At 41.1% G+C, this 144,179-nt stretch overlaps 2 protein-coding genes and 1 long non-coding RNA gene across 15 annotated transcripts in view; 1 reads left to right on the forward strand and 2 right to left on the reverse strand.

The window, feature by feature from the left end:
* Window positions 1-17,776: 17,776 nt before the first annotated feature.
* On the reverse strand, window positions 17,777-83,192 carry ZNF644 (zinc finger protein 644). Of its 9 annotated transcripts, XR_014008108.1 has the most exons (12): window positions 81,882-83,185; window positions 80,650-80,709; window positions 68,279-68,332; window positions 40,685-43,697; window positions 39,884-40,486; window positions 37,278-37,400; window positions 27,661-27,763; window positions 26,156-26,510; window positions 24,705-24,751; window positions 22,935-23,103; window positions 21,891-22,031; window positions 17,777-18,844 (listed from the first exon to the last, which is right to left on the reverse strand). XR_014008108.1 is itself a non-coding variant. In XM_081193961.1 (9 exons), the coding sequence occupies exons 4-9, from the start codon at window positions 43,656-43,658 to the stop codon at window positions 26,318-26,320; spliced, it is 3,570 nt and encodes a 1,189-aa protein (XP_081050087.1). In that variant the 5' UTR covers window positions 43,659-43,697; window positions 68,279-68,332; window positions 80,650-80,709; window positions 81,882-82,737; the 3' UTR covers window positions 24,827-26,317. The 9 variants fall into 9 exon arrangements, 7 of the variants coding, with proteins under 7 accessions (XP_081050087.1, XP_081050082.1, XP_081050088.1 ...); XR_014008109.1 differs by lacking the exons at window positions 17,777-18,844; window positions 21,891-22,031; window positions 22,935-23,103 and having other exon boundaries at window positions 23,138-24,751; XM_081193961.1 differs by lacking the exons at window positions 17,777-18,844; window positions 21,891-22,031; window positions 22,935-23,103; window positions 24,705-24,751 and having other exon boundaries at window positions 24,827-26,510; window positions 40,685-41,231; window positions 41,658-43,697; window positions 81,882-82,737.
* Window positions 49,993-60,262, forward strand: LOC308586947. Its single transcript, XR_014008161.1, has 3 exons — window positions 49,993-50,052; window positions 51,401-51,668; window positions 60,102-60,262. It is a non-coding gene; the product is annotated as an uncharacterized lncRNA (long non-coding RNA).
* A 38,621-nt stretch (window positions 83,193-121,813) lies between the features above and the next one.
* HFM1 (helicase for meiosis 1) overlaps window positions 121,814-144,179 on the reverse strand; it is a 50,900-nt gene continuing 28,534 nt past the window's right edge. For 4 of the 5 annotated variants that reach the window (XM_081193948.1, XM_081193947.1, XM_081193946.1 and 1 more), the window contains exons 20-39: window positions 143,396-143,476; window positions 142,526-142,617; window positions 140,750-140,856; window positions 139,643-139,690; window positions 138,784-138,881; window positions 138,555-138,686; window positions 137,274-137,359; window positions 135,645-135,728; window positions 133,847-134,004; window positions 133,662-133,765; window positions 132,315-132,467; window positions 130,571-130,666; window positions 128,751-128,869; window positions 127,669-127,751; window positions 127,436-127,533; window positions 126,577-126,822; window positions 125,628-125,718; window positions 123,215-123,323; window positions 122,659-122,798; window positions 121,814-122,407 (exon numbers count right to left, since the gene is read on the reverse strand). In XM_081193948.1, the coding sequence (XP_081050074.1) occupies window positions 122,344-122,407; window positions 122,659-122,798; window positions 123,215-123,323; window positions 125,628-125,718; window positions 126,577-126,822; window positions 127,436-127,533; window positions 127,669-127,751; window positions 128,751-128,869; window positions 130,571-130,666; window positions 132,315-132,467; window positions 133,662-133,765; window positions 133,847-134,004; window positions 135,645-135,728; window positions 137,274-137,359; window positions 138,555-138,686; window positions 138,784-138,881; window positions 139,643-139,690; window positions 140,750-140,856; window positions 142,526-142,617; window positions 143,396-143,476 (2,189 nt within the window). In that variant the 3' untranslated portion in view covers window positions 121,814-122,343. The remainder of the gene's footprint in view (window positions 122,408-122,658; window positions 122,799-123,214; window positions 123,324-125,627; window positions 125,719-126,576; window positions 126,823-127,435; window positions 127,534-127,668; window positions 127,752-128,750; window positions 128,870-130,570; window positions 130,667-132,314; window positions 132,468-133,661; window positions 133,766-133,846; window positions 134,005-135,644; window positions 135,729-137,273; window positions 137,360-138,554; window positions 138,687-138,783; window positions 138,882-139,642; window positions 139,691-140,749; window positions 140,857-142,525; window positions 142,618-143,395; window positions 143,477-144,179) is intronic. The other variant, XM_081193949.1, reaches the window with a different exon arrangement.

Consider the following 144,179-nt stretch of genomic DNA (forward strand, 5'->3'; position numbering starts at 1 on the left):
CACTCCTATTGTACTATTCAGGAACTGTTCAACAACTTTCCCACAGGGATCTCATCACTCATCCAATGACTGCAGCACAGCTTACTATTGCAAGACTCTCAGTGCAGACCAGCTTGAAATCTGGATCTCACAACTTTGGGATTTAAGATTAATATTGTCCATTAATATTATGGACAAACTGACAACCCACATCCGGAAGAGTAGACCAGGTGAGAAAACCACTACTCAATCAACCTAGTGAAGTTTTGTTACATATGCAACATCAATATAACATGGCTATGCATCTCCAAGGGCACATGGCAACTTGCCTCTGTTTAAAAATTGAAATGAATTAAAAGTTTAATGTAATTAAATAGACTTTTGATGGTTCTCATAGTAGGTGAGGATTTCTGAATGTTGATTGATGCAATAAGTTTTGTAATCAAAACTGTGCACATGTCCAGCCAGATTGTTTTTGCAAGGTCTTCTACAGTCCCTGGCGTATAAAGGCAGATTTGGGCTTCTGCAAATCTCTGGCAGAACAGAATATTCTCTACCAATTTAAAGAGGGTTGAAAACAGATTTCACTGTTGTGGCTTCCCACAAAGAAACAATGAATTGTAGTTATGCAGGAGTGCAGAGAATTCTTTGTTAAGAGATCCCCAGGATATCAGCCAAACTATATCTACGATAGTAGTACAGTAGACATTATAGCCGTTTTCCAGGCATTCCCAACCTTTGGCCCTCCATGTTTTGGACTACAATTTCCATCATCCCTGACCACTGGTCCTGTTAGCTAGAGATCATGAGAGTTGTAGGCCAAGACATCTGGAGTGCCAAAGGTTGGGGATGCCTGCGCTATACAATGCCTTTTTGGGAAATTGCACACCTATTTATTTATTTCTGGTTATTTCAATGTTTTAGCATTATTTTTCTAAATTTCAGATGCTCTCCATGTCATCGATATAACTGTAAGTATTAACTAGCTGGTTAAAAAAAAATAAGCAAGGGAGAGGTATAGAAGGCAGGGTGGAAATCTACTTCCTATTGGTGGCGTTGCAATAAATTTTGTGCTTAGCATAGGATCTCCTGCTAGCTCCTACAAAATGCAAATTTCGAAGGATGCCTGTGTTTCACTTCACATGTTGTTTCATGAAAGTGTGAATTAGGTAGTGTCAATTGGGTAGATTTGCCTTTGAATGAGAGCAGAATCAATTTTCTGCTCCATCCCTACACAAGCATAACACCCCAGAACAATATTGTGCCTGGGACTATTTGGAAGATGCAAAATGGTGGCCAAGTTACCAATAGAGTTGAGGCTTGTAGCAGCAGAAAAATAGTATCTTGGGAAATAAGAGAGAAGCTGTAATGCACAATAGGTGGTCCTATTGCAGAAAACAAAACCTATTGGAGGTTTTCTTCTCCCAATGGAGAATATTCAGAGAAATACCCCAACCTCACTGCCTGCAAACAGAATAGAGAATTTCAGAAGGCCATTTTCACTCAGTTTATACTGTAGCTTCAGCTATAATGCAATGAAGAGAAATGAGAGCATCTACTTCCTTTTCCATTCATGCTCATATGCATATCAACTCTTAAAAGGTGTGATTACAAATGTCTTAGGCTGCAAACCTATGCATGCTTACATAGGCGTAAGTCCCATTCAACTCAACAGGGCTTACTTGCACATAGGATTTTATACCATAAGTCTTGATCTGCAAATCTATAGTAAATAATAATAGCAATAGCAATTATTATTGGGCTTACTCCTGAGCAGACACACTTAGGATTGTACCATAAGTCTTGATCTGCAAATCTATAGTAAATAATAATAATAATAATAATTGCAAGGTGTTATCCAACAAATATGAAATCATCCCTATTCTATAGATACAGATATAGCTAGATAGCTAGATATACACACACTGTGTCAATATTAGAAATAGATAGAAATGTCTTGCTATCAGTTTCAATCAATCTATGAAACATACAGGGCTACATGGGTTCGATGACAATGCATCAAAATGCCTCCTGTCTCTGAGTGGGGAGAATCTACTGCCACTAATCCGATTTCTAAATTTCCCTCTTCTCCAAACAAGTCTCATTATGCTTACACACACACACACACACACACACACACACACACACACACCGTGTAAAAATGTTTGGATTTTGCAAATGCAGATTTGATGGCTGCAAAATTATATGCATATATGTCCTTTCATCTTCCGGGTATTTCACAGGCGTAACACCCTGCAACCACTGCTCCGCTCTGGAGTTACTGCATTCTAGAGAGAATAATTTCTCATTAGCACAGCACGAATGATCAGAGATGGAATTATGTATCTTGACAATACATACAGATAACAGCAGCCTTTTGACTGAAGTACATGTCAACACTAAGTCAACGAGCATGTCACCTGAGTGAAAAGAAGAACTAGCGATGCACTAAGGATTATCCCTACCAGCTCAGGCGGTCTTTTTTCTGGGTATCGGCTCAAACGCATAATATGGATCTCGACGCATGAGAGGTCCTATCCTGATACTCAGCACATACATTCAAGTACGTGTGTGCCCCACTTCTATTTCTGCTGCAAAGAGTACCCTTTGTGTTATCCAAGAAAGTTGAGGGATCAACACACACACACAACCCCCCATAATTCAGGCACTGCTTTTCACCCCAAAGTCTGCAAGATTAGGCACCATGGTTTTAACAGATTTTCCTAGATGTGATTCTGGAGGGAGTAGAAGCAATGCAAGCAGGTGGCTGCACTGGCAGAGAAAAAACTTTTGCTTTAGCATCTGATTTGTTTAGGGAAAGCTATATGAAAAAGTCCTCTTGGGGGGCGGCAGAGTCTTCTACTGAAGGTGGGTACCAATTATTATTATTTTTTTCAAATGGAAGAACTGTCTTTACAGGTACTTGCTTGCAAAGCTGTCTAAAACAAACGCCTGAAATATTCGTTGGTCAACTTCCATCATCTCTAGCAGACAAAAAACCTTCCACTTCATCCCTTAGCCAACAACATAGTTCTTCTAATTCCAATATATTCTTCAGCTAGTAAAACGGGAGATAGACTAAATGTGAAACACACACGTATATCTGATAAATGTACGCTTCATTTGAAACAATATATGCATTCATTTTGTGATTTTCAATGAAATCCTAGGCTTCCCTACTCAGAAGTAAACCTTACCTGCTCCCAGGAAAGTGTGTATAGGATTGCAGCCTTAAGAAAGGAATGATTTCTCCTAAAGCCTTTGGAAAGAAGTAACTCAGCCCTTTTGCTTTCTTTAAAGAAAGAAATTAGTTCTTCTGTACTAATAATACTGTTATTGTTTTATTATTATTTAATCATCATAATAAAAGAGTGTTTGATGAATTACCTATAAGTGAAAAACATCTCATCACATTTTATTTGAGCCTTTGATCAGATTCAGACATTTTCTCAAAACATAGGCTGTTGGTTTGAACCAGGTCATATCTTGATGGTGTTGTTGTTATTGCTGCTGTTGTTATTACCATTTATAAAGAAATTAAAGAGGACTGGAAGGAAACAAAAAAACCAGTTTCTATTTAAAGGGCTTACCAGCTCAGGATTAATCTCTTACCCACTTGCCAGCTCTTTGATCGCTCAATGAGGAATTAAAAATTGAAGAAGGAAAAAAAAATCTCATAAAAAAAACATTTTTCTATGTATTTCCCCCCCCCCTCCTGCTAATTTATAAAATAGTGGAGCACAGCCAGTAGTCACACTGTCTTGCATAATCCAGCCCATCTACAAAAGAACAGGAATCTGATCTAGGTAGGTTTAAACAGGCATGGCTTGCCAAAGGATGCAAATCGAGCGCCCCCTTGTGGCTGCGCGCAGATCCGTCTGAATAGTCAGATTAATAACAAGCGCATCGGATTAATGTGGTTTATTCGACAAAAGATGAACAAGAAGCGACACAGGCACCATTCTACAAAAATGAACTGTGATATCCTTTTGATGGCTGTAATTTATTCTGCATAGTCCCTGGACTGAAACGATCAATTAGCAGCCTGAAACACACTGTGAAGTAAATTGTCACACTCCCTATTACAGGGTGGTTATCATATATTTATAAGGTGCGTTTTCTGCAATCAGAGCCAACAAGGTGTTGAGTGATCAGTCATAAAAGAAATTCTTCAAAAAGCGGGCAGGGAGGAGAGAGAAACCCTCGCATTGTGTACAGGCAGGCGAAATCTTTGTGACAGTCTGATATTACACCTTCCTTCCGTGGGTGTTAGATTTTTATCTGTGGAAGGCAAAAAGTGAACTCAAAATGGGAGCCCAGCTACTGCCAAACAGATAGTGTTGCCATATTTATTTCAAAAAGTGAAAACCAAGACCCCCCACAAAAAAACCTTGTTGAGCTTTTTTTAAGGAAACCATCCAAATTGTAAATTGTTGAACAACCCACAAGTTGTTCAGCATTTTTTTAAAGACGTGGTTTTTCAATTGACACACTTCAGTAATTTCCCCCGGACATCAATCCTGCCCTTGAAATGCCTATAATGTCTGGGGAAATCCGGACGTATGGAAAAGTTGTTGCTTTTGGAAGTTCAGCGGACCCATGCCTTCGGAAAAGCCTCTCTTGAGTGACTTAATACCCATTCTCTTCCTCTCCTGCCCTGGACCCAGCAACTTTGGCATCTATTTAGTCTTATTTAAAAATGAGCCAAACTTGATTAACTAAGCGGTCAATCATTGGTTCAGATATTATTTTAAGTATTTATTCATCAGAAAGGTTAACACAACACAGAATTATGCCAACAACAAAAACCATTTTTTTTTAAAAAAAGGGAAATAACTGTCAAAAAATAGTCTGTAATAAGGTATGGTCAGACCTATCCATTCTTAAGGAAATCAGCCCTGAGTGCTCACTGGAAGGACAGATCCTGAAGCTGAGGCTCCAATACTTTGGCCACCTCATGAGAAGAGAAGACTCCCTGGAAATGACCCTGATGTTGGGAAAGATGGAGGGCACAAGGAGAAGGGGACGACAGAGGACCAGATGGTTGGACAGTGTTCTCAAAGCTACCAGCATGAGTTTGACCAAACTGTGGGAGGCAGTGGAAGACAGAAATGCCTGGCGTGCTCTGGTCCATGGGGTCACGAAGAGTCGGACATGACTAAACGACTAAACAACAACAACTTGCAGCCAGCATAGGCTATGGCACTGGCTGCCAGTCTCAATCGCCTTTGTTGCCATGATGCCCCAACAGAACCAAGCAGGGAGGAGGATGGAAACAAAACTAGAATTAGTTGGCTCTCATTGGTCTGGCAGTGCCAGATTCAGGGTGCTGCGAACACTTCCTCCTCAAAGGCTGCCAAGGGGGTACCTACTAAAAGTTGGGTGTGGTGCCAAATTTTGTCCTCACTCAGGACACCAGGACACCAAAGTTCACCCCTGGCTCTCACTCTACCTACTATTGTCCTCCCTTCTGCCCTGCCACTCCCAATGGACACCAGCCACTACTGCATATGCATCATTTGAGATCAGCATCACAGCAACTTACCTGGATAATGAGTCCACCGCAGGCCGAACATCACAGGTAGACCTTCCATGGCTGCTTCTACCCTGGGCATTTACTGTAGAATAGCCATGCTTTGTTCACTTACTTTTTTATAAGACATCTGCATGACATCAGGTTCAAAACATGCGCCTATGCTTTCTCTGTTCAGCTACACTCCCGACCCCACAGGTAAGAGAATGTGGGCTTTTTTAGCACAACGGAACCATTGCATAATTTCCTCAGGTGTAGCTGATCCATTGTGCAGCTATTCAGCTTTCCTGACTGGTTATGGCCAATACAGAATTTACTCTATCCTCTGTGGGTCATTCCTCCTCTCTAGGAATCAACTCTATCTCCTTAACCTTTTCCTTTCTAAGTAGCATTGCCATATTGGTTTCTATTCCTCTTCCCTAAATTGCAGTGCAGGGGAAGAGTGAGAGGGAATATTGAACCCTCTCCTTGGGTCTGGGTAAGGAGCGAGTGTCCAACTTGTTACAGAATGTTATTTGGATTCCAGAAGTCTGGAAGCGAAGTTGCTATTCCACTTCCAACTTAAAGCAGAACAGCAACGGTTGGTCCATATCATCTCAACTCACTCTTCAAAGGAATGTGTTCGTTTAGATGAATCAGTATTCATTTTTCAGATGATGTAACCACAGGCGTGAGTGAACTGGTCCTAGAAGAGAACAAGGAAACTAGAGAACAGAAACTTAAAATGGATAAATGTGAAGTCATCCTGAGCACACAATTCACGTCCTCCGTTCTTGCTAGACTTGCATTGTTCTCATTCAACAAGTGGTGTTGGCAAATGCCCAACTCTACCTTCATCTCTGGTCTTGCAGGCAACTTAAGGAATAGCCAACTCCTTTCTGCAAGAAGTGGCAAGCAGCACAAGAAGGGTCCTTGTGGACCAGACCAGTGGGAATCTAGTCCAGCATCTTCTTTCACAAAGTCACCAACCAGATCTCTCAAGGGTGTCCTCAAGTAAGGCTTGACAGCAAGAGCTCCCTCCTACTGCTGTTCCCCAGTGACTGGCATTCAACTGCACCCTGCCTCTGAACATGGAGCTTCTATTTAGCCATCATGGCTATTAACTATTGACACACCAATCCTCAATGAATTTGTCTAATCCTCTCTTAACATCATCTAAATCAGTGGCTACCGCCACATCTTTATATATGAAGGATTTCCTTTTGCCTCTCCTAAATACACAGGCATTTGATTTTACTGGAAGGGAGAAGCAGGAGACCCTCTTGGATGATCTCAAGTTCTAGTATTATATTCCACATTCTCAATGGTATACATAATTTCATCAAACTATTTCCTATCCCCCAGAGCAAGAGACCCTCTTGGAATGTCATGCTGGGAAACTCTCCATTGTAGATTTAGATACAGTGGTGCCTCGCAAGACAAAAATAATTCGTTCCGCGAGTCTTTTCGTCTTGCGATATTTTTCGTCTTGTGAAGCACGGTCCATCGCAACTGCGCCTCTTCAAGCGGCTTTAAAAAAAAAGCGCAAGATGTTTTCGTCTTGCGAAGCAAGCCCATAGGGAAATTCGTCTAGCGAAGCAACGCAAAACCGAAAAACCCTTTCGTCTAGCGAGTTTTTCGTCTTGCGAGGCATTCGGCTTGCGGGGCACCACTGTATATATGTGTAAATAAACCATATATCATAAAGGCACCACAGTCTCTGCTGTGCCTCATTTCCAAAAAGGATACACAAACCCTGGGTAAGCACCTGGACCCCTGCATCTCACACCGCTCAGAGATTGGAGTGGTGTGCAACAATATATTGTTGTTGGCATCCATCTGTCTCGAGAGACAATGAAGGCCACCTGGGGGGAAGGGAGGTCAAACATCTGTGTTAGCAGCACCCAAGTGACAATATGGACTGCATAAAACAATGTGCAACACTTAACTACATTGTGCCACATTGGCCATCTTGTTGCCCATTGACCTGGAAGAAAAACTAAGCAAAGGAGAAGAGGCAGCAAGCTGTCCAGCTACAATGCAGAAGGCTCAGAATTGCTGGGTAGTTATTCTGTGCGCTGTTATGCCCCCAGGTGGTGGGAAGACCATAGCACATGGAGGTTAAATAGTAGCAATGTGCTACTTACACTTGTACTACACGTATGTTGTGATAACCCATGGAGTGTACAATCATTGTCATCATGTACTACGTTCGGGGCGGGAGAGAGGAATAATGTGTTTTTTGTTTCAGAGTCTACTGATATTTTCTACACTTTTCTTTTACTGAGGGAGGGAGGGTTAGTAGGTCCATATCATTAGCTATGTCAGAAGATACCTACGGCTTTCTAATGGATGTCTTCAACCACAGTTTGCAGAGGGCCGGCAGAAATGTTATTAAATGTTATTTAACCAGTGTCACGGTTAAAGTGCCAGACTAGGACTTAAGAGACTCACTTAGCAAACTTGGGCCACTCACTGTCTCTCAGCCTAGCCTACCTCTCAGGGTTGTTGTGAAACATGGGGCAAAGGAGAACTGTGTATGTCACCCTAAGACTTGGATGAAAGGGTGGGCTATAAGTGAGGAATTATAGGAAGGTGCTAACAGCAGGCATTGAGGGGACCCCAAGGTTTGCAGGTCGAAAAAATATTTAGAGGAAAATCCTGAGAGGAAACCAGGATGGCTCAGTGTCCACAGAATGCTGAATAGTGAGGTGCTGAGAGAGACGACCATAAAGAGGGATAGAATGGAGAATTCTGGAAAAGCTGGAATCCTGCACAGGATCACATACCCTCCAACGTTTCTCCAGTGAAAATAGGGACATCCTAAGGAAAATAGGGTCAAATCAGAAAGGGGAACGGCTTCTCTAAATCAGGGACGTCCCTGGACACTTGGAGGGTCTGGGACCACTCCAGACTATAAGGTTTTGCTGCAGGCCTCACTTGTAAACTACTTGCAGCTGCTGTGAGGAACTCTCTGCTGAAGGTATCATGAGATCCTTGACCTTTCAATGTCCCAAGGCAGCTGTGCTACCTGGCCAGGCCTTGCTCTGGAGGACCTCTCGCCCCCCTCCTCCATGCCACAGCAGGCTGCGTAGGAAGCTTGGTGAGTTAAGACTGCTGAAGAAAGAGGCCCATGAGATGCTCCTTCTGAGGTTCATGCACCACCTGCAGGAAAGGGCCTAGTGAACCACCACCAGCGAACACATGAAGGCCCCAAATAATATCATTGCAGAGAGTTTCAAAGCCGGCTTCCCTCAGCCTGCTGCCCTCTGCAGCCAAAACGCTCACATCTCTCTCAAGTGAGCTCTCCGACATCTCTGAATGGCTACCAAATTACCTGCACCGTTAAACTCTCTCCTAATAGACTCGTAAAGAGCCGCTTTCCTGCGCTACCTTGTCCTCTCTCTCTCTTTCCATCCCTCCACTCCTTCCCAGTTACCCGCCCCCTAACTCATTTCTCTCAACTTTGTAATCAAGAGCCCAATTTTGTCATTTGGAAATACTAATTATCTAATCACGCCATGCTGCTGAAACGCACTTGTCTGCCCAATTAGCTAGGACAATTATTAAAATTCGGAGGCCTAATTATGTCTCAATTTAATACTGGCAAAGCCTGGGCTGGAGCAGTAATTAAAATCCCTCTCTTTTGCCTCTGCCTTTAGGGCAGTGGCTGATTAGGAACCTGTCAGAGGCGGCGCTCAAGCAAACCAGTGAAGCATGCGGTGCAACATGACCCTACATTGTTAAGTGTGTCAACATATTAACCTGAATTCCCTTCAGCCCACAGACTCACATGGGAGAAGAGGAGGTGGAGGAGAGATATGGGGGAGGTGGAGGGGGCGTCTAAACCGTGCTTCATTTTATTTAAAAAAATAAGTTCTTTTTAATTAATGCTATGAGGGATCTGATAGGGGTTTTGAGCTACCAAATGCTGCAAGTCAAACGGCAACTTTTCATCTCATTATTATTATTATTATTCCCAAGCAAGGCGGCTTCACTCAGCTCTGCTTTTCCCTCTTTACCACAGGAAAAAATTTTAAATCCACAAGATTTCTTTTTGGAGGAGTCCGGCCTCCACCCCAGCTAATTTTGACTTCCAGTGATGACTAGGGAATTATGTGTGCTTTTCCCCTCCCCTCCCCTCCTCTTCCTGTTTCATGAGAGAACACAACTGAACGTTGAATTCTGGAAGAATCAAACAGAACTAAAGGCATAAATAATGTGAAAAGCCCGGGATTTAATACTTGAAAGGAGCTAATAAAAGGTTGAAAATAATTAATATCCTAATATTGGGATGATCTCTCAACATTTTTTTAAATGGTAGCTGAGAAGCTTGGAAGAGCGTGTTAAAGAGTGGGGCAAAAATTGAGATGTCAGACCTCATGGGCCTATGGCCTGCGGGTTCACTTGCTAGCAAATGTCTCTATTTGAATCTTAGCTCACCTATGAATAGCTTGCATCAGACCAGGATTTTATTCCCTAGAAAGGTTACACCATAGTCTCTCCCAGAGCGGAAACTCTGTGTGCCCTACATCTCGACAATGGCCTTGCTCTGAGCCTCTTTCGATGAAGTGCAAATCTGTGTTCTGACTTGTTCTATTGGCTGTCAGCATGTTTTCCTCTTGTCAGCAGCAATTGACTGGTCAGGTTCACCCTTGTACGCCAATTGTAACAGCTCATTGACAGACCAGTGACCCAGCCAGACCTGATAATGGAAAACTATTGATTTTCATGGGGCTCAGCAGATCTGAAACGAACAACAGATGTAATGTCATCAATTGCCTTGGAGTCTGATAGACAAGAGTACCAAAGATCTGCTGCCCGGCCTGACAGTTTGCTGGTGAAAAACACAAACTAGACTTTATCAGCTCGTCCCAGACGTAAACCACGAGCAATCAGCCCCCAGTTAAACAATAAGGGCTGAAGTCGCACGCTACTTTTTGCAATAGGATAAGCAATCGAATAGCTGAGGTTTTTCCCATGTTACGTTTGGCAAGTAGAGACACGATCGCTTACTGCAGCAAGCACAAAGAGGGGTCTTTGGAAGAGCATAAAATAAGAGCGCAGGTTTTAACAGGATAGCGGACTGCAGGCCTATGCAGTCCGCTATCCTGTTTCCACAGCTGACCATCAGATGCCCCTAGAAAGCCCACAAGGCATGTGCCCAATAGCCGCCCTCTGTTGTTCTTTAGCAAGTTCTATTCAGGGGCACGATACCTTTGATCCTGAAGGGAATGCATAGCCATCATGACTTGCAAGCCATTCTTATCCTCCATTAATTTGCCTAACCCCTTTTTAAAGTCATCCAAGTTGGCACCCCCCCACTACATCTTGCAGGAGCAAATTCCAAACATTAACTCCATATTTCAAAAGGACACCCCAAAAGTTGTTGAGCCTTTCTTAGGAAGACCACAACATTGTTGAGCTTTTTTTAGACAAATGCCAAAAAAGAGATTTTCTTATTGACTTGCCCAACACATGGCAGCCCTAGTCTTCATCAAAGAAGTCCTTCCTTTTGTCTCCACTTTCTTCACACCATGCACTGCTATCACATCACCTCTCCCCCCGCCCAAACTCATCTCCCTCCCCCAAAACTAAAAAGTCCAAAACATTGTAATTTTGCCTCCCAATCATTTCTTGGAAGTTTTATTCCTTTGCAAGTCCTAATCAAGTAATCTGTTGGATGGTTATGACACTCTACACTACCCTAGCTGGAAAAAGAGCCACATCTACTTCCTAAAGTCTGATTCCTATACAGTGGTGCCCCGCAAGACGAATGCCTCGCAAGGCGGAAAACTCGCTAAACGAAAGGGTTTTGCGGTTTTTGAGCTGCTTCGCAAGACGAATTTCCCTATGGGCTTGCTTCGCAAGACGAAAACGTCTTGCAAGTTTGTTTCCTTTTTCTTAACACCGTTAATACAGTTGCGACTTGACTTCAAGGAGCAACTCATAGAACGCAGTGTACATAATAGCCTTTTTTGAGGTTTTTAAAGACTTTGGTGATTTTTGAAGCTTTTCCAAAACTTCTTTTGCAGCCATTTGGTAAGTTAAGCTTTTAAAACTTTGGGGGGGGGTTGGATTTTGGGTTGGGGTGTTTGGAATTCAAGGACTTGGTGTTGGGAAGGGGTTTGCAAGAATCTGGAAGCTTGTGTGGTTTTTTTTTTTGCATTTTTATGATTTTCTGTGACCATTGGGCCACTCTGCTGTTTTTTTAAAAAAATTCTGGGTTTGAATTTTGAAATGCTATTTACAGTATGTGTGACTTTAAAGAGCACTTAATAAACTTGTTGTACCAAATTTGGCTTTGTTTGGACTTTTTTTGACCATAGGAACGCATTAATTGATTTTCAATGCATTCCTATGGGAAACCGTGCTTCGCAAGACGAAAAATTCGCTAGATGAAAAAATTTGCGGAATGAATTAATTTCGTCTTGCGAGGCACCACTGTAGTTGCTGACATTTGCTGGTGCAACACCATGGCTCGCCTCATTTTCACCATGAAGCCAAGCCTTGCTCCGATAGGCTGCTTTGTTCCTGTGAAGAGGTGACTTGTTGCCCCCTGAAATTTCTGCCCCAGTACTCAGAAGAAGAAGAGAAGAGTTTGGATTTGATATCCTGCTTTATCACTATCCGAAGGGAGTCTCAAAGCGGCCAACATTCTCCTTTCCCTTCCTCCCCCACAACAAACACTCTGTGAGGTGAGGCTGAGAGACTTCAGAGAAGTGCGACTAGCCCAAGGTCACCCAGCAGCTGCATGTGGAGGAGCGGAGACGCAAACCCGGTTCACCAGATTACGAGACTACCGCTTTTAACCACTACACCACACTGGCTCATGCTCAGGGCACAAGAAGATAACTGCTGCCTCAGTAAGCCCCCCATCATATGAAGGTTAGTGAAGACTTTCAGTGTTTGGCATTAAGGATCAACGTGAAACCTATAGCCATACACCTGTGTGATCTATACAATGAGTGCAAGTTGATAAAGAATGGTTTCTTGGGGGATTAGATGTTTAATGGAAAACAATGCCCGCACACAGCTGCACAATCTCAACTCTTATTTACAAAAAGAGGCAGCAATTCCTTGAGCAGGCAGACTCTCAGTAGTTACTTTTCTCTTACTTGTGGAAAATACCAGTCCTCTCTTGTCTTGGCTCCGAGGATTGGTAAAGGGATCAGATTCTAACAACATTCCACCATGTGGCCGTGGACTGCATAATACTGTCTTAAACTGCTTACTCTAGCCTCTGAGCCTTCAATTGCAGGGATTCATGTTCATCTTTAGTACGCTCGACAGCTGGTGTCCAGCAGAGGATGAGAATCTAGGACAGAATGCTTCTTTGCATAGATTACCCCACAGAAATTAACAAACAGGATAGAACAAACAAAGAGGGTCCGTCCCCCCACCCTGAAACAATCGGCAACTCTGGTTTTTGTTTGTTTTTACTCAGACCTTCTTGAGAAGGAAATTAGCCTAGGAATCTAAAACTACAGAAAGTACAATGAGCTTTATCTCGTATGCTATCCATCACTATTAAACTACATGCAAGAAATAAAAAACTTATTCATTGTTGTAAGATTTGTGTCGTACCAGTGCATGCTAAGGAATCAGACAAATTCTAGCAACAAAGTTTAGGACAGTTATCTACTTAAAATTTGAACATGTGTTACATATTTCAAGGAAAGATAGAGAGGTGGATTTGTCTGTGTTTATTATTCAGCCTTCACCTACTGTCCCAGGGCAGGGTACATTAAAATCAGGAAGGTAGAACACACTGAATAAAACCACAATAACACTGTGAAAGTGTTACACAGTAATCTCAAGACATGTAAGGGAAAGGAGGTAGCACTAACCTTGTCCCGTTCCCTCTCCAAAGACCTGGCTAAAAGAGGTATGCCTTGACCTGCTGACAAAACAACATGCAAGGTTCATCTCTGTCTAGGGACTATCACCATGACGACCTTCCCTTGTGCTCCCACCACTCAATTTTTGTTAGGAAGCAGCACCAAGAGGAGTCCCTGCCCTCAGATCTCAACATTTGGGCAGGTTAATGTGGCAGAAGGCACTTGTCCTGATATATTTGGGGCACAAGTCATCTAGGGCTTTGTGTATCAGAAAAATCTCATTGAATTGGGGCTGTAAACAAACTGGCTGAGAGTGCAGGTTTTTAAAAACAGATGTAATAGGCACTCCACCTGTGGCACTAGTTGGTATCCTGCTCGCCAATAGTTGTAGCGCCCAGTCTTCAAGGGCAGTGTAATGAGCAGAGCAGGTAGGAGATTTCCAGCGCTTGAATAGCCAAGCTTTCTCTGTCCAAGAAGGCCCATAGCTGGCAAAACCCCAACCCTAACCATGGAGGCCATCCAAGCCTCAAGTGGCAGCGCTGAGTACCCCCAAACTAGACATTGGCTCCTTCAGGCAGTGCAACCAGCTCCCCATTTCCCAGATCCAAGAACCCCAAACGCACAGCACCTGTCTTGCCTGCATTCAGCTTGTTTGTTGGCCCACATTCAGTCCACTACCACCTCAAGGCAATGGCCCAGAATATTTGGAGTGGACAGGGTTTTTACATACCGTATTTTTTGCTCTATAAGACTCACCCCCCCCCCTTAGAAAGTAAGAAAGTAAGGGGAAATGAGTGTGTGTCTTATGGAGCGAATGCAGGCTGCACAGCTATCACAGAAGCCAGAACAGCAAGAGGAATTGCTGCTTTCACTGCACAGCGATCCCTCTTGCTGTTCTGGCTTCCGAGATTCAGAATATTTTTTTTCTTGTTTTCCTCCTCCAAAAACTAGGTGCGTCTTGTGGTCTGGTGCATCTTATAGAGCGAAAAATACGGTATATCGCTTAACTATTACTCATTTTTTTAAAAAAAAAAATAGTTGTAACCCACTCTGGGACTTTAGGGTGAAGTGCAAGTAATAAATTCTAATGATACTGAAAATTTACACCTGAAAAACTTTATGGGTAGCTGTAGGTAGGTAGAACAGCTACCCGTAGTTTTTCAGAGGCAAGACTTTATGGGTAGCTGTAGGTTGGGACATGGGTGGCACTGCGGTCTAAACCACTAAGCCTCTCGGGCTTACTGATCAGGTCAGCAGTTTGAATCCCCGCGACGGGGTGAGCTCCCATTGCTTGGTCCTAGCTCCTGTCAACCTAGCAGTTCGAAAGCACACCCAAAAGTGCAAGTAGATAAATAGGTACCACTCCGGCGGGAAGGTAAACGACGTTTCCGTGCGCTGCTCTGGTTTCGGTGCTCCATTGCACCAGAAGCGGCTTATGCTGGCCACATGACCCGGAAAAACTGCAGACAAACGCCAGCTCCCTTGGCTTGTAAAGCGAGATGAGTGCCGCAACCCCAGAGTCGTCTGTGACCGGACTTAACTTTAAGGGGTCCTTTACTACTTCTTTTTTTAGGGTGGTAGAAAGGCCATGAACATGGGTTACATTTATTTACATGAATGTTCTGGGTCTTGCTCAAAGAAAGGACCTGGGAGCCAACTCTCCTTGCTATTGTTCATCCACATGACATCACTGAAGGGTGTGTTGACATTGGTCTCACTTGTAGAACGTTTATTATTTGTACCCCACCAATCATCATCATCATCAATTACCTGTTCTTTTTACACAGAGCGCTTCTGCAAGAGCCACAGTGGTGCACAATGGAGATCCAGGAAGGAAGAAGGTATCCTTGAAGCATGGCAGAACTCTATGCTATGGGTTGCTTTGAGGGAAGAATCCCTGAACATGTGAATGGGCTACTACACACCAAACACAACTTGGAAAAAAGAGACAATGCACGTACTTTTGTAAATCAAGAAAATTCCCCTTCCTCTTACCTATTTCAGAGGAAAGAAAGATTTTCATGGGGCGGGGAGAACACAAGTTGAGCGTAAACGGAGAATGGGAGAAGAACCTTCCTGCATGAGAGCACAAACGAGGTGCTCTCATCTTGAAGTGGGTGGGCCAAGCTTTCTTTGGGAGCAATGTCAGGGCAGGTGCACTGGGCATCCATTCCCCACGACTGCCAGGAGAATACCAAGTCCTTTCCCTTCACAGGGTTTGGTGGGGTCCCCCCACAAATCTATAAGAAATATTGTGTGTAATAGGGTAACTGAGGTAATGCTTTTAGAGTTACTAAGGGAATGTCAAGCAGGGAGGGAGCGGGGAAGAGAGTGAGTGGAAATCTGGTGGAGAGAGAGTAGATTGGAGGAGGCTTGAAAAGGGAGTGTGAATGTTGGGGAGGAGGCAATTGAGTTGGTTGAGAGCGGTGGGTTCGGGGGGGCACTTGGTGGGGGACCTGAAGCTGGGCTGGGCAGCTATTCAGCTTAGGATCATTAGGGCAGTCCCATTGCCCTCATTTGACGGTGGCCAAAAAGGAATAGAGACGCAGAGAGGGACTGTGAGTCTCCTGTGGAGGCCAGGGCACGTGGCAATCCCATGCCTAGCAAAGAGGGGCTCTGCCAGCTGCGCAGGAAACAGAATTCCCTTGGTTTAGGTTGGTGACAGAGCCAGGGCTTGGTTAGCATTGCTAATGCCCGGATGCCACACACCACCCCCTCCAAGCACCTGAAAAGCAGCTTCACAGACCTGGGCTATGCCTGACTGTCTTCCAAAGCAACTTAAAAATGGAAGGCGTAATGCTGGTGGTCAACAAAAGTGGTTTAAAGACTCTCTCAACGCAAATCTAAAAAAATTAGTATAAACCCCAACAACTGGAAAACACTGGCCTGCAAGTGCTTCAGTTGGAGAACAGCCTTTACCAAAGGTGTCCTGGACTTTGAAGACGCTCAAACTCAGGATGAAAGGGAGAAATGAGCTAAAAGGAAGGCATGTTTGGCAAACCCTCACTGTGATCGACTCCTGCACGGAAACCTATGTCCCCACTGTGGAAGGACATGTGGATCCAGAATTGGCCTCCACAGTCACTTACGGACTCACTGTTAAGACCGTGTTCATGGAAGCCAATCTTACTTGGCTATGAGTGATCGCCAAAGAACATGAGAGATTTGGGGTCTACAGCCAATTTCACAGACTTCATTAAACTCTCTTGGGAAGGTGCCTCGCATATCCTTGCCTCCCCTCCCCCCAGTTGGTCCAACACTTCCACTCTTGTGTTCCCCGAAAGCCGGCACCCATCTGACAGGTGGAGGGGCACCTTGGGGCAGGGAATAGTGTTATGGGACAGAAATCAGCTTCACCTGCTGAACAGCAGCCTTAAGGGGGAGAAGGGGGAGTGACTTCTCCTGCAGCTTGAAAGACTCCGAGGAGAAGGTGCTGACGAGAACCAAGCTGGCTTCAGCCTTCTTAAGCAGAGCTCCCAGCAGAAGACGGAGAAGAAAATAACAGCTCGTTATTTTGTATTTTTATTTATTACAAAATATTATTTGATTGTTGGCATATCAAAAGCAAACAGTTCCTCCAATTTCTTTATTTAGTTTAGTCAAGCGGATAACTTTAAACACTAGAAAAGTGTTTTAAAGTGATCAAATTGAAATATACATTAATCCAGGAACACTTCATCACCACCCGAGAGAGAGATATCAAAAGATGTCAAGGAGACTCAGGCCGAGATTCAACCTTTTCCAGCCTCCAGGGCAAAGGCTGTTGCACTAGTGTAAGCACAAAAATAAAAGACTGCGCAATACAAAATGCTGCATGACAAAAACATTGGTGGAAGCTTCAGGACCACAGCAGCAACCTGTTGCACAACCAGTGACAAGAACCAGGGCAGTTTTCTGCACCTCCTCTTGCGCAAGACATTCTACTAGCTGCAACTAGAACACCACTAAGCGACTTTAAATTAGCATGACGTTGAATACCTCCCTTAGGCTCCTATCTGGGTTTTAAAACAACTCGGGCACATAAGGCCATGAATATTGCTTGACCATCTGCTCCATAAATTTCCAGTAAGGCTCCTCACAGCAAACAGTAAATGAACTGCAGTTGGTCAGCTGTTGCTCCCAGTCCTTGAGTAACTTAATACACAACGGCTTATTCAGCCCAAGCTATCAGATTTCATTTCCATGGAACTGAAACAAAGGGAACTTTAATTCCTCCATCACCTCTTCTTATTTATCCTAATTTATTTTTAAAATGTCAACAGATGTCTAACAAGAGCTGCAGTTTGTTTTGAACGCTGTGTTAACTTTGTAGCAACACATCAGATTTCTAATTCTTAATTTTAAGAGGGAAAATCCAAAGCAGTGTTAAAACACAGCATGTATTGTTGGCGATTGTGATAAAAATTAGAAAATATTTGTTGTGTCTGGCATTGCTTACTGGAATTTGATCCACTTGAGGTGGATCCTCTAAACTAATTCCCAAAATGCAGTTTTCAAGTTACAGAAAGTGTTAAACTTGCTTCCAGGGCAAAGAAACAAAACTCCCGAGTAGTTTCAAATATGTTCCTTTTGCTCAGAAGGTTCATAACAATGGCTCTCCAATTCTGAGACTGGCCTCTCTTAAGGTTCTAGACCAGAAATGGGGAACCTGTGACCTTCAAGATTTTGTTGGGACTCTGAACTCCCCAAAGCCTGAGTTAACATGGTCAGTGGTCAGGGATGATGGAAGCCGTAGTCCACCTTTTGTAAGTCTCCCTGGAACCATTACTGAGGAAGGGCAGCAAATCAATGAGCCTCCACCAATTAGATCATACTATCAGTGGCAGACATTTTTCAACTTCTGCTGCCTCGCTGGTCCTATCTGCCTGCCAATTCTGAAGTAGGTAGCTAGAGACCATGGAAAAGACCTGGTCTGCACCTCAACTTAGCGATCACAATTGGCCCTGTAACCTTGCTTACGTGGTCGGTATCACTGGCCATCTTTCAGACCTCACTCTAAAAGTGCAAGGGCAAAGCCAGCTGCTCCTGAGTGTGTTGGAGTCAGGTTGGGGTGTGTGTGCATAATATACTTGCATCCTCTGGCTAAGCAGAAACCAGAATCAACAGCAGACAGTGCTATTCTTACCGAGTGATTGAATTCTCTGGAGAAGTTTCATGGGTGTTTCAAAGACTCCAAAGTGCGGGAACAACTAGATCAGTTTTGAGAAAAAATTCAGCAAATGATGCCCTTCAAGGATTTCAATTCAAGCTGTGAGGACTGCAAGCAACACGGAAATGCAGGCCAAATGCAACAGCATGACTATGCTGGAATTCTGCATACTGTGCATCTCTCAGGAGGAATTTCCTGCGCTAGGGAGACATGCACTAAGAATAGCATCTCTCTTTGGGACAACCTACTGCTGTGAAGCATCGTTTCCGAAGCTGACGCAGGCCAAGAACCATCTTTGTGACAGATGACAACAGAAAGGCAGCAAGAGTGACGTCAACATCCACACAGCCACGCTTGGCAAGGCTCACAAAGGTAAAGAGGGTGCAATCACCACACTAAATAAAATAAAACAACACAAAACAAGCATGTCCATTATTTGCATCAAAGGTGAGGATTTAAAATTTTAACCCACCCACTTTGCCTGTGGCCCTCCCATTTGGCCTCAAAAGGGTAACCTTGTGCATCTCTGACCCACAGGCTGAAAGATGTTCCCCATCTATCAACTTCCAGAACTGAAACCCATGCAAGGCCAAAGACTTGAGTTTTATATTCATTTTGCTTGCAAGGCCAGAAATTTCCTCTAGCCAACAGCAAGGAAACATCATAGGAGAACCCAGAGGTTCCCTTTCTCTGTCGGAAGGTGTCTTACTTCAACAGAAGAATGAGAAAACAGTGGTTTTTACTGACAAGCAAGGAATGGTTTTTTGGGTTTTGAAGAACACTCCCAACGCAATATAAAATTGGAGATGTGTCCAGGTTTTTATTATGAGCTGATTATATGCTTATGTTTAGGCAAATTTAGTACACCCCCTGGGTTACATATCACTCACTGAACTGCGCTTATTAAATCTGGGCCAGATGGCTGATGGTAAAGTAGTTTGTAGGACTGCGTCTCCGTGGAGAATAATTTTACGCTGTACTTGGTGACCAGACTGTTGCTGAATGCAACTTCATCATGGTATTTAAATCACATTAAAGCCCTTTAAAATTTATATGCTGCCTCCCCCTTGTGATTTTTGTCTGACTACATGCTCACTGCTAGTTTCAGGGCAATGGTGTGCTTTTACCAGCTTCCTTCTTTTTTGTTCTTGGAAGAACCCGACTATCTATTTACTGAAAAATCTCTTACAGCAGACAATACTGAGCGGGATGAGCCAATCACTGAAACGCCCCATCATCCCTGGCCATTGGCTTTGCTGGCAGGTTTTGATGGGAGCTGGAGTCTATCAACATCCGGAGGGCCACAGGTTCCCCACTTGTGGTCTACACTGAGCAGCATCTCTTTGTAGTTTGATAAACGAGTCCTATAGCAACCCAGATACGTCAGGGTTTGAACCTGTGACCTCCTGCATTCAATGTATGTGCTCTATAATTGCACTGTGGCTCTTTTTTGTTTGAAACAGATGGATAAATCTACAGGTACGGCTTCTCATTCACCCCCGGCAACAACGAACTCTCAGGGGCTTGAACTTGAGCATAACAGGCAAGGTTGTGTGGTTGCAGCCTTTCAGCAACTCTTTCATCAGGTATCTCCTCTCTCTCTCTCTCTCTCTCTCTCTCTCTCACACACACACACACACACGATAAACTGCATCAGAAACTACCTAGTTTGGCATTTCATCAACAACACATGGATCATCATGTTAGATTTGCTCTCTATGGATGCAAATATTGCAAGAGATGGGTACAGTATTACAAATATTTCCCATGATCCCATTTTATGTTTGCTATCTGCATTCCCTGATCATGCCAATGATCTCCATCCAAAACTGATGGTTAATTCTGTTATAGTGGGTGCAAATTTAATCATAACTCAGAATCAGAAAGAGGCAAAAACAAAACAAAATTGCACCTGGAAATGTAGTATAGAGAACATTATGGCAGTTTCTAAAAAATTACAAATCGCTTACAAAGTACAATGGGGAAAAGTTTGTATTAAAGATTTTGCTACTCTATGGCTAATCACCGCCCATAAGTCTGGTAACCCCCTCAAAGCATAAGACACAGAGCTATCTGATCTTCTTTGGGACTATACTTACCTTAGCTTTCTGCTCAATAACTAGGAATTACCCCTGAACTGGATCAAACTATCATACTTTATATTACCAGATGTAATGAATTATTTTTTAAAGGATCTATTTTTACCTATGGATAATCCTATATCAACCTATTTTATTTTGGTACTGGTTCTATATAGAGCATTATAGCAAGCTGCTAATGAAATATATGATCTACTCTCTCGTGCTCAAATGGAGCTGTGCAATGTAAAACAGCCTACATCCAGTGCACACAAAGACCCTTGCTGACTTGTATATATTGTACATTGTCTAAACCTGTGACTCTCCAGTGTTGTTAAGACAAAAACCCAGCTGCCTAAGAGAATCTTCACGGTTCTCTGGATTGCACTGAATAAAGTAGCAACACTGGATTTGTAGGGATGGTGTGGGTTTTTTATGCTGAGTAGTACCATAGCAACACTGCATTCAGCACCCTGCAACAGATAGTCAGCACTGTTAGAGGGGACCACAGTACAAGTCAGCAACAGTTTTAGAACATGTCAGAGGACCTATGGCCCTCTGGATGCAGTTTGACACCAACTTAGATCAGCCCAAGCCACTACGGCTGAAGGTCTAGGATTAGGGGATTTTCAGATATGCTTTGTAGAATGATGAAAGCAGCTTATGCAATCCACCCAAATCAAAGTGCTTCAGTATGTGTAACTTTGCAAGATAACCCCCCGGTTTGCTCTTTTTACTAAAAGAAAAGCTAAATTAGATTTTACGTGTAATAGCTTTGAAAATTTTGCTCCAAGAACTCTTACAGAACTGTGGAAGCAGCAGATCCTTGTGAATCCAGATGGCTTATAAACCATGGTGTCAACTAACTTCTATAAAACTTACTAAGGTGGCAAGTAGTCTAGACTAAACTACATAATTGCTCCTTTGGGCAGATTTTTTTATTTTTTAGAGACATGTCTTCCCATTTTCTTTTTACTCAACACCAAGGTCTAAAAACGCATTAGTTTGACATCACACCATCCATAGTCTGCTCCATAGAACGAGACCTTAAAGCAAACTGAAATGTAAAGCCAGCACTTTTTTCACCCCTAATTAAATCATTTGCCATCTGCTCCATACTGTGAAGAAATCATGTTAGCCTGCAGGTTGCTTAATTTGTTTGCTTCTAGTGGTGGTAGTTTGAGCTTATCTGGCATGGTTCCAGTTAAAATCTGAAACTGCCTTTTAATTTTGTATGGAAAGTTTGGTGACATCTACTGCATTCATTATTAACCAGAACTCCCTGCAAGTTTGTACAGGAGTTGTAAAAAAAAAGAAGAAAAGCATCTTACCTTCGTTATGGAACCTAACCAGCTGTGCACTTAAGGAGAAACACTCAAGCCTGATGCTTTGTCCAGGGCAAGACAGATGCTCCAATCCTTTATTGCCCTGGTTCCTCTTCTCTTAAATCATGTCAACCAACATATTTGAAGCTACACGCAGAAGAGAGAGAATTCCCACTCACAGGCTTACTCAAAAATAAATACGTAAACAAGAAATTCTGCTTATCTGCTATTAAGAGTTGTTGCTACAATTTTACACTTTTGTCAACTCTATTGGTAGCCAACATCTTCCAGCAACTTTCAGCATTCACATTCAAGAACATTAACAAGATGTGAACTCTATTCAGCAAAGAATGATGACAAATTGAAGAGGCTCCGAGGTAATAGGAATGCACACAGAACCTTATTTTCTGATGCCATTCTCGTTTCTTACACAGTTTTGAGCTGTGTTCCCAGCAGTTTCTACATCCTAGAAAGTAGATATGCTATTTTATACATTATTTTTACATGATATAATTGGCTTCTTTGTGAAAGAGGCAGATGAAAGGCATTTCGAGTGAGTGGTATATATACTATGTTGACATGCAGATCCTTACTCAGGTAAAATACAGTTTAATCTTGTTAACTCACACTCTACTTTGTCAGTCATTCTTTTTACACTCCAGTCAGAATGAAATGAGAGAAAATCAGATTGTAGCATTTGGTACTGCAGTACAAACTTAAGGTATAAACAAGTTGCACTGGGTTGCATTTCACAGACATATAGACACATGATTTGTGTCTGTACCCGTTTTAAGAGATACAGCAGGAATACTAATAAGTGCAGCTACCTTAAATATCCAAAGAACAATCACAATGGCGATATGATTCCAGTACAGAAAGAGAAGCATATAATGTTTCCACTTTTATTTCCATTTTCTTCAGCACAGCATTTTGCAAATGCGAAAGATATAATTGAACATTAGTTGGCCCTATTGTACATCTTAAAGCTTTGGAGTGTTGAGGAATCAATAATTCAGGTCCTGCAAATAGTGTATCTAAAGTGATGCATACCTGCTCTATGATGCATGCTTTATGTTGTGATGTTCTGTAGAACTCTGGGTCTTTGCTTCTTTTTAAATCCACAGCACAAGAGAGATGTTACAATAGGAACAATTACTCTAGGTTTGACACTGATCAGAAAGGCAATGATTGTTGAAGACTTGTCCATAGGATGTAGCATCTTAAAGAAATAAATCCATCACTCTACCAGCATATCATCTCAACTCACTGGCTATGTTTATTCAAATATTTGAATAATATCAAGTAGCCATTTCATAAGTAGAGAACAACTGCAGTTATATAAAAATTCAAATATGGACACTCCTTGCTGTGTAGCCCATGCAATGCCCCCCACAAAGGATTGGGCTGGGGGCAGATCTCATTATTTGTTAAGTCACCGTTCTAGAAAAACATTTATTCCAATGAACAAACGAAGGTTGAGTCTGCTGTGAGTCCATAGGAATAGGACTGAGGTTGGGGAATAACCATGGGTAAATTGAGAGTGGCAAAGCTGCAGTTAAGAAGCAGAAAGGCTGAGAAGAGGGACCTATGGGTCTCCAGCTGTTGTTAGACTCCAACGCCCATCAGTCTCAACCAGCATGGTCTATGGCAAGGGATGATGGGAGTTGTGGTCCAGCAACATCTGGAGGGTCACACATTTCCCATCTACTTAGAAAGAAAATGATAGGTACAAAGTAGAGGCCAGCTGCAATGCACAATAACTTTATACTGCACCACCCACCTTTAGATTAAAAGCTCAAGATAAAAGTGTACAGTTGTGTAGTATGTTGGGCTTTGGCTAGGAAGTCTTGGGTTAAGAACCTGGTTTGACAACTTGGCAAGTCATAGTCTCTCAGCTAAATAGGAGGAATATTTTTTGTATGTGACAGAGATGGTTGAGGAGAGCACAGCAAAGGTGGTCTGCAGTCAGCGAGAACAGGTTTCCTAATTGCTCAGACCTGCAAAAAGCAAGTCTCCCTGCAGTTCTTTCTTTGGGCCACAGATGGTTGAAAAGTAGAGAATGAACCTTAGTCTGACATTCCTCAAGCTTTCAAGTGCAAGAATCACTGCAGGATTGAGTATGAATTATGGATTTTTAGGCTATCGAATAAGCAGGTAGAACACTTTAACTTTACTTCTGCCATTTCTAAAGAAACACCAAATGTTATACAGTTTTGATGAAGCACTCCCTTCGAGAACAGGGGTGAGGGACCTCCCAGCCCATGGATTTAATTAAATCCACCAGGCCTCCCCATTGGGTCTATGAGGCCATTTTGGCCAAGCCACACTCACCTGCCTTATAGTTAGAGTCATGGCTGAGCCCAAAGGCGTTTTGGTGGAACAGCCCATCAGTTGACCAACATATCTGCAAAGCCCTCTGCAGTATTGAAGCCCTGGCTATCAGCTGATGACCAGCTGATTGTCACTGCTTGAAGAGAGCCCTGCACAACCAACCGTCAGCTGACTGACCAAGCTTTGTAGTACAGCTTCGCTGATCAACTGGGATTGGCTGCATTAGGAAACTCAGTTTTGAGGAGGCAAAAACCATTTCCCTCCCTGGGTGCAGTTGTGGTTTCCATTTGCTTAAGCATAAGACTTTTTTTTGTTAAGTAATACCAACCATGTACAGTAAAGGAGATCCTGGTATGAATCTCTTCAGTCTCTATACATACACACAAAAGACTTGCCTGCACTATATTTTCCACTGGTTTTCCTTGCCTGCTCTTGAAACCATTGCCAAATTATAGAAGTTTCTATACATTTAAGTCAGATGCATTTTACCTGGGAACTAATATTACATTTTCATCACAGGTACTTTGCTTGAGATCCTTCAAAAGATCAAAAGAGAAAAATCAACTTTGTATGCCACACATAATGTAAAATAATAGTTCACATTACAGACATTTTAATGTTTTCTTTTAACCTTTTTATTTAGAGAGATATATTCTTGGTAAGGAGATATACCATGAGGAAAGCAATTTCACTGGCTGTGAGGTATGTATATTCTCCACCAAAATACTCCTCACATCTCAACTGCTTTTATAACTTTATTTACACGCAAAACAATATCAATGCTTTTCCTTGGCTTAACTACAGTATTAGTCACCCTACATGAATAAAATGAAACATTACTTGCATTACAGAACCAGTTTTCAAAAGAGGAATTTGCTTATTTGTTGAAACGTGACATTTCATTTTTGTGAACAGCCAATACTTATTTTGACCAAGACACCTGCACCATATTTTTTCCATCCTCACAGCACATTTATTTCAATAATTCTGTAAATAGGTCCTTAGCATGAGCATAGTGTTACAGTTTTCATACATATAATTACATCCAAAACAAGTTTTAAAATTCAAATTGTAAACATTCTCTTCATATGTAGAAACTTATTTTTTTTTTTGTCCAAGGGTGTTATGATTTCTTTAAACAATTGTAAAATGAAAAGTCTAGGCTAAGTCATGTAGTGAGCAATGCTTCTTAGTACATTTCTACAGTATTAAATAAAAGAGGTGGCAAAAAATGTCAAAAATGTCCTGTAAGCAACTCATACTTAAGCTAGGCATAAAAAGAAAGACTTAACAAAATTGTGATTAAAAATAAAGAAAACTGTGAGTGCTTGATGCAACAAATGGAAAGGGGAAATACCATTACTGCTGACAAAGTTGGAGGTAGCATGGATGCACCATTTTATTGTCAGTGAGAAATGCAAGTGAAGTAAAGAATATTATTTCCTTACCACAAATAGTTTCCAGTACTATGTACATTATTTTTAGAAATTTGTTTAACAAGTTTCCCTCTACTTTTAGTACAAAAGAGTCTCGTGTGATTAAAAAAACACTTACACAGCTAGATAAGAGTAGTACTAATTGCCCTATTTGAATGGAACAGTCTCTTGAACTATGAAGTACATGATATTTAATGCCCTAAATTGAGTTAATTGCATTAGCATTTCTTGGTATTGTACAAAACACTACATACATACAAACAAAATATAATATTTTACTAAGCAAGGGTTTTTTGTTTAATAAACAGAGCTTTGATTCTGGTAACACTGTAAAGAATGTTTTCATTTCATAAAACCTATCTTAAGTACCCATGTGCAACATTTTAAAAACGGCTGCTTACGTGTAATGGGCTTGTATCAATAGTGAACACAGTAATTGACAAAAAACATAGTAAACTTTAAAAACACATCTTCCACCCTATATAAAATATAAAGACTACTTACGGTAACTGTTTTAAGTACTCAATTGTTTGGATGTTAACTGTCACTCTTCTCCCCATTTTCCGGCTTCAGATTTTATAAACAGATAATTTATTTTAACCTTAAAAAAACTAACAAAGATATTTAAAATGTTCATTCAATGCAATATGAAGTGTTTCCAACGTTCTATGAAGCTGCTTCCGCCATCAGGAAAGAAAATGAAGTTTCAGTAATTGAGGCAGGTTTTTTAAGCAGTGACGTTACTTCCACCATGCCAGCCCCAGTTCGAGGAAGATTTGCGTTGACAATGTGGCGTTGAAGGTGTTTTATCCAGTCTTCTTGAACAGACAAGGGCCCCCGAAACACCAGACCACAAAACCTGCAGTGTTTTTAAAATCATCCAAATAAAGCACATTAGCATTGTAATTGAACTTTGTGTTAAGTGCAGTAGATTCACAAAAGAACGACAGAAAAACTAAGCCTGCGTATGCATATCACTGATAGATTTAAAAAAATTCCTGGGTGTTAATTCAGCTATCGTTTATCCCAGGTATAAGTAACTCTAGATACAAAAAACAGAAGCATACAACTTTATATCACAAATTATACCTATAATTCTAAAACTACAACTGTGAATTAAAAACTGGCATCTGGTTTTCTTCTTCTCTCCCCATCTTTCTTCAATTTGTGTTGTGTTTTTAGACGATAAGCATGAGGGCAGGAATGGTCTTATCTTTTAAGCCAACTGCTATACGCTACTACTGCAAAGTGTTTTGTGAGTCCCAACTCATAATAGAGGAAAGGTAAATAATCTAATGTGAGGTTCTCGGTCCAGTTCAAGGTGCTAGTTATTACCTAAGTAAAGTCCTAATTAGGTAGCACAGTGGTACCTTGTTTTGAGTCCGCCTCATTGAGCATCCATTTCAACGACTGCCCATGGCAAACCCAGAAATACTAGAACGGGTTGCTTTCAGGTTCGCTGCTCGCACATGCGCAGAAGCACTAAATCGCACTTCACGCATGCGCAGAAGCACACACCGCTCCACGCACACGCTTTGTTGTGCGTCCTTTTCGTCTAGCGTCCAGGGCTCTGGAACAGATCCCAGTTGCAAAACAAGGTACAACTGTACCTCTCCTCAAATTAGGTTACCCTTCCTTAAATTCCTAGAGTGTGGGGAAGCCTTGCTAATATTCACTTTCATTAGCAGTGACTTATTTGCTGGGATGCAGGGAAGTAATGAGGGCCTGGGGGAGGGGGGAATCAAGGAAAATAAGGCTTTCTCAGTTTCCCCCCAAATGACTTCCCATTTCCCTCAACCGACTTCTCGAATTATCAGCAACACAACTGGTCAGTTAGTTAAGTACTTTCATTTATTAGCTACCGGCTACACTCATGCATAGCGAGCATCATTAGGTCCACAGGTCACTAGATTTTTGTACATACATGACACTCAAATACAAGATGCATTTCTACAAATCAGAAACAAGCTATAGCTACTCCAAATGACTCAATGCAGTTCCACATATACCTGCACCGGAGTATGTAAACTTCATCAGCACCATGAGGTAATGGCAGAATTTTTTTCTTGCTCCCAGATCTTGATCTTGATTTTTTTTGCTTACAATCTATGGCTATGAAGAGAAAATAAAATCATGTAGATAGATATAAGTTTTGAGCACTTTACTGGATAATTCCCTCCCCCCAAAATAAGTTAAAGGATGCTTCTATTCTCACTTATTTTCTATACCATATTAAATTATGTAACTTGAAAATGTGCACTTTCCAATTCATCATAAAGCTGAAGTGTGCACACCATTTTCATGCACAAATGAGCTTACATGCTTGACACCTACAGTTTAAGTTTAATTTTAAAACATGTATATTTGATGACCAAACCACATTTCAGACTACTAAGTCATTCTACCTAACTGGTAACCCAAGCATCATGCTTTGCTTGTAAATTTTATCAATATAGAGGCCTTCAATATCATTTGAAATGTCAATATCATTTGTTTTCATCATGCAGCCAACAACCATAACTCAAAGGACCGATGATTAAATATAAAGTATGCTTTGACAAACTTCATAACTAGAACTTTTGTATATATTACACTGAAACGTTTTCTGTTCTGTATGCTAAAGGAGTCTTATGATAACAGTTTTGTTTTGGTTTTAAGTTCTTAAGGCTGAAGAGTATCAGGATCTCCAACCATTGCTGATTGTCCCTTTAATAAGGTGTACTGGAATCAGATGTGCTACAGAATTATTACTGATTTGTGTCAGGGTGATGTGAATTCTTTTGAGGTACAAAAGGAAATAAAGCAATGTAGGGAATTCAAAAGGAAAAGCCTAGTCTGACAAGAATGCACTGTTTAGTTCCTAATGTAATTGAACATGAAACACTTAGGATATTTTGGGAAATGAATGCATGCCGCTTTATCCAAGCACATGTACCAGCAGTACAAAAGAGCTGGAAACAAAGCAAGAATTCTACTTGCAAATACCTACTTAAGTTTGTGATTAATGTAACCCTCTTCTACAGAGAAGGATAATGTCAGAAACTGTGTAAAGTAAAATGCTCTCAAAATAATATAACCTCCAAATTCCTCATCTAAGCTACTTATGGCATGAAGAAGATAAAAGGCAGGACAGTCTGCAGTTTCCATCTGACAGCTACTACAACCTAACAATCAGAATATATGCTGGAATCCAGGGAGTCAAGGTAAACTTTAAAGAATTTAACAGCAAGCTTTTGTCCATACCTCAAATCAAATAGCGTAACATTTTCAAACAAAAATCCACAAACTATAGGATGAGGTGTTTCCTCCTATCACCTAGATAATAATAATAAAATACAGAAATGGAAAATGTATTGCATTGCTGCACTCAAAAACCACTGAGCATCACCAAGGAAATTCTCTCTTCGGAATGAAACTATGATAATTGTATTGGTATTGGAGATGCCATACCATTCATAACAGCATTTTCTGGCTACTATTTAAAGGACAAGCATTGGCAAAAAAGGAAGAAGGCACAGTTCCAAATAACACCTATCTCTGCATGTGTGTCTTGGATATATAAATGGCAAAACTAGGCTAAAGAATTAAAGACCACTATATGGGCAGCAGGACCAAGAATAGCGAAAAGCTCACTATTGCTTAGTTCCTCACATTTTCTTAGATTTGATTTCCCAAGATAACCAGTTTTCAGGGGGGGGAATAAAATCTACCTCTCGTCCCAATTCTCAAATTATTAGACCTGCCATCAGCAAATGCTCTAGGGGTCTGAGATTACACCAGCTATTTGCTCTAAAGCTAGCTCTTCTCTTGCACAGATTACTGAAAGCTAAAATAGTCCTGGGACTTTGATTTAGAATGTCCTCCTGGAGGCAAAAACTCTAGATGTCACAGCACACTAACTGTACCAAATGACTGAAAAGCTTACATAGGCTGTAGAAGAAATGCAACCATGAATAGTGTGGGGAAAAACCCATTGCAACCACAATAACCACTCCCTCGATTTCACCTTTTTATAGCAGCCTGGATAACAAAGCGTGGGCATAAGATCTGATCAACTAAGAGCTTAAACAAGAACAAAATAATATATTACAGGCATTAATATATGCAGAAATTAGATTAATTTAACAACTGCAGGTTAATATATTATTAAAGATAAAACGTTACAACTTCAAATGTTATGCCTTATTTAAACTTGGTATAATTGCCATGGAATGTGGAATGGAATATGGAATCTCCTTTCCCTATTTAACCTTATATTTAAATTCAGGACTTAATTCCCCATCCTCCCTATACCAGCCAGCAGTCAGAAAGCAAGACCAGCATCTACAATGATATCTTCTCTCACTTTGCTTCTCACTGGCCTGATAAACGTTCAGTCACAGCAAATATGCTTTTCTGAGGAAAAAGTTCTCACTTGAGTCAGAACCACCATCTTAAAGATTCCAAGCTGCCTGTTTGCTGGAGCCTATCTGCTTCCTTAAGCACATTTCTTCCAGAAGTATCTACCTCCAGCTGCTTTCTTCATGTCCTTCCTCTTCTAGGATTACCTTAAGCTATGAGTCTTCATCTCATGACCACTTGGCACACCTCAACTCCACTAATCTTTATGCCATCTCTGCCTTCTCGTCTTTATCCCTCTCTGCCTCTGGACTTGTATATTTTGCTGGCCAGTCAATAGTGCCCCCTTCCATTGGTCTTTACCCAAGGACCGATATGAGTTTTCTGATGAGTAAAATTATCCAATGCAAAGCCACATGCACTGAAGTTCCCAAGTTCCCAATAACCAGCTTGCTTGGGAAGTGCTGTGCTGTGACTTTGACAGGCGTGTTGTCTTGATTACAAACACTCCAAAATTGCTAAGCTTTTTTTTTAAGAAGGCATTTTCTCCCAAAAAGAAAACATTATTTTTCCATTGACTTGCCTAAGATCTGGACAAAGCACCGCCAGCCAAAATTACTCAATGGGGATGGGGCCAGATGAGGTTCTGGCCTGCTGGCCCAAGATGTTCCCTTCCCCTGCTATAGAGTTTCCTGCATTGGCAGGAAATTGAACCGGATGTACCTTCCAACTCTCATTTTTAGAGCATTATCTAAGGCAGCAGAGTTAAATAAAAGAAAGGAGCCTGGAAGGCACCAAAGTTGCAATAGAAGGTAAATGCTGGACTAAGGGAGAAGAATCTCCAAGAAACACAGCGAAGTACAACAGGGGAAAGATCTCAGAGAAACAAGAGAAGTCTCCTTGCCATTCCTGAATATGGCAGGCTGATGATAGCTTGCCAAGGAATCACCATTTAAACACTTTCTACCAAACTTGTAGAAAATAAAGCTAATTCCAATGGTAAAAGAATATAGCATGTTACCAGATCACCACTGACAGCGAGCCATATGAATTCTTACAAGAATGATAAAAGCTGCTTGTTTCACAACAAAGTTTTATGGAAGCCAATTATCAAAAATAAACAATACCGAGCAACATAAAATCTGTAAGCTTCTTACATAGCATTTCATGTGTTAGCTAATAATACTTGAACTCGGATTCCCATTAAACTATTTGTTAACAGGAATGATCTTCCCTAGTAGCAGGAGCCAACCCTACAAAAATAACCAAGAAATATGCCACAGAAAGTTTAAATGCTGTATTTTTACTGTACTTTAACATGTGTCCAACACAACAGTTCTGCAACCTCAAGAAGTTATCTGTAAATTTATTCTCCATCTGCAATCATATACATAAACAGCTAATGTTTCACAGGCAAACATCAAACTTATGGTAATGTTTATTGAAAACTGTGGAAAGAAAGTTTCCCAACAAATGATCTGTGGCCAACATAGCATGTGGCAATTTACTGACAGACACATACAAACAAATGACTCCACAGCAAGATCCTGCACATGACACTTGCAGGTCGTCCATGTGGGATGTTGCAAAACCCGCAAGAATTAACACTTGGTTGTAGCAACACCCTAATGATTTGTTTCTTTTCAAGTGAACATTTATCATCATCTGCAGGGAAGACAAATGTCAGGGAAGTCTCCTTTTTTAAGAAGAGGTTTTCATATTCAAAGATCATATTGCCCATCACTTGGCCGACAAATTTCCTTTTCAACTGCACTCTCTCAAATGCAAAAATAATGAAGTTCCCAACTGACACCACTACTTTGGTGACTCTTCCGGCTTCTGTGCTTCCTTTTGGAATAACATTTCCCATGGTGGCATCAGCCAAGCTAGAAGCCAAGCAGGAAGGGCCTGATATACCTGAGTGGAAGCGGGTAGAAGCTTCTACATGCTTCGATAAAGTGGGGTGGGGGTCTAGTAGAAAAATATGTTTCTACACTTTTCGAAGTCACGTCCAACTTGAGGTTACTGATAACCATTAAAATCTATCTATCTACTAAACATATTAATGTGTAATTCTATTATCTTTCTTCGAGAAGCAATAAAAGGTAAAGGACCCCTGGACGGTTAAGACCAGTCAAAGGCGACTATGGGGCGGCACTCATCTTGCTTTTCAGGCCGAGGGAGCTGGCGTTTGTCCACAGACAGCTTTCTGGGTCATGTGGCCAGCATGAGTAAACCGCTTATGGTGCAACGGGACACCATGATGAAAGCCAGAGTGCACAGAAATGCCATTTACCTTCCCACCACAGCAGTACCTATTTATCTACTTGCAATGGTGTGCTTTTCAACTGCTAGGTTGGCAGGAACTGGGACAGAGCAATGGGAGCTCACTCCATCACGTGGATTCGACCTTCCGACTTTAGACCACAGCTCCACCCACTCCCTGAAAGCAGTAATGTATGTTCAGCCTCCCCTTCTCTGAGGCTCAATCAGTATAGCATGAGACTCTTAATCTCAGGGTGATGGGTTCGAACCCCATGTTGGGCAAAAGATTCCTGCACTGCAGGGGGTTGGACTAGATGACCCTCCTGGACCCTTCCAACTCTACAATTCTATGACTTGTATTCAAACTGTAAGCTTCAGGAGGTCAGGAAACTCTCTCTTTTTGTAAAGCTCTGCAAGTCACCCTACAGTGATGGTATAGTACAAATAAATAGTGCTGAGACAAGTTTAAATGACACACCTGACAACACATTTACACTACGCATTGTGGTGTCATGGTGGTCACAAGAACTGTTGTATGTGAAACAAAAATTTCAGCTAACATCACATTTTCTTAATGCTAATAAACTCAAAGAAGAGAATACATGTCCATTTAGGGCAGGATTCCTCTAACCAGCTCAACCAGCGGAAGCCCATTGCAAGAGCTTCTGCTTTTTCTTCTAGTTTTGCCACACAACCAGATTACACATCTTACACTAACTGGAAATAAATGAAAGATTACAAAAAATAAAAGAATAAACTTACACGCATTTTGATTCTAAATGATTTCTAATGACTTCAGAAAATAATTTTCAAAATATCAGCGCAATACGTTATCACCAACAAAACCAAAATAAATTTTTGGGGGAAAATATTTAAAAATCCAGCCACAAAGTATGCTGTAATACTGCACCACAGATCTGATCAACCCACTTCAACATGCATAAAAGAAAGTAAAAAAAAGGTAAAATCAACCAAAATTATTTGGGATTCATAATGCCTTGCAAATGCAGTTAGAACTAGAAACAGCCCAATACGTTTTGGTGATAGGGGCAGGGAATCCAAATCCCTTCCAAAATATAAAGTTATTAACTATGGTGTTACCATCTGAGGTGACCCACCTCAGTTTAGGATAGTCCTGATCAGAACTTTAAATAAGCTTAACATTTCGGCCTTACTATTTTATCTTATCTTAGGCCATACAACCCACCTGTCTTTTGTGCTATAGAATCTAAAGACAGTTTGGAAACTTCAGCTGGAGCAGAATTCAGTGGTCAGGTTGCCCATCGGGGCAAGTCAGTTTGAGCATATAATGCCAACCCTGAGCCAACTTCCCTGCCTGTTAGTTTTGGGGCCCTATTCAAAATGCTGGTTTTGATCCACAAAGCCTTAAATGGCTGAGGAGCACAGTAGCTCAAGGATTGTCTCTGTCCATTTGAGCCTACCTGGACCCTGTGATCATCATCTGAGGCCCTTCTTTGTGTGCCTTCTCCATGAGAGGTCTGGAGGGTGAGAACAGGCCTTTTCTGCAGTGGCTCCCTGTTTGTGGCTTACGACCACAACATGGTTCAACCTCAAGGAGCAGCTCTCCGCATATGAATTGACCCGGACCCTGTGATCATCATAGGAGGCCTTTCTTCATATGCCTTCTCCGCAAGAGGTCCAGAGAGCGGCCACACTAGAATAGGCCTTTTCTGTGGTGGCTCCGTTTGTGGAATGTTCTCCCCAGGGAGGCTCGCCTGGCCCCTTCGTTACATATCTTTAGGCACTAGGAAAACACAATTCCTCTTCTTCTAGGCCTTCAGCTAATTAAATAATCTATAATCTATATACTGTTTTTCTTTGTTACTAGGTTGTGCATTTTTGCATTGTAAACCGCCCTGTAATCCTTGGATAAATTTAATTAAAAACAACAACAATAATACAGTAATAATAATAATAATAATAATAATAATAATAATAATAATAATAGAATGAAAACACAGTTTGTGTACGAGATGGAAAGCAGTAAGAACGTGCATTTCATTTAACTGGTAGACTCATGAATCAAAGGCTGTCTATTGGAACTGAACATATTGCAGAGTTTAGGGAGCTAAAGCATTAGATAGAAGTAGATTATGTGTGCTCAGTGGATAATCCTGGTGCGAAACAGAATAGCATTACCTGGATTCTAGAGCCTATGATGACCTTCTAGTCTCTGACATCAAATATCAAGACATAATATAAGCATTATGTAAATAGTAGTACTAAATCTTGTGATGACTAGCCTCTCAAATTATATAAATTCAGTTTTAAGACATATATTTGCATGAAATTAAGACTTCATTTTAAAAGTGCACCTTGTTATAATTGAAACTTACTATATCTGATTTATTTTTTTAAATTACTTTTAAAACCATGTCTTTTTATACACCTTGAAATTCACAGACTAAATACAATAGGGATTATTAAGATAAAGAGTATTCACTCTTCATTGTAAACTGCTTATTTACCATCAAGCGGTATATAAATTTTGTTAAATAAAAACTAGGGTGTCCCAGACCAGACTCAAGTTGCAACTGACATTTAAGGGTAGAGCGATCTAATGATACCAGGGATGTCCTGGAACTAATCCCTAAGCAGTTTGGTCAGGGAGAATGCAATGTTCCAGGCTGACAATGACCATCACTATCCTAAATCTTACCCTTTTCATGGTAGCATCTGTATCTAATCACTGGGCTCAATTGACCATTAGAGGAAAGGGCATGCTCGTGTTCTCCACAAGTCATTAAATAAACAAAGGCAGAGTAGTGAAAAATGCCAATGTCTTGACCAGAAGCTCATGTAGCCCTGGGAAAAACACTCCTTTCAGCTTCAGTGAGTTTGATAGTTGATAGTTTTTCTCCTATTCAAAAGTAAAATACAAAAGGTCCCATAGCAATTGTCACATATAAAAATAAAGGTCATTTATGCATACAATTATGCAACTAGGGCACAAAACTGAAAAATGCTCAAAGGAATTTATGGCCATGGCATTTCCTTCAAAAATATGTAACACTACAAAAAATACTAGTCCTAGGTATTAAAATTAAGCTGAAATGAAGAAAAATAATTACATAGTACAGCAATTAACATGACCTTTGAACACAGGGGCATTATATTTTTGTCACAGAAGAGTAACCATTTAACATATTTTCTTTCCCTAAAATGCAGCTTTTTCTCATCTAGGGAAACTGCTAACAGAAATAAGAGGAAACAATGAAATTTAAAGAAGTGGTGTCAAACTGAAGACAAACACCAGGATTTTGCTCTCAAATTCTCATAGGAAAATTGGTAGTAGAATTCTTCACTTGAATTGACAATACTATATAGCCAGGCACAGTCTACAACTGAAAGGGATTTATTTCCAGATCACACACATAAGAGTTAGGAGACAGCAGTTTATGATTTGCAAAGCATAAAAAATTGTGACAATATCCACTGCAGTCTCCAGGTTTGCAGATAAATTAAACATCTGTATGGAAATGTTGCAGGCTATTTATGTATTAACATTCCACCCCTTCAGTGTTGCCAGAGGGTAATTACACAATTAAACCTATGAAACTAAGCAATAAATTAAAAGTATTCCAATTCATTTTGAATGTGTATCCATTTGCAAGTGTTATGGCAAAGTATGACATTTACAATAACACAAGCCTGATATTAAGAACCTATCATACTTCTAAGAACTAGACAGTTTATGATTAAGTGCTTGATCATTTACAGTGTTTTTATAAGCCACCTCGGAGCCTAAGCCAATGTAATGTTACCACCCCATGAAGGGAGCAGGAACAGATCATGGACTGAGAACGCCCAGCCCCAACTTTTAAGCACTCCATTTCACTATAGCAGCCTTAATGGAAGTCATATTGGTGCAGACATTGGTTGCGGTGAGCACGATCTAGGGTTTGCTTTTGGCCAGGAATTGAAAGCCAGCTTCAAACCCGATTTCAAATTCCGGTATAAAATGAGCCCTGGTTTGTGCTAACCACGGATAATGGCAGTCCCAACATAGCTCGGTTATGGGTTAGGAAAGGAGAGCACGCTTCCTTTATCACACTTAAGGATCACAACTTTATAGCCATGACAACTCAGGAGCCTTGAAAGCTAGGAGACAGATTAGAACACTAGTTTGGTTGGCTGTTGAATGGAAATAGTAATAATTTTTCCTAAATTATGCTGGCCTTGGGCACCTGCACTTGAAAGGAGGGGATTGTTTATACACTGAAAGTTTGACTACCCTACAAGTAGTCTGATAACATCTCCTTTTGTTTGGACCAGCGGTCTTCGGCATTTTCAATTTGAGAACCCTCATGCATTTGTGGGACCCATTTCTTAAGTATTTGCATTGTGGCTGCAATCCACCTTAGATCAGACTGTGACTCAATAGTGGGTCAGGGCCCATCAGTTGAAGACTACTGCAGTTGGGTGGATCTGATTTATATAAAAGTCCCATCACTGTCAAAATCCAAGTACAGTATAAAGCACCAAATGGGTACACAAAACACAGCAGCACTTTGTTGTTACTATTTCATTTTGTGGAAGACCAAAGTAAAAAAAAAAGTAACTGATAATAAATATATGGGAGAAAATAAGAGTAGCTTTTGTTGAACATGATGTGCTGAAAATTGTACCACATATAATTGTCTATGTTTATCCGAGCTTGTTCTCAATTCACCTAACAAATAATTGGTGAACATCTCCCTCATTTATAAAAGCAGCTCCTTTTGCATTTAGCCAGAAAACAAAAAGGCATTCCGCTCTCAACTGTTTGTACACATGAAAATAATGCTGGATCTAAAATGAACCAATGAAAATAAAAACCAGGCATGGGAAAAAAATGGACATTAGCAACGTAAGTTTACAAGTTGCTAAAAGTTTTGTTTCTCAAATTCAACTTCTGTTTCAGAAAATTTTAAATGTCAACTGAATTAGCATATGAATCTGTCAAGTCTGATGAGGAAAACGTATACAGACAGACTTGATTTTACATCTGTAACAAACATACCTGTCCCAGTCAAAAGTCCAGCACTCTTCTTTCGTGCATAAGCGCGCAAATGGTTGGACAGGCTAACAGCACTTGTAAACGCCGTATTGCAATGCACACACGTTCTAAGCTTCACAGGCATACCTATCATTCAAAAGAAAACTATAATCCAGTTCTCTCTTTAAAAGTGAAACTCTCAAAAGCGTTTTGGAAAATTCTGTATTAAAAGTTGCTTTTACGCAGGTTCACTACATCATCAACGTAATTATTTCATATACTAGAAAGAGCCTAGCTCATGGCGATTACTTCTGCATGTGACATTTAGCATGAAACATGCTATTTTGTACAAAAAAAATGGAAGGCATGATTTGAATTCCTAAGCTTCTTTGAATTATCACTTTCCTGCTTATCTTCACATTGCACAGATTATTTCCTAAACCCAAGATACAATTCTGCAATTTGAATAGCACAGTTTTGTTAAGAAGTTTCAAGGCTTCTAATGTTCCCAATAAAGAGAATTATAAAGTCTAGTTGACAAAGTGGTAATTAAAGTGTTTTACCCACAAGACTGTAAAAGGCTCAATACTAAATTAGGTTGCTGATGAAGGCTGGGAGGAAAAGGTGGTAAAACACACCACTGCACAGCTGTTAGACAAAACATTTTATTTGGTGCATTTTATCTTCATTACTCTGAATGCGCAATCAATAATGAAAGTTAATGATTTGTAGTTTTTGCTAAAATCTTTGTGCTAAATAAATGATCAACAAACATCGCAGGAAAGAACACACAGTCAAACCATACTACACTGTTTCAGACAAAGAAACCAATAAAAATGGTTTCTTCTCAACTTTACTTTCATAGAGGCACAAAATTTTCACTGTCCTCAGAAATATATTGTCTTAGACAACACATTCAACAAATTGGGAAAAGGTTTTTCATTTATTTGAAAGCTTTTTTATCAAAACAAGAATCCTGTCAGGTAATAATAAGAAGAAGAAGATTTATATGCCACCCATCTGGCTGGGTCGCCCCTGCCACTCTGGGCTGCTTCCAACACATGAAAAAACCAAAGTTTAGATTTACTGCAATATACACTAAAACTGGGTTTCATAATATACTTGAGAAAATATTTAAAAAAACAGACTTAAAATTATGAAAGTTTAAATAACTGAAGTAGGAGAGTGAGTTAATTGTCAAATGCTATGTTAACCACAATTAGCTTAAGGGCTCTATTCATGTAACTATTAGTATTATGCAAGCAGCTTTTTTTAGTGAAACCTAGAAGGCAGGCTACCTAACATTAAGTAGCACATTACTTCCAAATTTAACAAGCTGTAGTTGAACATCATCTTCCAAGTTTATGTGAAGCTTGTCCAAGAAATAAACTTTTTTGGGGAGCTCCGATCTTAAAGTTTCTCTCTCTCTCTCTCTCTCTCTCTCTCTCTATATATATATATATATATATATAGTTAACTGATATTTTCAGTCCCCATGATCTATGACCATGGTCACCTAAGGCAAAATTTGGTGTGAAGACAGAGTGCCTAACCAGACAAAAGTAGAAGACAGAATTAGTGGCCTCATGTGCTGTACCTGTTGTAGTTAAGGAACTTCAGACTGCAGATAGATTCAAATATATGAATGCTTCCCCATGAAAAAACCCTCACTTATCCAGGGTTTTTATATGGCAATATTAACATTCAGTCCTTTACCTACAGTCCATAGCGGTACTACACAGCAACAGGTCGATCACATGGGTCTGCAAATCAAGTAATGCTCAGTGAACAAGACTTTTATCAACCACACTGTAATAATTTTAAGTACCAGCAAAACGATAAAAGGGTATAAGACAAGATCAAGCACTTTCATCGCAGAGCAGTTTACATAAATCGTTCACTCAAACTAGACTGAGAAAAGATAGCTGCAATAAGGTCTGTGCAGAGGTGTTGGAGGAGATGAGCAGAGCTTTCCGGAGCCATGACAGCCAAGACTGAAAGACACCTTTCAGAAGAGCATTCTAAAACGATGCTAGAATAGGGGGGGAAGTAGTCTAAAGGAATAAAATTGTTGGCACGATTTCTAAGAGATGTATCTAAAACTTTTAAGGATTTTGTGTTGACGGCAACAGCTGTGTTCAGGGGGTATGGCCATCACAGTTACTCTGACAGGGTATAAAATCTAGGCATAGATCAGACAACACATCACCCGGTTAACCAGTAAGTCGTGCATTCACTTACACCAGATAAAAGAACAATCCTAACACTATGAACCGATTATATATCTGCAACACTTACAGTCTAAGAAAGATCAAGGGGCTCTCCCAGATGTGTCTGCTATTTAAGTGATACCATATTTTGCTAAGTAGACGTTCTTGTTTCCTCTTTATATGCATCTTCAAGAGCCATTACAGAGCAAAAGCTACTCTCTTTTCAGAACTCAATTTGTATGCAGAAAACTAAGGCAATTTTAACGTTAAAACTAATTTCATTAATATTTCTCTGTCTAGAACCTTGCAAAGGGGAAAAACAGTCTCAAAGAAAATAATTACTTTTAGAATATTGGGGTGGCGGGGGGATTTATCTTGTAATGTATTTCCAAGTTATTAAAATTGTAACAAGCCTCTTACCTGACTGCATAGTCAAGTCCATTTTTTGTGGCTGATACATCAAAGGACTGTCTTCATCTAATGGAAGAACACATTTTTGAACAAACCTCTTTCTTGCAGTCTGATTATGGATCTTTTGAGGAGAGGTATCAGGGTTTCTTTCTTCTCCTAACCTCTTATTTTTCAAAAGTTCTATCAGTGTGACTGACTGGTTTCTTTTTTCATCATGTAGTACTGATTTTGCTTCATCACATTCATTGAGGAAACTCAGCCCTTCTTCCTCTGATGCAGATACAGATATATCTTCAGTCTTTAGGCCATTGCGGTATGCTTCAAGAGGTATAACATTTTGAGATAAAAACTCATTTGATGAAAGTTTCTGAGCGACAAACGGTCTGGGAATAATACGCCGACTGTTCAATGCCTTCAGGATTTTTTCATATTTTTCTTCATTTTGCATCATCTCATTCAGAACACAGATTGGAGATTTGTGTGCATCCCATTTGGTTTTACCAAGCCTTTTCAGGTGTCCTCGAACATGATTAGATAATCCTATTTTAGTGTCAAACCAACCTCCACAGAGTTGGCATGTGTGTTCTGAAGAACTTTCTGATTTCTCAATAGCTAAAAAGAAAAATCATCCATTTATCAATTTGTCAGACACTAAGGACCCAGCTTACTTAAAATGTAGACATTAAAAGTTTCTACCATGGATGGAAATAAAAGCTATTATGAGAGGCAGGATGCAGCATAGCCAGACCTGCAACCACATTATTATATACCCCGCTCCCCCTAAATAGGATAAGGAAAGAAAAATCTTACCTTTTCTAACGCGTTTAACAGGAGTTCCTGTTACAGTTCTTTTGAAATGCTGCATTTTGTCGCTTGTTGCTATCTGCTCAGGCGAGACAACATGACGGGCTTCATAACTTAACCCAGCTCTGTGAAGATGCCCACGGACATGATTAGACAATCCAACACCTGTTTCAAAAGTTGCTGGACAATATGGACAGTTTTTTTTCTCAAGCGATAAGTCAGTCCAATGGAAAACTGAGTTATGCTTTGGCAATGTTGTGCCTATGTTTTCTAAATTATGAGGATCTTGAAAATCATGCAGGTAATTGCTACCTTCGCCATCTTCATAATACTCAAAATAAAATCCGTCATTTTGCTCATATCTAAGAGAGGATTTACCACCAGTTTCTTCTTCCATTTTACCTTTAAATAAAGGGAACAGGTTTACATGCTCCTGATTAATATCACTGTAAGAGTCATCCTCCACAGACCGTGTAGTGTAATCACACAGTTCAACATTATCCCATGAACTTTCATCCTCCGTTTCATAGCTGTCTTTTTTCCCAGCAAGTTTCTGCAAAACAACAACAGTCATTTTATGTAGAAAGTCTGGATAACTGTCCAAATCATCTCCTTTTACAGAGCCTTCACTTTTGGATCTTTTAACCAACCTTTTTACAGTTACATGCTTATCTTTATAGACTCCTGGTCTTTTTGCATCATAGTTAAGAGAATCCATAATAAATCTATGAGAATTATTTGAAGATAATAAAGGTAAGGACCTGACAGATCTTGCAGCTTCCCTTTTTAAGTGTAAAAGATAAGGGCTGCTAGATTTTTTAATCCTATTGTTTTCATGTTTGTATCTATATAAATAATTATTGCTAGCTCTGACGCTAGTCTTTTGCTTTCCTGAATGATGCAAATACTTAGGTTTTTGGCCAGTGCTATTTCTATTCAAAATAGGCTTGTCTGTAGAGCTATGACCATACACACTTACAGCTGACTGTGCAACGCTTTTCCGAGCCTTCTGTATCCTGGGGGGTCTCTTGTGAAGTTTTGCAAAGTTACTGGACTGGAATGCAGAGCCAAATGGTCTTTTTATATCTTGTTTTAAAACAGAGTTCTTTGGAAAGGCAGATGATTGTTTGATGAAATGTTTAGTCCTGCTGCCAAAATCTAAAGGGTCTTCTATAATATGACCTTTTCTTTTTTCTAGTCTAAGTCGGCTACCAAAAGGGTCTATGCACGATGTTGGATGCAGGTATTCCATGTGTTTTTTCAAAATGCTTCTGGCTGATGTAGTGAATGGACACATTTTGCACATATAGTCAGCTGATTTTTTGGACGATTCCATGAAGGAATCTTTCGCTAATGCCTTTTTCTGTGATTTTCTCTGAGCTATATCTGCAGTGATCATTGAACATTTCACCACTGCCCCATGAGCAATCCCTCGATGACATTCAAGTTCACTCTCTGTCACTGCCATAAAGTTACATTCTTCACAGCAGTAGTACCTTTTGTCCTTCTCATGGGTTTTAGCATGCTGCACAAAGGTTTTGGGACAATTGGTACCAAATACACATTGTGGACACTGTAACCGTGCACTCCTACCCTCGTCCTGAAGCTCTTTCAATTCACGAATTTCCTCCATCAGTTTCTGTCTTCTTTCCTGGTGAATTATCATATGTTTAAGAAGGGAATTGCGGTCTCGAAAGGTCCGACCACATTCCCTACATGCATAAGGCCTTGGAACATTTAAATGGCGAAAGTGGCTATTGCCATCCAAATGATACATCATGTGCCTGTGCAGGTGCTTCTTTTCCCTAAAATTCACATTGCACTTTGTACAGGGATAAAATGAAGGCTCATCAGTACTGAAATTAGTTGGTGGTTCCAATTCATCTTGTTCACATTTGTTTAACAGAGTATTAGAAAGAAAAGTGCTAGTGTGAATAGGAGAAGTACCACCTGCACATTTATTACTTGGGTTATAAATCAATTGTTGAATGGCATCTACAACTTCCAATTCCTCATCTGTTGATTCAGGCTTCACTTTTGCTAAAGAAAATTTATGAGATTCTATCACTTGTAGAGTCTCACTCTGCTCCAAAAACTCAGTATCTAACGATTCTGAATTGTCATGAGTATAATTTGATTCATTAAAACAGTCCTCAGTGTAACGTGTGATTTTGCTAACATCCATCTTTCTTTTCCTCCTTTTTGGTACACCCACTTTAGGCTGGACTGGTGACTTCTCTACAGGTTCTTCATTTGTCATGAGAAATTCTATAAACTCTTTCTGTGGGTCCCAGTTTGCATCACTTTCAGTTCTGAAGTCACCTGTACCTGAGGATGTGGCTGTTAGTGATTTGCTACCACCATCTTTTTCTAGCGAACTTTTGCTATCCTCACACATGTCTACTTGGCTTACTAAAGTGCTATCTGGTTTTATGCTTTTTCGTATAGATGGCTGTGTGTCACAAGCAACTGAAGCAGAGGGAGGTAGATTTTTTATGGAATGTGTCAGGTTCTTAGCATGAGCTGCTTCAGGTAACAAAAACAAATGTTGGTGTGGACTTGAATTTTGGGTTGAAGTCTTTGTGGGAAGTTGGTGATCATGTGCCACCGTCCCAGCGGAGCAAGAATCTGCTTGATGGCCCACAGTTTGTGCAGTGGTTAATGAAATGCTGCCTTTCTTCATAATGGAAGTGGAGTGTGAAACTGGTCCATTAACAGCAGTTCCTGTAGGCAGAAGAAAGTTTTCACTTGAAACAGTAGGAGCACTAGAGTGTATAAATAGAGACGTTTGGCCTCCGCTTAAGGCTTTTTCAGACTTGTCCCTTGATAGCTCTTCAGGCAGAGTTAACGTATTTTTCTGAAATGATGTTTCACTCTCTTGTGATTTGAGAATGCTGCTCTGCTTCTCAGAAATGAAGCTGCTGTCATCTAGCAGTCCTTTAGCACCAATGATCTGAGTATCGATCTCTGTTTCATCCATACTGATGGTCTGCTCTGCCCATTAAGCACATTTATGCTAGAATAAAAGAAAAGAAATCCTTATTAGAAATTTTCTCTATGTATCTGAGACAGGCAGTTTTTATAATATATTCAAACATTTTTATGTTTAAATCTGGATCAGTTAAAAAGCATTTTCATTACTAAGCTGACCATTCACTGTAAGACCACTAATATATAACACACACACTATTAATTAAAGAAGCTAATTTCAGGGGAAATTATGCCAAATTTAAAAACCCACGTCTCTAGAGTCATGGAAAAGTTATAAATGTTACTTCTAATGAATACTGAAAAAGCAACAATTTTTACAAGTCTCCTAAAGGAAAGCAGAAAAACATATTAGGTTAGATCCAGACATACAGCAGACCTGCCAAACTACATTGTGACTTATGCCATAACAGTCTTTTAGCATGCCACAAAACTCTTGGTTATTACAAACTTGTATCATGGCCCCGTTGATTTCAATGGGTCTACTCTAAGTAAGCCTAAATTTTTATTCCCGCCACTAAATCAGAGACAGATCAAAGAAAACAGAATTTCAACTTTTTTGTTTTTAGCCTGATAAAAACCAATTTCTCTATCATGTTTTAAGTATAAATATAGTTGAAATCTTTATGTGTATGGTTTAGTGTTTCAGTACACATCCAGCACCTACAGGCACGGACTGGATTTGCTGAGGACCTACATGTGAAGTCCAGTGTTTGGGGGTGAGGCTGAATATTCTGATTCTGTCCCTAATTTGATTTTTAAGTTAGGCTTTTTCATGATTCCAAACCTGCCCCCAACTGAAAACAAGAGACAAGCTGCCTGAACTTTTAATTTTGGCTGTTCCTTATTTATCAGTATCCATTCCACCTTCTCCCAAGGAGCTCAATGTGACATTCATTAGTCTCCTTTTCTGCATGTTATCCTCACAACAACCCTGTGAAGCAGATCAGAGTGAGTGACAGTGACAGTGACTGGCACATGGTCATACAGTGAGTTTCATGGCTGATTTTAACACTGATTTCTCAGCTCCTACTCCAATTAATATCACTCCACCTTATTCCATATTCCCCACTGTGGCCTACAGATTCTTAAAAGTCTTGCTACATCATTTAGATACCAATTCCTTGCCTGACATGGCTCTCTGGTTCTCAACAATTGTGACTTAATTCTTAGACATTTTTAGATAAAATCTTCCAAGATAATAGGTACAGATCTCTCAATATATTTTAAGTGAGACAAGTCAGCAAGGAGTCTAAACAATAAATTGTCTTGCTCCTAAACTGCTTTCTAACCAATGAAATTGGCACAACAATTATCGCACAATAAAGCAATACTTTAACGCTACTAAGGTTAAAGTTTCTCAGTTACTTAACAGACAAATCATTTATGGTTGGCAGAATCATCTTAACTCATTTTCCAAATACAAAAACATTTAAAGGTTGTTATAATATTGTTATAGTACTTAGCATTCTTGCATTTGATTAAATTCAGGCCAATACTTTCAACTTATTTAAGTATTGAATAATCAATATTTCCATACTGATGAGAGGCTGAAAACAAAGTCAAATATTTAAGGATCTTGCACTGAAATATCTTGAAATTTATCTACACTCTAGTCTTCCTTAAGCTTTATAAAGCTATACTTAAGTTTTAATAACTTTGCTTTTAATATTCATTGCATTTGTATATTAACAGGTTTACAAATGAATAAAAGTAGACTCCTCTAATAAACTGAACTAAATGTTATCACCCTAAAATGGTGATAATGCAGCACCCAGTAGGAACTACAACATCACGTAGACAAAGGTTAAAAATGGGCATGAAAGTACTATTAAAACGCAGTATAAAATGTTAGAGAAATGAAAGCAAAAGTCCAAGGTATCTTGAAAACTTAAGTACAGGAATTAAGTTTTAGATGTTTGGTGATGTTTATGCAGTAGAAAGATTTGTATTTTCTCCAACTTATTACACTCACAGAAGTAGACAAATGTATGCTCAGTCAATTTGAGAGTCTATATTAGCTTTTCTCAACAGGAAGCAACGTTGCTAACGAAGTGGTAAATTCAGTGTTAATGAGTGGCTTCACTGTTGCCACCTCTGAGGTAAAACCTTTCACGTTTCATGTTCTATCCATCTGTTCTGGTGTTAGGGGTTCAGAGAAAGAACAGACGCTTCCCATTTAAAGCAACTTTGTTGGTACCCCCTGAACAGCAGGGTGGTAAACTAAGAATATCATATTTGCTTGGAGACTGCAATTATCATTATCAGAAAGGTTTCAAGAGAACCTGAAGCAAGTCTGCATGAAATGTTGTTTCTCCTTATACATACAAAAAGTATGACTATTATAGACAATATTGTCTGAGGTTAATAACTAAACATAACCCTTTTGTCTAAACCACATAGAATTTTGTTCACAAGCAATGAGGCATTTTCAACTGACTCAGATTTTTAATTTAAACCAACTTGTAGGCACAGAAAGATTTTAATATCAAAACAGATTTTATCTGTCAAAAGAAGCCACAAGTTTTTTTTAATAGAGAGATGTTTCCCCATGTGCCAAAACCAAGTCAGTGCTGGATCAGATGCAGTACAGTAAGCCCACGACTGACATGCATTTAACTTGTGCGCATTCAGCTTTACGTGCTTGGCAAAAAAAAATTCTATAAAAATAAAAGGGGGCAGAATGAGGTGGGTGTCCTGGCTAAAACATTTTGACAATCCCAGCCACTATTGAACCCAATGTGTTTTGACAATATGGGATTTTGACTTTAGACGGGATCCCCAGAACATAACCCCCACTTAAGTTGCAGGCTTACTGCACATCCAATCTGCAGTCCATATAGGTCGTAATAGTTTGGTTCATAGTCACTCAACCTAAATGGTTGAGAGGGCAAGCATAGATTGTGGAATTGACATGATGGACTTCATGCTGTTTATTACTTTTTCAGGGCACTTCTGATGTCAAACAGTCTGCAGTACAGACTTTGGTACAAAATTAAAATTGTGATTGTAAAAGTCACAAACTACCCTTTTAAATCCACACAAATTATGAATGTGGCTCCTTGGCCCAGGGTGCCTTTAGTTTAATTTTAACTCTAAAACCCCCCCAATACTAAACAGTATTATTTTCTGACAATTTGTAGAGCAAGAGAATAATGTAATACAGATTGATGGATTCACTTTTAAATGTGCACTCTGTATTAGCCAGGAACGAGGTAGTATGCTATTGAACCCTATGTATCGAAGTAAGTCCTGCTGTGTGAAATGTGGCTTCATGTTGGTAAGATTGCATTAAAAAAACAATCCACCAAACTCCTTTTATAAAGGTACAACTTGCTTGTTTTTCAAAATAGTAGAACTGACAGATGCTTATCTTTCCTTAGCAAGCATTTTATCTTAAAAAACAACTGAATCCATTAGAAATTTATAATACACTTTGGCTAAAATCTTATATGACAAAGCACTACATTAAAATGTTTTTTGTTTATCTCAGCGGAGGAAAGGAAAACACAAGTAAAGTCAGATATAAAATACAGTAGGAAAGTGAAAGGGGAATAAGAGGGAACCGGAAAGCACCAGAAGCAATCAGTAAAAAAGAATATTTGAAAGTAGAAGAACCTAAGCTTAAAGAAAGGTCAGCCAGAAATGGGGGAAACGGATCTGATCGATCAGGCAAGAGAGAGGAATTGGAGGGCCTGCCTCCCAGAGTTCATTGCTCTTCTGCCTCTGTCATGTGATGAGGGATAATACCCAACCCATTCAGGTCATCAGCAAATGCCTCGAATTGTCATGTCAACACATTTCAGTATTATTTTCAGCCTGGAGGGAAATACATCTAGTAAAGATTTATTTGAGTAAAGCATGCTTTCAGCCTACACTCTTCAGTTGTGTCCACCTTCATTGGCAAAAGGTTCTCCAATCCAGCAGGCTCGCCCATTCCCCCTTCCCTCCTGCGGCCTCTTCCATCACCTCCCATGCCGTTCAAAGGGTCCCCTCAATGATCTGGAGCAGGGGTAGGCAAACTAAGGCCCGGGGGCCGGATCCGGCCCAATCACCTTCTAAATCTGGCCCGCAGACGGTCCGGGAATCAGCGTATTTTTACATGAGTAGAATGTGTGCTTTTATTTAAAATGCATCTCTGGGTTATTTGTGGGGCATAGGAATTCGTTCTTTTTTCCCCTTCAAAATATAGTCCGGCCCCCCACAAGGTCTGAGAGACAGTGGACTGGCCCCCTGCTGAAAAAGTTTGCTGACTCCTGATCTGGAGCATATGGGGGGGGGCTGCAAAGGAAAGGGGGGAGCAGCAAAAATCCAAGTTCCACTCATGGAAGCTTCTTGATTTGAGAGCCTTCCATCAACTGGGGTTCTTTTGCACTTTGAACATTGATAGGACGACACATTAAAGAGTAACTGTAACACCTGAGATGTGCTGAATGTGTGCTAGCTTTCTATTCAAAATCCTAAAGAGAAGGTAGCTCCAACTACAAACCTAGATTTACTTCAGATTTCTATGAATGTAACACTACTCAGTGTTGCAATGCTTGAATAACCATTTCTCTATTTTCTCCTTTTCAAAACCTAAAAACAAACTTCTCTAAAATATCCTCGTTTTTTGCATAAACATTTCAATTGGGGGGGGGGGCTTAATGAGTTCTGCAGCTATAGCTGCCTGTAGCCATATAATGTAAGCTTTAAGAAATGAAGCACAAAGGTCAGATCTGTCTTCAAGATGACAGATCATCACTTAACCGCCTCAGGCTAGTCTCATTGTCTCGGAAATCTCAAACATCAGTATTTTTGCAAACTATCAGCACTTGCTATAACACCCTTACTACACTACATCTTGAGGTTACTACAGAAGAAATGAGGTGATAATTGCATATTAACATAATTATTCTGTAATCCCCTCTGAGCAAACTTCCTAGGTCACTTCGTAATTCAGATTAGATTCAACCTTCCTGTCATATCTATGCTGCCCACTTTCTGTTCATTAAGAATTCTTTGTAACAAAATGCACTTAATTTTATTCTTTTATGTACATTATTAATTGTATTTATTACAAGTAGGTTAATATTCACTGAATACCTATTTCATAATGGCAACCTTTTCCGTGTAATATGGTTACACAAACGATAACAGTGTCCTCATTCAAATGCTAGCTCATTTAGCCACATAACCAAATTAAATGTTATGCTAGTTGCCCACTAGCAGTTACAGTTAAAGGTTTGTCATATTCAATTAGAAAGCACCATGGGTTGGATCCAAAGAACCATGAGCAGAATGAAAATAGCCACTAGCGCAGCTATGTAAATGCTTGTGCAAGTGCTAGCAAAAAAGTTGATACAGTGCTATAACAGGCAGGTTCTGTTATTGTCCTCATGCTTCCATTGTTGTCCTCATACAATGCTCTAACATGAGGAGTACAAAAGCCCCTCCATGAACATAACACACCTGCTGCCTCTGTAAGGACCCCTTTGAATCCATGCCTACATTTAAAAAGGTCAAAATATAAATAGACCACAGGGAACCACCCAGCAGTACCCAAATTTTAATGTTATGCTAATGCTACCATGGGCCCAATTCAAATTCAACACTAACCCATGATTTGCTATCACAAGAACGAGCTTCAGTGGTTTAGTTTTACTTTTCTCAAACAATGCTCTAATATAAAGGATGAAGTAGCTCCTGAATGGGCAGAAGGTATGATACTATCAGTCCTATTCAGACACAACAGTAATCTGTGCCTTAGTGTTATGAGAACCAAACTTGGGCTCACAAACAGCTACAAGGAAGAACTTGAAAGCTTTCACTTCCATCTTGAATTAACTGTAGGTTGTCCAAACATGGACAAAATGCCCTTGATCTTATTAAATATGATTGGTTTAAGAAAACCAATTTCAGAGCATGGCCAATGATGTTGATTTGTGATGAAAGTGCACAGAGAGTGAAAAAACCCCTGTATTTTCATAATATAATAGACGAATTACTCACTTTCCTTTAGATCAGTCCCAAGAGACTGCGATCTACTCACAGAATTAAAAACTGGCGGTGAACTACCCCCGTTCAGAGCAAAGTTGTTGAGCTTTTTTTAGGGAGGAGTGATTTTTGGGGAGTTCAAGGCTAAGCTGTTGGCCATTTTTAGGGAGAAAGGGGAACAGACACTCACCAACAGATCGCTGAGGAGACAAACAGCCTCTCTGAGTAAACTCCGTCTTCCATTTGGCAGATGATGCAACAATGGAGGGCGGGGCAAGGGAGCGGGCCCAGATTATAGTTTACCAACACTAGGGAAAGGGACCCAGCGATCGACCACGATCAACCTGTTGGGACATCCTTGCTTTAGATCACTCACTACATATGGCGTCAGGAATCAGTTGAACCAACAGGTTTACAGCACCCCTTTACAAACATTCAATTCATTGTTTTTCCCATCACATAAAAGCTAACTTTTATGTGCACCCACCCCCTCCCCAATTCATCTTTGTGATTTGCTGAGTGTCTGTTCAGCAATACTTACTGATTTGCTTTGGGGGTCATTTTCACCCTAACTGCATCTGCAAATGCTTGTGTCCTCACCTCAGCAGGTGGCCAGGCTTAATGGCAGCTCTCAATCAAGAACCTTTAGATGACCCCTTCCCTCTGTTTACAGTAAGTTTTCCAAAATATGCAGTTGAGAGTTGCATCTGTCATCTTTATAATCAAGCAGCCCAACAGCTCTAAACCCGAGGCATGTCTGTCGCTAATTTTCTTTTCTTTTCAGCACCACATCAACACCTGGTTGGTCTCTTAGGTCACTGTGACTTGTTGATTGTGATGCTGAACAATGTAGTACAACCACTCTGCTGTTTTAAAATTACTGATGTGTATTTGTGGGAGAGGGGTTATCCCTTCTCAAATTGTTTAATTATTAGGTGCCCCACCCTCAAATTGGCCTAAATGTTTTTAGTAAGTAAATAAGAAAACTTAAGAATGGACAGTGGTTGAAAAACTCAGGATAATTGTTGAGATACCAACACCAAATTTACAGGGCTCTGGATGGAAAGTAACAATTGCTAACATTTTAATTGTCCATGGGATTAGCTAAGAGGAAACCAGACTATGGTTGGCACATCAAAAAGGAAGGAAGGAAGGAAGGAAGGAAGGAAGGAAGGAAGGAAGGAAGGCCTAAGACATTCCTTGCAAATCCTGAAGTCTCAACAGCACGCCATTACTCAATGGTGGGTTAAATGCTTTGTATGTAGAAGGTCCCAGGTTGAGACCACAGCATTTTCAAGTAGGACTGGGGAAATACCTGTCTGAAACCCTGGACAGCTACTATGAATCTGTGTAGACAATACCAACCTAAACAGATCAACAGCACGACTTGGTTAAGCAGTTTTGTAAAATCAGATACTTTCTTCAAAACTGTATTTTATGGCTGATTTTAATTGTTGTTCACCACCTTAAGTGGTGCACAGATATCAGAAGGTTGGGATATATATTTATACAAAATAAATGAAAGCAATCTCAGACCACAAACCTAAGCCTGAGATCATCCTTTATTATACTGAAACTAAAGGTGGGGTGAATACCTGTAATGATACGCTTCCAAATATATAATCAAACAGCAACCTAAGTTCGTTTCTCCAATATATTAGACACTGCCTGCTCAAATGCCTACACTGTTTGAAACTGCTTGGAAACTGAAACCACAATGGAGTGGACATCCTCAAATACCTCTCTCTTTCCTCGCAGACCTGGGACTTGAGTTCATCAAATCCTAACTGGACTCTAGAAACACAGCCAACTGGTCTTGGACAAGTTGAGAGAAGACACCTCAGAAATGATAGGGCCTGCCATCAAGAAAAGGGGCAGGTGTCATCTCTGTCAATGACACGAGAATCACAGTAACAATGCATTTCATGTAACTGTTTTGTCTGACCAACTCATGCATATGGTGATTGCACATATGCTGCTTAATACAGCTGGTATGCAAAAAATGTTGCAGCTGTTGTTGTTACAGGTAAATCACTACTCAAGCAGGTAATTCACTAACAAAAGCACAATAATCTTTAAGAAATTTGAGCTCTAAATTATGCTTGCGTGGGTGGGGGGATTTGAGGTTGATAGTAGCTTTGGTGACTAACTATGCAGAGTGTAGTCAGAAGAAAGAGAGTGTCAATAGAAGAATCCTCAAAGGCTGCTTCTAGAAAAGATTCAATTAGTGGGGTAGGAGAGCTAGAAAAAAAATCACATCTAGTAACCAATGCACCCCTTTAGTTTCAGAAAGTACATGGGCAAACGAGGCTTCATTTGGTCAAAATCGAGTATACACTTCCAGAGTTAACACTAAATACATTACTTCTGGTAAATGAACCAACCATAAAAGCTAGAAGGCCGCAAAAATTGTGTCCTAGGCTTTTCAGACTCAGCTACCCATGTACTTATCTGAAATCAAAGGGACGCATTGGTTGCCAGATGTGAAATACATTGACAATATTTTCAGCTCTCCTACCCCACTAAATATGTGATGGCTCACAGCACTCAAGCACATTATCAATAATGGACTAAGGCCACTAGGTTTAAAACTGTTAGTGATTTGGTGCAATTGGATTAAAAGTTCAATTTCAAGTTATCAGGGCACAAAGGATTAAAAAGTTGTAATGTCTTGTTTATATGAGAATACTTCCCATGGTGTTATGGTGTTCATGCAACTACAAGTCAAAAGGTCTCAAATCTATGAAAACATGCCAGTTTCTACTGCAAACTTGAATCAGGAGCAGCTAACATAAGGAGGGCAGAGTTCCAAGTCAGTGATTAATATGCAAGAAAGATTTTGAACATAAAGTAGTATTCGTTTTTAGAAGTAGTTTGGCATGAGAAATATATATAGTTCACTTAAGAATCCCTAGAGCATTTGTCAAATTAATTTTTCTCCTTTGAGCATACATGAAGTATTTCCATGACCTCCAAAAATGAGACTACATACGTCTAATTGCCAGAGATGTTACCCAGAAAACTTCATTTGATGTTGTAGCATTAAGAATAAAACAAAGTTAAGCACTTCTTAACAACAGGTACAAGTACTTTAAAACTCAACATTACCCGAGCCTTTAAAGTTTAACTATAAAAAGATGGGTTCTTCTCTTTGAACTTAAGTAGCATGCATTATGTATGTTCCATTAACAAAACCAACCTATTTGTAAAAGGTAAAAGTGCCTCAAGCTAAATTAACACTATAGAGTTTTCCATTTAGAGTAGTGAAATGTCAAGAACTAAAAAAATTGTTTTCTGAACTAAGAACTTACTTAGTATGCACCTTTGTCACATGACTATATTTAAAATGAATATCTTTTCAGTGGCAAATAACCAGCAGTTTCCTCTAGCTGCGATTCAACACTCATTAAAGCTGCTAACAAGTTTTTGCTTATTACATACTCAATTTTTGTTGCACTTACTATTGCTGAGAGATCCGTTTAGTATAAATTTCAATAATTTAAGGCCACATCCCTAGATGTTTCTGTAACATCCATTCTTTATGTTAATTTTAAAACATCCAAAACGGAAGCGGCATTTTCCGTATCAGCCGCTGTTAAGATCAAAACAAGAGATACAGTGGTGCCTGCAAGACGAAATTAATCCGTTCCGCGAGTCTCTTCGTCTTGCGGTTTTTTCGTCTTGCAAAGAACGGCTATTAGCGGCTTAGCGGCTATTAGCGACTTAGCGGCTATTAGCGGCTTAACGGCTTTAAGAAAAAGGAAACAAACTCGCAAGAACTCGCAAGACGTTTCATCTTGCGAAGCAAGCCCATAGGGAAATTTGTCTTGCGGAACGACTCAAAAAACGGAAAACTCTTTCGTCTTGCGCGTTTTTCGTCTTGCAAGGCATTCGTCTTGCGAGGTACCACTGTACTTATATAGTGCCTATATAGTACTAGTTCACAAAGAATGAAAGAAAAAACAAACATGATCAGTGATAAAAAAACCTCAAATGTAGTAATGTTCCAGAAACTCCAGTAGGGCAATACCTTTATTAGACCAGCCAAATGTGTAAGTAATCTGATCTGCTAAAAAAGAAAGCTGATTGAAAATAGAAGTTTTAGGTTTGTATCCAATGCAACGCTAAGAAAGATTCCTGTCAGTGCAGAGATTTATGCTTCTGCATAACTTCCCTCCCTCCACATTTCACAATGGTTATAGAATAAATAAGAAGTTGAATGAGGTTTCATTCTTGTAAAAGGGTTTTTTTAAAAAACAACAACAACAAACAACACTTTATACATTGTAAGCTTTAGTCTGACTTCTAAGAGGCATAAAAACAACAGTTTTGACATAACAATATAAACTGTTTACTACCTGGTGAGCTACCAAAAGCAACCTAAAACTATTTGTGTAGCAAGGCATCCCCAGAAGCAAGCTATTTTTCAGTTCAGTAAAAGTGCAATTGAGCAAGGATCTTCAGGCTTTTCACCATGGTCCCTATCCAGACCATGCAATCTTCTCTGGAGGCTTTTCCCTGAATGCCTCCACCAACTAAGATGTGGCAAAAGATTATAAGAGCAGGGTTCGAAATTAGCAGGGCGCCAGGCACATTTTGCGCCTAAAGGTTCTCCATTTGCGAGCATCTCCAAAAGTATGGATGCCATTTTTTATGCCTGGCTGACACTCAACAATTAAATGTATGTGCTTTGAAGCCTCAAAGTATATGCTAAGGGTAGACAATATGTTAAGGAGTTTAACAATAAAGAGTAGAGTGTTTTGAAAACTGAAGTATGGTACCGATATTTTTATTGTAAACACCAATTTAAGCATGTGTAAACAATTTCCGTTAAAAATGTGATATTAACAATGTGTCACTTATGTGAATTGCGTATTAGTTCATGCTTATCAAAATAATAAAGAGCACTGCCAACCCCCCACTCCCACAAATGGTGACTACACATTCTGTTTTGGCACCACAATCCAGGTCACAAGAACCATTTGGCTCCTAGCTTTTCTATTCCAGTTCCAACACTGTATAAGACAGAGGCCTTTTCAGTGGTGGCTCATGATAGAATGTTCTCCCATGATACGTCTGTCAGATGCTACTTCCTGGGTATCATTTCAGCAGCAGAAAAGGGTCTTTTTTATTTTCTCTGGCTTTATTAATCCGCTAGTTTTAAGCCGTTTATGCTCTCTGAATAATTTTGTGCTGTGTTTATCCTTTTGCCATTTTTTTTATTGCTGTTCGATTGTAATTTAATTTGATTTTTACTGTAAGATCCCCTGAGAACTTTGTAACAGAGAAGCCTATAAATACAGTAAGTAGATTAGTAAAGGGGGAGAGGAAGAATACAGACAAACCAAGCAATTGCACATGTTGATGGCCTCTGCTGTTCAAATCTGCATCCTGACATCTATCTTCCAGAAGTCTTTGCTTAAATTATTTCAGTCCAGGAATGTATATATTACTGTTTACTAGTGGGTCAAGAGAAAAAAGCCCTCTATATTCAAGACAAAATTAATTCTGAAAAAAGTTTCTGTGGACTGGAGTCCACTTAATCATATTGTGACTGATATTCTAGTACACAAAAGCTTGTCATAATAAAATGTGTTAGCCTTTAGAGGTAGCACACATCTCTTTGTTGCTTTTGCTGCAACAGACTACTAGCACTGATACCCCCTTGAAATTGTATACTCAAATATTTACAGATAAAAATTTATGAAGAAATGTATGAATGGCACTGCTGAGATTCAAATTAATTATTTTTTCTATCAAAAAATATCCTTACATTTTAACCTTATCTTTGCCAGATACTTGTTTCACATGAAAACTGAAATTCACGATAGTGAATTTCTGTAAACAAAGCCAACCTCTGAGTCTACATAGAAAACACTGCTCCACACACAAAAATCCTGATTCAGTGCAGAGCTCTAGTTTTGAAAATGGCACACAAAAAACAGACTACTAAAATGAAATCCCATTTTTATCTATTGATAGACTTAAAATTCAACCTTGTTTTTGGAAGTAAACTCAACTGAGCTTCAGACTCATTCTTGGGTGCGTATACAAAGCAAATGTACGTATACATTCTGTTTTTATTGGCCATATCCAAAAATCTAAAAACATTTGTTCTCTCCATACTAAAATGTCTGGATAGTGACAAACTGTAATTATTGATGAAGTGCTACTTATTCTAGAAGACGTCCAGTTTTTCAACCTCTTTCTCCTGTCAGTGGATCCAAACTTAGAGTTGGCATATTTTGAAGTGCAAAAAAGAGGACACATTTGGCGACTTCTACTTTTAACTGTGGACCACTATGACGCTTCTACCCTTGAAAAAGAGGACATATGGCAAACCCTAACCAGCAGGAGTGATAGGCAGTAGCAGAGTTGATTGGCTAGGCTGCCATTTTAGATTTCCACATAGTCCCAGACTGATGCTACATAGAGGTGCTGTGAGAAATTTTACTAGTAGGTTGACCCAGCCACCAAGTTCTTCTCAGTCAGAGGGCAGAGCATGCAGAATTATAAAACCCTGCCGGCATGCTGCAACCGTGACAGCTGCCCAAAGATGCTAAATGTTGGTGCTAATCAGCAACAGGCAAGGGGAAAATGTGAAGTATCTTTGTGATCCCTCAACAGACAAGTAGGTGGGGGTTATTTTGGTGGTGGTAGGGAATGCTTATAACTTTTATGGACTTATCAGTTCTACTACCGCCATGTCCAAATTAAATGTTTCTTGTGAAACAGCCACTGCAAAGAATAGGGAAAAGGAACATGAGAACTGCTTTCAGTTAGTGCTGTACTACAATACTGATCACAAACTGGCTTCCAAAGGAGGGAGGGGTACTGAAAACTTACTGCAGATGTGATTTTGCCTGTTACCACTAGGAAAGCAGCCCTTCCTGCAGATGCAAACAACCCAAACTTCCTGCATATGCAAATAACGATTTCTCTCTAAACGTTTAATCAGAAATGGAAAATCAGAAAAAGAGGTATGAATGTTCTGGTAGGTTACTTTTAAGCCTCATTTGCCAGACATACCCAGACAAGAGACTACGTGCTTCCCAATTTTATTTGATTCATTTATTTTTTAAAAGTTATATACTACTTGATTGTTATATTTCTTTAAAAAACACACCTCTAAGCAATTTACAAAAACTTGTCCATCTAATGATAGTAAAGCACTAGCAGAAATGACCGTGCTGATTATTAAGTCTTTGTGGAACATGAACCAGTTCCTTATCATGACAGTTCTGGGCAGCAGGGGTGCGGGGTGCTGTTTCTTCAGATAGTTCTATTATTCAGATACCACACCTGGGAAGCATACGAGGTGGACTACCAAGTCAGATAAGCCACAAATTCCATTATAGCTAGAACTGGGGTTTGTGTATGTGTGTGGCCATGATGCTACATGTTCAAGGCTATCTCTGAATTCACAGAATTCTGCACTTTTAACATATACACTGGTTTTATTTTAACCTACATCTAACTCCCCCTTGCACAAATCACTACTCAGTTCCAGAATTAAAATGTTAATGAAGACTTGTGTCTTGAAGCAAGGCACTGCCACCAAGTGGTAGTCACATTTTGTATCCAACATTCAGTTCAAACCACCTCACAAAGTGGAATTCACCTTCTGCAAATTAAGTCTGAAAATGTTTCATCATCAGCCTTAACAATCTGACATCAAACAGCCGTACATGTCAGATAGACACACTAAGTTAAAACATTCATTTAGAAGGCCTCTAAGGGGAAAGCCAATAGTTAAATAGATGCAAATAGATGACATTTCAGTAGTTGTTGCCAAAAAAATCTTATCAGGCTCATTCACTCCAAAATTTTTTTTTTAAATGCCAACATTAATTTACATATTATTGTGGCTAAATAGCTTTTAGGGATTTTTCATAAGAAAGTATCAATGAATGCTAGAAGGCCCAACTAAAATGTTCATAACATGACTGATCTCTAAATGTGTCAGTAATTCATTGGAATAGATGTTAACTGTATCTAAAACAAGAAGCAGGGTATCAGTCTTTTAGCATACAAAAAGGTATACCAAAATTTGGGTAGGTTTATATTTCAGTCAGTTGCTTTTGATAGTATCTCATTGCTGAAATGATTCCTGTTCCATATCACATTCAGTAGCTAAATGATGCAAGTTTTACTAGCCAACCAAAATTTCCACTTGAACACAGAATAATCAGATGAATGTACAGTCGTACCTCGAAAGTTGAACGGAATCCGTACGACTTCCAAAACATTCAGAAACCAAAGCGTGGCTTCTGATTGGCTGCAGCAAGATCCTGCAGCCAATCAGAAGCCGTGGAAGCCCCATCAGATGTTCAGCTTTCAAAAATAGTTCACAAACTGGAACAGTCACTTCCAGGTTTGCAGCATTTGGCGGGAGCCAAAACATTCGAGAACTAAGCTGTTTGAAAACCAAGGTACAACTGTATTTTCTACTCTTAACCTAACAGACAATCTTACTTCTAGTAACTGTTTCCCTCATCCAACATATTCTATAACTGCCAATTCTGTTCACCTCCTCTAGCTCAAGGGGCAAATATGGATGACTGGATCAGTCTATTTCCAGTCTCTGTCAATTTTGCATATGCTCAATCGTAAATCTGTTCAGTACCTTTTCTGCATTTAGCTGCAATGATATTTTGAAGTCCACATGAACATTCATATTTAAATATCTATCATCTCAATATATCAATTTCTAGACATATCTTACTCCAAAATAGTTGCTTTATGCATTTTTGAACTTTTTTGAGCTGAGTGTAGTTGTACCTCAAAATTCTGAAGGAAAACTGCATTCCAATCCATGTTTGAGAAATGCAAATTAGATCAGTTTGCTTAAACATCCAAAGTGAAAAAGATGACATACCTCATCCCTAGCGTAAGCTAAATTTTCTGTTTACATACATGTTAATCCTGTTCTTTTACTACACTGCTAACTACTTAGAATCGTTGACAATTTGGTTCAGAAAAAAACACAAAGGGAACGTTATGTCACTATTTCTCAAACTCCAGCTGTTGTTGGACTACAACTTCCATCATCCCTAGGGATGATAAGAGTTGTAGTCCAACAACTGCTGGGGACCAAATTTTGAGACACACTGCATTATGACATGCTCTGTACTATCACCATTCAACTATAGCACTGTCTAATAGGCTAATTTGGTACTAAGTGTATAGTAAACCAAAATGTGAGAACATAAGTTGAGTCCATCTTCAAATATCTTCAAAGCCATCTTCAAATATCGGAAGGGCTGTCACATGGACAATGGAGCAAGCTTGCTTTCCCCCTTTCTGGAAGGTAGGACTCAAACCAAAGGCTTCAAGTTGCAGGAAAGGAGATTCTAGGTAAACATAAGGAAACTTTCTGACATTAAGAGCTGTTTGACAGAGGAACAGTCTCCCTCGGGAGGTGGTGGACTCTCCTTCCTTGGAGTTTTTAAAGCAGAGGTTGGATGGCCATCTAGCATGGATGCTTTGGTAGAGATTCCTGCATTGCAGGGGGTTGGACTAGATGACCCTTGGGATCCCTTCCAACTCTACAATTCTACTATTCTATCCAAATAACTACTTTAAGCAGGTCAAACAGTTTGGGCACATCCAGAATTATATTTGACCTCTCTCTTTTTTAGTAGCAGACTCCTCAACCATATCAAACAGCTTTCGAGAGTCCCTTCAGCTTCATGTAATTTACCCAGTGCTGTGAAAAGGGTGACTGATCTTTGAGGAAAAATAACCCCCAAGTTTGCTGAGACATGCAGAACTAATTGTGTGGATCTTCGGATCCAAGTCATTGTGTTCAGAAGCTGGAAGTCAGCTGACAGAACAAAATATTCTCTTGAAATTACCCTATATTTCATTCATGTGTAGTTCCTGCATTAACTATACTGAAATGGTTACTGCATAACTTCAGCACTTGCCAATAAAGTATACTGTTTGTTAAGCACCACATACATTAACTGGCTTTTCAGTTCTCAGATATGAGCAGGGCTTGCGATGAACTAATTTAGATTAACTAATTCACTGAATTCAAAAATCTAATATTTACACCTGAAAGTAGTTCCTATAATTTCCAGGTGAATTAAGTTCCTTTTGCAGTGGAAGTTTGGGCAATTTTAAATTAATTCTGATTTCAATTAAATAATATTTATATGTAGGGCTCTCGTCCAACTCAATGCTGCTTTTGCTTGTGGCCGCTGCATTTTACATTTTTTCCTATCTGTAAAGTGAATCTGCTTTTTAAACTTAAATGTCATAATTGTTGGGGGAAATAAATAAAACAATTGTTTACAGTATACTCTGTGTTTTGATATTACCTTAGTCTTCTTAAAAGTATTTTTTATATATTTAGTATATTTAGCAAAGTGGCTCATAAAATTTACCAGACTTCCAAGCTTCCTTTGGAAAGATTTGTTTCCATTTTTTAAAAGGAATATTTTCCCCACTGCAGATGCTTCAAAGGAGCTCCCCTCCAACAATCAACTGCACATCAGTTAAAGAGATTTAGCCTCTTCAAAGATACACTTCCAGCACCAATCCCGATTGAAGACATGCTTTCAGCACCAAAGGAAGTTGCTCTAGATGACAATCAGTTGACTGATTAGTTTAGTTTTAAATATTAAATGGTTTCAAATATTAAACAATATCTATAAAGATTTTCCAAAATCATCTCTTTTTTCCACATATCAACTGAATAAAGTTCCCTTTGCTTTTGGAGCAAGATCAACATTTACCTTCTGTCTATGTATTTTTCCAACATGTAAGATACCGTTGGTAGATCATGTTATTACAACTCTCTTAAATTTAAATAAACCTGAAAACTACACTCTTTTGGAAAATACGTATGTTCATAGCTTTTCTTGAATAGATTTCTATTTCATTTCATTTTAAATATTTCATCATCTCTGCATTTCATTCACATCAAAATGTGTATCTGAGAGGCTCTTGTTATGATTTGAATTCATTTAGCTTTCAAATTTGGATTTGGTGTGTAAAACAGTTTTGCTGCAAAATCTTTAAAAGTGATCTGAAAATTACCATATATACTCATGTTTAAGTCGACTTTTTCAGCACATTTTTAATGCTGAAAAAGCCCCCCTCAGCTTACACTCGAGTGAGGGTCCCACTTACTGTTTGCTGCCGCCGCCACTGCTCTACCATGCGCGGCTCCTGTGCCTGCCCTTACGAGCGACAGAGGCTGTTGTCAGTGGAGGAGGAGGAACGAGCAGCCTGAAAGCAGCCCTTCTGGGCTGCTCCTTCCTCCTCCTCCGCCTTTGCCGCTGTCAGCATTTCCCACCCTAGGCTTATACTCGAGTAAATAAGTTTTCCCAGGTTTTGGTGGTAAAATTAGGTGCCTCATCTTATATTCTGGTCGGCTTATACTTGAGTATATAGGGTATTGATAAAAGGGTTTTCCCCTACATTTCTAGAAAGGCAAACATATTTATGGAGAGTCCTGTTGCTGTGTAGTTCTGCAAGTTACTGCAGCAGTTTGCCATGGATATGTTTATGGTGAGGCTGGGCAACTAACTATACAACTAGATACTCTGGCTTCCCCAATGAGCTCAATGAGGACCCAAGGGACGTTGCACTTTAGTTAATGTCAGCAACAAAATAGTAGCAGTTACAGCAGTAGTAATATACTGTTATAAATGCCCTCAAAGAATTCCAGCGATATTTGGTGTTAACAGGATAATGAACTGGATGGATCTTTGTTCTGACTGCTAAGGTTTTATGATGCTTCTTGAGACAAATTTCTTACAAATTAAATTAGCAACATTTCAGAAATAAACACCCTAGAAAGTGAGTTAATGGTTTTAACACCCACCTAAAATTGTTTCTGAAAAAGAGCAGCAGTGTGAATTTGATATAACAAAGCATTCTAAACTAAAAAAAAAACAGAAATGTGTAACCTAAGGCAGGCCTTCTCAACTTGCAACTTGTTCTTAGACCTTATGCAAAGGTTTCAAGGAAGAAAGGGTGGTAACTATATAAACATATAAATGTTGCCACGTAGAATGGAAAGCAACAAGTATTTGTGACTATTTTCCAGCCCCATAATATATAGAACAGTAGCAGTAATGCTGAAGGCGATCATGCAGTAGCAGGCGATATCAAGCTGTATTGTGACATCTACTAATCATCTTTCTCTCTCTCAACCACATCCCATTAAGTTAAAAGTCACCAGTTGTTCCATTAAAAAACCAAGTACATTTATGCAATACAGAGCTTTTCCAACTTTTCAAGTTGGTTACATACTGTGTAATTCAGTTTGACTAGCAAGCTGGAGGTTAAACTAACCCTTTCCAGCCCCGGGAAGAGCGTGGGGAGCATTTGTGTGACACACCTACACAGTGCAGCTTACACACTAATGTGTCGTGGCACGGTTTTGAAAGCTCTGATGTAACATAACTCTTCATGTAATCACTTACAATTTGTGTACACACATCCCTTTCGGATGGAGGTCTGCTTGCATATTAATTCTGTTATCAAGATTTAATTGAAGTTTGCCGATGTTCACAAATATCGGAACTGTTATTTCCCAAGCATTGAGATAATCAACCAAAATGGATCTTGCAAGACCTCATGATTATGGAGACTCATGCTCCAACACTGGACGAACAAATCTTCACCAATAGTTCTTCTCAACAGGAAAGTTTACTGCCCTAGCCACATCTCAACATGCAGTTTAAGCCATGCATAGTGTTAGATGCATGTTAGAAAAGGGGGAAATAAACATAACTGGAGCACATTCTATATGGAAAAACAATGCTTTGTTTTGGATGGGGAAAAAGGAACAAGGAGTGTGTTACATACAATGGAAGGAAAAGAAAGGAATGTATCCTTCTCCACCAACACATCCCTTAGAATATCATTCTATGAAATAGTTGCCATGAAAGCAAGAATTACTTGATTACTTTTAATTACTGTATTTGTTTACTTAACATACAGAATTGCCCACCACAATAGCCCTATTTGCATATTACTTGCAAATAGGAAAATTACGGTTTCAAGCTCCACTCTATGCCATGCCCTCAAAGACCACATGTTAAGAATGGTTGTACACAGTGGAAACTCTATGCACAAGCAGCATCTCACAGACAGAGGCTTGATGCATTCTGGACACCAGTGTTCCCAACCCCACGGATTTCCTATGTGTGAGAAGCTGCTGAAGCGTAGGGGGTTTCCTTGCAGACAGCTATGCGCAACACAATCAGAGGACAGAGCTGGCAAGGCAAACTGAGTAGCTGCACTCCACCCTGAAACTGTGAAAGCCCAACACATTAATAATGTGTGAAAAGGACTAATGTGGAGATAACCATTAGCGTATAGGGCTTTACCCCTGGCCAAGAGACGGGGCTATATACATCCCAATAGCACTGGAAATGACATAAAACTTTTGTGTCTGTTCTCCACAACTCCATATTCCACGTAGCCCTCAACTATGTCAACCTGGGAATTACCATGTGGTGTTTCGGGGGGGGGGGGGGAGTCTCCATACTTCAGTGAAATACTGAAGCTTTTACTTTTGTGATTTTTGAGGTCAATTTTACCCCTGTGTACACCATGCACATCAGGTGCTGGGTCAAAGTGATGCTGTGAAATGTATTTAAAGTTTTTATTTACTAGTAATCCATACCTCACGGGTTTATAAAACCTGTTACAAACCCTTTTCCAGTTACAACCTTCCTTCTGACCCAGCAATACTGGGGTTTATTTCATCATGACTTTCATTTTGTGCAAAACATGCTGATCCGGGTTTTGGAATCCTTAAGAATGTAACTGTATCTGCAAAATGTGTTTTTGGACAACCAGCACACTCACCTCAACTGAAAGCCAGACCTAATGGCAACTTCTAATACAGTAAAGGATCTTTCTCTGTTCCACGCACAGAAAGATCATTGCAAAATGTGTTGTTGAGGGTTGACCTCAACACTTCTGGGCCAAATGTCACTGGCATCCTTCAAAGGAAACAATAGAGAAAGTCCTCAAATTTTATTAGAATTTTCAATGCCGAACTGCCAATGCAGGAGACAAGTATGCCTGTGTGCACAAGCTGTGCACTCTCCCACAATGCTTTGCGAGTTACCGTTTATGAACAGATTTGTTCCATTTGAATGAAAATGATGGTGTACATACCATCCAAACCCACAAAGTACGTCATACATGTGTTGTGATTGTATCTTGAACATAACTGGTAGACATAAATGTGGTGAAGACAAGTGCCCCATAAGCTCAAAAACAAGGCCATACACAGGCTAAGAAACTAAGAGCAGATTTATTATTTTCTGAATAGAATATAGCAACTGATAACATCACCAGTATGCCAGAGGCTTAGCAAAGAAAAACGTAACTCAGCTTAGCACATCAAAAAAACAGAAATATCCCCAAAGTTCCTTGCCCTCAAATCCTAGTGCCAACTACAACATTTTTGAAGTTCAAAAAGATTTGACCCTTTTAAGCAATATAGCAAATAAATGAAGGGTAGTGTATACAAGCAATCTCAGATTAACTTTTCTGTAAACCACTTTGATAGTGTTCTTTTTATCAAGTGGTGTATAAATTTTATGAAATAAATAAATCAGAATTGCCTACTCCTTTATTACAATGAAACTAATGGTGATACGGACTCATGCATCCAAATGGTCTCCACAAACAATCCTAAACTCATGATCAAGCAGCAGCTAATATTGTTTTAATATTCACTTATTTTATTTACTCAACTTTTAAACAACCCTTCCTCAAATAGTGACCCAGTACCATATATAAAAACATGATTATAATCTGAAGAAAACACAAATTATGAAATTATGAAAACAAACTGTAAAACAGCACCAAAAGCTTTCGAATGATAAAAATCATTACACACTATAAATACAGCAGCAGCAACACTTGAACAATGGTAGACAAGGCCTGCTTTCATGCCTATTGAAGCCAGACAACACAGAATGTGAAGATCTCAAAAGAAGTCTCTTTCCAGTAGATCAAAACCAGATTGAGTAACACACATAGCTTTCTTAGGATGTCAAGAGAGATAGCCTCAGAACTGGTAAAGTTTGCTGCCGCCGATATAAAGGACAGGGGCAGATGATGTCTCTTCAGATGGTGCAATGAGAAGATCACAGCAATAATGCATTTCATTTAACAATTCTGTCTACCCAGCTCAAACAGTCATGTTGATTAGAAAATGTTCAGGTCATGTCCAATAAGTTTGCAAAGTATGCTAGATTTGCTGTTGTCACTAGAAGTTCACACTCAAGATTACTGCACTGTTATACAGTGGTACCTCGCAAGACGAATGCCTCGCAAGACGGAAAACTCGCAAAACGAAAGGGTTTTTGGTTTTTTGAGTTGCTTCGCAAGACGATTTTCCCTATGGGCTTGCTTCGCAAGACGGAAACGTCTTGCAAGTTTGTTTCCTTTTTCTTAAAACCGTTAATACAGTTGCGACTTGACTTCGAGGAGCAACTCATAGCACGCGGTGTGGTAGCCTTTTTTGAGGTTTTTGAAGACTTTTGTGATTTTTGAAGCTTTCCCAAAACTTTTCCGACACCGTGCTTCGCAAGACGAAAAAAACCGCAAGACGAAAAAACTCGCGGAACGAATTAATTTCGTCTTGCAAGGCACCACTGTACTTTTGCAGCTGCTATAACTATCTTATATGCATGGTTTATGGCACAATATGTTACATTTTAAAAACTGAGATTACTAAGACACCTCCATAGTTTGTGTAGGTTTTTGTACTTTACTCTGAGCCTTGTTGACCACAGTACTTATTAGTAACTAGACTGTTTTATTGGACAAGGGAAGGTCTCAATAAAGGGATAAAAAAAAAAAATGCAAATGGCTTAATAACTTCCATCAATTATTTTATTTGGATGGCCCTCCTGGGTACCTTTCACTACAATACCAAATTGGTACGATCAGTTTTCTATCAACAGTTGGTAAAACAAGGGATTAGAGAAAGTCCTGGATGGCATCAATAACTATTGGCTTTTATAACTAAGGTGAGGGGTATGTTCAAAAGTAGACTACTTCAGCAATTCCAGGTTAAAAGGATTTATGGGTCCACTGATGGGTCAGTGCCCAAACAAAGCACAGAGAATATGTAACTAAATGCTATCTAGTAGAGGACATTCTGCTGAATGCATGGGTGTCAGGCCAAATATTATTTTGGGGCACACACCCCAGTTATTTATTCTTTTCTACACATTTTAAGTACTGCTGGCTTTTAATGTTATTATTTTGTTTTAACACAAACTATTGTTGGAACACCTCAGAACTTATAGCTTGACGTAAGTTTTATGGAAGCAGGTGTCATGGTTAATGAGCTGCAGAAGGATTTGCACTTGCCATCCAAATGCAAATTGCCATCTTGCTGTGAGTCCTGGAATACCTGCTCCTTGCCCGGGGGTGGGGGCAGCTACAAAATGTTGAAGTGGCTGAACAGGGGGTTTTGTTGCAGGGTTTTATTGCTATTTTTATTGCCCTCTTTAAAATGTTTTAAATTGTTTTTAACTGCTTTTAACTTGTAAGTTGTTACATTTGAGGGTTTGCTGTTTTTTAAAGTAAGGGAACATAAGATCTGCATGGAAGGAGAGGAGCTAGAAAGAGCAGGAGCAACCCCAATCACAGTGGTTCTGGGGGGAAGGTATGGTGTGGAGGGCGGGGATGGTTGGGTAGGGGGCACATAGCACAGGCAGTTAGTGACTGTGCTGTGCGACAGTCCCTTCTCCAACATGGGGAATTGTGGTTGTCCTATCAGCCAGCTATTGGATCAGCCACTGGGCTGTTGTTGCTGAATGACAGGTCAGCTCAGATTTGGTCTGTATCACAGAGACCTGGGTGGGTGGAACAAGTCTCACTCAGCTGTGCCCACCTGGGTACTCGATGCAGCATCAAGGTAGGCTTGAAGGTTGGGGAGAGGGAGTTCTTGTGGTCTATAGAAATTCTCTCTCTTTCTCTTTCCAGGCCCACTGTCCAGTTGGGTAGAGGAGGGGAGGCAATCTTGAGTGTGTGTTCCTGGCATTGGGCAACTGGAACAGATTAGGGATTCTGCTGGTTTACAACCCACCCTGCTGTTAACAATCTCCCTGCCTGAGATGACAGATCCAGTCTCAGAGGTAGTGCTGAGGACTCCCAGACTGCCGGTTTTGGGGGATTCAACATTCATGCTGAGGCAACTGGCTCTGGGGTGGCTCCATGGCTGCCATGACGACCATGGGGCTATCTCAACATGTCACCGGCCCAAAGGATGTAGCAAGCCACACTTGGGACGTTTTCTCAACCAGGCAGGAAAGGGGTTCAACCATCTGAAAGTGGGGGATATTGACATCAGTCCCTCGGGATGGTCAGATCACTTCTTGCAAGATTTAGGCTTTCAGCACCCTTTCTCCTCTGCAACAGGCCAATTAGGATATTCCACTCTCAGAGGCTGATGGAGCCAATGGGTTTCCAGACATCTTTGTAGGGTTTACCTGCTGATATGCCTGGCACTCCTGTCAAAGCCCTGGCCAACCTCTGGAACATCCAAATTGCTCAGGATGCTGACACAATGGCCTTTGAGCGCCCTTTCCCACTTCACAGAGCCCACTTGGCTTCCTGGTAACAGTCCACAGCTTAGGGCAAGGAAACAAGCTGGGAGACAGCTTAAACACAAGTGCAGGTAAACTCCAGTCAAATGCAACTGAACACTGGAGAGGGCTCATTATAGAGTCCACTTTAGAAGGCATACTGTGCTGCCTCCATAGCATCCTCTTTGTGCCTTCTGGCACAGCTTTTCCAGGTAGCGCGGGCCGCTTACAGACTGGTCTGAAGGAGGTGGCAGAATTGAAGGTAGCATTGTGACTTGTTTGCAAAGCACTGTGAGAATTAAATTGCTTGCATCCAGTGGGATTGTAAATCTGCTGTGACAGCAGATTAGTCTCAAGGGGTATCTGAACACCGTCTAGTCCTGTTGTGTTGTTTCAAGTTTCAGTTAGCAAGGCTCAAGGATGTGGACAAGGTGCTTGAATCAGTCAGGGTGACCGCTTGCGCTCTGAATCCCTGCCCCCCATGACTGATAAGATCTAACAGCTGGCTGGGCCAGAGAGGTGATTAATGCCTCCTTGCAAGAGGAGGTGGTACCTGCCTGCTTGAAGGAGGCAGTGGTAAAACTACTGCTCAAGAAACCCTCACTGGATTTGGAAAATCTAAGAAACTAGTGGCCAGTGGCCAATTTCCCTTTCTTGGGCAAGGTTCTTGAGCAGGTGGTCGCAGAAAATACCCAGGCACCCTTGGGAGGAAAGTGATTTTTTAGATCCATTTCAATCAGGGTTTAGGCACTGTTTTGGCACAGAAACTGTTTGGGTTGCCCTGTATCTTCCTAAAGGGCAGTATACAAATAAATAATCACATAATGAAAACTAATAGCTTTCTTGCAGAGATGATTATATGCAAGAACATTTGCTTTAATGAAAACTTCATGCATTTTGATTTCTTCACTATGGTTTATTTATGAAAAAGGGGGAATCTGTAAACCTGAAATATAACATCATACGAGAGAAAAGAAATTAGTTATGATTCTGAATATTCATTAGTTATTATTCCAACTGAGATACAAACCTGTAGAAGTTTTTACTGCTTACCTGTTTGCCTTCTCCCTCTTCAAGCTGCAAGTTTGCATCCAATACCAAGACAAACCTACAATAAGTAAATAAAATACTATGATAAAGTTGTCTGAAAGCAAATTTATTATACCCCTGATAGGCACCCAAGCTGTACAAATGGATATGCAATCATTCAATCTCACCAACAATGAAACACCACATAAGTTATTTTCTTAATATTTATACCTAAACATTTATCCCATTATTGAAACCTCTATATACACGTTTTTCCTCCAACTCTCCAATGACTACATTTTAAAGAAGAATATGGTGATTAATGCTCAAGTATCCTGAGTACCCATCAGTCTTCAGCCCTGCTGAAGTACATACACGTTTCTTTACAAACAGAAGTACTTTTTTTCAGAGTTTTTCTGAAATAGAAACCTGCTTTTTAGGCAGTACTTAATCAAATGCTAGGATGAAAAAAACAAAATGTTCCAGAATGCAACAAAGGAATCAAGATACCAGTGGCAACAACAGAATTAAAATCCTTTCAAAGCTTTATTCAGTGAATCAGCAATAATCCTGCTTTGACACAGAACATGGAGGATTGAGAATGAAGCTACAGACCAGGGACAGCTACTGTGGTATACTGCATATGTTTTGAACTACAACTCCCATCAGCCCCTCCAGCAAGTCCCATGATCAAACTGGCTACTCCCGATATACATGGAGAATAAAGAGTATGCAATACAGTTGTACCTTGGTTCTCGTACGTTTTGGCTCCCGAATGCCGAAAACCCAGAAGTGTTCCAGTTTTCCAACATTTTTTGGAAGCTGAATGTCCAACGCGGCTTCCGCCTGAGTGCAGGAAGTTCCCGCAGCCAACTGAACGCTGCACCTTGGTTTTTGAATTGTTCCAGGAGTCGAACAGACTCTCGGAACGGATTAAGCTCGAGAACCAAGGTTCCACTGTATATTATTCTCTCATCTTACTGTGCCTATTAAGGCAACACTATTTCCCGTTGGCTATGACTTAAAGGGATCTATCAGAGTATGATTTAGGTAACTTAGCCATAGACATTGGCCATGTTTGGCGGCAATGCTAAATCATGGTTTTATGTAGCAGCTGGTTAGACTTAAAATGTTATATATTTTACATACATTTTCCTCAAGACTAAACATAAAACGTATGTAATTCTTTTGGCCCCAGTTTCCGTCCACCATCAGAATGCTACCCACAGAAGACTGGCCAGGTTTGAATCCAGTCCTCCATCTGAAAGTTATCTTTACCTGCCCCCAGTTTTGTTCTACATAAATTAACCTACCATCAATGTCAATTTACCATCTCCCTCCTCTCCTCTCCTCCCCTCCATGGTCTAGAAGCAGAATTCAAAACTTTTACCACTTCTCCTTAAGTGTGGCTTCTTCATTGGCAAAACCAAGGACCATGGTTTAACGCTAACTGGTTCTAGAAAAAGCTAACTTCAAACCACGGAGTAGAGATCACACAAGTCTGGAAGGTTTATTCATGTAGCACTAAACCAAGGCTTAGCATTATATTCAAAGATGGCTACTGTCTATCGTAATAGTTACCTAAACCATGCTGTAATTGACTCTTCCAAAACAAACCATATGTAGTGTTAAATCACTACCCCCAATTTGGACAACATGGGAAGATTCTTATACTGCAAGGCAAAAGCTTACAAACTCTTGGCTAAGTGGGATGAGAATGCCAGAGCCCAGGAAACAGCTAATTTCTTCACAAAATATGAAACTATGGTTTAGTGTTATGCCAAATGTGGCCACTGTTGATCTGCACAAAGTCAGCTTACCTAAGCAGATGCATCTATATGTTTGTGCTTAAAACTCTTAAGTGGCACATTTTCTTGGCATCTCCCTTCTTAAAACATGCTTCTTTTGCATCAATAATGAAAAACTTAATTTGCAAACAGAGATATCCAGTTTCTTCCATAGTTGAATTTAAAATAGAATGGATTTTTAAAGAGGTAGGGAGTTTGAATTGGAAAATTCATAATTCTAACATGTTCATCATGTGACTTATAAAATTAGCATGAGGTAATTCTTAAGTTTTTGAATCAACATATTTTATCAGGCACATTATTATACTTAAAAGTGGTTTAGATGTTAAAGAAACTCAAAACCTTACAAGGAAATAATAACTTGAAAAAATTTATAAAGATGATAGTTTGCACTTCCCTTACATTGTATAAGAGGGGGAGGGATGAAGGCAGGGAAAACTACTAACACAACAATTTTAGCACACCAAAATAATTGTGCATGATGTATCATGGTTGTCCACAATTCTACTTCAGAGTTATAATCCAACTTGGACACCTCCAGTTTCACAGTCGCTACCTGCAGAATTACGTGCATGGCCACATAGCAGTTTCTGGACCAGACATCTAAGTGGAAGGCTGACTTAACAGTGGAGGAATGAAATATTAAGCAGAGCTAAAGGGAATGACTGGCAGGGAGTGGCAGGCAGGAATTGACAGTTAATTAGTGCTGGCTAGCACAAGGGCTAATTAAGGGAGAGTTGGGGTAACTGGGATAGATATAAAATATCTGCTAGCGTGTTTAGTCGGTGTTTAGTCAGCTGCTAGCGTGTTTAGTCAGTTAAATCAGAAAACTAGAGCTATAAGAATGCTGCATTTAATGACTGCTTATTGCATTCACTAACTGAATAAATGTTTGTTTCCTGATCTGTGCTCTAATCCGGGTGGATTCTAAACCAAAATATGTTTCAACTTATGTCAATAGTTCAAAAGGTATATGGGTAATATTACAGAGTGGAAGTCCTGGAGCTCCCAAAGTCTTTAGGTGGTGGCAGCAAATACATTAAAGGGAAGTCTGGGGACAGGCCCTAAGGAGAGACACTGGGAATGTCAATTTCTTTTCATGGTGTTTGCTGAAAGTGAAAGCAATAGCAATCACAATTTTAGTTTCAGTTTTGCTTTCACTTGTAGTTAGAAAATGAAATAATAGTTTCAGCTTGGTTCTCATTTTATCTGCACAGCCAGTCCTGAGAGTTCATTACTTGGTTTGGATTATTCTGTGTATCTCATCCCTGCTTAGATATCTACAAAATGTACATACATACACACACACACACACACTTTCTCACACAATTCCTAGGAATAACTGCTTGGGAATTATTAATTTGGAAGCTGCCAAGCTTGCTAATATTGTATTGGAATCCGTATTCATGGTTATAGATGGATTTCATTTATTTTTAAAAATGGGCATATTTCAAGGGGGGAAACGAATCAATGGAAAATATTCCAGAAAAAATTTCCTCAACAATGAGGTGGAGGGAAGGCACTGAATGGTAGGTTACACCATTTGCAAGTAAGGAAGAGGCTATTTCATTGATTATAGTAATGTAAAGAAACTTCATTTTCACCATCAACATTTTCTAAGCTTAACTATATATTTGAAATAAACTAGGGACAGTGCCACAGAAACCTTATGATGTTCCTAAGATGCTTAAATGTGTCCAAAAGATCAGCATCTAGCTTTGTTTCATAGCAATGGATTAAAAATGGATATCCAGCATCTTTCAGGGTTGAGAGTTAATTCCTTGTACTTTATGTAAATTAATGAATCTGAATCAGATATTTCTACAGTAGAATCAGTCACTTATTACAAAATTCAAAATACCAAAACAACATATATGTAATTCTTTTCAAATTATATCAGAATTTACAACAAACCATTAGAAAGATGTAGAAGCAGCACATCAAAAAACTACAGCAAGCCATGTTGCTGCACCAGCACTCATTTCTGGTAGCCATTTTCTTTTTGTATCAAACACTGACGATTCTGCATTTCTTACTGCACTCTCCCTTTAAACCTGAAGGTGGCAATAATTAACTTGTGCTCTTTTCTATTTTTCTATAAGCTTACACCAAAGAATATTTCCATCTAACGCAACTTTCATCTGCTTTTCAACTATGCACTACTGCAGAACAGAACTATGCCAATTTTAAAATGAACTTACTTTTCTTCCTTCTGGTAAACTAGGAAATTTGAAGATAACTATTCATTTACCCTATTGTAGGCTACAATTACCCCCTCAAAATCTGACTTACAACTGGAAGCTTGCAAAAATCCATAGAATCTAAAAATCTATGCTTTCAGGCCTTCCTGCTTCTCCAGTCATCTTCCCACTAGCCATAAATAGACCCATCAATCTCTAACTGGTATGAGATTTCCGCAGATTGTTCTGACATGTTCCAGCAGCTCAGCCAATGTCTTCAGGATGCCTACAAGTCCCAGCATATTTGCAAGGTTGAGGTCCCACCCCTTCCCTCTGAGTTGAAGAGAATGCCTCATCCCTTTGGAAATGCTTGTAGCATGCCCAAGCCCAGCACAATTGGGGAGAGGGGACTCGGAAGCAGCATTTTTTGCAAGTCTATACCATATTTGTTACCACATTCACTGTCCTATATTCAAAGTAACTCCTCCAATCAACACCCAGGAACAACACAAAAACTCAACTTTAGTATTACCAGCTAACTAACACAAGATACAGATCTATCCAAATTACAAGGTAATGTATCTTGAATGGTATGAACACTCCAACGTGCTGTAACAACAGTAAGATTATTAATCATATGCATTAACTGTACAGCACTTGGGGGGTAACTATGCATTTGAATACAAACAAAACTGGTATGTTTTGCCTACAAACTCACTACCCAAGAGTAACTGAAATCAGATAAAAGGAGAATGATGGAGAAGGGAGAAGGAAAACTCTGAGGAAAGATATGGATCCTTAGCAGCTCTTTAAAATATAGAGACCAAGGGAGATGTCTGTTACGTCAGGAAGCAGGGCATTCCGGTGGAAGGAAACAGCCAAAAGGATGGCAAGAAGGAAGAAATATTGGGCTTGATAAGTAGAAGGGTGTCAGCAGAGTGAAGGGAATGTGATGGACAAGGTGGTGAAGAGATGAGAAAAATGCTTTATAAGTTTGATCAGAAGGTAAAATAAAAATATAACAATGAAAACCAAGCAAGAGAACAAAGTGGAAAATTATGAGGCAACCAGAAGACACTTAAGACAACAGGCAGCACATCTAAAAACTGTAGGAAGCTTGAGACAAGAGTTAGTAAAGTTGTAAGTAATTCATTACAAAATCAACAGAAGACAAAGCAAGATTTGACTAATGTTTTATCTGTAGTAGAAGAAAACATTTCATGACTTTATTTTGTTCTAAATATTAAAATTCAGCTTCTCTCAATTGAATTACCAACTTGGACTGCTGAAAAAACTACTACAAAAATGTTCTTTTTCATTTCCAAAAGGCACTCCACCTTAGATACTGCTGAGCTGTGAATAGATTCTATCACCAGTGCTTATTCTGTATTAAGCTTTAGTTTGATGTTTATCCCTTCCAAATGATAGTATTTTTTTACAATTCAACCATACATGCGATATCTGATTAAATAAATCCTAACTTATTTTCATTTCTATCATTGTACAATTCCTGACATTTTAATGCCCAGAAGATTTCAGTAACTATATGATTAACTTAAATATATATTTCAGAGTTCATTCCTACTTAGCTATAAAAACACGCCAATATAGTATGAAGCAAGAATATCGTGATGAATTGTGTACCAGGCTGCCAAAAGTGGGCAGGCCACACAAGCAGGTTTCTCTGCTCTGGCAACCAAACCAGGCCTCCATATATCCATGTATCATAATGAAAGCACCATGATGCCAAATGCGGTACTATAAATGTCTCCTGAGGCTTCCCAGAAAAGGCCTGATTTCACCTTTTCCTAAGTCAGGCACATTTAAATTTTATCCATTTCAAAGTTGAAATTCTGCAGTCAAAATCTGAATCTTGAAATCAATAGTATTTTTAAATGTCAATTCACCTCTGGCTGCTAATGATCAACAGAAAATGAATGGGCTGAGGAAGAATTCTTATTTATCCACACTGCTAGTTTACGGGGCAATTAGTTGCTGACATTTATCAGATTTTTATACCATCCTTAAATTGGAAAAAAAATCCAAGATTTGTCTATGGTAGACGACTAACCTAAGGTTACCAGATGTCCCCGTTTCCTGGGGACAGTCCCCGGATTTACAAATCAGTCCCCTGACAAAATCCATTTAGTAGGAAGTTGAAAAGTGTCCCTGGATTCATTAAAAAAAATCTGGAAACCTTAGACTAACCTGCAATTACAGCTTATGCAGAATTAACTCACTACATAACCAAGGTCTGACCTCTAGAAGAAGTAAGCAAACTGCCTTCCATCAACACCTGTACAAATGCTAGCAGTTGGAATTCGCTTTCAGCACTCACCCATCTTGCTGTCCTGCGTAAGACAGCTACCACAGCTCTGCCACACACCCAACAAATAGCTGCTGCAAAAGCCTAAGTGAAAACTAAGTGTGCAATGACAAAAGCTCAGTGTTTGCAGGGTGAGATGACTGGTAGGCAAGTGCCATCTCCAACCACTGTCATCTATATTTACTACCACTGAAAGGGAGACCTCTTCCCAGAAATATATACAGGTAAAAGGATGGGCGTTCCTGAAGCTGTATCTTCATTAACGGATTCAACAAGGATTCCTCATTTCTAAAGTGAATAAGGATGCCAATATAATTTTCCACAGCTGACATGGGAACATTAAATGAGATTCCTGCATTTCAGGGGGTTGGACTAGATGACCCACGGGGTCCCTTCCAATTGTACAATTCTAGGAGGCAAACCCAGCTCAACTCTAGTCTCTTTTTGGCACCCCATCACAGATCTACAGGAGAAAGTCATCAGTCATCCTGTAATTTATAGTGTGGGGACGACAGAGGACGAGATGGTTGGACAGTGTTCTCGAAGCTACCAGCATGAGTTTGACCAAACTGCGGGAGGCAGTGGAAGACAGGAGTACCTGGCGTGCTCTGGTCCATGGGGTCAGGAAGAGTCAGACACAACTAAACAACAACAACAAATTTAAAGTGTAGATTTATAAACATAAAGCAGTGGTTTTCAACCAGTGTGCCATGGCACCCTGGGATGCCTTGAATGATGGTCAGGGGTGCCACGGGCAATACTATCCTCTGTCCCTCTTCCTCCCCCCCCCCTTTCTCTGATGCCCTGTGAGGAGGCACCTCTCTTTGGGGTGGGATGGAGCAGCTCAGACACCAGGGACTGCCCAGAGGAATCCAAGGGAAAGGGAAGAGGAGGCTGAGGGAACACACAAGAAGGGGTGTTTGAAAAAGGGTGATAGGCTGCCAGCTCTGCAGACAAAGGGAGACATAACTGGGCTCCTGTGCCCCACAGGGGTGCCACAGAAAGAATGCAGTTCATCAAGGGAACCGTGGACCCAAAAAGGTTGAAAACCTCAGGCATAAAGTACCACAAGTAACCACTACAACTGGTCATAGTACCTACAGTATATGCAACGACTAATTAACACTGTAGCTACTTCTGAATACACAGCCATGGCTTGAAATTTTCAAGAATCAAGACAATCACTACAAATACTATCAGAAACACTGCCTAACTCTAGAGCTATTCAGTGAATGGATATTTACACAGAACAGGACAGAAAGTGGTACAACAGAAAATCATTCTCCTCCTTTCCACAGCCCAGTCATCGGCAAATTGTGTGATTTCTGAAAATACATTTGCCATCTATTAGCAGCAGCTGGGAGACAGAAAAAAAAACACATAAAAAGCTCCATTCCAGCCTCCAGGCAGGGGGTAACTTGACACTTTGACATCACAACAGCAGATAAAATGATGGAAAGTTTGGAGATTAGCTATTCAGCCTTTATATTTTGGCCTAAGAGTATAAAGCTTTATATTTCATTGCAACTTAAAGCAGTTTGTTATTAACAGTGGGATGTTCCTGGACAATGTATTTAGTACTTTAGTACTTTTTATAACAGCCAAAGCTTTTAAAACAATGTTATAAACATTAAGCTCTGATGAGCGTGCAGCAAAACCAACATGGCACATGCATGCATTCAAGTCTCTGGCAGAGAACCAAAGTCTTTGCACACAGGAAAAACACTTCCATACACATGATGCAGCTTGCCTGTTTTCCTGTGATAGAGGCCCCTCACAGGGCCCTCCTTCAGAGGGTCTCAAAAGCTCTTTTCAGGAGGTGCAAGAGGCTACTGTTGAAGGGGGGACCAATGAGCCCCCAAAGATAAGAGGAGACTGTGAATGGCACTTTTGATCCAAGCCTCTCTCCATGGTTGCCCTGCTTTGATGACATAGATGCTTCCGTTATTCTGGCTGCCACTGCCTTACCACAGCTGTGACAGTCATTTGTCAATGGCGAAAAAGAATTGTCCCCAGGCAATCAACTACTGTGTCTGAACCTTGAAGAACTCCTTGCTTGCATGCCAGAAGACTATATCCCAGGCTCTCTCCCTTTCTGCGATGAGGAAAAAGTCCTGAGCCCTACCTACAAAACACACCCCTTTACTGTAGCCTGTTCTTCATCACTGGGAATACCTCCGGCGCCCATGGAGCGGGCGGCCCCCGTCAGGCGCAGCGGCCCCCGGCCCAGGGGACTCCGGCCAGCGCTGAGGCCTCACAGGGCCCCGCACACCCGCAGTAACCTTGACTCCATGGCAACCCTCAGAGGAGAGCGAGAGAGAGGCGGAGAGGCTACAGGAATGGAGGCTACAGGAATGGAGAGGAAAACCATGAAAGCTTTAGAGAAGGGGCTGGATCCTTACAACATGCTACCACCCAAACGATATGCTGAAACAAAGGAAGACCCCAACATAGTCCCTTCAATTACAGACAAGAGGCTTGTGGTCTGCATCTGTGAAGAGGACAACAGCACTGTGATCTGGTTCTGGCTGCACAAGGGAAATCCCCAGCGCTGCCCCTCCTGTGGAGCCCATTACAAGTTGGTTGGCTACCAATTGCCCTGATTTGGCTTCAAAGCTTTGCTGAGCTCTCAATTTATGATTTCTGGATACAGGGCTGAGCTACATAGCTGTTTATATCACGATGTATCACATTCCTTGAAACCTAATAAAGTCTTTGACTCATAAAAAAAACCAAAAAAACCCCCACCCCTTTATTACAGGTGTATAGTGATTCTTTCTTCCTACCAGTCCTAAAACTAGAAGTCTAAGCCTGAAAGTGAAAGGCTAAGAAAGTAAAAGCCTAAGTTTCATACACAGAGGAACTCTTTCAGGTAGAAAAGAAAGTGGCAACACAGAGGCTAGGAGCTGCCTCAGCATGGAGTTTCTGGCTGGCATCTCTTGTCCCCTCCCTCTTCCTGATAAATACATAAGGAGACAAGATGCCCAGCAATGCATTCTACAACCATTTCCACTTCTCTATGCCTTCTAGTCTTAATCTGGAAAGCACAGAGACTGCCAAGTTTGTAAAGTATTGGCTAAATTTCACTAAGCAAGACTTAAGTCCACCAACGCAATACAAAGTTATCCGAAAGTATATGCCATGTCTTACTATTTTTCTCAGATCCTTCACTGAAATAAAAGAATCAGTGTTATATTTGTCATTTGAAGTAATACTTTAGCTTGAATTCTAAATGTTCAAGTAAGCACCTATCAGCACTATAGTGACTGTTACATCCAAGAGTGTTTATTTTTCTCTTAGAAATGCTAATTGACTTTTTTTTAAAGGCATGCAAATTTGAAAACATGATCTTCTGATGCTGCTCTTTTTTTAAAGAAAAATCACGACTTTAACCAAATCCTGATTTAATGATATGGAAAAATTGGTTCAGTCCCATAAATGTAATGAATGTTCCAATGCTTCTGAACACTAGGGATAAATAATTTATGAGGAAACGAGGAATATAACAAACACTAACAAAAACATTGACTCCTAAACTGCTTTTTAAGTTTACCTTCTAGAGGCAATATGAATACTGTTAGTAATAAGCCCATTTGGCCATTGCGCTCACTAGTTCTGTGGTTTGGTTTTTGCTAATCCCAACACATGCTAAAGTTATTGGCCCCATTCACATTTAACACTAAGCAAAATCATGGTATAGCAAGAAAGCAAATGTGGGTTCCCGGATCACAGTCAGTGCACTCCTCCCTCACTGATGTGAGCTAAGTCATGGTTTAGCTCAGCATTACATCTAAATTCAGGCCTATGGCTTATCTCACTCAAGACAAACCATGAAGTTTGTTTTTTGTGTATCATTTGTGGTTTTTCTGAAGGAGCAAAACTACAAGCCCAGGTGCAGGCACAACACTAAGGCAAATCATGACTTTGTCGCAGATAGCAAGGTGGTAGCAAACCTCGCCAGTGATGACTTTTCCTGAAATAGCAGGTTTCAAATATTTTTGTCACTTTCGTGGAATATTCAGGACAGATAAAAGAAAGTACTTCTCCATGCAGTGCATAGTGAAACTATGCCTCAGGAGGCAGTAATAACCAACAACTTGGATGGCTTTAAGAGAGAATTTAATTCATGGAGGAGAGGGCTGTCAATGGCTGCTAGTTATGATAGCTATGCTCTACCTCCACTGTTGGAGGCAGCAATGTCAGTTGGTGGAAATGGGAAGGGAAAGTGCTTGTGTGCTCATGTTGTGCTTATAAGCTTCCCACAGGCATCCGGCTGGCCATTCTGAGAACAAGATGCTGGACTAGATAAGCCACACACTGGCCTGATCCAGCAGGCTGTTCTTACATTCGTATGTTCTTAAGAGCAAAGCAGGCTCTGTTCACATTCAAAACGAATAATGAATTAGTAAGTAAAAGTGTAATTGAGATGTATGTTTTCCCAATCACATCTCCATGTATCTAAGCGGGAACTCAAATCCAGACCTTCCTAGTCTATCTACCCTACTTCTGGACAACTCTTCTTACTTTTAATAAAGCCTTTCTGACACATTAATGCTGAACAATGCTATCTCTTTTACCTACCCAGACCAATTAAAAAATAAAAGCATCATCAAGTATGAAAAAGTAGTTTTCCTTGCAGCACCAGTATTTTGAAATATACTCATATGTCAAGAGTATTGGTACATCCAGGGTCGTAAGAACTTCAGTATCTTGTGGACAATTTGATGTGATAAACTACACTAAGTACACAGTTTAGCAGCCATCTTAAGGAAACCATGACAATATTCCCAAGTCATTGGTTTAAGGTGTGCTACTTATACATTAATCTGAAACTGTGTCCTGTATTTCTAAATAAGGTTCCACAAATGGGCCCAATATCACATCACTTTTGAGCCTTAATTTTGCATACTGCTTTAAAATATTACTTTATTTCCAGTTATTATTAAATTAATCCCCAAAACATGAATAAGAGAAAGATTCTCCTCTACTTTCAATTTACAAATACAGTGGTACCTCGGGTTAAGAACTTAATTCGGTCCGGAGGTCCATTCTTAACCTGAAACTGTTCTTAACCTGAAGCAGCACTTTAGCTAATGGGGCCTCCTGCTGCCACCGCACCGCCGGACCACGATTTCTGTTCTCATCCTGAAGCAAAGTTCTTAACCCAAGGTACTATTTCTGGGTTAGCAGAGTCTGTAACCTGAAGCGTATGTAACATGAGGCACCACTGTAACTGAAAAGCTACATATTAAAACTGTTTTTCCTTTCTTGAATTAACTTTTGAAAGACTGGCAAATTTCATGAGTCAGTCCTGATAATGTGGATGTGATTCAGGTTCATGTTTTCAGCCCCTTTTTTAACTTTTCCCCTTCTTATCACATACCTTATATTACTTAGGGTAAAGTAACATGCAAAGAAAACAGTAACTTGCCCAATAGTGTGTCCAAGCCCATGAAGTGACCTGAATATGAACCAGAGCTCCTATGTTAAAAACTCTACTGATCCACTAGTACCATCTCTACTGTTGCAAAAGGATTGTCATATTGACCTTTTCTTTGCACTCTGCATTGTTTTGGTGAATTGACAGCTTTTTAAATTTACATTTTAGCTTATGTTGTTTTGTCAAGTATTTTCAAGTCCTCCTTGCCGTACAACTTTCACACCAGGAAGTACGTAGAATCAGTGATCAAAAGTCCCATTGTTCTGGGCACATTTTGCGACAGGGAATTTCTTTAGTGCAAGCAGCTTCTGAGCTCCAGAAACAGTACTGCACCTAAGATTTCCAATTAAAACCGCAGTGTGGAAGGAAAGGACCTTTTTCTGCCTCCTAACTACCAGCTACTCTCCAGGGTAGACCCTCTTAAGAATACTAGGGGGGTGGACAGGGAAAGGACTAGACCATGTGAAAAATGAATGTAAGATTTAGCCGCCGTTCATTCATTTTCAGCTTCGTATTATAAAAGAGTGCGCCCAGACATTCCGTTGCTGCGCCTGCAACCTCGGTTTAAGGTGCTTTTTAGCTCCTGGCTTTCATATCTCCGTTTCTAATTCTGCGTAGAATCGTAGTCTCCTGAAGCCTTACCTACGCTAAAGCAGCAAAATTCTTCCGCCCAAATTCTTTCACATCTTGAAATTCATCAACCTGGGGACAAGGAATTCCAAACGTTAGTTCTCCCATCAAAACACAACGCAGGTGATTTACACCCTCACACATTCTGGTAGCCTAACAGTTACATCGCAAGTGCCTGGTTAAGATTTGCCGGGGGAGGCATTTTCTCGCCCTGCAATGTGAGCGCCAGACCAAGAGAAGAGCAACAAGTGTGTGTACAAGAGCTTGGAAACATTTCGGGACACCATCCATCCCTAGGCAACTGCATAGTGCAGGGACTCCGCTGCCGATTAGTACCAACGGTTACTATTGTCCCTGGTGCGTTTTTACACGTTCCAGTTCCAGAACTTCCCTGGCACGTTTATAGAAGTTGCCGAGCTCGCAGGAGGAGGCGAGCCTTACCGACCCAGCGAGCTGAAAGGGGAGCTTCAGGGGAGAAAGCAGTCCGCTTCCACCGGCGAGAAGCCGCGGAACTCGGTCGGATCGCGAAACTCAAGGGCGCAGCGGGGCTAGAGCCTCGGCGGCCTTGTGCTGGTGCCGTTTGCATCGGGGACCAAGCTGGGGGGGGGAGGCTTGAAAGTGGCACCCGGGAGGCCCAGGTACTTTCACCTGGCCTGGGAGTGGGGAGGGGGAAACAAACAAAAGTAGCCAAGGCGCTAGACGAGAAGGAGCCCCTGGTTTCACCTGGCCGTTTCACCCCCACCCGCCGCCAGGGTGACCTCGCTATTTCCACGGCCTTCCCGAGCTGGGGGGTCGCCCCGGCTTCCTCTCCCCACGCCCGCGGCCTCCTCCGAGCGAAAACCCTTCTCAGAGGAGGCCCCGGCTCTCCGGTGTCCGGCCCAGTCGGAGCCGCGGGAGGACGAGGAGGCCGGAGGAGGAGGAGGCCGCCGGCGGCTTACCCCGCCCCCTCCCCCCCGCCCTCCGAGGCTTCGCTCTGAGGGGAGAAGAACGAGCCCATCTTCCCGCCTGCGAGGCCGCCTCTCCCCCAGCCACTCACCCCGGCCCGGCCGCAGTCCCTTTGCCGCACCGGAGGCAGCCGCCATGTTCCCTGATGCGACAGGAGGGAGACGAGACCCCTCCCCCTCCCCTCCGGCCCCCCTCCCTCCTTCCCGCGCGCGCTCTCCCCGCCCGTTCCCAGACCGCCCCCCTCCCCTCTTCCCTCCCACCCCTCCCGTAATGAATAATAATCGTAACGGAAAACTCACGGGCTCGCCAGGGCGTGCGTCACGCCGAGGGAGGGAGCGGGGGGGAGGTGGGGGGCTCTTGCGTGCGGCGTCGTGACGGCATCACGCCGACCCACCTAAAGGCGCATGTGCGGAGGCTGCTGCTGCTGCTTCCCGCCCCTCGCCCGCCTTTGCCCTCCTTTCCCGAACTTGCTTCCTCTGGGCTGCCGGTTTCCGGCCTGGCTCGGGCTGCCACCCGTCCGGGTTTGGCCGGACGCCGCCGGTTTTCCGAATCGACGTCGGGGAGAGCACAAGGTCTGTTGTCACCAGCGGATATCCTGGGTCTCAGTTGATGCAAACGGAAAAAGCTGAAGTAAGGAATCTGGCCCGTCGCTTTCTTCTGGCACTATGCCATCATCTAGTTTTCGCCCTTCATTGGGGCTGCCATGCTTCCGGATGTTCCCGGACATCGCATTTCAAAGGCGGGATTGATGTTCAGGGGAAATTGCCCTGAATTTTAGGCGAGTCCATCGAAAAATCAAGGGTTATTTGGTGTTTTTGTAAAAAAAAAATAAAAAATGGTGGTTTCCTTAAAAAAGGCTTAAAAACAACTTTCAGGGCTTTTTGGTTTTCACTTTTCAAAATATGGCAACCCATCAAGCAGATGTCAGGCACGCCCACAAGTCTTCCCCACGCCGTAACTTCTCAAGGATCAATTGCCTGATTTGGTGCTCAGGACTGAATTCCCCTGAAGTTCACTTTCAGCTGGATATCATGGTCCGAAAGGAGCCGGAAGCAATTTTCTGAGCTGCAGTGTGAGCATACCTATGAAGCACACAGAGACAGGGAGTTCCACAGATCTCGCTGTTGCCACAGCGCCTCCCTGCTGAATAGTAAAAATATGATAAAACATCAGACATTTAAAAACTCCCGATACAGATGTCTTCCCAAAGTCAGATAGTTGTTTATCTCCTTAACATCTGAAGGAAGGGCGCCACTACGGAAAAGGCCCTCTGCCTGGTTCCCTGTAACTTCGCATCTCACACTGAGGAAACCAGAAGAGGACCTTTGGAAGTGGACCTCAGTGTCCGGGCTGAGCGATGGGGGTGAAGATGTTCCTTCAGGTATACTGGGACAAAGCCATTTAGGGCTTTAAAGGTCAGCACCAACACTTTGAAGGGAAGGACAGGAGGAGTCCAATGGCACTGGAGAAACAGGGACATCGGCGGCTTCTGGGTTCCAGTGATATCTTGTGATGCTCTCACAAGATCTGGGTGCTGCCAGTGCTTCTCACATCTCCAGCAGCAGGGGCGATGGAGTCAAGATGCACCTGGGGTGTCGCCAGAAAATGCTGCCAGCGCAACAGCGGATGAAACTCTTCACCACCTAACAATCAAGGCAATAAAATAATTAAAATAGTTTACATTTTTTAAAAAAATACAAGCTGCTGATGAAGCTTCACACCACTTATGGGAATGTAAGAACACCACAAAAACACCCCCAGTTGCAAAGGCTGGGTACCTGCTGAGAAAAATGGCGTTTCGAGAGAGTAAGAACCATCAGGGAGGAAGCCAACTGGGCCTTCCTAGGAAGGGAATTCCATAATCTCTAGAGCAGGGGTCGGCAAACTTTTTCAGCAAGGGGCTGGTCCACTGTCCCTCAGACCTTGTGGGGGGCTGGGCTATATTTTGGGGTGGGGGATGAACGAATTCCTATGCCCCACAAATAACCCAGAAATGCATTTTAAATACAGTGGTACCTCGGGTTACAGATGCTTCAGGTTACAGACTCTGCTAACCCAGAAATAGTACCTCGGGTTAAGAACTTCAGGGTGAAAACAGAAATCATGCCGCGGCGGCATGGCAGCAGCGGGAGGCCCCATTAGCTAAAGTGGTACCTTAGGTTAAGAACAGTTTCAGGTTAAGAACAGACCTCTGAAACGAATTAAGTTCTTAACCCAAGGTACCACTGTAAAAGCACACATTCTACTCATGTAAAAACACCAGGCAGACCCCACAAATAACCCAGAGATGCATTTTAAATAAAAGGACACATTCTACTCGTGTAAAAACATGCTGATTCCTGGACCATCCGCAGGCCGGATTTAGAAGGCGATTGGGCCCCCTGGCCTGAGTTTGCCTACCAATGAGTTTCTTCCATCAACCAATATCTGTTGTTCAGACACAAGGCAAGGCATCCCCAGAGCAGATCATAATACAGTTCATATGGAAGGAGGGAGACTTCTAGGTAACCTCGTCCTAAGACATTCAGGGATTTAAAGGTAATATTAACCAGCTCGTTGAATTGGGCCCATATATAAATCTTTCGACCATCCACACTGGCTGTCATATGATCAGTGGAGATGTTCTGTCTCCAGTATGTCTGGAAATATTTCCTGGCAGTGAAATGCCAAACCATTCCAGAAAGAAAACTTCATTGTGGACATGCTTATTCTGGGTTCTCGGGGAATGTCACCACATGTCCTTGAGAGCCAGTGTGGTGTAGGGGTTAAGAGCGGTAGTCACGTAATCTGGGGAACCGGGTTCGCGTCTCCGCTCCTCCACATGCAGCTGCTGGGTGACCTTGGGCTAGTCACACTTCTTTGAAGTCTCTCAGCCCCACTCACCTCACAGAGTGTTTGTTGTGGGGGAGGAAGGGAAAGGAGAATGTTAGCCACTTTGAGACTCCTGAAGGGGAGTGAAAGGCGGGATATCAAATCCAAACTCCTCCTCCTCTTCTTCTTCTTCCTTGAACTTCAGTGCAGTGTACAACGCATATGGGCGAATCTATATAGCCCAACACATATTGAAATGACTTTGGGCATGGTAAAAGTTGTCCACACCTCATATAGTTCTGGCATCAATGGCGCTGCATTACACGATGTGTACAAATCACTACTTGCATTACTCAAGTTATTCCGCTAACCTAAGCAAATCGCAGATAACGCACTTATAATCCATTATATATATGAACATTATCATTGCCTCTTCCGTCATACAATTATATGGTAAACGAGTTCAGATGGCAAGTGATCAGCCTTTCACACATCAATAGTAGCGTTATTATTATATACAGCATTTCCACTAGGCGCACCTAGCACTGTTACAAGTACCACATCATTTGTAAGGAATCAATCTTTCAGTGGAGCAGCACCCATACTTCTTCACCGTGCTATTTTCTGAGCCTGCTAAAAACATTTTTGTTTAGACAAGCCTGCCTTTATATGTAGAATGCCTGCATGTGGTTAATCTTTGTTCGGCTTATTACAGATATTATCATTATTTGCAGTGGTTTTTTTTCTTTTAAAAAAATTTGGGGGTACTCTCATTTTCTTACTCATATTGAAATACTGCCCCTCAATGAGGCCAAACTTAGATTCATAAAATGTTCAGGGGTATGCATACCCCTGCGTCCCCGTCCCCCGCCCCCCCCCCAGAAAAAAGCACTGGTTATTTGAATGTTTTAGACAGAAGTTTTGAACTGTTTCTACTGATGATTTTATTGTTCTTTTCTTGTAAACTGCTTTGAGATTTTTTGTTTTGTTTTACAATCAAGCAGTATATAAATGTTAAGAAGTAAATAAAATAATTTGGGGTGTGTTGGTGACCAGGCAGTAGCTGTCAAATACCACAGAGTCCAGCATGAAGAAGAAGAAGAAGAAGAAGAAGAAGAAGAAGAAGAAGAAGAGGAGGAGGAGGAGGAGGAGGAGGAGGAGGAGGAGGAGGAGGAGGAGGAGTTTGGATTTGATATCCCGCTTTATCACTACCCGAAGGAGTCTCAAAGCGACTAACATTCTCCTTTCCCTTCCTCCTCTGTGAGGTGAGTGAGGCTGAGAGACTTCAGAGAAGTGTGACTAGCCCAAGGTCACCCAGCAGCTGCATGTGGAGGAGCAGGGAAGCGAACCCGGTTCACCAGATTACGAGTCCACCGCTCTTAACCACTACACCACACTGGCAAGGACTTTTCCAGGAGTGGGCATACTCTTTCAGAAGGGAAAGGATGGCTCCTTCCAGCACGGCTGTGTTAACCACCACTCGATGCACACACTCGCCTCCCCACAACCTGTACAAACAAGTCAGGATGAGGGCACAACTATCACAACCAAAGGCCTCACACTGGGTCTCGTGCTGCTTTCACGCCAACTTTAATTTGACCATTAATCTGTGCCATTGAGAGTTGCAATAAACTTGTGATTTGAAAGAACGGAAGCCCCTAGCGAAAGCAGCAGACTACATTCTGAACCTCCACTTCTTGAGAGTGTAGTAACAGAAACCCAAGTAAGCGCTAGGGATCCATAATCAGCTTAGCTTAGCAAACAGTACTGAAAGTAGCTTTGAAATTCACTAAATTTCAAAGATGATCTGGTTATATAATATAATCAGAGTATACTCTCATCTCTAATGCACCGGACACAGCATGGGTTTCTCTCCAGACTCTCCTGCTGCATCTTAATATGCCCACGCACCGCAGCTCTTTCTGATAGTGCAATAGTACCACTGTCAGTCTATCAGACAGTACTCTCGCTGTCAAAGGACAAAGATATCAAAAGGAGCAGATTCTTTTTTATGTCTTTGTTTAAAAATCTTTGCAATTGTAAAACTACTGGGAAGAAATAACGTCCCTGTTCCAAGATGAACCTTGGAAAACCGACAATACAATATACGTGTGTTTATTGTAAATAGGAATGTTAAAATGCTTTATATGTATATCTTAAAACTGTGGAGCTGGAAGGGACCCTGAGGATGATCTAGTCCAGGCATTCCGAAACTCGGACCTCCAGATGTTTTGAGACTACAACTCCCATCATTGCTGACCACCGGTCCTGCTAGCTAGGGATGATGGGGGTTGTAGTCCCAAAACATCTGGAGGGCTGAGCTTGGGGGGTGCCGGATCTAGTCCAACCCCAGGCAATGCAGAAATATGCAGCTGGATCAAACCTGTGACCTTGGTGTTTTCAGCACCAGGCTCCAACCAACTGAACTATCAAATGTAAAGGAAATAAACAGCTTTCTGACTTTTAGAAGACATCTGAAGGAAGCCCTGTTTAGGGAAGTCTTTAATGTCTGATGTTTCATTGTATTTTTAATATTTTTTTGCAAGCCACCCAGAGTGGCTGGGGAAACCAAGCCAGATGGATGGGGTATAAATTGTTGTTGTTGTTGTTGTTGTTGTTGTTGTTGTTGTTGTTGTTGTTGTTGTTGTTGTTGTTGTTGTTGTTATTTCAACCTGTCCTCTCCTTTAAGCACAAGCCAGGTGTCAACAATTTTGGAATATAATGATGACCAACGAAACACGCAGCTCAAATAAACTCACTTTCGCACCTATAACTTTTCAGAGTGACATTTCTTTGATTCTTTGATTGTGACCTTTCCCAGCCCGCACTGAATGCAGAAGTGGTCAGCTAAACACTCTGTAATGGAGACCAAACTCCAGTTTTGTGCATCAAACTTCTTAAAAAGTTTAACCGCTTTACCACTTCCACATTTGCTCTAGGCTGACCATGTTTTTAAAAAATATGTGAGAGCCAACCAGCATAACGCTGTCCAAACCAAGTTCCTGCCTTATTTATTTTTCAAAGATGCATATATACTCCAAATTTTAAAATGTTTTCTTGAAACAATTACCTTCTAGGGATTATTTTCAGGTGAGTTTGCACAGGATTGAGCAAGACTATCACCTTCTCTCTCACCACCCAACATTCCTCGCTTCCCGGTACATGGATTTTATTTTTATTTTTTGCAGAGGTCTAAACTGATCACAGACAGGTTCCTTCTCCCCCTGGCCCCACCACCTCCTTCAATTTTCTCCATCCATTTTGGCTCCCCCCCTCCTCTCATTTTCCTCCTCCCCTCCCCTTCTCTACCTTCAGATTCTCCTCATTAACATGAAATTAAACCGATGGCCACAAGTGGCTCTGGAGCCAAGGGTTGCCCATCCCCATTTTATAACAATACCCACACAGAGCCAAAGATAATCATCCTATCTGCTCTGGAAAATGGCACCCAGAATAGACCTTTTTTAAAAAGCATATAGACAAAGAAGTAGAAAATGTCCATCACAATTGCTAGTGAAGGATGTTACTACAGTGGTACCTTGGTTCTCAAATGCCTTGGTACTCAAACAACTTGGAACCCAAACACTGCAAACCCGGAAGTAAGTGTTCTGGTTTGCGAACCTTTTTCGGAAACCGAACATGCTCCATTTTGAGTGTTACACTGAGGTCTATGTTTTTGCTATTTATTTTGCAGTTTTGTTTTTGTGGCTCTTTTTTTGTTCTTGTGACTATGTGGAACCCAGTTCAGCTACTGACTGATTGTGTGACTGAAGTACCTTGTTTATTGCTTTCATTTTATAGAGCAATGGTCTCATTAGATAGTAAAATTCATGTTAAATTGCTGTTTTAGGGGTTGTTTTTAAAAGTCTGGAACGGGTTAATTCATTTTCCACTACTTTCTATGGGAAAGCACGTCTTGGCTTTGGAACGGACTTCTGACACAGATTAAGTTTGAGAACCAAGATACCTCTGTAGTGAATTTCTAGTGAAGAATTACTAGTGAAGTCACAAGGAGGAGTGAAGACAGCACTTATTCGGGTCACTTACAATGTTGCATTCTATTATCAGAAATCATTCATTTCACCACTAAGCCACTCACTTGCCAAGCCGTTTTAAATCCATTTACAAGCCTGCTCAGGTTAATGTCATACCCTCCGACATTTCTCCGAATAAAATAGGGGCTGTCCCATTCCATAATGATAATTTTACTATTTATACCCCACACATCTGACTGGGTTGCCCCAGCCACTCTGGGCAGCTTCCAACATATATAAAAACATAATGAAACATTAAATATATTTTTAAAAAAACTTCTCTATACAGGGTTGCCTTCAGACAGCTCAGGGGTCAGATTACTTCATACCCGCCAACATTTCTCCAATGAAAATAGGGACATACTAAGGAAACATTCTGGGACATTGTGGGATCAAATAAAAAAAATGGGATGGCTTCTCTAAATCAAGGATGTCCCTCGAAAATAGGGACACTTGGAGGGTCTGCGATGTGGTTTATACACTTTAATTTTTATTCCTTTTTTTCTTTTTAAAGCCACTCAGAGTTAAAAGCACAAAAGTATAGTGTCAATGGGTAATCAAAAATTAAAAAAATGTAAGCCCACCTATAGAAATGAGCTTTCAGAATAGATGGACATACAAATCAGAGGACACAGATACACACATACATGAAGTTACTGGTAACATGTACTAGTTGTTTGTTTTTCAGCTCCTGTATCAAACCTACCTTTCCTGTTAGAATATAATAATTTACATTTCCCATAAGGTTTATTCCTTCCTCCCATAGATGGAGAGAAAGAGCTTTGTTATATTTTGACTGAATGAAATGTAGTTGTATATTTGTGTTAAAGGACATAGCTTTGTAAGAAAAAGAAGATTCCCTGAGCAGATTTACTAAGGGTCTTCTATTTATAGCTGGTGGCTATCAACAGAGAAAACCCTCCTATATAATCTTTATAATCTCAACAATAACCCTTCCTTCTTTTTGATGAAGTGTTTAATTTTCTTGAAAGATTTTCTCTGTCTTTAGTTACTACTGGAGAGGATTTTAATTTTACCCCAACACTTTAATGGCTAAATCTTGCATATCCACTATTTCAGAAAGGGATATATCCATTCATCTAAGTAAATAGTTTGAGGATTTCATCTTGCTAGGTGACTAGAAAATTTCAAATCAGAACAGTCAAAACTGGAGGCTTTCTTTGCTGTTTCAGAGGTGCATTTTGAGTTTCTCAAAGCAACCTGTGACTGCATCAGGATAAGAAATTAATATCTTATTTGAATGTCTTTATAATTTTATCAATCCAAATGACAAGGCTCTGTGCCACATTATTTAGATAGCTATTTTATCTACAACTGATCAAAGATAAAAACATATATAGAAGAAAAAACAAAGGGATTTTAAAATAATCGCTTCTGTCTTACTGTTTTATTAGTCTGGGATGAAAAGTATATATTGCACGTAAATTCTCTTTAATTGGTATGGTAGAATTTGAAACAGTAAATCAAATATAAAAAGTTGGAAGTGTGTGTGTGGCTTTTAAGGGTGGTTTGAACAAACAGTAATAGGAATATATCAAGTGCATTAGCTTAACGTTCAATGCAGATCAGAGAGTGTGAAAGTCTGGATTAGGAATTGCAAGTAGGGTGGGAATTTGTTAATTTAATGAACCAGGGGAATTAATTTAAACACCGTGGCAATAACATCAATTAATATAATCAATTGATAACAATTAATTATGTGACACATTAAAAAAAAAAGAGTCCCCTGCACTAAGACAAAGAATTTGCCTCTGTGAACAAATGCTCTGAATTCTGTAAATTCAGGCATCCTTTAACACACAGCATGCTGGAGACACTTGGACGTGTCTCCCCTTATTCCCAGCATTTCCTTAATGCATATATAATCTGGGGCTAGATCTACAGTTATAAAAAAATGCTCTCAAAAACTTTGAGGAAAAAACAAACCCCTTTTAAAGCTCACAGTGGAAAATAGAATTGAGTTGTGATTTCAGCTCTACAGCACCATCTGGTGTCACTGTGTTATAACACATTTATAACGTTGTCATTTGACTATTGTAGCTGAGTCCTGAGTGGCTTAGATTACACCATATAGGTCACGAGGCATCCTGGAGGGGCCACCTTCGGCAGAAGATTGGGAGGGCAGTGGCGCGTCACATGTCCAATGTACATCTGTGATGTCACACTTGTGACAGGCGTGCATTGTCCAGAGGAGGCATGTTATTGGTTATGTATTGGGTTTAACACTTTTTATGTTACAAGGCGCGTTCTAACCAATTGTATAAGCATTGGTAGATGAACGTTCTAATTGCAAGTAAGCGCATGGACTTTCAACTATCCACTGTCAACGGCCAGTTCATGCTGCAGTTTTTCATTGTGTAGCCCTGTGAGTTCGGTTCTTGTTTTCATATCAGTGAGCTGTTGTCACTGACAAATGTCAGTGTCAGTGGTCAATGTCTGCCCTGATTTACATCAAAGAAAGATGGGGTGTAAATATAAATATAACTAATTCGCACACGCTGGGTTCTGCTCAATTGGGGGGGGGCAGCATGCATGTGACATCACGCAGTGGGTGGAGGGCCGATGGGGCCAGCTGTGGGTAGGCCCCTCAAGGCTTATTATGACTGCAGGTAAACCTGACGGGGCCAGTGTTTGAAACTCCCATTGTTCTACGTGCATTTTGCAACAGGGAATTTCATTAGCGCGAGCCGTACTGCGCCTAAGATTTCAGATTAAAACTGCAGAGTGGAAGGGAAAGGAGGACCCTTTTTCTGCCTCCCCACTTCCGGTCACTCTCCAAACTGGAGAAGAGACCCTCAAGAATATTAGGGGGGTGAGCAGGGGGAGGACTAGAACATGTGAAAAATGAACATGATATCTTAGCTGCAGTTCATTCATTTTCAGCTTTGTATTCTTGTTATAAAAAAGTGTGACTAGACGTTCCGTTGTTGTGCCCATAACCTTGGTTGAAGGTGCCATTTAGCTCCTAGCTTTCATATCTCAGTTTCTAACACTGGGTGCGGCGCGGCGCAGCCATAGGGTAGTCCTGACAGGTCGCAGAATAATAAGGGGACCTGACCCCCTGCCTGAAAATTTGAGGGGACTTCCCCCCCCCCGCATGGCATCCCTGTTCACATATATCAGGGGTTCGGCAACCTGTTGCCCTCCAGATGTTGTTGGACTCCAACTTCCATCAGCCTCAGCCAGCATGGGCAATGGTCAGGGATTATGAGAGCTGCCGAAGACCCTCCAAGTGTCCCTATTTTCCAGGGATGTCCCCGATTTAGAGAAGCTGTCCCAGTTTCCGATTTGATCTCTTATTTTCATTGGAGAAATGTTAGACGGGAAGTTATGGCGTAATCCCACCCCCGAGCCGTCTGAAGGCAATCCTGTATAGGGAAGGGTTTTTAAAAATGTTTTGTTATGTTTTCATATATGTTGGAAGCTGTCCAGAGAGACTGGGGCAAGCTGGTAAGATGTATGAGGTATAAATAGTAAAATTATCATTCTGGAATGGGACGTCCCTATTTTCATTGGAGAAATGTTGGAGGGTATGCTGCAGTCTGACGGCATTCCTAATATACTCCATTCTATACTCCTGGGTATGTGTGTGAGGGAGAGCATAGTCTGAGACTTCTTACAGGATCCATGGATCTCCAACATAATTGCTGGCACCCTAGCTAGAATGAGGTCCTCTGGGAGAGGCTATTGTAGTTAAGATGGAACAAAGCCCATTTAAAATTGCACTTAGCTGTACCTTTCAAAGAGGCACATACTCATCCCTGATCCTCCACATGCTGCTGCTGGGTGACCTTGGGCCAGTCACACTTCTCTGAAGTCTCTCAGCCCCACTCACCTCACAGATGTTTGTTGTGGGGGAGGAAGGGAAAGGAGAATGTTGGCCGCTTTGAGACTCCTCAGGGTAGTGATAAAGCGGGATATCAAATCCAAACTCTTCTTCTTCTTCCTCTAGCATGAATGTAATCTAAATCACCCGCTTTTATATTAGCAGCTGCTTACCTTCACCCTGTCCTCACAAGTTCCTGACAGCTTTATAGTCAATCCCTTTTTGCCCGTACCCATCTAAATAACTCCTGACAGGCCTGACACTTAAAAAAAAAAAAAAACCCACACGAAACTACACTGGGTCAGTGTTATCACTCCTTCACTACTTCATTTTTCTAATCTCCAAGGCTCAAGCAGAGGATGCGCAGAGAATATGTTTTGTACTGTCCTTCACACTTGAATTCAAATTTTCTACGCTTTAATGAGCTGCAGGCCGCCGCTCCCAAACATAACATTAATAGTTGGGGGAGAATCCCTCACCGATTAATCATCTTGCACCTTCATGGGCCAAATTCCTATCAGCAGGCAGAGTGGAGCTCAGCGTCTCTTTTGCATGCAATGCCTGATGGACTAGGATATTAGTCATCCACAAAGTTTCACTTTGACAAATGCCTGGAGTTTGGGCCTTTTGCTGTTAAACGTTCCCCACGCTACCCAAGGTCTCCATAAGTTAATGCTGTCATGAATACTGACAAAGTATGGGTATCAAAGGGAATGTCTTTGTTTCCGAAACTGCTGTCAGTCTCAAAAGCAGCTTCCTTTGTCTCTCCTTGCCATGAGAATTATATTGCACATATAACATCAGTTCTGGCTACCAGTTGGTTTCCAGGCTCAATTCAAAGTGTACATCTTGATCTTAGGACCCTCGGAACTCAAGGACCACCTTTTCCCACATGGCCCAATCTAGAACATTCAATCATCCTCCGAGATCCATCTTTGTGTTTCCCGCTCCATGGGAGAGATTCAGAGGGTGATGACACAAGAACAGGTATTTTCAGTGGTGGCCCAGCGCTTGGGGAATGCTCTCTCCAGGGCGGCAAAGGCAAGGCTATAATACAACTGCTAAATGGCCTCGGCCCAGTATACCTGAAGGAGTGTCTCCACCCCCATCGCTCAGCCCAGACACTGAGGTGCAGCTCTGAGGGCCTTCTGGCGGTTCCCTCACTGCGATAACTGAGGTTATAGGGAACCTGGCAGAGGGCCTTCTTGGTAGTGGCGCCCTCCCTTCAGATATCAAGGAAATAAACAACTATCTGACTTTTAGAAGACATCTGAAGGCAGCCCTGTTTAGGGAAGTTTTTAATGTTTGATCGTGTTTTTAATATACTGTTGGAAGCCACCCAGAGTGGTTGGGGAAGCCCAGCCAGATGGGTGGGTATAAATAAAAAAATTTTACTACTACTACTACAGGCAAAAAAAGGAAAAAGGGAAAAAATTAAGCGGTCTGCCAAAACCCTCGGATAGTTTCAAGTGGTCCATCGGAAGGATCGTTTGGGAGCCACTGCTATATAGGATTCCTTTATGACTATTCCAGAACCAACAAAGCTGGTATAAATGTGTTTAGTTTTTAAATGACACCTAAAGTCTCTGCCTGAAGCCTTCTCAAGTAATCCAGGCCCCCACCACCACTGCCTTCAACGGCATGCAAAGAGTATGTGCTACACTGCTTAAAATGGGATGAAAATCACATTTTCGTCGCTCCCGGAACAGATACTGCGAAAGATGAAAGCAACTGTCTCCGAAGAGCAAGTGTGACATCTGGTAAGTAGTACCAAAAATAAATCTTTAACTTCCTCTCATACCTGCCAACCTCGCTCTGAGGAAACAAACCTGGGAAACATTACAAATACCTGCTCATCTCCAATTTCAGATGAAGGGCTGACCTATTTTTTCCCCCTTGCCCCTTTCCTTTGAAACTGCTTTGATGTCGCTACAATAGGAACAAATAATAATAATAAGCTACAAATAAGAGAGGGTAGCTGTGCCATTTTAAAGAAGGCATTTAAAAAGAAAAGCCATTAGTTTTGTTCAGCAGTTGGGGTGTTTTGGGTGATGCTCAATAGCGTTCTAAAACCAAGGCGCGCTTTCCCATAGAAAGTAATGCAAAATGGATTAATCCATTCCAGATTTTTAAAAACAACCCCTAAAACAGCAATTTGACATGAATTTTACTATCTAACGAGGCCATTGATCCATAAAATGAAAGCAATAAACAATGTACTGAACTGGGTTCCGCATAGTCACAAAAACAAATTAACTGAAAAAGCCCAAAAACCAAAAACGCAAAATAAAAAGCAAAAACAAAAGCGTTAAATACAAGTTCCAAATATCACCTCTGTCTTGCATTTGTGCTCGGGACTCACCAGCTGACAGACCTCAGCATAGCACTCAGAAGGGAAGCGTAACACTCAAATTGGAAGCGTAGCATGTTTGGCTTCCGAAAAAAGTTCACAAACCGGAACACTTACTTCCAGGCTTGCAGCGTTCGGGTTCCAAGTTGTTTGAGAACTAAGCTGTCCGAAAACCAAGGGACCACTGTAATGGGAAATCACGCTGGCAAAACATCGCCGTCTGGTGTCACAGTGTTGTAACGCATTTAAAACACCTTTTCTTTGCTGATGTCTTGGTCCAGTCTACAGGCGATCGAAGCCCCGGCTGAGGACGTCAGGACAAGATAGCGGGGTGCAAGCAGGAACAAGAGTCCAGAAGCCAGGAGTTAGGAAGCCAAGGGTCCGAGGGTCCGAGAGCCAGGAGTCAAGAAGCCAAGGGTCCAAGGGTCAGGAAGCAGGGAGTCACAAAAACAAGGGTCCGAGGATCAGGAAGCAAAAAGCCAGATGCAGCAAGGCAGGAAGCGTCTTGCTGTGGCAAAGAGCTGAAGGGAAATGCTGACCTTATATTCCTTCCTGGCTCTTGCCACCACGTGCTGTGAGTTACCAATCAGCCTCACCTGTGAGGCCACGCCTTGCCTCTTCAGAACAAACTTAGGAAGGCCCCAGTCCAGACCTGGCTCCTGCACACACTCCTGACAGCTGAGTCCTACAGTCAAACTGTGGAATTTGCTCCCATCAAATGTAGTGATAACCACCAACTCTTATGCCTGTAAATGGAATTTAGACAAATTCAAGGAGGATAAGGCCACCAGTGACTTCTAACCATGATGGCTATGCTGGGAAGAAATTAAGCATCAAAAGGCAAAGAAATGTGGGAAACGAAGCAATTTCCCTCAACAGCCACCTCAGTACCTCGGTTCTATACTGCAACTGAAGGTAATAAAGGCACAACAGTGCTCTCTGTAGCCACTCATATAAACCACGCAGTGAATGCCGTGTTTCAGGTTTAAATATTATTAAATTTAAAAATGGGTTTAAAACACACATATTGCCAGGGCTTTCCCCCCCCCAGCTGGAACTCACTGGAACTCAGTTCCGGCACTTCTCAGGGGGCCGCCAATGCAAATAAGGGAGGAGTATTTGGTCACTACTGCAACCCTTAGTGAGATTTCGCATGAGAACTACGGCCAAACTGGACAAGAATGAAGTCAAAATAATGCTGTTGTTTTCGCTAGACTTCACGTTATTTCCTCATGTAACACATACTGTCCCTCACGATACGGAAACTGCTGGTTCAACAGGGATGCCTCATTCTATGAGCTACATTGGCAAGCTGCCTCTAATTCACTGTGTAACCTGCCAGTTACAAAAGCATAATACACTCGTACCTTGGATCCTAAACACCTTGTGAGTTGAATGTTTTGGCTCCCGAATGCCGCAAACCCAGAAGTGAGTGTTCTGGTTTGCGAACATTCTTTGAAACCCAAACGTTCGACGCAGCTTCCACAGCTTCCCATTGGCTGCAGGAGCTTCCAGCTGCCAATCAGAAGCCGCGCCTTGGTTTCTGAACGTTTTGGAAGTTGAATGGACTTCCGGAATGGATTCTGTTTGTTTTCCAAGGTACCACTGTAATACGCCTCTCAAATAAACATCCAGGATAATAAACAAAATCCAGGCTTATCACCCACATAACACTTTCACACCAGCAGATGGCAGCTCACTATTATTTTAAGCTGGGTTCTTTGTTACACTGCTGAAAGACCAAATCCACAGCAATTAATTTTTTAAAAACATGCTTGCTTCACACACAAGGAGACAAATAAATAAAGACAAATCCTGGATCTCACCATGCATACCTCCCTTAAACCAGATGAGACTTTTGAGAGCATTACCTACACTGACCTGCAACACCACCTGATCTTCCATCACTCCCTCCCTGATTGCGGTGGGGTTTGGTAATTTTGGACTCTGAACTCACTGTTCTTATGGCAGGAGCACCTCTAGACTTAATGTTCTAATGCTCCTCCCCACTTTTAAAGATTGCAGTGTGTATTGCTTCAATTGGCCTTACGGAGAGCTGGGTTCCGCTTAGATCAGGTTTTCTCAAACTTGGGTCTCCAACTGTTGCTGGACTTCAACTCCCATTTCCCCTAGCTAGCAGGACCAGCGGTCATGGATGATGGGAATTGTAGTCCAAAAACAGATGGATACCCAAGTTTGAGAAACCCTGTCTTAGCCTTATTTCATGTACTGGGGGGTTATGGAAAAGAATTATTGCAGAATATCAGGAACAGAAATGATGGTAGCCTTGATTTCATGCATTCCCTGTGCAGTTAACTGAACTGTAGGATATCTGAACAGCTAGGAAAGGAGTAGGAAAGGAGAGAGCCATGAGGATCGAGGGCTTGGAGAGAAAGCAAATAGACAAGGAGATTCTTCAGGTCACCTAAAACGTGGGCAGGGGCTCCTTCACATAAGTCTTAATTGGTTTATGATATCCAAGATGTGGCAAAGACTACTAGCTGCAACAGGGTTATGAGGATGACAACAATTCTTGGAAGAGAAGAATAAGATTGACAGCGATTGCATGGGACTCGGGTGGCGCTGTGGTCTAAACCACTGAGCCTCTTGGGCTTACTGATCAGAAGGTCAGCAGTTCAAATCCCCACAATGGAGCTCCTGTTGCTCTGTCCCAGCTCCTGCCAACCTAGCAGTTCGAAAGCACACCAGTGTAAGTAGATAAATAGGTACCGCTCTGGCGAAAGCTGCAAAAACAACAGCTGCAAAAATGACTCTGTCCCAATAAATAACCTGTTTTCACAATTTTCCCTCTTAGCCTGGAAAGAAAAGTAGTCTGCCGAACTGCAGATGACTCAATAATGAACCTTATCAGTTCCTTGGCAAGTTCACAGACTGCTTTCAACCTTCTGTCCAACTGAAGAAAAATTAGCAATTATACTTCCAATTAAATTAAATTCCAAGCCTCTTAGCGTTATTCAGTTCACAACTGTAAATAATAAAGGATAGGGAAGTGTCAGCTCTATGTTTCCATTGTAAACCTTTTGCAAAATATAGCTTCTCTCCCTTTTTCCTTTTTTTTTTTACACAGACAGTTCCGTCTAATGTTATATTCCATATCTATAATCCAATTTCTTCCATCCTTGCTTGTACAAATATAATTTGAACTAAACACTCGCAGAAGGGTTGCCAAATCATAAATGTAGAGAAGAAAACTTTAAATAAAGAAACCATATGCTCTCCCCCTCCCCCACCATCTTTTGCACCGAATGAAGTTCTATCTCAAATTCAAACCTTAAAATCCTTGTGGTTGTTTATGTTCCACAGTTTGTGATCTCATCTTTTCTAGAATGTGCCTGTACTTTAGTCCAATTTAACTCTAATTAACAGGAGAGCCTCTGCTTCTTAATGGCAGTGTTGGAGGGTGTGACAAAAATGTTGGTTTTGCTGGACAGGTTGGATCAACAAGTGTTTCTCTTTTCTTTCCCTGACAGGAAATGGTTAACGAATGGCAGCCTCTGATTGGCCGTGGTTCCAGGAGGGTTATTGGAGAGTGAGAGTTGGTTAAGGTGGGTTGGAATTGAGGTTGGGAGATAGGTAGGGAGACAGGTTAGAAGACAGGTTGAGGTATTAAGAGTGAATGGGAAAAAGAGTTGGTTTTGGAAAAACAACTTCCACTCTGAGCGTACACTGTATTGTGAAGGGCAGTGTGTGGTGTCCTGTAGGAGGAATTGACCAGAAGTTGACTGGAAGGCAGATGTTGAACCAGGAGAAGTAGGAGCTGGAAAGGAACAGCCTACTTGGGACTCAAATCTAGTCTGGAGGGGAGAGATTCTTCTAAGGAAAAGAAGATACTCCCAAACCCAGTAATGGGAGGGGTGTGGAGAGCCCTTTGGTCTATTACTTAAAGTACCTCAGGAGCAGGATTGTTAAAGAGGTGGATAACTGAAAGAAAGTATCACCATATAAAGGAACCAAACCTATAAAGCAAAAACAAATGAGGACAAATTAAAGTGAAATTGCACTGTATTCCTGAAGTAACCTAAGTTTAATCCATTTGTGTGATACACTATCTTGCCTTGAATAAATCTTTATTGTTTATTTAAAGAAAACGTATCTGGGACTCCAACTTACTAAATATCCCCTCACAAAGGTCCCCCGCAGGATCATCTGGGTTAGAATTTTAAAGGAAAAGAAAACATTCGGGTACAGGGTTGTACAGTGAGGTAGGGGCAAGTTTTCTAAGTGAGAGCAGATCCAACAGCGTGAGAGGGAAAACCGCCATTGCGCCCGTTGAAGAGCGTTTTCGGCAGGTGAAGTGCTTTTGCATTCAGCATCTCCCTGCCTCTCGCAATCCATGCCAGAGCGAGAGCCAGGTACCAAGACAAATTGTGAGTGAAGCCCATTCCCCCTGTCCCTGGGGAAAATTTGCATGGATAATTCCCCTCAATCATCCTTGTTTTTCCTTCGCCAACGGTCTCCCGCTGTCGTGGGAGCTGCTTCCATTAAGACAGGAAGAACCGGAAGCCAAGGGGTGCCAAGGCTTTGACCACGCAAGGGACCCCAGACCTTCACCCCAGGAAATAAAGAGAAGCAGAAAAACCTACTTACAGTTTACACATGGTGGACAATTCTTTCATGAAGATCCCCACCTAAACTATCCACCTAAAATGCCCACCGAACCTTGTACATAAGGGTTGTTTCTCTATATACAAGATATGCAGAAAGACACTTAAAAAAAATACTAAAATAAAAAGCAAAATATTAAAATGACCAAATCAAAATTAGAAAACGCAAAGTCAGAAAACAAAAACAAACCAGAACAGAGCCTGCTTCTCTCACGACTAATACTCCACACTTCCCTTTCTCCTGCTTCCTAACCCACAATGGACACCTGCGGTGGTTGTTTTATAGGCCACCAACCAGAGATGTCATAAAGGAGGGTGGGTCATGGTTTCCTTGGCAACAGACCCACCTTGACCCTGGGTCTATTGTGCCCCTCCTGAACCACAATGTTTGTCCAGAACTTTGAGGCGCCTGCTGTCTGGTCTGTAGCTTTGCCGAACCATCTCTCTTTGTGGTCACCTCTCCTGTCCTCTCACAGATCAGATTATTCCTTATTCAGCAACATTTCTAAAGGGAGACCATCCCAATGTAGAAAGCACATAGCTCCCAAGCTTAGGGATGTCCACAGCACAAAGTGATCGGCTGGGAATGCCCCTGTGTGAAAAACCCTGGAGAGCCACTGCTGGCCAGTGTAGAGACCTGGGTTCAAAACCTCACTCAGCTGTGAAGCCTACAAGAGCCAGAAGAACCTTGATTTGCATCAGCCACGAGCCATAGCAAGAAAATAAAATAAAAAATGTATTGAAGCTAGAGGTAAAAACTTGACTAGACAAAAAAACATTCTAGAGCTTTACATCAATAATCAAATACAGTGGAACCTCAGGTTACATACGCTTCAGGTTACAGACTCCGCTAACCCAGAAATAGTACCTCGGCTTAAAAACTTTGCTTCAGGACGAGAACAGAAATCGTGCTCTGGCGGTGCAGTGCTGGCGGGAGGCCCCATTAGCTAAAGTGGTGCTTCAGGTTAAGAACAGTTTCAGGTTAAGAACGGACCTCCGGAACAAATTTGTACTTAACCCGAGGTACCACTGTATTAGATATTATTCTAATTGCCCCTGCTAATTTTTTTTGCAGTTTTTGCTGTCACCTGGTTATCTTGTGAAAAGAAAGGGATACAGTAGCAATGGTTGAGTAGAAATGGATAAAATAAATGTCTGCGAAATTCCGGACATACGGAAGCCCATGTCGACAGTGCCATTTTCCATAAAAGCAGCTCAGCTCCTTAACAGCTTTGTGGGCAAAACTAAAAAAAGCTTAACAACTTTTCTGTCCTTAAGTTGTTTCTTAAGGAAACCCCAAAAATTGTTGAGCTATTTTTTTTTTACAAAAATGCCAGGACAAAAGTGCCACCTTTCAGATATTGCCTCCAGGTGTCAATTCCACATTTCAAATCCCAGTAATGTCCGGGGGAATCCAGACATATGGCAGCCCTAATGTAGGGTGAAAATGAGATGATAGCATAATGTTAGAAGAGATATGGGCAAGATTCCCCTTCAGTTCTTTCCCTTTGCACCATCTGAGCTCCAGGATGCAGCTGGTGAAAATGATTTTGTTCTTCTTAGAAGAACGTGCTTATTAAAACAAAAGAATAATAATAATTGTGGTGTAATCCTAACAGCCTGTGTGGGAACAAATGGAAAATGAAAATATTTATGAATCACGTAATGACTTTAGAGTCTTTGATACTTTCAGGAAGAATCACACCGGCACAAAAACACATTTGAATAAACCTTTCTTGTTAATATGTGCAACTGCTTAAACAAAGCAGCAGCCCAGCAGATGCTGACATGGCCCTGTCAATTTTTGTTTTCATCCAGGAAGTATTTTAAATAATATTCAAAGTAGGCTTAACATCTGTGATTACTTGGTTTGATTACTGCATTCCTAAGATAATGGTTTTCAAAATTGCATTTTCCAGCTGAAGATTAAAGAGTTACTCCTGAGTTACTTTCCCCATTCTTTAATAAAATGCGACTCAATCTATCCTCAAAAGGAGAGCATTAATATAGAAAAGGCTTACTGGCATTTGATTAAGTGTTATTAGTAATCATTTAGTATTCTCGTTGCTTTCCCAAGCTAACCACCTCTGTGTATACTGGGATGCAAACTTGGCTCGCAATACAGCTGTACTAGAGGAGGGTGGAAAGCAATGTTTTACTTGGGAAAAGAAAATGAAAGATATGAAAACATCCCTGTGGAAACTTTTATTGTTTAACTTTATCTCTGTTCGCTTAACACAGCCTGTACTTGAATTTTGGGGACGGAAATACATAACCCAAACATGCACATATGCACAGTGCTTCTTTTCTGGGGGGACGCAGGGGCACGCATAGCCCTAAACATTTTGTGAATCTAACGGGAGAAGAAACTAAAAATTTTAAAAAAATAGTTTCTTCTCTAGCACGGTGAACCATCAGTTCCGTTGCTACCCCCAATGGCAGCCTTATTTCCTGTCATGGTGTTTCCTGAGTCTCAGATGGAAGTGAGCGTTTAATGAGAGTACCCCTGAACATTTTTAAAGAAAAAAAGTACTGAAGAAGAAGAAGAAGAAGAGTTTGGATTTTATATCCCGCCTTTCACCCCCTTTAAGGAGTCTCAAAGAGGCTAACATTCTCCTTTCCCTTCTTCCCCCACAACAAACACTCTGTGAGGTGAGTGGGGCTGAGAGACTTCAAAGAAGTGTGACTGGCCCAAGGTCACCCAGCAGCTGCATGTGGAGGAGCGGGGAAGCGAACCCGGTTCACCAGATTACGAGACTACCACTCTTAACCACTACACCACACTGGCTCTCTGCATATGCATGTCTGTATATATCGCACTCATGGGTATCCATTGGGGTGGGGGTGGGGGGACACAGTCCCCTACCCACCCTACTCCAATGAACCATAATACCCAAATTCCCAGCTTTCATTTTAAAAAGAGAGTAAGTATTCAGAACCTATAGGAACTTTGCCTCGCAGTGATGACTTTTCTCACGATGTATTGCATAGGAGAAAGCGATGAAAAACAAGTCTCGTTAAAGTCGTTAACAAAAGAATCCAGGGAAATCTTGCATTTTATTTCCCTTGATAAAGGCAATTGCCTGAAGAGCCAAACCCTTAAGATTTATCAGCAAACACCTAATTGCTGAAAAATATGTAGAATCAACAAAATACCATTTAATTTAATTTGGGAACGTGGGCGACCGATTCACAAGTTGTTTAGTATTTGAGGCGGATGGAGGGGGGGTGTCTTTCTACTTTAATCCCAATGGTTTTAAATATTTCTATGGCTGTTAAAGACCCAAGTGGATAATCTACTACTAATAAGGACAATTGCTTAGATTTATCACCCCTTTGAGATCTTGTTAAGGAGCTTTTAAAAATTCCTATTGAGATGAAAACAACAATAGGAACCTTAAAAGTCAATGGGGGATTTAATTAAAAAAAAGTAGAGAGAGAAGAGAATCTGCATTCTTATAAATTTTGAATTTTAACATGGCTTTCGACGATGGTTAATATAAAATTAAACACTGGATTATTTAAGGAAATAAGAGCTGATTAAGAAATAGAAGGTAATGCTTTTATTTACGGCCATTACTTGCAAGAGTCCAAAAGATTATGTCCGTAGGCCCCTTAGAGATTTGTGAGGAATCATTTTGGGCCATTTGGAACATTATTTCAGACATGTGGCCTAGCTCAGATATTGAGACACACAATTAAAGTAGACAAATCCATCCCAGACCAGGCAGGAACCAAAAGAGAAGGACCAGGTTCTCACAGGTGCCAGTTTCAGCTCCAAACCCAAGACCAGACTGAGAAGCAGGTTACCCAGTGCCTGGTTATGGTACCAGACCTGGGAGGCAGCAGGCTCAGAGGGTACCTGTCAGAGGCTTTCTAAACTGCCCATTCAACAGCCAAAACCAAAAACAGTACAAATTGTTGATCTGAGCCTGCAGAGCTGACAACACTAGCCTATGTGTGACCACTGTTTGCTTTTATTCACAGGAAAATTTACAAGTCACTGCTCATTCAACAAACGGTGTGACTTGTTGTAATCTACAACTGCAAATCTATCTTCTTGCAGGACAGGAATAAATCATGCACCACAAGACATGGAATGCACAGCTAATACAATTTAAAAACCCTAAGATATTCAAAAGTTGAATAAAGCGGGAAGGAGGGCCCTTCATGTGGGATAGCTTCTCTCATATAACCAACATACTTAAGTCTAATTAATACATGAAGGGGTTAATACCATAGAGTTAAGCTGTCCTGCCAGGCTTAGCTATGTCGACTTTCCTTACCTTGGGAGGAAATGGGTAATCAAGCCTATTGTTCCCCTCCCAGTCTACCTGAGAAGCTTGTCCAGCTCAACCACATAGCTCTCACAAGGCACTCTTGAGTTCCTATAGCAATAATTTGAGAACTTTCACCACTTTGCAAGTAAGCCAAGTTTTACTGCCTGTGCAACTTTCTGAACATGAACCCGATGTTTGAAGAGTTTGGAAGTAAATCATTTTAAACTTACCAAATGTGTGGTCTTTTTCTATGCTAGGGCAAGAGGGAAACTTCAGAAGGCACTTGGAAGACCATATTTTAAAGGCCTAACAGCTAGTCTTATTTTCATGCTTTACTTTGCTGCATGTTTTGTGGTTTTAAATCTGTGCTGGGGTCTTCTCACCAAGGAGTACTCGCCCCAAAGCTGGATCCGGGCATCCAGGAATTCTCCTTTACATATACCTTGGGTTAAGAACTTAATTCGTTCCGGAGGTCCATTCTTAACCTGAAACTGTTCTTAACCTGAGGTACCACTTTAGCTAATGGGGCCTCCTGCTGCCACTGCGCCGCCGCTGCGCGATTTCTGTTCTCATCCTGAAGCAAAGTTCTTAACCCGAGGTACTATTTCTGGGTTAACGGAGTCTGTAATCTGAAGCGTCTGTAACCCGAGGTACCATTGTACCTACTGTATTTTTTTTCACTGAACCAATATTTCAGATGTGTTTCACCTGGAACATAATTTTAGCCCTGTCTTGCTATGCCAGAGAGGTCTGCTCCTTGGCTCTCCTATGTACTAGCATTTTAATTGTTTGTTTGTTGGCGCAAGTGCAGTGATAATAAACTTTGACCTGGCTCTCATACTTTAAGACACAGGGATTCGAGCGTTTTCAAAAGGAATGTGAGAATTGAGGCTTCGGAGCCAGCATTCCAAAGTTTTCAAAACACAGGAGAAATCAACCCGAGGAGAGGCAAGGAGCCAAGCGGTATACAGTTTGGAAAAATCATCAAATTGCGTCCACAACTCCTACAGAGATGGGGAAGCTGCAGTGATGATGGCCGGATGGTGGTGATAGTGAGAAATCATCTCCTTGCCTCTCCATGGCTGCCGCAGCCAGTCTCCCTCATTGGGCAGCTTGTAGAGGCTGCTGGAGAAGAGGCTGCCATTGCTGAGTCCCAGCTCCTTATAATGTGCTGGCTCTGACGGGCAGGTAGAGGAAAGGGTGGGAAGAAAGGTAGAGCGAAGTGGAAGGAGTCTTGCTATCGGTCTGGACTTTCCCGGTGGTTTCCTTAAAAAAGCCTTTTGGGGAGTCCTGGTGTTTACTTTTTGAAATACAGTGGTACCTTGGTTCTTGAACTTAATCCATTCGGGGAGTCCGTTTGACTCCCGAACCTTTCAAGAACCAAGGTGCGGCTTCTGATTGGCTGCAGGAGCTTCCTGCACTCAATCGGAAGCCTCGGAAGCTGTGTTGGACGTTCAGCTTCCAAAAAACATTCACAAACTGGAACACTCAATTCCGGGTTTGCAGCGTTTGGGAGCCGATTTGTTCAACGACTAAGAAGTTCGGGAGCCAAGGTACCACTGTATGGCAACCCAATGCTTTGTGCATCCGCATCTAACCTTGCCCCTTTTCCAAAATTTATTTATTGGTGTGTGTGCATGTGTATGTGTTTGTAAATCTACCAAAGAATTAAATAAAATCGGGATTAAGGGTTTTTCTCAGGACAACGGAGGGCGTGTGTGCTGTGTCCCGCCAGCGTAGTGATGCTGGCACTCGCCCTTCTTCTGATAAGAAATACTCTGCGAGAGCAGAGGACAAAAATGGGGGGGGGCAAGAAGGGCCAGTTGAGGGGGGAGTGAGAAATGTCCCTATTTTCATCTGAGGAATGTTGGAGCATATAGTTTAACTCCCTCAGGGTTCAAAGGTATTTACGCGCCCACAAGCATGGTTAGGATTGCAGCCATCTGGACCACACAGTTATAAATTCACACAGAGTGTTCTGGGGGACAGGCCACAGCTGAGAGGTAGAGTATCTGATCTGCTTTGCAAGCAGAAAGTGTCATATTCAGTCCCCAGCATCTACCTAGAGATGCTCCAGATATCCCCTCCAGAGTTGCTCCCAGTCAGTGTGAAAAATACTAAACTAGATGAGCTAGTCTCATCTTCCAGAAGGAAGCTTCCTATGTTCTGCTTTCAAAAGAGATTGAGGACCGCTGAACACAACCCGTTTTTTGAAATCAGGCTGTGCCTCTTTAAGTGCTCGTATTAGGAATAGAAACAAGGAATGATCGCTTTAAAGGGGGGAGGGCTTTTCTGCGTGTGTGTTTTTCCTAAAGCAGATGGAGGATTTTTCAACGTGCCTCAGGCTGGAGGTTGTTAACATAATTAGAAGGGGAAAATGTCCAATATGAGACCTGTATGAAAGCCATATTAAAGCACTTAGTGTGCAGTGCATCATGGGGTTTGTATTCCTCCTTGACCTTTTAAATAAATATGTTCTGAAATCTCCTGCTGAAATCTGTATGCAAGCACAGATGTTTACAGATGTTAGCCAGGACATGAAACAATATTACCAATGCCGTTTCCTGGCAAAGATTCATCTCTCATTCCACTTGTGTCGCAACTGGGAATATGAATGCAGCGATGATCTGTTTTCAAAACCTTTCGGCGGAGGAGGGAAAAATAAAGATGCTGCTAGGGAAAAAAGGAGGGAAGGGGCAGGGAAGAGGAAAGGAGGCCTAAGAAGACTGCCCCCCCCCCCTTTTGCTGCATTTGCCTAATAAACGTTCTGAATACACAGCACCTTGCAGGATAACTAGACCCAAATGTGCATTTGTTTGTGTTTGCAGAATGCTGATCAAAAGCTTTACAAAGCGTGTGATTTTTCATAAGTGAGAAATAATGCCAGATGTAAGGAGAAATTTATGGTTTTACTCTCCCTGCCTCTCCCAGACATGGGAAGTGTCAGGCCAGCTTTACAGAGTTACTTTTCTTTGGAAGAGAGCAACTGTTGGGGTTTGTGGAGCTTTCACGATATCGGTTTATTTACCAGGCTGAGCAGGCCGTTTGCAGGTAGGCATACAGGCAGACAAGGCAAGATTCAGACAGAAGCAACTGCTTGGCTGCAGTGGGGGGGGGGAGAGTGCACAACTGCCCCAGGCCCCAGCAAACCACGCTACGCTACTGTGTTGAACTAGTTTTGACTCTGCATGTTAAGAAAAGAACACAAAGGGTGTGGCATTGTCTATTTGATGTCTCCCTCCCTTGCATAATAGGCGAACAATTCTCTTCTTATCCCCCCTACCTGCCTCTCCAAAATAGCAGCTGAAGCACCCCAGGAACCCACGCTCTAAAAGAATACAAGAATTTGTCTGGCTTAATCCACTCTGAAAGTCGAAGGCCTGCTAATGTCACCCACATCTGTGAAACAGGAAGGTTATAACCATGTGTATATTGTTAACAGGGTAAAACAGATTCATTTTTAACAGATCCAGTTCAGAAAAACAAGTCATTTTGGAAGGACACAGAGTGGCTCTGAAACAGATCAGGTTGCTTCCCCAAAGCCACAGATACAAAGTGTGGTGTTTGGTCGGTGGACACCCAGCTGCATGCCCCCGAGAGGTTGGTGCAATGAAATTCAACACAGGAAGGAGATGGGTTTCCATCACACCTTTGGGGCTACCCAGCTTCTAACCCCTGAAAGTTATAGCAGAGTTTGTTCTTCCTTACATTTAGTAGCAATCAGGGTGAGAGTTCAGCAAGATGATTCGCCTGGCAAATTATTCAGATCGGATCCCAGCCTTGCAAAGCAACAGGGCTGGCAGGGTGGCGGGAAAAGGACACAAAATCCATGCGCCCTTCCATCTTAGCCATAGTCTTGCTTTGCATGGCTGTTGCATCCTGCACAACGGGCAGTTTGCAGGTAGGCATACAGGCTGGCAAGGATTCGCCCAAGGGCCGTGTTGGCCAGCCAGCTCCCCCTTTTATGAGTGAGCAAGCAGCGCAACATAGCCCCGTTTGGCTGCAGTGGGGGGGGGGCATGCACTTGCGGCGAGTGCATTCGTGCATGCCTGCCCCAGGCACCAGCAAACCACGCTATGCCACTGTGTTGAACTAGTTTTGACTCTGCATGTTAAGAAAAGAACACGAAGGGTGTGGCGCTGCCTATTAGAGGCCTCTCTCCCTCGCCCCTTCCAAGCATAATAGGCAAACAATCCTCTTTTTATAAAATCCATATGCTACATGCTATAGATCAAATCTAATCATTAACATTGTGATGGTTTGGAATTCGGCAACGGGTCAAGATACAGCGAGCAATCGTGCTTTAAAAAGCTGCTGGGGCAAGCTGTACAAGGCAGAAATATTACAAGTGCCAGAAGCCTAGTACTTTTCTGAACCAGGTTAGACAAATGCACTTTGACTCACTCTGAGCTGCCGCATCCCAAAATGTACATCAGTGGAGTATTTGCAGCCGAATCCAGAAGGAACGAGTGGCTCTAACATCACTCCCATTAATGAGAAAAATGTCAGCCTCCAAGTGCTACATTTTTTTTTTTGCTCCTGCTTATCAGATCCTTCAAAAAGCTGATAACTAGTCTTTATAGATTGTGAGAGTCAGATATAACTCTGAATCTATTATTTTACAGGAACCCTCGGGGTAAACTTATCACCTGGAAAGCATTTTACATGGACAATTTGACTTTCATGCGGAGTGTCATAATGTACCCAAGATGGAAATCTAAAATAAATTATATGGCATGCAGCCTTCCTGGTGCAGGAATTTATTGTTCCCCCACTACAATAATTTTGAAAACTGTATCCCTTAAGCTACAAAGATGTGAGATATTATTAACTGCCTGAACTTTAAGAACACTCTGATTGGCTGATATAAAATATAGGGGCTGGGATTAATTTCTATGGAACCACAAGCTTACCGCAAACTGTTTCTCAACCATCTAAACTGCCAACTTTATCTTCTTGCAGGACACAATGTCCATTTTATTACCATCCTCCCCGATGTATGCTGGCATTTCGGGAAAGCTGTTCCAGGAAGTGAGAATGTGTCCAAGCCTCTCTTGACAGGGTTGTCGGAGACAATTGTGCCCCAGAGAGAGCAGGCAGCAGTCGCACGCCGGTGCCTTGTCTTTCTTTTATATGGCTTCAGTCTCTCGGCAACTCTCCTGACTCAAGAATGCATCATTTCGGGCTGGCAAAGTTTGAAGGATGTCGGTTTCATGGCTCACTCTTTCCCATCACGTGCGCTTCTGTTGCCACCTAGTCTTCCTACAGCACCGTTGTTTGCAAAAGGAACAGATGTTGCTGCTGCAGAGGGAACATAGGAATCTGCCTTAGATCACCTCTGATTATTTGTCCATCCAGCCAGGTATTGTGGCTGCCCAGAATCTCAAGCAGAAATCTTCACCACCACCCCCTGTTACTTGATTCTTTTCACTGCATTGAACATGGGAGATAGATAGATAGATAGATAGATAGATAGATAGATAGATGATAGATAGATAGATAGATAGATAGATAGATAGATAGATAGATAGATAGATAGATATAACACTGGGCAACAATTTTTTTACTTTTTGAATGTTGTCTAGATTTCTACAACTGATTTAGGGTGTTTTTGCACTGCTGAATCAGGAAATGGCATCTGTTTCTCTCCATCAGGTCAGGTTTTCTGTAAACTGAATGGTGGGCATTGATAAAGGTAAGTACACGTAAATTGCATGTTGCTTCACCATTTTTCAAACTTCAGGGCTTGAACTTCTGTTTCTTGGAACTCCTGGAATGCTCAGCAGCACGGAGGTTTCTCTTCAGAGTCCAACAGTAGTCAGCCATCATGACTGCGTCCCAGCAACCCTGAGACCTGGTCTCCATCTCTTTCATGTCCTGATGGAATCTCTCCCCCTGCTCGTCACTCATTGAACCCAGGTTCTCAGGAAACCGGTCCATATGTGAAAATAAGTAGTGCATCTTGATGCTCATGTTGCAGCCCAGGTTTCTGAAAGCAGTCAGCATGTTGTTGACAGGTTCTGCGTAGTTTCTGGCCTTATTGTTGCCAAGAAAGTTCTACCAGAACAAATGCCTTCCACGCTTCCAGTTCCACTTCGTTCATTGAGTTTCCGAACTCTGGATCTCTGATGAGCTGATGGATCTGAGGACTGTCAAAGATGCCAGCTTTCAACTTCTCCATGGTCAATCCTGGAAAAGCCTGGCACAAGTAAATGAAGTAGTCGCCATCCTTGTCCAGAGTCTTGGTGAACTGCTTGATTAAGCCGAGCTTGATGTGCAGCGGTGGGAAGAGTATTCTGTCTCTGTCCACCAGAGGGTCGTTGATGACGTTCCTTTCTTTGCAAGGCACCAATTCCTCCCGCACAGGCCAGTCCTTCTTCGTGTAATGCTGAGCACGGTCCCTACTATCCCACATGCACAGAAAACATGGGTACTTGGTGAAGCCAGACTGTTGTCCCAACAAAAAGTTCACCATCTTCAGGTCAACACAAATAAACCACTTATGCTGATCATAACCAATTTTCTCCAGCACATACTTCACCGCTTCATAGTTCTCCTTCAGTGTACTCGAGTGAGCCAGGGGTATAGAGGCAAACTGGTTGCCGTTGTGTAGCAGAACACATTTCAGTGATCGCTTGCTGCTGTCAATGAACAGTCTCCAATCTTTGGGTTCGTACTGTGGCACTCCAAGCTTGAGCAGAAGCTGCGCAATATCTGCACAGTACACCAAGTCCTTCTCTTCCGAGAAAAAACGGAGGTACTCTTGGTGCCTGTTGCGCAAGAAGCTGATGCAAGCACTGTCAGAGAGGAGGTTTTTTTCCTTCAATCTGGATGCCAACAGTTCGGCAGAGTCCTTTGACAAACTGAGGTCGCGAACTAGATCATTCAACTTCTTTTTGGAAAATGGATGTGGAGCATCATCTTCAAGAACCACTTCTTCTTCTTCATGTCCTTCAACACTGGAGGCATCTTCGTCACTAATGTCAGGAAGTTCTCCAAAGATAGGCACTGGAATTTCATCACAATGAGCTACAGGACGACGTGCTGATTGAAGATCAGGATACTTCGTGGAGCGGCTGCCCCATTAACTTAGTTTTGATCCCCCAACTTTATGCTTTGCTGGACCAATTTATGGAAGATTTCGAGGTTTTATGACTTCAAACTGATCCCTTTTCGACATAATCACCCAGAACTATCGGACCTGAATACTTCTTGTCATTAAAATAATCATTTCCAATCAAAACAATTATTTGACAAGGCATTTTACCCCCACCAACTTCTTCTAAAATGCTCCACACAAGCGTACATGTGAACAAAAACGTAAAAAAGACATGTGGCCATAGCTCAAAAACTTGACCTGCCATAGCTCAAAAACTTGACTCCATTTGGATTCAGCGCATCAGATTCTTCCTAAATCAGCTGAAAAAACACAGACAACAAATTTGTTGTTGACCAGTGTAATATGTTTATTTAGTTTTCAAAAGTTTGCATACTTTACCCTCAACAACACGTTTAATTTATCCATTGACTTCCCAATCCCCCTTCCATGATGTTCTATGTTTATTCTTTAACGCTGCATATTTTACCTTTTAACACTCAATAAGGTAAAGGGACCCCTGACCATTAGGTCCAGTCGTGACCGACTCTGGGGTTGCGGAGCTCATCTCGCTTTATTGGCCGAGGGAGCCGGCGTACAGCTTCCGGCTCATGTGGCCAGCATGACTAAGCCGCTTCTGGCGAACCAGAGCAGCGCACAGAAACACCGTTTACCTTCCCGCCAGAGTGGTACCTATTTATCTACTTGCACTTTGACGTGCTTTCCAACTGCTAGGTTGGCAGGAGCAGGGACCAAGCAACGGGAGCTCACCCCGTCACGGGGATTCAAACCGCCGACCTTCTGATCTGCAAGCCCTAGGCTCTGTGGTTTAACCCACAGCACCACCCGCGTCCCTTAACACTCAATATATACATCCTAAATTATTAGCCTCAATGCCTTTCCACGGTTGCTCATATTTCAAATCCTGCTCATGTTTTCTTGCAGTTATAATAGTTCTTTAGATATTCTGCAAAAGCTTTCCAATCCTCCAAGAATGTTTCGCAATTTCGATTGCTAATCTTTGCTGTTAGAATGAGCCATCATTTTAATAAGCCCTTCTTCCTTCGCTGGAACCTCATCTTGTTTCCATTTTTGAGCATATAAGATCCGGAACCTAGGATCTTGTCTCCATCACTGAGCTCCCAAAGGGTGAGAGAAGCGCAGAAGGAAACAGATGTTCTGATGCCTCAGCGGAGAGGTGGCAGTTCCATGCGGAGCTGAAGGCTGCATGAGAGCAGTGCTTAGATGTTGCTTCAGCAACTCTCACCAAAAAAGGGGCTCCGTGGCTCGCTCTGCCTTTCCTGGGGGCCCCAGCGTTCTCCAGTCTACTCCAACAGAACAGGGGAGACACCTCACAGAGTCCTCTGAATCTAAAGAAGTCACCACGACACCTCCAAGCATGGTCTCCACCAGCTCTTCTTGCAGAAGTGCTTCCAGTAGGCTTCTGGGGTCAGCCCTGAAGGGGCTTCTGGGGTCAGCCCTGAAGGCAATTCCCTCTCCGGTACTGAACCCCCAGCCCCATCTTCAGAAAAAGGGGAGTCAGAGACTGGGGTCATCATGACACCGGGCTTCCTTCCCTCTACCTGCACCTTTCCCAGACAAAATCACCTTGCCAACAAAGGTCCGTATAGTTAAAGCTATGATTTTCATAGTAGTGATGTATGGAAGTGAGAGCTGGACCATAAAGAAGGCTGATCGCCAAAGAATTGATGCTTTTGAATTATGGTGCTGGAGGAGACTCTTGAGAGTCCCATGGACTGCAAGAAGATCAAACCTCTCCATTCTGAAGGAAATCAGCCCTGAGTGCTCACTAGAAGGACAGATCGTGAAGCTGAGGCTCCAATACTTTGGCCACCTCATGAGAAGAGAAGACTCCCTGGAAAAGACCCTGATGTTGGGAAAGATGGAGGGCACAAGGAGAAGGGGACGACAGAGGACGGGATGGTTGGACAGTGTTCTCGAAGCTACATACATGAGTTTGACCAAACTGCAGGAGGCAGTGGAAGACAGGAGTGCCTGATGTGCTCTGGTCCACGGGGTCACGAAGAGTCAGACACGACTAAACGACTAAACAACAACACGTTAAATATTTCTTATTGTCACAATAATTCCTTTTGGTACAGTTGCTTTTTTATGGATCTTCTCAGTAGGTACCTGCATAAATATAGGTAATATTATTATTATATTTTATTTTGTGCCCCCGGTGTGTGTGTGGGGGGGGACCACCTTTACCATCCTAAATCCAGTTCTGTGCAGATACATAATGACCGCCTTTCTTGAGCCATTAAAATAAATATCCCTTTGTGTTTTACATATTAGTGTTGAGAGATATATTCTGGAGATTGAAGAGGCTAGTTAATTTCTTTCTCTTTCTTTCTTTTTGCCTCATCTAAATCACAATGTTTCTCTCACATCACAACCTCTCAGAATGAGAGATAAGGAATATTCACAGTCAGGCACACCCCTCATGCCTGTTCCTACCATTTTATTTTTTTAAAAAAATGGCTTAGATAGTTGACCTAATTTATTATTGGGGGGGGGGAATGTGTGTGCACGCACACTTAAAAGTGGTAGTTTAATTAATGCACATTTAAAAATACATATTATTTGAGAGGGTAAAACTGACACTGCCTACACATATTTGGAAGTGTGATCATTCGCTACCACTGACATGCAGGAGTTGGGTGGGGGAGAGACAGAAATCACACAATCTGACCTTAATATGTTTGACTCTCCAGGCTTTCACTGTAGAAATGTATATTTTTCAATATTCCTCTCTGAGCTGAAATCATGTCATTTATATGCAAATGAGTCCACATTCTGCAGCTGTTTCTTCTCTGCTGAAGCTCTGGGAATTATTTGCACTTAATAAAGCCTCATAAATAGGTTTTGCCTTTAAACAGGTGGGGGAGTAGCAAATCTATCATATCTATTTGCCATTCCAAGCTTCTTTCGTATTTTGAAACTTATATGCATCTTTTAATAGAAAGTTTCACAGTTACAAGAGAAACACAATTTCATTTATCCAAACAAAAGCATACTTCCGTCCGTTCCTTTTGCCACCGTCTGTGGCGAGACTTCTTCTAAAAACACAAGAATAAATGTTGTAATGTTTTGCACATTTTACAAAGAAGAACTGGCTTGTTGTGGGTTACAAAAAGGATTTCTCCTAATCCACCTAGATGGTAACCTTCAGGGCTTTTAAACTTTTTTTTTGTAAGGCAAGACATGAGCCACCTGAATGGATTTTTCCTGTACTTACTCCTTGTTGCTTCAGAATGGGAGTTTTCTTGCAGATGTCTTCTGCCGCATGTTCTTCACTCCATAATAGCACGTTAGTGGTGGATTTATTCTGCTTTCTAAGTTGTTCTGCGGTTATTCCCCGATTCAACCACATAATAGCTTTCCACTAGGGGCAGATGGGGCTCAACAACCTGGCAAGGTAGCCCATCTGGGAGAAGGAAAACTCAGAACCTAAACTTCCACTGCCTTGTGGGATATCTTTGGGAGTAGAATAGGCTAAGGAGTAAATCCTACACAAATGCAGAGTGGAGTCCCTAAGATGGTTGGATGACGCCTTGTATGCCTCCTTCCAGCAACTCTTGCAACCACGCTGGTGCCAAATGTATTGCTCTGCTTTCCTTTGGACCACATCTGCGAGGCTGAAAGGGGGGTCTTGTTGTCTGGGCAGCCCAGGACCTCCAATCACACTGCCCAGGCTTGTGCCCCAGGGAGGTCGCTTTGGTGCTGCTTTGTTGTTGTTTAGTCGTTTGGTCATGTCCGACTCTTTGTGACCCCATGGACCAGAGCACGCCAGGCACTCCTGTCTTCCACTGCCTCCCGCAGTTTGGTCAAACTCATGCTGGTAGCTTCGAGAACACTATCCAGCCATCTCGTCCTCTGCCGTCCCCTTCTCCTTGTGCCCTCCATCTTTCCCAACATCAGGGTCTTTTCCAGGGAGTCTTCTCTTCTCATGAGGTGGCCAAAGTATTGGAGCCTCAGCTTCACGATCTGTCCTTCCAGTGAGCACTCAGGGCTGATTTCCTTAAGAATGGATAGGTTTAATCTTCTTGCAGTCCATGGGACTCTCAAGAGTCTCCTCCAGCACCATAATTCAAAAGCATCAATTCTTTGGCGATCAGCCTTCTTTATGGTCCAGCTCTCACTTCCATGCATCACTACTGGGAAAACCATGGCTTTAACTATACGGACCTTTGTTGGCAAGGTGATGTCTCTGCTTTTTAAGATGCTGTCTAGGTTTGTCATTGCTTTTCTCCCAAGAAGCAGGCGTCTTTTAATTTCGTGACTGCTATCACCACCTGCAGTGATCATGGAGGCCAAGAAAGTAAAATCTCTCATTGCCTCCATTTCCTCCCCTTCTATTTGCCAGGAGGTGATGGGCCCAGTGGCCATGCTCTTAGTTTTTTTTTTGATATCGAGCTTCAGACCATATTTTGTGCTCTCTTCTTTCACCCTCATTAAAAGGTTCTTTAATATTCCTCCTCACTTTCTGCCATCAAGGTTGTGCTGCTAACACAGTGGTTTGACTTGACCCCTAGGTGGGAAGGGGACAGAGCTGTGTCATGTGGCCTGCCCTATTTTCCAGGGACAGTTCCGGATTTACAGAAGCTGTCCTGGTTTCTGATTTGATCCCAGACTGTCCCTATTTTCCTTAGGGCATCCCTATTTTTATTGGAGAAATTTTGGAGGATACGGCGTTATGTGACCCCCTAGCCAAGGAGATAAGTAACTATGCAACCTTTAGAAGACATCAGAAAGCAGCCCAATATAGGGAATTTTTTAAAAAAATATGTTTAATGCTTTATTATGTTTATTATGTTTTTATATGTGTTGGAAGCTGCCCAGAGAGGCTGGGGCAACCTAGTCAGATGGGCGGGGTATAAATAATAACACCAGCACCACCACCATCATGGAATAGGACGTTCCTATTTTCATTGGAGAAATGTTGAAGGGTATGCATTTGCCCCCCGAGCCTGAGGTCTGCAAGCCCTGATGGAAGAAATCACAAATCAAAGGGGGGGGGGATAAACAGTAAGATAAAAAAATCACTTCTGAGCACATGGTACAATACAATGTACATTCAAAGGCAGAAGAAAACAGCATGCACATAAGCTGCAGGTTCTTAAGTTGAATTCTCTTTGCCTCTTTGCCTCTTTATATACATTTATATACATTGCATTCAACCAATGTGATCAGAAACAGTTTTGCCTCCATTGTTTTAGTTTTGGTTTGTGTTTTACACACTGAGTAAAATCCTCTTTTGTAAGATTCTGGCCGTTGTCTACCTTGTACCTACAGCACCACTTCCAGGTACTTCACTTTGCAGGAACACTAGCAAGCCTGGAGCAGCCAAATTGGAATTGGAGGAATCCCAGTTTGTCGCTCTTTACTTCCATTTTTAAAAACAAGGCAACATTTCCCTGTATCAGCTTCTTTGTTCACTTTCTCGTCTCTTGCTGTCTTCCTGTTTCTTTCTTTCTGCCTTGCCATTACCCCTCAAACACTCTCAGATGCATCAAATGTGAATATGTTGAACACAATTACCATTATCTCTCCATTGGCAATTTCCTGTTCTTGTCTTCTGGTCCTCACTGCCTTTGTGCTCTTTTCCTTCTCTTATAGCCTAGGGCTGCCATATGTCCGGATTTTCCCAGACATTACTGGGATTTCAAAGGCGGAATTGACGTCCAGGGGGGAAATTTCTGAAATTCTGGATCTTTGTCCTGGATCTTAGGCAAGTCAATCAAAAACACACGGTTTTGGGGAGTTTTGTTTTCTAATAGGCACACCTTCTAAAGCATTTCTCTTTGAAGGATGCTCTACTAGCAAAGTTGAAAGTGGCATCTGCAGGGTCAGAGACAACCCTGAAACAGCAGGCAAATGGCTCTGATACCATGCAAAGTCCATATGCTGAACCACAGTAAAGAATGGAAAGGTCCATTGTGCTATGACTTGGAGGTAGGTACTGAGCTTGGTGGGGCAGTGCCTCACATGCCCTAATGAAGTGCCACTGTCTGTAGGTATGCTAGGATAACATATTGCCACACTGAGGGCCATGATGTTTTTATTGCGACAAAAGCCTGCAGCACCAGATTCAGTTTGGGACAGGCCCACCCTAAGTCCATATTTGACTAGTACAGATCAACCCAAGGCAGAGAGCAGCCTGCGTTGGTGTGAGGATGACCCAGTAACTTGGTCTGCGTTTCCCAGCTTTTCATTCTAATAAATTCTGTGTAGACATCCACAGGGCGGAACTGCAAAAGTGCAAAGGAATATCCTGCAGCAAATATAGTTACCTTTGCTTTTTTAAATTTGCTTTAGAATAATACATGCCTGTAACTGGAAATACTAAGTTTGCTCCTTAATTTCCTTTGATCACCACTTTGAACTTCATACTGTAAGCTTTTGAAATACCATTACAGAAGATAATAATAAAATAAAATTGTGTCGTGTGGTTAAAATTGTGTGTTCCACTGCACTCATGAGCTTATCCAATGTGTGATATTGTATGCTTCAGTGTGTTACTGGAAGCATGTCTAAGCAGCGAAAGCAAACATATTTTTTTTATGGCAGGCCTTTTCGGATCTTGATTTTCAAGAGCAGAATAAATATCCCCTCCCCGGCCTCCGCAATTCCATGTTCAGGTGCAGATCTCATCAACCTCACTTTCTTGTTTGAAATCAATATATCTGATAGGACAAAGAAACATGTAAGGCAGCTGAAATAAAATTAAAAGCAGGTATCAGCATGCAGTTTATTACAGAGACTCAGACCAGTAAGATGGTAAATATGACTCCTGCTATATTGAATTTTGCTTTCTCTACTCCATTATGAGAGAAAGCACAGATATAATGCAAATTATATAGAATCTTCTGCTGAATAATGACTGTAGCATTCTACTATATCACCTGAGAATTGGTTGCCCTATTCCCTTTCTTTCTAAACAAAACACTCCCATAGTGTTACATTTCAATTCAAGAAGTAAATGATATCAATGATTTAAGCACCTTCACTTGTAGTAATTTCCATTGGAGCCAGATCCTTGTCTTTTGTGTGTGTGTCATTGAATTAGAGTAAAACTGTTTGCTGAATATAATTAGGATGGAATCTACACACATATAACAACACTGTGAAAATGCTTTTTAAGAAGAGTTTTGAAAAATACACTGAATTTGGCATAGCTCACTCTCGCCATCTAGTGTCAGATTTGTATCTTGCACTTTACAACACATTTGAAATGTTTTATTTGCAGCCGTATAGCTGAGTCCTAGGTCTTTTTAAGACCCAGTGAGGGCCTGATTTCATACTTAAAAGCCATAATTTATGCCTTTATCATCTCAAGGGTTGACTGCCACAATGTGCTCTATGTAGGAGTGGAGAGAGCAAAAAGGGAGAGAGCAAGGAAGGGGAAAGGCCACCAGCAATGCAGTGCAGCTCCCCCCCCCCCCGTATGCAGCCAGGAGCAGCGAGGAAGGGAGCGGCTTATATTCGGGTATTTTTTCTTTTCCCCCTCCAGTTTTAAAGGTGCGGCTTATATTTGGGTGTGGCTTATATTCGGGCCAATATGGTATAAGGCAATTTGGAATATTACCTTCAGTAGTAGAAGCATATTTTTATGCACACTTTACCCTAATATACTAGGCTGGAGAATAACAGAACAGACCACTGGAACAGAAAAAGATGCACTCCTTGTGCCAGTACAACAGAAGATTGTCTGCACACATCAGCTCCCCACATGGTCACAATGAGAAAGCAAGTATTTGCAACCATGGCATGCATTACAGTGTGAACCAATCTATGTACTCTGCACTCTGCATGCACACACAAACCAACAGCTGTCTCAGTGTCTGCCTGGTCCCAGGAGGTGGTCTACCTGTGCCACATGGCTTTATTGAAAAATAACATCTCTTCTGCAGTGTTGTCTTCGGTGCCAGAGTTGTGGAAACTGAGTGTGCAGAAATGGCCTTATGAATTTCAAAGGGTATTTTATGGGAGCAGTTTCTGTGGAATGCACTGCATGTCAGTATAAACTAAATACTTTGAGGGAGCCATGCTAATGGGGTATTTTATCACCTTTGATCTTGATCAGGTATCACAATTACTTCAAAACCAGAAAGGCAAGCAATTGGGGAAAAAACCAGTGGATGTAAATATAAAAACTTCCTTTGAAAAAAGACTTCAGAATATTTTTGCTTCTATTAAAATTTTCAAACCAATTTTATGAAAGGGAAATTAGACTTTAAAAGAAACATAAAACTGCCATGAATAAATTATGCAAAACAAAAATGACAAATCAGGTAAGCTAATGGAGGGAAAACCTATCTTTTTACTGTGTGTGTGGGGGGGGGGTGCCCTAGAGATTCTGTGCTACTAAAAGAACTTCTGCCTGATGAAACTCATCTTCTGAAAGTGTGAAAATATCAACAATAAATAAGTACGGTATATGATGCTGATTTACTGTGAGCAAGGCAAAAATGATTCAAAATGATTCTTTGAAGTGTTGGGCATCTTTGGACACAATTCACCAGAAATTTTTCTATTCAGACCCCAGCTGGGAGCATAAACTTCCTGGTGGATTGTGCCCTTAGTCTGTGGCTAAAAATGGAAATTAAAGTCTCTTAAAATCAAAAGAAAAGTGGAAATATATTGTAAAAAGAACTGAAGCTATTCCCCAAAGTATGCAGGACAGATTATTGATGAGCGGCATATGAAAAATGAAGGGAATATTAGACAAGGAGAGAATGTTATAAGAAGAAACTTTGAATTTATCTTTTGAAAATTAATCACTTTTAAGAGTGAAATAAAAACATTAATAACTACTAATCCTCTCCTTGGGCAAGATTTAATTTAAGAGGAAAGAGAAAGTAACTCGGATAATAACTTTTTCCCCCTCCAAGATGTTATCAGAAATAATAATAAAAAGAAACTAATTCAAACTTGTAGAATATGAAGACAGTAGTCCTTTTATTTTATCTTGGGCCCAGGCAGACATTGATGGTTGTTACAAAATTTGGAGTATACAAGTAATCAGAACAGTGGGTCACTAGGCTGGCTGCTCATTTTGAATTGGTCAATAGTTTCTGCAATGGTGGGACAAAACCTGATATGTTGCAAGCCATTTTATAAGCCACTCCTGGGACCAGGGCCAATAGTTTCCACAAAAGGAGAAAAGGAAAACAATCCACATGCTACAATTCCTACCTAGGACAACTGGAGAGAAAAAACATGCATTTAAGTCTAACTTGCAATTTAAGGTAAATTTATATATATTGACAGACCCAAGTGAAAATGTCTATCTTGTTTCCTTGGCTATATCATTTGCCTTGTTACTTTGGTATGTACAATGGACTTTTTACGACCTTGAAAATTCTGGTTTTTATTTTCCAAAAGGGTTGTTTATAGACCTTATGGTCATATAAACATGTCTAAACATGTAACAGCAATACATTTGTAAGTTTCAGGGAATGGCCATCACATATATATTAACGCACTCTTAGCAGTGACATAATGTAAGACTTCAGCCACTTTTCTTTGGTCCATTTATAAAACTACCACAGAATAATTTCTGTAGTTTCCTGTAATGCTGTATTGTACCAATTTTATAAATAAACAATGGTGACATAAGGAGGTGCTTCTATCTGATGACTGGGGTCTAGAGAGGCTCATATGTGAACCCCAAAATGTTATGTTTATAGCAGATTCACCCCTCAATATCAACTTTTTGCTGTCACAGAGTGCTGCTCAAGGCAGCCCTTAGTCTTGGGAATGCATGGAAATGCTACCAGAAGGAGGAGCGGAAAAAACCTCCAGGTGCACCCATAAGATCTGTCTACATCTAAGTTTGTTTTCTACTGCTCCAAAGGGCAGGACCCAAACCAATGGGCTGAAGTTACAAGAAAGGGGATTTCGATTCAACATCAGGATGAACTTTCAGATGGTAAGAGCTGTTTGATAGTGGAATGGACTCCTTTGAAAGGTGGTAGGGTCTCATTCATTGGAGGTTTTAAAGCAGATGTTGGATGGCTATCTGCCATGGATGCTTGAGTTGATATTCCTGCATTGCAGGGGGTTGTACTAGATGAGCATCAGGATCTCTTCCAACTCAACAATCCTATGATTCCATATTTAGCCTCGTCAGTTTACTGAACCCAGTTCTACGTGGTGAAATTTCTTTTGGAAAAGCCTTTCCTCATCACAGGAGGGGAGGGGTTGTGAGCGGGAGACGATTCCCGCGTCATGCAGGGGGCACTCCGCCCCCTGCTTCAACCCCAGGGCTAGCGCCATGCCCCTCCCTGATTGGGCACCCAATAGGGAAGCTTGGCGGGGGTGTGGCTTGCTGCTCAAATGCAGCTGCGCCAGCCATCCCCACCATTGCACACACATTTTCTTCGAGTCACCCACCCTCCACTCCCTTTAGATTAGCTGTTCCTGAGACTTTGCTATGGACCTCTGGTTGGTCACCCTGTTTAACCAGGGGGCCTGGTAGGAGTTTTTTCCAATTGGCTAAATTGGCCCGGCCTCTTGGTTTTTTTCACTTACCTCGTAGCAATCGTCACAACTTTTGTGGTATTTGGCGGTTAGGCATTGGAATGTGTTGTTGGTGTTTTGGGGGGCAAGGTGTGGCCATCGCCTTCCCCGACAATTTTGGGTATTCCGCTAAAAGAATCTGGCGGTCGTGGATCCTGTCCGATGCCCGTGTGGCGGGGGGCCATGGCACGACCCTCGGTGACATCAGGAAGAGAGCCTATAGTTGGATTAGCATCAACAGGCTTCCCCTACTGGTAGTTAACCCCTCCTCAGACTCACCCCTCTACGAGTGGGTGGAGTCTAATGTTCCGTGGTCCAATGCCTAAGCCAATACCTTCTCACATGCTGTAATCAATAAAGTTGTGGCCTTTACCTTACCCATTAACCTTACATTCTGTGTCCACGTGTCTTTATTCCCCAAGCGGGGATCGGGTCCTCAAATCACAACCTGGACCCAATTTCTGCAGAGCTCTCGGATGGTTGAATCCAAAGGCTCTGTTCTACACGCAGAAGGAGAGCTTTGCTCACTGAAAGATCCCTTTTGCTCTTAGAAGACTTTTTCTGTGAACTGAAATGCCTTCTATCCACTGAACGGACAGATTCTGATTATAGTACTTAAAAGAAAACAGAGGTTGCAAACTAACTTTATTCCATTTTATTTTAAAAACTCATTGTTTCACATAATGTATAGTCATTATAAAATCAGTTTAATGCGAATAACTGCCCAATAAAAAAAATCCTACCAAGAAGATATTTTTCCAGGGATAACACAGGCATTGTTCACAAATGTATTTACCTAGGAAATGCATATTATACGGATAATCTTATTTCCAAGAATAAGACTGGGTATAATTTGAAACAAAACAAATAGCTTGGCTCAAAAACAATCCCCTTTAATAAAAGGCTTGCAAAGGGCTTTATCTTCTACAATATTATGAACAGAAACCTCATGTAAACAAAGTTATTTAAATAACTATTAAAGATGCATTCTACATTAAATACTGCAAGCAAACCGTATAGTATTCTGGTCATTACTGTATGTAGCAAAACTGACTATTAATGAACTGCTATACATCAAAAGTAGAAAATCCAGACGGGGTATTTGAAGATCTCATCCTCAAAATGAGTGCTTATGCTTCATCACCAGCAATGCACGTTTGTTTCCTGGTGTTAGAAAATGCCATCAAATATTCCAAGGTAAAGCTTAATTTCGTCATCATCAGAAAGCTGTTGCCTAGGAAAAAGAAAGCACCCAAGAAACATTTCGGTTTACTATACCAAACCTTGTAAGATCAGATTGTTTTATCTGCAGCACAATATATAGTGCTATTAAACCAAACTGTTGCATTAGAGTACAATTATTTGCATAGAAAGCTCAAGAAAGTTACCTGCAATCTTATGACCTTTCTGAAATATCTATCTAGATACAATTATGCAGACTGCAGACCAAGCCCGGGCAGTACCTTCACAAATCATTTTCATTACCTGCGGTCAGCCTCTTCTGTCATTTTCTTCTTACTGATAAGAAAGTTCTCCTTTCCAGTAACTTGGCAAGAACCTGAGGTTGTAATCAACCGTACAGGTTTCGGTTTTTGTGGGGGATTATATTCTTCTCGAAAGCTAAACTGTAATGCAAAAATCACAAGAAGAAATGTGGATTTCAAAGCAAGTGGCCCTATCATTCCAAAAGTGTAATATACACAAGGAATATCACCTACATTTTATTGTCCTATTGTGGGTATTATTCAGAATGCCAGGTTAAAGAATTTAAAAGCACAGGTTTTAAGACTATATAAGATTAGGTTTAAGACACAATGTGTTTGTGCTAGCAAACAAGTGATTCCAAGCAACAATCATTAGTCTGTTGGAAGCATGATAAACTGATTTGGAATATTGCTCTGGGTCAAAGCCAGGGTGGTCTGAGATGTTTTGCTACTCTAGGAAAAACATTTTGAGCAGACACACAAAATATGCATGTCAGCATACATACAATGAACAGATAATTAGAAAGCAAGATGATCAGATATCTACTTTCACTTACAATATTTTTATTGCCATATTCAGCAAGTGGTTTCACACTTGGTGGAGTTAATGACGGAGAGGTGGATTCTGGCAGGCAGATATCAGGTTTCTCTTTAAATATGGAAAAACTAAAAAAGAAAAAGAACCCAAAGCAAAATTAAATGTTTGGAAATGAAACCAGAAAACGAGAGTTTATATAGTTTAAAAGTGTGGCAAGACACTGGTAAAATGAGTGATGCCATCCTTTTAGGGCACTTTTATTGTTAGCATAGAAAATATTCATATTCTGGGAAGATGTAGAAAACACAGACATTCTTTTTATATTTACCCATTGTAGTGGTTTGGAGTTACTCGTGCGTAAACTGTCCCCTTTTGGAGCTTGGCTGCCTGGGTTAAACCGTCCTGACTGCACAGCCCATCTCAGAGTGGCTGCCTCAGTCGCTCGCAGAGTCTGTCTGTGGGCGTTTCTTAAACCGTTGCCAGCATAAGAGTTGTTTGACTCCCAATCGTCTCCGCCTCTCATTGCGCGGGAGTCTGCTACGCAAGGAGGGCGTGGGTAGTAGAGGACCAGGGCTCCCCTCACTGACTTCCAAGGAAGAATCCCGGAGCCCTTCCACCTCTTCTCCCATTTGCTCTCCTGGCTCCTTGGTGTTACGCTGATTTCCTTCCCCCTCCATCAAGCTGCGTCTCCCCCTAGTGCTTGTTCCTTCCCCTGCAGAATCAGAGAGCCTCTCCTTCGCCTGTTGCTCTGATGTCAGTTTCCTGACACCCATATTTAGGACATTTCTGCAAAGAGCTTATTTACAACAGCCCCAGATCACCAAGAAGATACAGCTTTCATGGACTACAACAGCATGTGCTGGTCTTCAGCTCAGCCGAAATAGATAAATGTAAGATCACTGTTGACTGGGCAACCTACATGGTAGGTTCCATATGTTGCCCTGTAAAAGTACCTCTCATGTCTCTCTGGACACTTGCATGCCGAATCTTTCTCTAAAGCACAGAAGTAGCTGTACAGAAATGTTCCACACCCACACACCATTTCCATAGCAATTATCCTCTACAACAGGGGTGGCTAACCTGTGGCCAACCCTTCAGGTGTTGCTAGAAGCCCAGCCACCATGGCCATTGGTCAGGGATGGTGGGAGCTGTAGCCCAGCAGTATCTGGAAGGCCACAGGTTAGCCACCCCTGATATAGAATGGTGTGCGTGCTCTAGGAATGTTTGGTTCTGAAAGGTGCTTTCCTCACATATTCATACAGAGATGTGAATTCAAATTCCGGGCTTACATAACAAATCTCAGTGACCGCCAGTCCCCTTAAGTGACTGTGGGAACTGGTGCTCACTGGGCCTACTTGAGGTGTTTTAAATGCTCTCACTCACATACCAGGCTGCTGGCGAAGGGCTTAAACAGAAAGCCCTCCCAGATGGGAGCAATCAAGTTTCCTGAGCCAGGCCTTGAAAGGTCAGTCCAGAACATCAGGTGGAGTTGGCAAAAGATTGGCCTGAGGAGTATCTTTGGTTAGGCAGCTGTACAGAAGGGCGCAAATAGAGACAGAAGCAGAGCATCCAAAACCAGGACCAGTCCCACCCAGCACATCATTGCTCCACTAAGGGCAAGCCTCACACTGTTAAGTGTCCTCCAGTAGAGTCCATTTCAAATGAAGGCGTGCAGGCGAATGAGAAGCCTTGAGCAGCTGGCACACCAATGCAGAACAGGATTCAGATTCCTCTCTGAATCACTGATTTTAATTGCAGTCTAAGGATCAAGAGCCCAGAAACATGTCTTTGTCCTCAGGGAGGTCAGCAAATTGTTCCCCTTTGGGCTGTGTTTGAAGTGAAGACTGCTGGTGTTCTCTTCATTGAAGACACTTAGGTTCAACAGTATAATATACTGCTATTTAAAAGCATTCCCATCATTGAACTCTGCACATTGCAGAGTCCATTTCCTTCTCTCCAGAATCAGATGGGTTTAAACAAGGCAGACCCTTAGTTCTCCCACCTGTTAGGATCTGGGCTTTTCCAAATCTTAAAAGGCATTACCCTGTTAGGACTTTTTTATTAGGAGCAAGAAGGAGAAAAAAAATGTATTGAGCAGTCCTACGTGTTTGAGAAAATAGAAGAAACATACTATACAGACACAGCTACATTACGTAAGAAACTATTGCACAGCATCACTTTGCAAAGTTTTCCGAATCAATAAAAATGTGTTTCCTCATTATTCAGGGTTTTCCATTTTAGTGCCCTTAATCCAAAATTCTTGTAACAGTTTGCAGGCAATGATAAATATATTAGGATTGGCTCCGCCACGGCCGCCACGGCCGCCTGGATGGCGCCAACCTGCCTCTCTTAGCCAGGTAAGCAATGCCACTTTGCCCTGCCAGCTGCTACTGGATTGTGTGTATGCACTATTGGCACCGGCTTACACGTACCTTTTTAAAAGTGCACCAGGAGATTTGCTTTGTGCAGTTTGGTTCTGGGTGTTCTGGAAGCATGTATTTATAGATCCCAGATGAGAAGATTCTAAAACATAAAAACAACCCAAAACAACTTTCAAGTGGAAAGCAAACGTAACTGAAGCACTATCTTAAGGTTTTACTACTCCAAACAAAAGCAAATTAATCAGATATGCAAAGCTGCTTCTCCAGTTATATTTTGCAAACAAAATGGGACCAATTTCCAATGGATTTTTATCTAAAAATTCAAGAGATGAAAAGAGGAAGCATTACTAGCAACTGGCAAAGCAACCCCAAACCCCATATACTGGAGTCCGACTGCCACCCCACTGAAATAACACTCGTGGATATCTCAGTGAGCGATCGACCACTGATGCTTCTTGCAGAGGCCAGCATCAAGTCCTGAAATGGACCTAATTCAAGAGGGGAGCTTGGATCCACTGGGTTCAGAGAAACCCTTGGGCCAGCCCTCCCCTTGCCATCAACCTGGAACTAGCAAAACTAAATTTCCTTCCTATTGGAACGAATAGATGAGTGTCAAAAACTGTGCAGGGAAGAAAAGTAAGTCTGCTCCCCATCATCTCTTACCCTGGCTGGCATAAGCCAACAGAGCTTTGGAAGTAGCATCAATTTACCACTCCCCCATCCATTTATTATAGTGTCATACAGACTAAGTACTACAGCTTAAGTTCTGGCATTTATCTTGAATATCACGAGCAAATTATGGTACCTTTCAAAAGCTACGTTCTGCACTTTTCTTTCTCTCCCCGCCAACAAAAGCCAGTTGGCACCCCTTTGTATCTTTTGTATAGTATGGGTGGGCTTGGATACTCCCCCCCCCCCGGATGCCAATTATATGAATTCTATGCATGCAGTGATAACGGTTATTTTATACATAACTGTATGTTACATGCAGCTGCTTTACCTGAAGTCTTAGTTTTCTCCATATCAGTACAAAATGTGCTGGCGTCCACAAGGCTACTGTCATCGTAATCACCCCAAATCTCATCTAACTCAAAGTTTACACTGAAAGGTTCTGAAAACAAAGAGCTGCTTTTATCGGCATCAGTCAAGTTATTATTTATTGAAGATTCTTTGAAATTTTCATGTGAAGGCATTGTCCAACAGCTCTTTTCATTCCAACTTGCAGGTTGCTTGCTTACAACGAAACCTATAATTGAGCATAATAAAAATACAGGTGAAAGAGTAAAATGATTTCTCACAAAGGGTTAAAAAAAGCTAGAGAATTTGTTAAATTTATACAAGAAGGCATGTGTCAACACTATTTTAGGGAATAGGTACACAGCAATAGGAATGTTTTTTAGGTCTCAGCTGCTTAATTCCATACTCATTATAAAATATATTCTAACTGCATTTGGATTACACAGGCTGCAAAAATTATTGCCAACTACTGATCCTAAAAATTCAAAACCATAAGGATGATCAAGAGACTGACTTTGAAATCAAGAGAGTTCTAGCATAATCAAATATATCATTTAGTCTCAGAATTCTACAAAAGCAAGAATGAGCTAGGAACCAATTGACAACCAGGACAAAGATATCCCAATATTACCTGAATGTCACCCATCGAAAAGAAAAAGCTACAAGGAAATCTCAAGCTGTCAGAAAATGAAAAGCGAAACAAAACAGAGAAGTTTCAGCCAAAGGTAAGACATTTAAGTCACATTGATTGCAACTGAAATAATTTCTTCATTTGAAACCTCTGGTATTTTAAAACGCTTAACTTTCATTGGATTGAGTCCTAGAATCCATTTACAACTTACCAGCCTCTTTGGAACCATCAGATTCCAGTGGTAAACTTTCCTGGAGAACAGGATCATTCCTTTCTTCCAGCAACGGGGACCCTGAATGTTGTAAATACCTTCATAAAAGCAGGCAAAATCACAGGAAAGGTGTAAATTAAATCTTATTTATATAGAAAATATACATTGTGTTTGTTGATATTAAAATGAACAAGTAAACTGGGTGACAGACTATTTTTATGGCAGTACAGTACCTTGGCAATCTTGGAAGCAAAGATTTAGGAGTATAAGCAAATTGTTTAAGATCCACATTTTGAGATTTATTTGGCATCTGCATCTAAAATACAGGGAGAGATCATTACAATGGACATATATGATAGCATGGGTTTGGTTTATGTATGTACAAATAAACCTAGAAAATGAATACTTCTGACACCTTGTCAGGAATAGGAAAGTCATATATGAACAACATTATTTTTCCCCACTTTATGAGAGGTGTTTTTTATATGGTTGAGAAGGTGTATAATTTTTTTTAGGGGAGAAAACGAATTAAATGAACAAATTTAGTCAGCAGAAGCTTGGAACTATGCAAGCATGTCAACAAGCCCGGGCTGGCTGTAATCTATAGTTTGTTAACCATATTTCATTCCCTGTTATCAATTGTCCAAGTCATTCTCCTGCAAGGAAGGGAAGAGCAATTCCTCATTCCTATGTGTAACTCTGCAAAGGAGGATGAATGAATGGCAGTCCTACAGTGGTAGAACTATTCAGCTTTGAAACCTGAAGAAAGGTGGTGGGAATCATCCTGAAGTTGCTAACATATGGTCGAAAAGTCTTCACTCTGTCCAAGTTTTAATTCTACTGAGTTCTAATAAAAGTATGTTAACACAGATATATTGTGTACCGTCTTTATTTGCAAATCTTGCATACCCAAATCAGGCAGCCAAACAATGTGTGACACTTGCATTCCAATCTTTAAGCTGTTCCATGATGAATAATTATTCCAGTCTTACAGCCTGATCATAATTCAATTTTGCATGGAAATATATCCCAATGATTACAAATTATCTGAGAAAACTTGCTTGAAAATAGGTCTTACTGCAATTTACAATAAAAGTTACTTTCAAATAAGTTTGCTGGGATAGTTCCCATTAACAAGGTTGTCTTTCATCTTTTCTGGGCACCTTCTTAATCAATGCATATAGCTTTTCCTCTCTGCCAATTTCATAGCAAATGTTTGACAGCAGTAACCATATTACTAATAAAAATGTTAACTGGAAATAGACAGACATTCTGTTAACAAAGTGCAAGCAAAAGTATTTCCGCATCTGTGCACCTTTAATCGTTTGGCTGGGGGAATGGCAGATTCTGTGTTTCTGTTCCTCAAATCAGCGAGATATGAAGAAAACTTTGAATCTTTCCTCATCTCATATTTCTGTGAAACTCCAATTTTACCTTGAAAAAAGATAAGTCTACATGTTTTGTGTCTACTTTCTATTTGCATTCGATTAAAATTTTTATGCCATAAAATGTTAGGAAGACAACATGGTAAGTTACAAAAATTTAAAACTATTCTTTGGTAATTCTGTATCTGAACAACCAAGACTGAACCTTTCTCTGTTTCTAAAGAGCAAAGTTGCATTGTTCTGCTGCATTTTCTGCATCAGAAAGCCATTCGTAAATCATGTTGTGCCCTTGTGTAATTTCACACCCAAGTTTCCTATAAATGTACATCCCGTATTTTTTATTTGGCTAATAGTCTTTGATTACCAAGATCTATGTTACCTGTACAGATGGAAACACTGAATGGCAGTGAGGTCAGGGCTGCACAGGTGGACTAAAGAGGCACTGATAGGAGTACCATATTGGTTCCACTGGAGTCTTCAGAGCCCCCCCCCCATAGCATCCTGGTGTGCAGCATTGCTCCACCCACTACTGTGTAATGCTAAGCCAGGGATCTTTGTTTATTTCTCCCATGTGCACGTGGGGAGCCGGGTGCAAAACAGCCCAACTCAGCATGGCTACAATAAACCATTAATTACGGAAATGTGCCACTTGGACCTATATGTTCGTCAAGAAACCTATTTCTTTCCAGTTAAGTAAATCTGCATTATCCAATCTAAGGAATTATCACCGTTCTGCTATGGTCGCACATTAATGTATTTATTCTGTAGTCCAAAACATCTACAGAGGGCTAGCTTGGGGACAGGATGTATAGACAGTCTTGTGGCTAAATGTTGATTGCGGGTGGGGCTCGCTGCTGGGATCCCGCTCTCCTCTATATACAGTGCCAACATTGAAGTCACAGCAAATTACAGAAGCCATGGGAAAGGAATGTGTCCCGAAGCGCTTCTTGAAGATACAAAGGAGCCCTCCTGCTCTTTATCCCAGTAGGCAGTTGACAGCTCTTGATTTTGTGACTGCTCTGCGGTGAATTTAATCCCAGCAGCAAAGGTGAAGTAATTCACCAAGTGATCTTTTGAGTGCTAGGCAGTAGTGGCCAGCTGCGTTTCAGACGTGCCTTCTCAATGCCATGCACTGCGGCAGTTTACCAAGAGGGGGAAGGCAAGGCAGTGGAAGCTCAGCACAGTGTTGCTTCAGTGGCGGGTTGCAGCAGTGGGAGCATCAGATTGGCTCTGCCGCTGCACCTGAGCCGCACCAGGTTCTCAGTCTTGTCCTTCCCACTCTTGGGTAAATCGCAGTGATGAGCGACATTGGGGGTCAGCAACACAGCATCACCCCCAACACATCATATATCATGCTGGGATAAGAAGAAGAGAAACGACTCTCCAGAAGTCCCTATAAATATCACTCTAATATATATTTATGTTTTAAAAAAACCAAAGGCATAGATTTTGTAAAAAAAAGTTATTCCTTTTATAAAAGCAGTATAAATTGCATATGATGCCGTATCCATTGTACGCTCATCCCTTGTTTTGCAGTGGCGTTCGTTCTAGAAGAACTTGTGAGACAATCTCCACATCCTTTCCTGTGTGTGCAGCCCCACATGTGATATTACCTCCAGCAAACCCACGTTTGAGGCTCATAAAAGTGTTCAGATGTGTGCAGAGCAGTGCACATTTCAATGCTCACATCAAAGGCTGGATCCTCCTCCCTTTCGCAGGTAAAGGTCGCCAAAAAATGAATGAAACTTACAGCAGTCATGTCCACATATTTCCTTATTTTTGCAGTGATGGTTGCATTTCCTATTCCTGTCCTTCATGCTGAGGTTCCCTTGGCTACGAGGGCCTCCTAAAGTAATATATACCTATTTTAAAATATTGATTATGTTGTTCATTAGGTGACATATGGCAGTGGGGTGGACCTTGGTTGATTTTGAGAGCATACATTATCCAAGTGATATTAGACATAATTTGAAAACGTGAACATGTAGAACAGTTGTTATGTACTTATCATGGACAATTGTTGATTGTCCCGTCAGTCAATTGCCTAAGAGGGTAGGCAATTTCAGAGGTAGTTAACCTATATTGCATGTTTGCTATCACTTAAAGTGAATTGTGAGTCTACCCTTAATATTTGCTCTTATACTATTTTAAAGTTTAATGTCATAGAAGAAAAGCTATAAAAGCCATAGAACATGAATATTCTATTTATCGCAACTCAGTGGCAATAAATGTCCCACTGCAGTGATTGAGCCTTTCACTGGAAAAGCTGTTCCTAATCCCAACTGCCTGTAAATAAATGCCATTTAAAATTAACAGGATGTACTTTCAAACAAGTACATTCAGAAATGGGGTGCCATTAAGTATGTTACTTTAAGTCTATTTCATTTATTTATCAGTTTAACTCCACCTCTTAAAACAAAGATGGGGCTCAGCTTATAATAATTAAAAGCAAAAGATTGTAAAATACCATTTTAAACGTTTAAGGAGCGACAAACAGAACAACAAAAATCCGGCAATTATACACAAAAAGAAACCTTCCCCAGATATACCCCCCAATGCCTGCTTAAAGGGTGGTCTTGGCATTTCTTTTTTGATGCTTTTCTTCTTGTCAACTCATCCCAGAGCCTCCAAGCAGCAATCAAAAAGGCACTGTGCCCCCCCCCCAAAAAAATTGTTTCTAGTTTCCTGCAAACTTGGACCAGGGCATTAGTCCCTGCGGATAAGGGCTTTGCCCCAACATCCCTGAAGAATACTTGGGAGCCAGCATGTTGGTGGAGTGGTTTTATTTATTGAAATATAACCTAAGATCTTCAAATCAACAGCCAACTAAACAGTGAAAGCAGGTGAGTTTATTCATCATATAAAAGGGGAGGCACCCTCTTGCAAACCCAGGGTATGTCAACTGCTACACACAGTGGCTTCCTGTGTGGCCCCCACCTCCATTTGCTAGGGCTGGCTCAAGACATCTTGGAACCCGAAGCAAACCACAAAATGGCACCCGCCTCTGCACCAGGGAAGAAGGAGTAAGTGAAGACCCGTGTCAGAAACAAGGAGGGTGGGGATAAAGATCTACATCAGGATCTGTTGTCCCTGTGGATCCTGCCTCTTGAGGTGGTTGCTTCACCTTGCCTCATGGTGGGCTGGTCCTGGGTCAGAGCAGGCTTAAATTGCCAAGGTACAACTGCCAAGTTAAATGATTGGTCACTTATCCTGGTGATCTCCTTGCTCCCCCCCCCCTTTAGGGAATCTATTGGAGTCTGCTTCAGGTAAGGGATGGGGTGTGTGGGATGAATTTGTCCCTGTGGCAGGAGCGCCATTGTGCAAGAAAAGGCATCCTCTGAGATTATGCTGCACTTTCATTTGTTTGCAATCAACATTTTAAAGCCAATTCACACATTATGCAAGATTGCACAGGGATTTGCTATCAAGTATATATGCAACTGTATCCAACCCTGCCTCTCAGATCTGTTATTTAGTACGGAACTATCACTTACCTTTACTGATTTCTGCTGTTGCTGATCCTTCTGAGGAAGTCTGATTGGATGAACATTCACTTTTTAATGTTCCATGTATGCTCACCATTTCATTTCCAAACCTCTTTGGTCCAAGATAAAATGCCTTAAATTTTTTCTGGATATCTAGTCCAACTGTTGCAGAAAATATACATGTATGTATGTATGATTTATTGAGTTATCAAATATGTCTGTATTTATATAATTTGGCTCCCTTAATAAATTGAAAGATTAAAATACCAAAAGAATGCTATGACCCAAGTGCAAAGGAGACCGATGTCAGACCAACAGCTACTCTCCAGAGTCTTTCCTTCACCAGCTTATTTTTTAATCTAAATATAATGGCCACCTACCTCCTTCCCGTGTGAGCGGCGGTCGTGGACAGACGCAGTGTCTCCCTCAACTCACTCCGTGGCACCTTGCCATTTTTGGCGATTTAGGCCTTGGACGGAATCCTATAGTCTTTCATCCAATTAGGGTAGGGAGGGAAGTGGTGATTCATCTCACCCCATATCCCGAGGCGGCGATTACAGGGTACCCCATTAGAGGGGTCTGGAGGGAAGTCTCTGTCCAAAGAGCCAGTTGCATATGGCTAGTGGGCCATAGGGCTTCCCTTAGCATTTAGGGGGCCAGCTGCGTAAACCTGTGTTTTGCGATGGACCCACCTTCCCAAATACACCATGTCATGCCTCAGACCCCCAGCAGGAGGCTGAGAGGGATACATGCCCAATGCCTATGCCAAAGCCCCCTACATCTGAAATCAATAAAGTTGTGGCCATTTCAGTTGTCGTGTCCATTTTCACTTTTTAAAATATGGCATGTTAGATGCTAAAATTGCAACAATTCTGATTTATGGTGTGAGCTGAACAGTCTTTTTCAAGCAGAAAATGCTGCAGACATCACTGAAACAGCTTGCACAAAGCGGTATTTAAGGCAGTGGAAACAAATTGAATCCAGTATTCTCATGACAGCTTTGGAGTTTTATCATACAGAGGTTAAAATCAGCACAACATTGGATCAGAAGCTGATTTTGAATATGCAAACATGACATTTGCAATTTACCTTCCCACACCTTTATGTGTTTTACCACTGAGCCATGGTTCCACCCCCTGAATGGAGCTACAGGTCAAATGAACGTGGTCTGCTTCCTACTGGTTACATCAGTCAGTGGGGCAGCAGATAGAAAAGGAGAGCATAGTTATGCAATTTTAAGTCAAGGGAGCTAAGTCTGGATACAATCCATTAAGTTTGCAATATATTATAGAAATAGAATGCAGTTTTACTTGAACAGAATTGGTTTTAAGACTTACATCACATAAATTAACTTACCATATTCAGAACTGATTAGATTTATGCTAAGCTCTTCAGACTTAACAGCTCTTCTCACTTCAACCTTTTTAGTCCAATTTCCAATTTTCAGCAAAGCGGAATCCCTGCAAAGTATCAATATACTATATTAAATATGCACAAATGGGCAATTTTTTAAAGTTTTAAAATGATTTGAGTATACTCACGTAATCTTTTGCTTAAAAACCACCTGATTATCATTATCTCCTATTATTAAGGTCACGTAGTGAAAATCTGGGGCAGTTCTCTTTGTCTGTAGCTGTTCAAAGTTCTTTAATATGACCGTCACTAGAATTTCAGCTACGGCTTCACTGTATTTTGTTAGCTTGAAAAAGATACATATTTTAAAAATAATACCAGTTTCTCACCTATTTCAAAATGTAGAAATACAGTTTTACTTTGTATATATTGGCTGGGTTCAAACATACTGCTAAAGTATGATTTAATGTTGTAAACGCCGGCGTTTGGCTCTGACACACCCCATTCCCCTCTCCTCCAGGTTGGCCACAAGGAGATGCAAAACGTTTACTTCTGCTTTCAGATAACCAATACAGTGGTACCTCGCAAGACGAATGCCTCGCAAGACAAAAAACTCGCTAGACGAAAGGTTTTTCCGTTTTCGATTTGCCTCACAAGACGAATTTCCCTATGGGCTTGTTTCGCAAGACGAAAACGTCTCGCGACTTTGTTTCCTTTGTCTAAAAACAAAGACAGGTTTTGTTTATAAAGTTAATTTATTTTCCCTTCAATTTTTGAACTGCTCTTTACAGTATGTGTGACTTTAAAGAGCAGTTAATAAACTGTTGTTGTACCAAATTTGGCTTTGTTTGGACTTTTTTTGACCATAGGAACGCATTAATTGGTTTTCAATGCATTCCTATGGGATTTCGTGATTCGCAAGACGAAAAATTCGCTAGACGACAAAACTTGCGGAACGAATTAATTTCGTCTTGCGGGGCACCACTGTATTTGTTTTGTGAAGTGCAAATCCAGTATTGTGTTTAGTCTTAATTAGGGTTAAGGAAACAAGTCAACTGCAAAAGGTTGTTTCTGATCCTGAGTTTCTTCCCTAAACCATAGTTCAGACTACACCAAACCATGGTTAGTTCAAAACAGTGCCTTTTACACACAGAGCATGAAGGTTTGAGAAGGGCTTCTCTCTATATATGTGACAATGTGCTTAGAAGTCTCTACTTGATCAGGAATCCTGATAAGACAAGGTCCCCAGTTGCTTCTACATGCATTCTGTTGAACCCAGAAGTGGCCCCCTTCAGACCTTCACAATTAGCATGAAAAGTTCAGAGAGGAGCCTTGGCATGAGGATATTGGGTCCTGGGCTTCTTTCTGCATCCCAGCCCCTACACATAACCCTCACATGTTCAGCCAAATCCTGCAAGAGGGCATTATTTGACAGTTTATAGGCTGTGGGAGAAACTGAGAGTCCTACCCAGAAACGTATCTACCCTAAGCTACCATTGTATTGAGCTAGGTATTGTGCCTAATCCAATATTGATCTACCACCTAATTTTTTGCTTCTTAATTCTCCCTGTAGTTTCCTTTCTATGTGTATACTGCAAACATAAGGAAATCTGCACAAGCAGAAAATGGAACAAATGAGAGATTACAAGAAACAGGGACCACGGTGCAGACAAAATCTTACAGAAAAATCAACATGCCTTAGGTTTACTTTTCCAATTTATAATTATAAGATCTTCTCTATAGGCTCCTTATTCCTCCTCCTCTCCAAGTTAGCACATTTCATTCCTACAAAATCACTGTGAACCTAGGAATTCTTAGCTTGAGGACCTTCTTTGTAATTATTGAGGGCACTACACATGTCATGAGAGTTAAATAACCGAACCGATCTTTGTGAAATTTAGGAACAGAGTTTTTTTTAACCTTCTCTATACAACTGTTTTGGAGGTGAAGGGCAGAACAAAAATGCAATTAGGCCATTCTATTTACCTGCTCTACAGTAAGTTCATATTTTGGAAGGTGTGCTACCGATTCTTTAATTTGATTTCCAAAAGGAGGGTGCCTATTCAAAATCTGGAAATTTAATTTCAGAAAGAGTTCGTATTAATTCAGTATGCATTGATTTTGAAACATCCTAAAACAAAATAGCATTGATTTGAGAAAGATTGTCCCCCTGATATTATCATTGCTAACCATTTCCCCATAATGCATCAAAATAGTAAAAACATTATTTTGGGATATTTTAATTAAACTGTTCGCTGACAAATGTTAGATTATTGATTGATTGATTGATTGATTGATTGATTGATTGTCTGCCTTTCTCCCAAGTTGGGATAGAAGGCAGTTTACATATACTAAATAACACTATATATAGTATATTTTATAGTATCAAACACTATAAAAAGTAATACAAACAAACCAGGGAAAAGTAGTTAAAATGCAATAAAACACATTTATAACAGCCATTAAAATACTGATAGCTCAGACAGCAGCCTAGTAATAATATCTGCTGCACATAATTTTCAATGGCCTGTTTAAATAGGAAGATCTTAGCATGCCGGAGGACCGATAACAAAGAGAGAGCCAATCTAACTTCTCTAGAGAGGGAATTCCACAACAAGACAGTAGCCACAGAAAAGGCTGTTTGTTGTGTAACCACTAATTGTGCCTCTGAAGTTGATGGGACCAAGAGAAGGTGCTCACCCGAAGAGCTTAGCACCTGGGCTGGTTTGTAAAGAAAAATATGAACATTCAGTTAAGCTGGGCCCAAGTTATCTGGGGCTTTTATAGGTCATGAATTGTGCCTGGAAAGGGACCAGGAGCCAGTGAAGTTGTTCTAACAAAAGAGCGACATGCTCTCCGTTAGCAGCCGTAGTCAACAGTCTGGCTGCAGCCGTCCAGACCAGCTGAAACTTTCAAACATTTTTCAAATGCAGCCCAATGTACAGTACATTACAGTAGTCCAATCAGGATGCAACCCAGGGATCAGTCATCATGGCTAGGAATTAATGCAGCTGACACATGAGCTATAATTGTGCAAACATATACTTGGACACCATTGAAACCTAGGCAAAATCCAGGAGTATACTTAAACTACGAGTCTCCAAGAGAAGTGTAACCCCACCCAACACAGGTTGAATCGTTATTTCTTTATCTGCCTTATGACTGATCAAGAGTGCCTCTGTCGTGTCTGATTAAGTCTCAGATTGTTCACCTTCATTCAGTCTGTTACTGACATCAGGCACTGATTTAGAAGAGACAGGTTCCTTGGATTTTGATGGAAAAAATAGAAGGATAAAATACCCTAACAGCCTGCTTTTTCACTAGCCTCCAGTAACTGCCATCTACAGGGCCCTTATACGTGCTTACAAAAAAATTAATAATAATCAGCCAGTCTTTTATTCAAGTGATTGTATTTGGTACCACAAACAATGACAGTACAGTGGAAGCAAGAAAATATATGACAACGACTTGTCTCACTCATTCTGCTCCAAGCTCATTTTCCAACCTACATCCAAGCAATCACTGACCGTCTGTGGTGTCATTATTGCTTTCCCCTTCTGCCAATTAAACATACTTAAACAAAATTGTAAAATAGGCAGATGATAAAATAAATACCAATTCAAGTTCCCTTGCATTTATATCTTCTATTTTTTCAAAGGATACCAGACCAGCGCTCATCATTGCACTTGACAGTGTCATACCTGTTGAAAATCGCAGCCTTAATTGGTTTTTGTTTTGTTTTTTGTTTTAGTAATAGCATTTTCTTACAAATACTGTAGTAAATAATAAATTATCATTATCTTCCCCAAAGGCAAGCAAATATAAAATGGCATTTAAAATACATTTGAAGAGGGTTACACCAAATAGATCTCAAAACATTGGCACAATTCTCCTTCAAGTTTCATTTTCTGAACAGACTTATGCAAGAAGTAAAAATTAAAGACAAAAACCTTATAGCAATGGCCATCAATTATAGGTGGATTATGAGAAACAGAGATGGATTGCTGAATTTCTGTCACAATTTGCCATGTTGCTGGCATGCACCTGTCATAGTTCAAAGTTCTGGCTATAGGAGGTAAAGATCAAACTTCTGCCTATTTAGAACAAGGGCTGACTTGACTGATTTACACTGAAATCCTGTGCATATTTACCATAAGTCCAACTGGGCTCAATGGAGCTTACGCTCAAGGATTGGATGCCTAATCTGCTACATGTGCCTTTTCCACTTTCTGCGTGTGTTAATTCTTGCCAGTATCAAATTGCGCTCAGGCCAACAGCAAAGGCTGGTATCCAAAGAGATGCTGTGAGCATGCTCAAGTGCATATGTTCATACATTGAAGCATCTCTGGTTTTCTTTTCTAATTGCTGCTTCTTGTGCACAATAGAGACTGCTGCAGCATCTCCCTATGTCTGGGAGTCAGGTTTTTTAAAAAGGGGTCTCATTTCTTAGGTGTGTCAAAAGCCTCAGTAAGGCACCACCATTTAAAGCAGTATCACAAACTTTAAACAGTTATGTCTTCTCCCAGCTATGAAATTCTGGGAACTGTCGTTTGTTAAGGGTTCTATGAAGTTGTTAGCAGACTTTTATTCCCTTCACAGAGCTCCAGTTCTTAGAGTGGTTTAACAGTGAATCTCTCTTCCCATGGACCTCAGGCTACTGTAGATGACCCTTAGGGTCCCTTCCAACTCTATACAATTCTATTATTCTTTTGAGGAATCCATGGCTGTTTAAAGTGATAATGATACTGCTTTAGTTATACAGTGTGGATGGGACCTAAGATGCAGAAATTCCCCATATGACCCTTTGAACTCCTCAGCAAATATTGGGCGTGGGGTGTTATATATCGTAACTGAGTTCACTATACATTGTACTTTCTTGTTGACTGTAGTACCTACCAATTTTTTCAAGTTGTTTAGATACATACAGTGAGTTTTCCCAAAGTCTACACCTGAAGCACTTGGCTAAAATCAGAGAGCTTAATAATGCAATAAAGTTGTTTTGACGGGAGGCCAGAAATTCAGACAACCCTGCACAAGAAAACAAACATACAGGTGAGGGGAGGGGAATCTTGCAAGACAGACTGTTTTTAAATAATCCAAAAGTAAAAATGATCTTTTATCATACATTTTGTAAGCCTTATGCCATTTCTGAAAATCTTCCCTATATCTTGTGTCAATGTGAAATCTTGTATGGGAATGCATCCTAGCTGTGCCTGAATAAGACTGCAAAAGAAATAGTGAAACATTCAAATTATCAAAACAGATTTTAAACATTTCAGTCATGTCAGCCACTGAAGGGGGAAAAAAATCAAGGTCAGGATAAAATCTAGAGTATATAGAAAGCTAAGAAGTGATTTTACAGGATATGCACAACTTGAAGATTTAACATACAGAATAAGAGAGCAAGAAGAACATATGTTTAAAGAAGACTGCAAAACATTTATTGAATATATGGAAAATAACTGTATACAGCTGAAAACGCTGGCAGCATTAAGGTAAATTCAAAGGAGTAAATAATTTCTGATGGATGTAAAAGGGGAAAACTGATTGGAATGGTTATAGTAAAATATGCAGGTATGTACAATATGTAAAATGAACCATGGATAGTGAAAAAAGGAAGCCATTAGATATTTTAAAGTTTGCAAAATATTTGAAATTGTAAAATTTAAAATTTAATGAAAATTATTATATATAAAAAGGAAGTGATTCTTCAGGAATAATTGACACAGAATCAGTGGCGTAGCGTGGGGGGTGCAGGGGGGGCCGGCCGCACCGACCGCAACATGGGGGGGCGCTCGTACTCGCAGCTCTCTGCCCCTACCTGGCTCACTCACTCTCTCTCAGTTAGAGGGCGCAAATTACTTGCCTTGCCCCGGGTGCTGACAACCCACGCTACACCACTGCGCAGAATTTTATCACTGTCTTAAGTAGCAGCGAGTGGCTGCTGTATTTCTCTTTTAAAATAGGAGAGCCTAAATGCTTACCAATTCACTTTCATTTCTCTTGTTTTTATCTTTCCTTCCATTGGATATCTGTATATGAAACACAACATTTCCATTTTCATTCCATAAGACTGGGACCTTACTCCCATCTTAATGGTCCAATGACAAACAATGGATTCAAATATGACACACTGTCTAGCCTGTAGGAATTATCAGCAATGTATGTCTAGAATGATCACATGCAATGATATATACATGTTTGTTTTAAATAAAAAAATTCCTTCCAGTAGCACCTTAAAGACCAACTAAGTTAGTTCTTGGTATGAGCTTTCGTGTGCATGCACACTTCTTCAGATTCTTTAGATATGTTTGTTTTAGTTAGTGACCTACACAAGGCCTGAAGAATTAAGAGATCCACAAAGCCAAATGCAGCCCACCAACCATAAATGGTTCTATAATGCTCCTGGTATTGCTGCTTGCTTGGAGCAAACAATGGGATGATCAAGCACATGACAGGCCACTTTGCTGGGACTGCATTTGACTTATTGTGCCACTAATTGTAGAAGCCAGTTTTAAGTACACGTAAACGAAGTTCTGCTGAAATCAGAATAACTTAAGACACAGTTCATACACTAGATCTAAGAAGAACCTACACGTGGGCAGAAAAGTCGATTAGATATAGCAACTGTTGGTTCGGACAAGTGCTAACTAAAAGCAGTCACACAATCTGAGTCCGGTTCTTTCAGTGTGTCTCTCTCCCCCCTCCCCCATGCTCCAGCATGCACTAGGGTTCTTCTTGCACCATGAGGGGGAAACAAAGAATTGCGAAATTTCAGTAATTTCCTTGTTTTGTCATTTCTTTTGTGCTCCAAAATGAATTCCTGCACTGCTGAAGAATGAGTGAGGGATAGCAGCAAAGGAAGCGTGTTGGCATGGTGCTCTCAAGCGGATTGTAATACCTCTCAGAACAAGTAGTTGCTACACCCAGCCAAATGTTAACCACATGGAGTTTCTTCTTACATCTCCTGTGGGAACTGGAATTAGTAATATTTGAAATTGTGATTTTAAACCTATGTAACTGTGTGCAGGACAGCAACAGTCGTCTATAATCAAAATTAAACTTTATTTTTTGAATATATCACCTTGTACCTTATGCTTATCCTGTTCTTGTCTTTATTCAAAGTATTCAGTATTTTTTTCTCATTTGTTCTTAACTTGATGTCTGAAAATTCATTGCAGCTGGAGATCAATGTGACCTGCAATAGTTTCTTTCATTTATTCAAAATTCTCCCATCTTGGCCTTTTCTAAATATTTAAATTATATTTTAAGCACAGCAGTATTACTTTTGATACCTCATAAGGCCTTTCAGGATTGCTAGCACAAACAAACCAGGAAAGTATGATTGGGGTTGCCCTGAAAACCAGGATTGCAAACCAGGATTAAATTTTGGTCTTCAATGTTCAATTGTACAGCTAAGTGCAAACCACAGTGTGCAAACCATATATTGTTCACGTGTATGAAACCTGGGGTAGATCTACACACAGGGGAAAAAACCACTAAATAAGTCAGAAATTAAATCGTTATAGCAAAAGAAGAAAAAAAACCTTATGGAAAATCACATACAAAAAATTCCTGCTCTCTGGCACCAGCTGGTGTTGCATATTTATAACGCATTCAAATCACTGTTTCTTTGCTAATGTAGCTGAGCCCTGGTTAGGAAATCAGCCCTTTACAATATATTTCTAGCATATACAGTACAGACTACAAGGAGTGATCAGTGGCTAGGCCAGAACCACATCAGTGTAAACAAGCAAAGAAAAATAAATCAAGTCAGAATGTGATAGATTGGGGGGGGGGATTGTACCCACTGCAAAACTAATGTACAATGATTATTTTAAGAAGTTTAATTGGGAAGTGTTGCAATATCTGATTTACGAAGTTTGGCAAATGGCAGGAGGAACTTTTTATAAAATAGCCTGTGGTAATATTAATGGACTAATTAATTAATTAATTAATTAATTAATAAGATTTCTTAACCACCTTTCACCATAAGGTCCCAGGCTAGGTTATAGCTATTTAATCTACCATTACAAAAACAGATAAAACTTGCAATTCTAAAACAAGTACAGTGGTACCTCAGGTTACGGACGCTTAAGGTTACGGACACTTCAGGTTACAGACGCTGCTAACCCAGAAATAGTACCTTGGGTTAAGAACTTTGCTTCAGGATGAGAACAGAAATTGCGCAGCGGTGGCAGCGGGAGGCCCTATTAGCTAACGTGGTACCTCAGGTTAAGAACAGTTTCAGGTTAAGAACAGACCTCAGGAACGAATTAAGTTCTTAACCCGAGGTACCACTGTAACGCTATTCCTAATGGAACACAACAGGGTTGGATTCAGGCTTAGTCATGGGATTTAAGTCTTCATGACTATGTAAAGTATAAATTTAAAATGGGATTATATGGAACAGCTGGGATCCAATAGTGCCCTTCTGCTGGTAGAAAGCCTGATTTCAGAACGGTCACTTACCGTGCCTCCTTGGTGAGCAGTGGTTGCGACCCAACGCAGCGCCTCCCTTGCTGCTTGGATGCAATGTGCTACTTTGAGTGCAATACGTCCCCCTCGGCCACCGTGGAGGCTCACGGGTTCCCACCAAATCCATTGATTCAAAAGAGCCAATCCGCGGCAGCCTTAGGGGGGCATGGCTCAACAAACAGACCTGTGGGAGTCAGGCTTCACTCAGGTCCGCTCAGCAACTATAAGTCCCAGCCACCCCTGTCCTCCTCATCTAGTATGCCTGGTACAATGTGATGCTACACTACAAGATGCCTTCCACCAGCTTGCGCAAGAGCTAACGAAACAGCAAGAAACCCTTTCCTCCTTCTGCTCACGATATTCATATTTCATTTGTGTAACAAAATTACCAGTTCTTGTAAAGTCTCGTTTCCATGAATCGTAAAACACTTTTTCATGGTGTCAAATGCAATATAATACCAAGCCATTAGTCGTCCAGTTTCTGTAGGAAAAGAAATATAAAGCACTTAGCACTCTGGTGAGTCAGGTGTAGTGTTCCATCCATTTTTCTCCCTGCATATCATAACCCTGAGCAGACTTACCAGTTTTTAATTACTCACCTTTAGAGAGCGGAGACAACACATCATTAAGCAGATTTAACAACAGTACTGTGGCTTGCTCCGATAACAGAATTTCAAGTATTAATATTAAAGGGAAAAATTGTTCCCATTTACAACTATGAAATCACTGAACTGATATAAGAGCTTTCCATGCTCTCAAATTAGCATAAAGTGGCAGAGGGACACTTCTCCCAACAATGTACTTCAGCAGTATCAACAGTTCTGTCTGGTCTGGCCTAATGACCATGCCTATCTTGGGAACCAATATGGGCATTATTGCAGCTTTCACATTCTTTGCTGCCTAATGACTAATTCTGTGGCTGAACTCCACAATCCTCAGAAGAACTTTGAGCACTAGTGGGACAATTTAATCCTGAATGTGTTTTAAACCACAGCCTTTGGGCATGTATTTACTGGCACCAGTTCTTAACTTCTTAATGCACCTGATTTGAAGCCATTTTCTATTTTCTCTAGTACACGCTTGCAACATAGATGTGTCAGCAAGAGGCTGCTCTTATCATGGAAATCGTAAGGAATGACAGGAAAGGAACCCCTAAAATATCTAGGGCCCTAGCCATAACAGAGGCAGTGCCCTATCCAGAAAACATTCTAAACACTAAAAAAAATAAGCTTCTCACTTTTGTAAGTTTTAAGTATTACCTGTTGGCTTGAAATAGAGTTTATCATCCATCTTGATCAAATCAAATGCAGATAAATCATTCAAGTTCTTCAAACATAATTCTGTTCAAGTAGGAGAAATAATTGTTAGTACATGTAGGGAAAAAAGTTTGGTACGTACCTAAGGCCATGTTCCAGCTAAAATTAAGCACTTTTGGGTCTAATGGAATTTGTATGAAATTTAAACAAGCTTAAGTCTTCTATTGATATCAATACAAGTTTAAAATTGGCAAGTAGTAGTTGCTGGACTGTGCTCTCAATAACTAACATATTTTAATCAAACCCTTGGTGAGTTAGGGACTTCCCCTGCATGTGAAGACAGGCTCCTGCAGATTGAGCAGACAAGAATAATACTGGGTCCAACAGTCAAGAAGGCCATTACTGCACATGTTGCAGAAAGAAGTGAGGGGCAGATGGGGCTCGTCAACCTGAGAAGGTAGTCCATCTAGGAGAAGGAAAACTCTGGTCCTAAACCTCCTCTGCCTTGAGGCATATCTTTGGGAGAAGAAAGGGCTAAGGAGTAAACTCTACATTAAATCCAGAGTAGACTCCCTAAGATGCTTGGATGGCATCTTGTATGCCTCCTTCTGCCATCTCCTATAGACAAGCTGGTGCCAGATGTATTCCTTTGGAACACATCAGTAAGGCCAAGATGTGGGTCTTGTCTTCTGGGCAGCCCAGGACCTCCATACACACTGCCCAGGGTTGAGTCCCAGAGAGGTCACTTTGGTGCTGCAGCACACAATAGAAGTGGGAGGCAGCAATT

Source organism: Podarcis bocagei, assembly GCF_964188305.1.
Source record: "Podarcis bocagei genome assembly, chromosome: 5".
NCBI classification, from domain to species: domain Eukaryota; kingdom Metazoa; phylum Chordata; class Lepidosauria; order Squamata; family Lacertidae; genus Podarcis; species Podarcis bocagei.

Bases quoted from the DNA above. Each gene is read 5' to 3' on its own strand.
- ZNF644 (XM_081193956.1), bottom strand. From the start codon at position 43,658: ATGGATGAAACAGAGATCGATACTCAGATCATTGGTGCTAAAGGACTG. The intron at 27,764-37,277 runs GTATGTTTGTTA...TTCTCTTCATAG, and splicing joins TGGACTTTTGACTGGGACAG to CCATAGATTGTAAGCAAAAA. The intron at 26,511-27,660 runs GTATATGTGGAA...AAAACACTGCAG, and splicing joins GTTTACATACTCCGGTGCAG to GTTTTGTGGTCTGGTGTTTC.